This window comes from Parasteatoda tepidariorum, chromosome 7, assembly GCF_982258835.1.
Source record: "Parasteatoda tepidariorum strain Cologne lab strain chromosome 7, Ptep-v5.0, whole genome shotgun sequence".
In the NCBI taxonomy this organism is placed as follows: Eukaryota; Metazoa; Arthropoda; class Arachnida; order Araneae; family Theridiidae; genus Parasteatoda; species Parasteatoda tepidariorum.
In genome coordinates, this window is record NC_141761.1 from 61,689,651 (window position 1) to 61,833,829 (window position 144,179).

The following is a 144,179-nucleotide window of genomic DNA, read 5'->3' on the forward strand; positions in this document are numbered from 1 at the left end:
ATAAAAGAACTTTTGAGCTTTCTCTCCAAGGAGTTAAATTCTAGAGAACGATCTGCAATAATGAATAATGCGGATGACCTTCGACCCCTCCACTTCTCTTAATCATTTTCTACCAGCCCTAAGCAAAATATTCCCGATACTCGATTCAAATATAATAAATCAGAAAATAAAAATAAATTCATTTCCGCTTCAGAATTAATCTCTTCTGAAATAAATGAAAACATGAATAAAAAATTATGCGGCTTTTGCGACTCCTCAAAACATGAGAGTTCCGTATGTGAATATGCTAATCCGTTGAGGAGAAAAGAGATATTTTGTTAAAGAAGGGGATTTGTTTCAAATGTTTAGAAAATAAAGGCCATATTGCACGCTTTTGCCGTTTTAAGGTTGTGTGCAGTAGATGCCAAGGTAAACATCAAACTGTCTTGTGCTTTTCTAAGTTTGACCATGATATTAAAGATAAAAATAGTCCTAATTCTGAAGATAACGTATTAACGAATCAAACATCATCTGAAACTGTATATTTGCAAACATTGATTGTTCGTATACACAATAAAGGTAAAGAACACTTTATGGGGGGGAATTTATGACTCAGGCAGCCAAAAGAGTTACATTAGTAAATTTGTAGCTGAAAGAATGGGATTAGAAAAATTGGGTGAAGAAGAAATTACTCATGGACTTTTTGGAGGATCTCAATTAACAGAACTGCATAATCGATTCGCTTTGCAGTTAAGTAGTATCGATAGAAAATATAGTTGTGAGTTAGTTGCTATGGATCAAAAGGAAATCTGTACGAATATTCCCAGGGCTAATAATTTTGAGTTGCTAAAAGATCTGGAGTCAAAGGGTATATTTTTGAGTGATATTTCCCCAAAAAGTAAGGAGTGTTTACATGAAAGGAATTTGAACGAAATACATTTACTATTGGGGGCCGACGTTGTAACAAAGCTTATAACAGATCGTATAGAACATCTCTCTTGTGGATTAGTGGCAGTAAAGACCAACCTAAGGTGGACTGTAATGGGAAAGTCAACCAATCATGATAAATTTGATAGTTCGCTTTTGGTTCTATCCCTTCATGTTAATGATGCAAAAATCACAGATTTATGGGATTTAGATACATTGGGAATTGTTGATCCTTGTGAAAAACGATCTAGAGAAGAATTACAGGATCTTGCCCTAAAACACTTTAAAGAAACTGTAACGATGGATCATGACGGGAGGTATAAAGTTTGCCTTCCATGGTTCGATGGACACATTCCTCTTGCCGATAATAAATCCTTGACAGAAAAAAGATTAAAGAACACGATAAGGTCTTTAAAATCAATTGACAAACTTAAAGATTATGAAAGGGTTTTTGATGAATGGGAATCTGAGGGGATTATTGAGAGAGTTGGCGAACCTGAAGCCTCTTCAACATCGAATGTTAGTTATTTACCACATAGGGCTGTATTTAAAGAACAATCTACTACGAAATGTAGACCCGTTTTTGACGGCTCAGCTCGCACTCGAAACTCTGTTTCCATTAATGACTGTATTGAAAAAGGCCCTAATTTAATTGATTTAATTCCCTCAGTTTTGAATCGCTTCAGGGTTGGAAAAATAGGAGTCATCGCTGATATTCGGAAAGCATTTTTGCAAATATCATTACATGAGCGGGACAGAGACTATTTGCGTTTCATATGGTGAAAAGAAGGAGATCATAGAAAAGAGGTCATTTATCGTCATTGCAGGGTTGTTTTTGGGATAAACTGTAGCCCGTTTCTTTTAGCTGCAACTCTAGACCATCACTTAGAACAAGCCCCTGCGCATCTTAAAGATCTAGCCACTAAACTTAAGAACTCGATGTATGTGGACAACTGCGTCACCAGTGTCGATTCTCCTCAAGAACTGGACTATTTTCGAAATGAATCTTGTAAACTACTTGCATCAGCCAAATTTGATCTTAGAGGATGGTGTAACAACAGATATTCCACTAGCATTGCTGAAAAGGACGAATTTCCATTTGAATCTTTGAATATAAAAGAAGTACCTGTACTAGGATTGCTATGGAATACAGAAGAAGATACTTTAACTTGTGATTTAAGAAAATTGGAATTTAAGGATGAACCTGTAACGAAAAGAAGTATTCTCTCATTAGCTCACAAGCTTTTTGATCCAATTGGATTTACTGCACCATTAACCTTGATTCCGAAGATAATTTTACAAGAGTGCTGGAAAATCAAAGTTTCATGGGACTGTAAGTTGCCTGATAATATTGTTAAAGAGTTTCATAAGTGGAAAAATCAACTTTTTGAACTGCAAAACGTGAAAATACCCCGAAGATTGAGTGAGTTCATACTCCATTCAGGAAGTTTATCTTTGCATGTTTTCTGCGATGCTTGCAAAAAATCCTATGCCACCTGTATTTTCCTTAGAGTTAAAGTTGAGAGCTATGTAACCTGCCAGTTAGTCCAGGCTCGATCCCGAGTAGCTCCGTTAAAGAACATAACTATCCCTCGTCTAGAGCTTTTGGCATGTTGCATTGGAGCAAGGTTAGCAGAATCCGTCAAAAAAGATCTGAAACTCGAAGATGTAGAAACTCACTACTGGACCGACTCTATGGATACCTTATATTGGATTAAAACTGACGTACCATGGGGTACATATGTGGAAAATAGAGTCAGAGAAATCCGAAGATTATCTTGCCCGAATTCATGGAAATTTGTTCCTGGAAATAAAAACATCGCTGACTTACCATCACGTGGTTGCTCAGCAAAAACTCTTCTGCAGTCTGAATGGTGGAATGGTCCTGATTTTCTAAAAGAACCTGAAGAAAGGTGGCCAAAGAGCGAAATATTGCCAAATATCGATACAATCAATGCAGAAAAAAGAAAGACTATAGTTACTGCTACTAACGTAAAGGAGAGTGAAAAATTTTACAACAAGTACTCATCTTATTTGAAATTGTTGAGAATAACAGGATGGATTTTTCGATTCGCTGAAAATTCAAAGAAAAGAGAAAATGACAGAACCATTGGAGAACTCAACAATAAAGAATTGAAAAATGCTGAGAAAATAATTCTGAAATGTGTCCAAAAGGATGCTTTTGCCAACGATGGAAATAAGAGACTGAATTCTTTGAAAACAATTATTGATGATGAAGGACTGATCAGAATTAAAACTAAGGTATTTATGAGAGAAGATGATTTTAATTTCCGTCTTCCAATAGTTCTTCCCTCAGATTATACTGTGGTTAAAAATCTGATTTATTGGAAACATAAGCAATTAGGACATTGTGGAATTCAATTACTGATGTCTACATTACGTGAAGAATTTTGGATCTTGAAAAGTCGAAAAACTATAAGAAATGCCATCAAATCTTGTGTCATCTGCAAACGTTTTCATTCTAAACCTTCCAATGTACCAGATGGTCTTTTGCCAGCAGATAGAGTGAAGGATGCAGCCATCTTTGAAATTGTAGGTGCTGACCTGGCTGGTCCCCTCATTCTGAAAGATGGTCAAAAAACTTGGATCTTGATGGTGACTTGTGCTATAGTTAGGGCTGTTCACTTAGAACTCTTATCATCCCTCTCTACTGAAAACTTAATTTTGGGACTTAGAAGATTTATCTCACAAAGGGGAAGACCGTCAGTTGTCTACACAGATAATGGAACTAATTTCGTTGGAACACAGAACCTTCTAAGAAGCATTGATTGGGAAAAGCTTAAGACTGAATCCAATCTATCATCAATTACCTGGAATTTCATTCCCCCGTCTGCCCCTTGGTATGGGGGATTTTGGGAACGTTTAATTGGCATGATGAAGAAAATCCTAAGAAAGGTTCTGGGTAGAACATCGTTGAATTACGAGGAAATGGTAACAGTTCTCTGTGACTGTGAGAGTGTAATGAATTCACGCCCCCTGACTTATGTGTCCGATGATGCGGAGGAGCTATCACCAATAACACCAATGATGTTCCTTCAAGAAATAAGACAGGTGGGTGTTGCAGATTTCGATATTTTAGATCAAGAAAAATTCAAAAAACGACTTGCATACAGAAATAAAATCTGTCAAAATCTTCGAAAGAGATTCAGAACGGAATATCTTGGTCAACTTCGAGAAACTTCTTCAAAGACCAAAACTTCAGAAGCTCTGCAAGTTGGGGACATTGCGATAATTTGGAATGACAATGTAAGCAGAATTCAGTGGCCTCTCGGGCGTATTTTAAAGATTTTGCCAAGTAAAGATGGACATGCCCGAACTGCTAAGTTGCAAACCAAATCCGGAATCATAATCCGTCCTTTGAAAAAACTTTGTCCTCTTGAAGTCAACAAAACAACTGAAGAAAAATTGACTGAACAACTAAAGAAGCAAGCTCCTCATCAGTGTGCGCCTCTGCAAACTCGTGCTGGAAGACAAGTGCGTGTTCCTGATCGATTTGAACCCTGATGCTGCGACTTTCTCCTTTTTTTTGAGTTCAGCTAGTCACTCTACTGAACTCAAGGAGGGGAGTGTTGAGAATACCTCGATCCCCCCTAGCGGACAATAACAGAAACATTCAATTACGAACTTTTTCTCCACGAGCGTGGTATAGCTTAGAATTTGTCATGTACAACGTACAACTCTTTTCATCTGTATATAGCTTTCCCTTTTTTATCATGCTTAACTATTAAATTTAATTCTTAAACGTTTTGTGCGAAGTATTTTTCAGCCTAAGTGTATTAGTTATCTACAGCCCAAGACCTTTGGAAGAGAATACTAGGTGAAGGCAGAACAAGAAGCCGAAACAAGGTAAGATTCCTTGTTGATATATATTGAATCTTTAGAAGTCTTTGTTTAGTATTCGTTATAAATGCATTAATTTAAATATTTAGGAAATGATTACTTACAATCAAAGAAAATCCTTGTAGTACACGTTGTTTTCTTAAATCTATGAACCAACTATAAAAGTCCAGAAGCTGCATCAAAATAGATTATAAAAATCTAAAGACTTTAAATATTTGATTTTCTTGGCTTAAATCTTGAAACATTAACTAAAACGAGCAGAATTTTTTGTATGAGCACCTAACTACTTATAACGCCTGCCCTTTATTTTTCAAAATAGTGGAAAGTATTCATTATTAAATCGTTCCATTGGTTTAAATTATTTGTAGAGCGAGTCATCAGAGGAACCTCCTATTTTTAGTATTTCACACTTTAGTGGCGGTGATTCCCACCATGGGTGGTAAAAATCTCCTGTTGAGGAAGAATTTACGCTAATTTATAGAAGGGGCTCTACTTGAAATCTATTCAGCAAATTCCGAAAACGTTTTTCAAAGAGATTTTAACCCCTGATAAAATTTAAGATTTACAAGCATTTCACTACAGAATAATTTGTCTAAGCAAGACTGGGACACCCCATGGTTTTCACATCTCTCTGTCCTCTGGTCATCACCATCTGGCCATCTGGTTTTTCTGCCTGAAGGAGTTCCATTCATTTCCTCCCCCGAAAATCGTTCTTTTAACTGGAGGTCTCACTTTCCTTAAGATAAGGGGAGAAAAATTTCGTTACGTTTGTCACCAACTTTTGAACTTCCAAAGTTTCTTTCGTTCGCCTTTCATTTTTTTAGTCTGTTGTACTACTAATTTTTTCATATAGATAAATATTTTAAATTTAAAGATTCAGCTTATATTATTATAATTTATATTTAACGTATAGCATTTTCAATTACACATAAATAATATCAAATAATCTAAGTAGAAAAGCATTTTTTCCAAATAAATTATTTTAAATTTAATTGACTGTCTAAGTAAACTATTTTAAATAAACGAAATCAATAAATATTATTTTTAGGATTTGTTTTCTGTTTTTATCATCTTATTATAAAAAAGGACACGATTTTAAACAAATACGCTATGTATTGCCGAGGAAAAAGGCATTGACTTATATCTATATATTTGCTACTCAAGAGCTATAACATCATACATAGTACTACAATACACATTCAATACAATTCTACAATATACATTCTTAATGCTAGTACATATTCCATACTTTTGTAATCTAAATTATGTTATTAAGTTAATTATTTTACTTTTATATGTAACCATGATTTTTTGTGGCTATTTTAGTGTTTTTTTTTTCCCTTGTGCAATATTATAGTTTGACTCTGAGTTACAGTTTCAATAAAGTCTTATAATGTCTTGCTTGTTTATAATATTGGGAACTTCAATATTTATACCTCTTACTCGTGAATAACCCTTCTGAATGAACATTATTAAACTGTTTATTTTATCTTCGTTTATACCTGGAAAAAAAAATTTTTTTTTCGTTTTCCTCAAAAAATTTCACGTTAAGTTTGTGCTTTATTTTTCGTTTTTAGTAGAAAAAATGAAATTAATAATGCACTAAAAAAATAAAATAAATAAAATTCCCTGTAATTTTCTATAATAAATAATGAGCTTACATTTTGTCTTTTCATTTTATCAGCGATAACTTAAATTCTTTCTATTACAGCTTTGACGTATCGTGAAGCAATAAGAAGCTACATTTTAGAAAAAAATAAGTTTAAATTCCTTTTAATTTAAATATGGGAGCCGCGATGGCTCAGGGGATAGAGCGTTCGCCTTGCAATGAGGCGAACCGAGTTCGAATCCCAGTTGATACGAATTCCGCACCCGGCTTGCACCGACCACAGTGCTGACGTGAAATATCATGGAAATATCCTCAGTTGTAGACGGATCATGGGTTAGAGTTCCCTTCCCGTCAGGCTAACCGTAGGAGATTCTCGTGGTCTTCCTCTCCATGTAACGCAAATGCGGGTTAGCTCCACGAAGGCAAATTTCTCCCATTTCTCGATATAGGAGTTCCCTTGTCTTCTGGATTGGGTTCAAAATTACAAGGCTACGGAATTAGGTCGGCTGTTCAACGACGTTTATAAAATTAAATATGGGGCTAAAAGTCTTTTTATCAAAGGATTTTGATCGACATTAAATGTTAAATATTTAGGAAATTCTCTGAAATTAAAAATATTTTTATTGGAAAGTATCAAAAAGTTAGTAAAGAGAGTCATAATTATAATTATTAAAAACGCTGCATTATTCTTTATATTACGATATTATAATTAAAATTTGGTTTTTGCCGAAATCATCGTAAATATAATAGTAGGAAAGAAAAAGCTACTTTTAATTACTGATTTATTTTAGTATTTATCTTGAATGTATTCATGAATATAAAATTTTTTTTTATTTATTTCGAATCCTCTGTTGCTCAACTTGAAAGTATAATGAAAGAAAAAGTGTCTAGTGAATGAATGCAGAAACGTGTATGAATTGTTATTACACAGACGTCAAGTTGTTTAAAAAGAGGGGGTATGTGGAATGTTTTTTTTTTCTTATTTCCCCCATTTTTTTTAATGTTGAATCCAATATAACAACTTAGATTTCCCGCGCTTTTCGAGTTATGTAAAAGCGCTGGAAACCTTGGCCCTCCTATTATCCCTAACTGAGGTGGTCTATGAGTTTTCAAACGAAGTTATTAAAAAAATGAAAAACAGTGGGAGGTTAAAATTGTTTAACGCTCGTCACCTACTTTGTTTTTATTATTAGCGGTTCGCTTTCATATTTCACTCCCCCAGTTATAAAAAGAGTTCCTCGAAAGAATTCGATGTCTTCTTTTCGAGCCCTCGAGGAAAGGTTAAATGTTCGATGCTTTTTTTAATTCTGCCATAACTTGAAAAAAAAATTAGTAAAATTTTTAATTAAAAAAATAATCTTTGATGTTGATTGATTTTGCGCCTTTTTGAAATAATGCGCCCATGGCATTCGCCATACTTGCCATACCCTAGATACGCCACTGTCAGTAACCCTGATGAAAAATTTTTTATGGGAACGTGAAGGATATTATGACCCGACTGACTTATCAGTCAGTATTTACTGTACTGACATCAGTCACTATTTACTGCATAGGAAGTCTCTGGCCTGCTGGATTCGAACTCTCGTTCTCACGAATGAAATCCAACCAGGCTATCCCGGTCATTTATATATTGATTTAAAACAATGGCTTTGGCTAAGCAAATGAGAAAATTTCATTTTTTTAAATTCCTCTAAAATAAAAATCTAATTAAATAAAATCGGAAATCAGGCTTCATAAGAATTGAATGTCGCATCTTTAATGGTTACATTATACCCGCAATACAGTGCAGATGAACACACAAATTCTGTGATTCTTCTTGTTTCCCAGTGGCGCCATCTGTGGCTGAGAATTCGAATTTCACCCCACCCATAAGCCTCACCCTTTTATATGGTGGACCAATTCATACATCCTTTCATTCATTCAAAGATTGTAATTTTGACCTGAACCAGAGAACGATCAATCTCCTATTCAGTAACCCTGAAGAAAAATTTTTTTATGGGAACGTGAAGGATATTATGACCCGACTGACTTATAGTTCATCAGTCACTATTTACTGCATAGGAAGTCTCTGGCCTGCTGGATTCAAACTCTCGTTCTCACGAATGAAATCCAACCAGGCTATCCCGGTCATTTATATATTGATTTAAAACAATGGTTTTGGCTAAACAAATGAGAAAATTTCATTTTTTTTAAATTCCTCTAAAATAAAAATCTAATTAAATAAAATCGGAAATCAGGCTTCGTAAGAATTGAATGTCGCATCTTTAATGGTTACATCATTCCCGCAATACAGTGCAGATGAACACGCAAATTCTTTGTATTAAATATATAAATAACATAGTTTATGATAATAACAATTGATTCGTAAACCAATACTCACATTTGCTTCTCATTTCCATGTTCATCAATTTTTGATATCTAATCTCTGTGATGCCTCACTTAACTGTCATTTCCAATTTACAGAGCAGATTCCAAATGGCATTGCCTTACTAATAGGATTCATCACTCATCTGTAACTATCGAAATACTCCACATTTAGTAACATCTCAAACTAAATACATAATAGCTTACATTAATATCTGGATAAAGTAAGCAGGACTTATAAGCTATAGAATATTATCTCAAATCATAAAACTTTTTTGATGAAATAATCATTTATTTGAAATCTCGAACGAAATTTAAATTTTTTAATAAAAGTAATAAATTCTAATAATCATGTATGATATAATAAAAATATTTTTAAACGTTAACCTCAAAAATATTGTTTAAATTAATTAAAACCATTGTCAACTGTACTCTTAAAATAAGAGTATTTATGTTTCTTTTACTTTGCTAAAAATTTATAAGTATCCGCAAAATAGTATTTCGGTAAAGACATTGATTAATCTAAAAGCTTTTATTCACCATCTTTTTAGAAAAAAAAGAAGAAAGAAACATACCCTCTAGGAAATTTTGCTATACATCTCTTACGTCATAGCAGAACAAAAGACTATTTCTTTATTTTTTAATGCTTTACTCCATTGCTGTATTCCTTTTTTCTTTAATGCGTTTCTCCATTGAATTCGGCTTGATAGATATTTAGAGAATTTATACATCTTAATTCCAGATTACAAATTATTGCATCGACGTATAGCGCTATCAAAGGCTGCACCACTGCTACCAGTTGAAAACAAATTTTTTGTCATCAAAAGCAAATAATTATATCTGAAGAAAATTGAAATCAGTACAAACGGATATTTTACCGAAAGGTGAAACAAACTTCGCAAATACTTTCCATACCGTTGAAAACACGAAACACGGTTGAGAATAAAGTGAATAGTACTAGAATTCTAAGAATTAAGTGGTTATAAATCAAAATTTGACAAAATATTAGAAGTGATCATTATTATAATCTCATATTTACTAATAAGTATTTCAGACTACACTGTATTTCAGACTAACTGTCAATTCTATAAAAAAAATCATATTTTTTACGGAAAAAAACTGTTTAAAGATACTCATTTTTTTCTGTTTTTAATCGTTACCCGCGTGCTGCAATTCTTTTACAGACTTTTTTCATATATTTGACATTTTAAAGCTGTTTTTCACAAGCAGTTTTCTCTGTTTTGCAACCTAATCATAAACGGATTAAAACTGTCTATTCAAATTCTAGTTTTTTTCCATGCAGCTTTACTAACCGTAATCTTTCTTTTTAACCGTAATCCGTTTCTTCTTTCGTAACTTAATCTTTTTTTTAGATTAATTTAGATTATTTTCTATACTTGCTCTTGCATTTCAAAAATTATTATATGGTTTAGAACACAGTTTAAATGAAATTGCGATTCATTTTCATTGCTAAATTGATACTCTACCTAATTATTATCTTAGATGCAAGTTTTCGGAAAATGAAAATAGTAACAACTTTCATATGGGTGGATACTATTGTTTTAAACATTTTTACACGTAAATATGACCTTAATAAATAAGACTTTTAAATTAAAGAGTGATTTTTCTTTATAACCAAACATATGAGATTATATTGTTCAGAAAATGTAGCGCTCTCCTCCTAATGTGGTGCCCCGGTTTCGAACCCTTGCCTTGACTGGTCTTGCGAAGTTTTCTCTCAGCTTAACACAATACTGAAATAGTTGTTTTATATGTGTTTTTACTAAAATAGCATTACTTTTCTGCTTAAAAACTGGAGTCCGTTTCAAAATAACAGTATTTTTCTGCGAAATAATCAGCTTTATGCTGGCACACTAGCAGACAGTTTTTACTGTAAATGTAACAGTTTCTTAACATGTGTACTCGTGCTGAACCGTTGTAAAGATTGACAGGGAAATCCATTTTTTTTTGGATTCTAAGACTAATTTTAGAACACAAGTTTTTGCTTTTAAACATCATAGACTAAGCATTTAAAAAGGAAACGTTGTAAAAGAAACTGCGTATCATATATTTGAAATATATCACGTGTAAAATGCACTACATTAAATATTGATGGATATATTATAGTCAGTACCATAGCAAATACAACATTATTAATATAAGTATAACAGCTATAAAGTAATTATTGCACGATTGTATATTGAATCTCTCTATTAATGCAAGCACTGAAACGTTAGGTATCAAATTCTGAAGAGCTATATTCCTTTATCAAAAATATTATAAAAATTTAAGATTTTACAAATACCTTCCCTAAATAAGAAACTGAAAAGTTTATTCATAATTTTATATTGGCTTGAATAAATGGCTTGAAGAGTTAAATTATTAGCATAAAATTTCTATTTGTGAAGAAATAATTGACTTTTTAAAGCATATGTGCTTTATTTTGTCTTCATCTTCGAAAAACTATAAAATTGTATAAGCGAAAAACAATAAAATTGAACGTTGATTTTTAAATTTATTAATATCTTCACTAATCCTATAGATAATAATGTTGCAATACAATTTATTGTTTACCCTTTCTTGACAGACAGTTTTCAGAAATCACATCATACAATCTAAATCAACTTTTATATCAGAAATTTAGAATGTAAAACTCTAAAAATGAATAACATTTGTAAAAGTTATCCTGTATAAACTCTCGCATTTTCCTTTAATTGGACGTCAGATCTATTGAATTAAGACTCTTTCAAAAAATTATGTACTTTTTAGAACTTTACAACCAGGCTTTTCTTATAATTCTTCTTAATATAAATAAGTCTTCACTCATAGATATAATATTAAATAAACTTGAAATTATTTACTAATAATTTAATATTTTACAAAAATGAGAAAAAAAATTGGTTAGTCTGAGCTCAATTCATAGAAAAAAAATTTAAAATCTAAGAAAAATCATACTTAAGTATTTCCTTGATGATTAATTTAAATAAATTAAGAAATGCTTATCTTAACTAACCTCCAGAGATCATTCATTTATCATTACTAATCGATTGTAATAAAATATTTTCGAAGGGAAATGTCAGTAGAATCGGATAAATGTCTCAAAATCAGATATTCAAAGAAGTATGAAAGAAGCTTTTTTAGATTAAAATATTCCAGACATTGTAATTTCATACAGCAAAATACGGATTTTTTTAGGCCTTATGGTCGAAACATTGATCGAAAATGGGTGCAGTTTTTACGAAATCAAAAAAAAAATCCATGAATGTAAGCAATATTTTCTCGTATTTTAAGAAAACCCATATCGAGTTTTTACTCTAGCTCTAATATTGATGATGAAGAAGATTTGGTTTCAGTAAAAAAGTGCATTACAAGAAAATCTTTAAGAAAGAAATAAAGCAATAAATATGATGTACGTATACTTTAAACGTTTTTTCTTCAGATTTTTTGATCTGAGTAAATATTGGGTGATTGATTTCCGATCTCATTATGTAAAACACAGAAATACTTTAAAAACATTTCTTGCAATATTATTTGAATGAAATAAATAAGATTTGTTTGACTATATTTTTCATATCAGAACAGTAGTTATATGTATCAATATTATTGAATAAATATGCACAGCTTGCACTTATGCATAAGTTTATTTTATATTTACATTGTAAACAGAATAGAAATAAAATTAAAGTCATAATTCCGATAATATCTTTATGTATAAATCAATAGATTTTAGAATGAAACCTGAAGAAAAATATAAAAGATAGTTACATCTACTTGCTAATTTAAAGTAAACAAGTTTTGTTTTAAATAAATGTTCACAGCTTTCAGTTCTTTATAAGAAGGTTTATTATTCATTTTCATTGTAAACAAAATAGGAATAAAATTAAAGTTACTATTTTGATAATATCTTTAGGTATAAATCATCAGATTGTTGATTAAAACCTAAAACAAAAACTTTAAAAAATAGTAATGTTCTCTTGGCATTTCTAAGTAAACAAGTTTCGTGTAAAATAACAATACACAGCTGAAAGTTCTGAGTAAGAGGTTTTGTTTTACGTTTACATTGTAAACAAAATTTAAATCTAATTTATTATAAACTAATAAATATCAACATAATATAAATATGACTAATAAATATAAATATAAGTTATATTATACATGCACTATATTTTATTTCGATAATATCTTTAGGTATAAATTATCAGGTTGTAGACTAAATAAAACCTCAAAAATAATCTTGAAAAAATATAGTCATGTTCCCTTGGCAATCCTAAGTAAACACGTTTTTATGTATGCACAAAAATAGAAACAATATGCCAATAACATAGGAAACAATTAAATTGATTTTATTTGAAATGTCATTAAGTATAAATCATTAAACTTTTAGCGTAAAGCATGCCATAGTTATATGAAAAAAAATTAATGGAGCTATTTGTATGTTTGCAACCGATAATCGCAATTTGATATTAACATAGAACTTCTACCATTGCAAAATATTTCGAGGTGCTAAAATATTTAAAAGGAAAATTTATCTTTCCAAAAGCGTGTACAGTTGGGAATTTCAGAATATGTTTAACCATAATATCGTTCAAAGTATGTTGAAGTCTCAACATGGTGTTAAGTAAACGTATCATCGTGAAAATAAATTCTTCTTAAAATTGTGAGAAAAAAACTGATGAATGCAAGTAACTAATATGTTGAGTCAAATTTTCGCCAAATTATAGCAGAACCAAGATTGAACTGATTTTTTGAAGAGTTGGAAAATTGTGATTCAGAAATTTAATTTTGATAAATAAAAAAATTGGCAAGTGCATTGCAAATATATCATTAGTATTATTATTAATATTTAAAATTTAGTATTTGTTTTGCTTCACTAACTTAAGTAGCAACAAGAAAATGACGTTAAAAAAATAATTTAAATTTAAATGATCTTTTTTTTAATGTTTTTTCAAACTGCTTCACAATAACATAAAATTGCATATTGTTTGATACTACCTAATATAAAACATCATCTTTTTTTTCCTTTTCGCAAGTTAAATGCAGTTTAAAAATCAAACCACATTTTAATCATGTTGCTTTTCTTTTCAAGACTATAATTACATAAATTGTGTTTTAGATTTTTATTTAATACTTTGTATGAAACATTTTTATTTTTTTCTCTAAACATTGAAGATTTCATATTGAACATAAACATTATTTTCTATTAAGACACATTTTACCTATAGAATTGTATATCAAGGATTTCCACATCATTTCTGTTCAAATGCTTCAAAACGTAAGAACAGAATATCAAAAATAATCTTGTAAAAAACGGTCGAAACTTGCCATATTTCTTTAAAATATAACATTTTCCACAGCCAAAAGTAAACGTTGCAGAACATTAAATAGAAAGCCATACATTTTCGGCTATAATAAAACAGACATCATGGGCCTAGTTTAAGAACATTTAATGTTTTGAAATCCCCAAACATTGAAAAAATGACATTTTTAAAAGGATGTACAGCTTTAGAAATGATAAAGAAAACTGCTTTTTTTAAGTAAAGTAATAATTTTTAAATACATTTGTTTGAAGTATTCTCTTTTATGTCATTTTTATTCTGTTTCAATAAAACACGCTATAGCTGTGAGGGTATCACAAAATTTATACATAAATAAAAAAATAAAAATCTCTAAGCAATTACTCAAAATCATTTAATTTTGTATCTCTTCATTTTATATTTATTCATTTTATAATCAGAAATACCATAAGAGAAATAATTCTACAGCTGTGTTCAGTTTTTTGAAAATTATCGCACAATTAGAAAATCTCATTTAAAATTACATCAAATATTTCTCATCCAAAATGCTTTTCATGATTACCGATTTATCTATATCAATCTAAACAACAGTTCATATTTCTATTTATAGGTGAACTTTGGAAACAACTGTAAAGGAAATTACAGGAAGATTATCTAATGGGTTTTTTGGTTTGTTAACATCTGAAAATTTCTGGAAGGATTTAAAATCTGAAATCAGAAGAAATTAAGATGAGAAAATTAAATTAGCCTATAGCTTGCACAAATTTGAAGGTTTAAAATGGAAATTAACTTTAAAAAAAATAAAAGTGTTAACGGAATTAACTGTTAAGGCAAAAACAAAAAAGGTTGAAAGAAAAAATGCGTGATAGACAACCATAGCCTATAGGTATAATTTCATTCATTTTGACAGTTCATAATGCCATTCATTTATTTCCATTCATTTTAACTCCATTTAAATTTTCAGTTAAAATATTTTAAAATTTATCAAAATAAATTAAAATAACATATGATTCAAACATCTATTTATCATTTGTTTTCTATAAACATTTAGCGGATACCAAAATACAAAATATTTATTTGGTAAAAGTTAGGCATAGTATTTTTTCGGTGATTAATTTTACAAAGTATATTATGGAATAAAAAAGCATAAATTTACAAAGTAATGGTTACCCTTTGTACTTCAAAAAATGAGCTGTTTGCAACAATTGGTTGAAAAAATGACCCCCACACTTGCATAACACTAACGCAAAAAAAGATTTTTTTTTCTCTTTCTATTTGCATAATTATAGACGACTATTTAAGAAATTCATAAAGATGGTTTCTTGAATCAGAATTTAAATAAATCATTAATTGAACCATGAAATCTTTCGGATATTAGATAAGAGGTTGCCTATACAAAATACGAGTGTCACAAGTAACACGTACTAATTACATATTGTATTAGTAGAACTAATTGTGGAATAATTCAGTTTCTCAATAAAATACAAGATAAATAAAAAATAGCTTTTTCTGAAGAAAATGTGCTGTGTTTTAAAAAAAGGTATGGCCGAAATAAATTTTTAAGTTGAAGTTAATTTAACGATCTATTTGAATTTAGTTTAAAATTCAAGTTCAAGCTCATTTCTATTCTAGATTCATTTTCAACTCTCACATAGAGTTTTTACTCTTAAATTGGAATTTAGGAATTGTTATTTTCTCATTACTATCTAATGTTTAAGGGAAAGAAAGAAGGAATTCCAAAAAAAATTTCTGAATGTTTTTTTTCTTTATAAATATGTGTCTGACAATTAATTCTAATTTTAATTAAACATTTAACATAAGCAACGAGTTTTATACTACTTAGCTTTTTCCCGATGTAGAAATCTATCCTCTAAGAGACCACATTAAGCTGAGCTATTTCTTTTCTATATTTTATTTTGTTTATTCCTTCGTCCTTTGAAATATTTACTTTACGTACTCATATTTTTAATTTCAATTTTAAAGTTTATTGCTCCCTTACATGGGAAAACAAACTTCATGATAGAAAACTTTTGCTAATAAAGATTAAAAACAATTTTTACTTAACTGATTTTTTTTCATAGGCAATTATAGAAAACTAGTTGAAATTTTATATATTTATAGATAATGGAATTCATATTCATACGGAATTCATATTCATTTAGAAGACAATAGAATTCATATTCATAGACTAAGAATTAGCAGCCGCCTATGGCCACCTGATTGGTCATCTTTCAAAATTATCTCGTGCAACATATAAACTTAAGTAGTGAATGCATCCAACTGTTTTTCAATATTCTAATCCTTCAACACCTCCTCCAATTCTAACATCTTTATTAGTTTTGAACAATATATTAACCATATTTTTTTCACCGTCTAACTGCTTTCCGCTGGAAGTATCTTGATTTTAATTTTAACTATTTTCAAGAGATGTCTGCGATATTTCGACAGTTCTCTATGCATTAAATTTCTGAGATAATTTAATATCTACTAGGCAGCTATTAAATCACACATAATACGTTAAATATGAGTTCGTGATATTGCAGAATAGCAGGGAGCAAAATTATTAATATTATTAAGCTATTTCCCTCTCAGTCGCAAGGTAAGATAAGAATAAACTTCAACCAAATGCTCAATAGCGTGATGCACTACTTCTTCTCGCACCCCTAGAGCCATAACTCGAGGATGAGCATTCTTTAATATATGTATTTCTATTTGCTCGAAAAAGGCAAGTTCTGACCCCTATAATTTGAATGGCAGCATAGCACTGTTTATGTTTAAAACTTTTTAACCATTTTAGAAAGGGTCAAAATCAAATCTAAATAAATACTTCGTAACCAAGTTTTTAATTCCTTAAAATAACAAAATTATTCCAAATAAATACTTTGCGTAAAACTAACAATTTAACACAACTTAAACTATTATTTGCGACTACACAACAAAATGTATCTAATACTTAACGTATAACTAATTTTTTACTTAACGTATAACTAATTTTTTAAAACTGCATAAATTATTACTTAATATAATTTAACAAGAAGAATAATAACTACAGTGTTGCCAATAGATACAAAAATACCCGAGTTTACGGTATCACATAAGAGAAACATAAACAAAGAATACAAAGGTTTCATGGCATAACCCATAAACAAAGGTTTTATGGGTTATGATGGGAACTTACGATCAACATATTTTCTCCGTTTCTATAAGAAGTAGTGTTTGCAATATACAACTGCCTGTGTGTACTCCCATGTGTACCTTTGTGTATGTACACCATGTATATTTGGAGCTTCAAGTACCTTTCAACGAAGAATGGCATCGAATAATATCCTAATTTCCTATAATAAAATTCTTTTGTTCAGCTGAGCTCTACTTCTATTGTTCTATGAAGCATTGGAACGAGTTAAGGTGTTTAGCATTTCTGCTAATGATAATAGTAAAAAACGACTACATTATTGTGGTGAACAATTTCCTAACACTTTTGTATTTCATCCATTTGTTTGAAAAACTTAGTATGCCAGCTGAAGAACATGTCGACCTAAACACTACTCGACTACATTATTAGGGTAAAAAATTTTATAACACTTCTGGATTTAATCCATCTTGTTGAAAAACGTGGCATGCCAGTTGAAGAACATGTTAATCTAAATACAACGTGACTACATTGTTGTGGTGAACAATTTAGTAACACTTCTGTAATTCCTCCATCTTGCTGAAAAGCTTGGCATGTCAGCTGAATAACATGTTGACCTAAACACAACACGACTGTATTATTGTGGTGAACAATTTCGTACAACTTCTGTATCTCATCTATTTTGCTGAAAAGCTTGATTTATCAGCTGAAGAATATGTTGACCTAAACTCAATCCGATTACATTATTCTGGAGAACAATTTCGTACAACTTGAGTATTTCATTCAGCTTCTTGAAAAACTAGACAGTTCAGCTGAAGAACATGCTGCCCTAAACACAATACGACTACATTATTATTGGCGAACAATTTCGTATCACTGCTGTATTGCATCAATATTGCTGAAAAGCTTGGCATGTCAGCTGAAGAATATGTTGACCTAAACACAAAAGGCAATGCGACAAATACATAATTACACTGAGGGCCAGTAACATTGATAATACACATAAAACGCTTGAAATTTTGTCTGGAATAATTATTCAGAAAAGATAGATAAATGAATTTAGACGCTTAAGTGTAATGTGAGGGCGTGTCATTCTTAACTGGTGCTGTAATATTTGTAATATCAAAATTCTAAAAATTACGGTTGTTCTTTTAATCCGCAGAGAAATCTTTAATTTAGATTCAATTATTTTATTATTATTACTTATTTTTCGAGTCGTGATTATAGAATCCTTCAATAAAAATTTCAATTACTTTTCAAACACTCAAATCTCTAACATGAATACAAATTTCAGGCACTTCCTGTCCTAAAGTTTGTAAGACTCTGCAACCAAATATATATCTAACTAGAGTGCTTACATATCTACTTGATCACTATGCTTGATGACAATATAAGGTTCAATAATTTTCTGTTCACTACAGGCAGGAATTATTGTCATTTTATAGCCAGTGAGAAATAAGCTTCAATAAACTATAGACCCCTTTCCGACTCAATATGGAGCTCAAATTTCTCCTGAAAATCCATGTTTGATGTCAATCCAAGTTGGAGTGATTTACTGACTAGTACAAGAACAATATCACCAATAGCAGTTTTGACAACTTTCCAACACAAACACACACATATAGACAAAACTATGAAGAAGGTAATAAAATGGAATTCAAAAAACACTTTTTTCATGCAAACGAAGAGAGAGAAATTTTTTTATTCACGTTAGAAACGAAAAATGCTGTATGAATCACTTTCTTAATTAACTACCTTCGGTCCCGCAGTGGACTGATTGTTAAAACATGGTTCCCAGCAGATCACCGAAGTCAAGTATCACTGGCTACGGTTAGTGTGCGGGTGGGTGACCACTTGGATCAGTCTGCGTAGGGACCGAGGGTGTGCGGTATTGATCCTCGTTAAACTGTTCTACCACAAAGTGCTCGACTTCGCGCAGGTCGTTGAGCTACCGAAGCGGGGGTGCCATCCCCTCTGCAGAGGATCAAAATTGTGATGGCATGTCTTCGGATCATCCTCCGGGATGTTTCCCAGACCGTCGCCAAAAGCCCGTTGTGCAGCTCTAGTGCGACGTAAATTAACAATAACTACCTTCGACAGCATAAATTTCCTCACGTCTTTTGAAAGTGATACGTCCAGTGTTTTTTGGACTGTCTGGTATAAATATAATTATGCTCCACTAGAAAGAGTAACTTTCCAGGGAAAGATTAAGTCTAATAGAAAGATTTAATTTTATTATATCAGTATCTCTATTATTAAAATGCAAGTTAACTGCGAATAGTTCCACTGGGTCAGTAGCCATGTTTCTATTAAGTGTTAAATTGGTTTTAAATATTACACTGTATTTTGTAGAAGTAAGGATGCAAATAAATCTTTAAAAAGCGAAAATATAATAAAAATAAAACATATTTATAGAATGCAAAGTCTCATAAAATTCAAAAAAAACAAAGATCAATTTCAAAAGGCATCGAAATATATTTCCCTCATAAATGAGTTTTTTTAGTGATAAACACATGGAATTTAAAAAAAAAGAAAGGGTATTTTATTTCGCTTGAATCTCAAGAATGTTAGATGAGAAAATGATCGATCGAAATTTGATTCATCTTTTTAAATGTAAATTTATATATTTTTACTCCTAAATAAACGTTTCTTTGATACTTTCCAAAGTCCATATAAAATGAGGAGAAAAGCCTATAATTAAAAAAGTATGTTTCTAAATAATTATTTGTAAATTCTTATTAAATTAAATTTTCAAATAACTAAAAAAGAATAATTGTAAACGTAAGGAAAAGCACGAAAACCTCCCACGGTGAACCCAATGGCAAGGGAACTCTAACCCATGATAAATCTACCATTGAGGATATTTAACATCAGCACTATGCAAACTGGTAAACAACGTTAAAGAGCGCAAAAATATTATTAAAAGCAGACAGCTGTTTCGGATGCTCAAAGGGCAACCTTCATCAGTGCAACGGAAAGAAATGAGAGAAAATAGGGTAGAAGGATGACGAGTGAAAGGATGACGACGAATGGGAATCAAGGAACAAAAAGATGAGGGGGGGGGTAGTTAGGTTTAATCATAGATTTCCAAACAGGAGAAGGATAAGGAACCCTGGATAGGTCATTGACCTATTCAGTGTTGTGACGTCACCTTTCTCTATATATTTACCCTATTTTCTCTCATTTCTTTCTGTTGCACTGATGAAGGTTGCCCATTGAGCATCCGAGACAGCTGTCTGCTTTTAATAATATTTTTGTGCTCTTTAACGTTGTTTACCTTAGTTTGTATTTTAGCACAAAGGTCACTTGTGTATTTATCAGCACTATGTGATCCGGGGACGGAATTCGTATCGACCAGCCATCGCTGGTATTCGAACCCGGTTCGCCTCATGGGAAATCGAACGCTCTATTTTCTGAGCCACTACGTCTCATCCTTATATGTATAAGAGTGTTTCGCAATAACCACTCGTAATGTACATTTTTAGATTCCTTGTAAATTATAAAGACAACATTTCATATACGTTAGGGTTCAGAAATTAATATTTAAGCAAGGAAACAGTAAATATTTGTCAAATTAATGTCTTTAACGATAGGAGATAACCGAAAATAGGTGACAGGCGGGTGTCAGACCCTTCATCAAATTTCTCCTGATTATGAAGCTGATTTTGATGATCTTTTCCTCCATTTTCCTGACCATTTGTGGATCTGAAAGCTCAAATAATTATTTTATCTTTCAGGTGTATGAATCAAAACCGAGTATAGCTCCTAGTGAAAACAAGTATCAAAATAAATAGTGACTATCAAAATTAAATTAATGAACAAGGTGTTCAGTAATTACATGAAGTCATATATGTTTTATTCAAGAAATTTTCAAAAAATAAAATATACAAACCATAGCTCTTGACCTAATACTTGAGTGAGATGAGAGTTGATCATGAAAGCTGAAATTAACAAGATTAATATGAGATCATCAAAACTGATAATTACAGAGAATAAACTGATAATTAGTTGCGTCAAGCAGGAAAATGGTTATACTTGAAATAAATACTTGTTATAAGCTTATAACTAAATTTAGAGAATAAATGAATTTATGACTAAAATATAAAGTAAATGTAATATAACATTCAAGAATTGCAACATTTTAAAGATTCAATTTAATTTAAGAAAATGATAATCAACGTATTTTCTCAGAATAAAAATGGTTTTTTCAGATTTATGATCCTAATAATTTAAGCACCAGTAGGTTCTAGTGAAGCACCACTTGAAAATTAGATTGCTTATTTCGTTAGATGATTTTAAGAGACAAATACAAAATTTGAATGAAATCAATTTATTAGTTAAAAGTTAAAAAAAAATAGTGCGTGGAGTCCCTCCGCGCGGAAGCAGTTAAACTTCGCAACCTGCGACGTTAATTGTAGAAGAATCAGCAGTCGTAGAAGGATCACTAGTTCTATTCAACGACTCTTTCTCCTGTACCACTCGCTTCCGTGCTCTGTAATAACGGTAATATTGTGCATTTTTCCCTCGTGGACCAGTGGAAGTGCTTGTGGTTGCCTCATCATCTCGCCATGGAAAATATATTTGTATTAATAATGTATGTGAATGCGTCATAATGTAATTTCAGAAGAGAAAACCTAACAATCAATTGATTATTCACAAGAGACGTACCTTGACATAACCTTAAATCCGTCGCATTGTCCGTGGGATTGTTTTCACTCATTTTTTATAATTGTTATCCACTAAATTTGAAAATAAAAAATACTACCCTATTAAATTATATGTGTATCAAACTAAACTAAAAAAATATTTATAGAAAAGCAACACTTTTATGACTTTTATTATTTTTATGCTAGTGAGAACCAAAACAATATGGAAATGAATGAGGGAAAACTAAATCCTACCACGTGATTTCACGGCCAATAAAAATGTAGCGTTAAACGTTTAACTCAACCTTGTTGGAAGTCGCATAAGAAGTATAACTTCAAAATTGTCAGTGTAGAAAAACCGGGCGTAGCCGGACAATATATCTGTAAAGACTGTCAAGAATATCAGAGAAGTGTATACCAGAAAAAGACTAGTGCATTTCTTCCAGGTTAATTCCAAGCTACTAATAATATTTATGCTTAAGTGATCAAAAAACTTAACTGGCTACAAAAATATGCAGATAAAATCGAAAGACGATTTGGTTCAAGCTCAAACAAGCTCTTATTCTCAAGACTTGACAGACGCGATTGAGAAGAGAGAAAAGTTGCGAACGAAAAATCTGAAATATATGTGTAAAACAAAACTAGAAAAACTGCATTTTTTCTAGTTTTTTTTTTTTTTTTTTTTTTTCAAATCTTGCGAGTGGATGCCTGTTTTTTGCGTTTGAAACGTGTCGACTTATATTTCCTCAGCATATTTTTGAAGCTAATGAAGTTTTTTTAATCAAGTAAAGTCTTTCTTATCTTTTACTTACTGCTTCTGTATTAAATACATAAATGGATATTCTTAAATTTTAAATGCTGATGAATTTGCATAAGCATTTTGGAGCAATTGTAATTTTGCAATATAGATATTTGTAATTCTTTCCGTAATTTATTTTGCAGACTCCATAAATTTATTGAAATCTACATACTTTATTTCCGTAACTGTACGAAATCTTCAAAGTTTTCTATCTGATAATGTACAAAGCCTTGCATAATATTTTTTATGATTATTTTCAGAATAATTTTGCTTTTTATTTGCTTTAATTTTAAATGTGATTCCTGCTAACTGATTTCAAACAGATTAGATTCTTATGCGTTTTCACTGGAATTGTTTTTACAAATCAAACAAAATAAACTAAGCACAAAACAACAAAGTTGACAATGAAATGACCACACGAGTTTTCTTTTCTTTTAAATTTTGATTTTTCTTTTAATCGAAATATTTCCAACATGTATCATAAATGTTTCAGCAAACGCGTGCGCTTATTCAGAAAGCTATGCGTTTTTTAACAATTTGTGTTTTTTCCTGATTTGCAGCATATTTCATCTTCAAATCGGTAACCTGAATCAACAAATGGGAAACCACTGCCACAGTCCTTCAGCATGAGACCTATTTGTCTATTACATACGTCCCTGTTGATAGCTTCACACATCAGATCTCCAACTTTTTTTTGACCTCCCTTTATTACAGAGCATAATTTGCCCCAATCTGACAGCAGACTTAACTGTAAGAAAAGGTAAACAATATATGTATATATATAAAACTGAAAAAAATCAGAGTCGGGCAAAAAAATATGTTAAACCCGGTACAAGGAGCTTAATTCAGAGAGAATCTGCAACTTTGAAAACAATATTTTTTTTTTATTTGATTCAATAGCAGAATTTACTCCTTCTTGTCAAGCATGGGGCGATAAAGGATATAAAACTTGATCTAATATTGACAAAAAGACTGTTATTTGAAATAACGATAGATATAAATCTGTTGTAAAATTAATAATGTCATTTATATGTTAACCCGTGGTTTTTGCAATCTAAATATGTTGGACAAACTAGTAACTCTCTTAACATTAGAAATAATTTACATAATTCAGCTATACACAGTAACTAAATTATCAATAACTTAAAATTGAATCATAACTTAAAATTGAACGACTACTGAAGTATTTTTTTTTTGAAATTTTGCATTGTAAGCAACATTGAAATTTTGTAAGAAATTTTGTACAGATTTCTATGTTGTGTGTACTTTAAAGTAAGAGTTAAAAAATAATAAACAATTTTAAGCTTGTAATTTAAATGATGTTTTCATTAAAAAATTTTAATTTTTCATACAAGGTTAAAAATTAAAATTAATAATATACAATAGAAATACTTAATTATCTTATTAATTTATAAATTTAGAAAAAAATCATGTGGGTCAAATACTTACCTAATTAAACCTGGCACTATTTTCTCTAACTACTTAAATAAAATTATAAACAATATTATTAAAGAAGGTTCTTCTTTGATTACCACTACTAATCAACCTTTTTAAGAATTTATGAATCAAAATAAAACTAAATCCATTACGATTTTATATTTCCAAGATCTCTTTAATAGCACTCCCCTTTCGAAACTAAAAGATTTTATTTTGTAGATGTTTTTTTGTTACTATGATTATGAAAATATCCTTAAACACGATTTTAATTATTGATAGATTCTAATTACTATTTACATATCTGTATTATTAAATCTGTGTATGTTGCATGTTTGAATATTTTTAGATAAAGGAACTCTGTTATGAAATATTTTACAGCAAAGCACAATTTTTTTCATATAATATTTCCCGCTTGATTAGTTTTTTCTTCAAAACAAACATATTTTGAAAAAAGAAAGAATACGCAATGAATTATTTTAAGTAAATTATGTACAGAAGTAACTATTCAATTTCTGTTACCTTATTAATGCAGGCACGCTGGCACTTTAAGGTAAGATCAAAATCACAGTTGGTATTCTCTATATCAAATACAAATGACATGGTTTTGGTATCTCTTGTAAAACCATCTTCTCCCATAAGAAAGGTGGTGCACGTACAATTTTCAGCTATGGTCGACCTAAATTAGAAAATGGAGTATTTTATTATATAAACTGTCCCTCAGTATTTACGTTCTAAAAGAACTAATTTATGAATTCCTTTAAAAAGAAATAATCCTCTCTCAAGTAAACTACCTTTTTGAAATAATTTAAAATGTACCTTTATGAAAAAACGTAAATAAGTAATGTGTAAGTTCTGTAATTTTTTTAAAAATATTTCACGATAATGATAATTTGTTTCGATGCTTCCTGATTTTTCAGCAAACGCCATACTCACATCCCTAAAAAATTTATATCAATAATGCTAATTTGGTAAACAAGTAACAGGTATAATTCCTCTGAGAGCTTTAGTAAAAAAAATATTTTTTTCATTTAAACCATTCTTTTAATGACATATTGAGATGAAAGTATATATCATTAATGGAAATTTTTAATTTATGAAAATTAATTCATTATTTGAAAACGAATATCAAACTAATATCAGTTTTGAAAGGTGCAATAACGAATTCTAGAAAAAATTATAAACATATATATATGTAGGTATTAAAATGTGTAACAGCTTATGATAACGATACATGCTTATTTTTCCAAATAAATGCAAGTTACGTGAAAGTGTCATTGTATCGTAAGTATCATAAGTATCATTATATCATTGAAAGTATCATAAGTATCATTGAAATTAATTGAAATATATTAATATATTTTAATTAAAATTATATAATACCTACCTTCTCAATGAAAAAAGCTTAATTTTTTAAAATTATCAGCCAGTCAACGATGGCCTAATTAGATGTCCGATTTTTCGGATATCAGCAACAAATGTAAACTGTTTAGTGCATCTGGTGTACGTTTTACCGAAACGACGACGATACCAACAAATACTTTCTTTAGATCTCAATCATATCCTACAATTGGAATTTCGGTGAATAAAACAAGACTGACTTCTAGAATCGGTGCGTGATCTTTGCAGCTCTCTAACTTTCTTAGAAAATTCCTTAATTTTCTCCAATATTGTTGATAGTTGTCTCTGATATATACCACTTCTGTGTTGCTTTTGGCAGAGAATTTGCCAATACACTAACACCAGCCGCAATTTCTAAGATTTTATCACCCATTTTAGCCAGTTTATCGAGAGAATCAGTGCTGGCAGCTAAAAAAGTTTGAACCTGATACAGCAATTGTTGCAACCAAAGTTGTTTGAAAGCATTATTATTTACTAGGAGACTTCGCCCCCTGCTCGCTGGCGCTCACCAACCCCCGGTACTGCTTTCGCAGTTCATTTCGGTTTGCTTCGCAATCCAATGCTCGCTTAGCTCGCTCATTGGATACGTTCTTAACGTCTAGTTTTTGTATACTTTTTCGAATACTGAAGACCCGAAAACTTTTCACTGTAGAAAATTCTAAACCTGTACATTTCAATATTAATTTGAAATTGCAAACAGTTCACATATTTTTCTTAATCACACTATTCTAAATTTCAGTTGTTGAGAAAAGTAACTGTTGTAAGTTTTGTTTTAAAGTCTTTACCACCAAAGGGCTAAGGCCATGCGTAGTAAAACAATATGAAATAGTAGTCTGCCACTGAACGCCGGATGTAAAGCATCGGCTATGATGAAGATAATTTTGTATTTTTAATTCTCTGAAGAGCGCCACCTTAATAATATGGAATTTGTAAAATAAATGTATATATTTTTGATTGTTGAGGAAGCCCATCATTTTATGTTTTCATCAGTGTTCAGAAGCAGAGCAACTATAAGTGTTTTATTTTATCACAAAAATATAAAATGCATGAAAAACAAAGAAAAGAGTAAGAAAATGAGTATAGTCATAGAAAAAGTTAAAATTATAATATAGTATTTGTCAGTTAAAATAAAACTTTTTGTTTAAGTCATTGCTAACAATTCAAATTTCTCCGAGGCAATTCTAAAGTATAAATTAAGGTAGTATTGTTAAGTTGAAACACAATATTTTTAGTTTTGATGTCAACAATACAATTCAATTTTTCACAAAAACGATTGTTTCCATTGTTAAGTTCAATGTCAACAATTCAAATTTTTCTGAGGCAACTCTTAACCTCTAAATAATATTTTTTTAATGTACACATTTCTAAATGTCAGTATTCAACCACAAAACAACTTAAAGTCCTGAAATTTAGCATGAAGTTGTAAAATGTAATGAAAGAGGGTCAAAGCACTAATGAAAGTAGACAAAACTTTTATTATTGAAGGATTTGTTACGTCAAGCGCTCAGGTATCATAATTTTGATCTAGTTGCGCTTCTATGTCATTTTGATTTATGTAGCTAAGTTAACTTTAAAAAAATTCTATGGCTGGCAACAGCATTTTTATTTTTTAAGTTGTTTATTTTTATTTCCTTTAGAATTCGTTATTTTTTTAGCGAAATGTTTTTTAACCTAACAGAATTCTTTGCCGACTGTTTTCTCTATGAATGAAGAAAATAAAGTAAATATTTAACTGTTGTGGAAAGAATCTTATTTAGTTGTACAAAGTACTTCAGCCAAAATTTGGGAGCCACGTAAGAGAATTATATATATTAGATCAGAAACACATCCTTAAAAGGCAGAATGCTTTGGTGTTTTCAAAACAAAGCAAACGTTGCCACCGGCGGAAAAGAAATACAGCCAAAATTTGGGAGCCACGTAAGAGAATTATATATAATAGATTTTGCACTTCGCCAAAATTTTGCATTCCACGTAACAATTGATTTGGACGCTTATTACCATGATCTTATTCGAAGAAGAGTGTACTCATCCGAACACTTTTATAGTCACTCAAATGAGCAACAAATGCTTCTTTTAATGCTGCGTATTTATTTTCTTGAGACAAAACTATCTATCACTCACAATATTCAAAGTTTTCTGATATATATATATATATATATATATATATATATATATATATATATATATATATATATATATATATATATTAATTTACATAGTTGCTATTTATATCGTATTAAAATATGTTTGCTTATCATTGTTACTAACACAAATGAGATTGAATTTCATAAAATAATATGAGGTAAATTACCCAAAGCAAAGAAGTAGAATGCTTGCACAGATGAAGTAGGAATTCATTTTTATTTCAGTAATTGAAATCCAGTAAATGAAAATAAATAATTCGAACTTATATATGCAATGTACAAAGCAAATATTTCACACACAGGTGATAATTTCTCAAAATTGTTATTCAAATTCTTGATAAGACATTCTGCGCATCTGGAAAATTCCAAAGAATACAATGCCATTTAAAGATAAATTCCAATTCTTAGTATTCATATTCTTCAGCTTATCATTATCAATTTGATAAGTTTCTAGGTATTATCTCCTATAATTTAAAAAAAATGGTATAATCGCTTCTTTTGTATTTCCAAAATACCTTGCACTCTTTATTGCTACACTTTGTGAAATTTCTATTTGTGAAATATGTATCGAGATATAATAGAACTTTGAACAATAACATCGTACAACTTTTTGCCGAAATTTTAATAATTTGTTTAAATGAACCGTTTTTTGCTTCAAGTTGAACCGTAATATCGCGTAATCAAGTTTGAGAAGTACGATAATATGGCTCAATTTACCTTTGTACTTTACAACCAATTAGAACCATTTTACAGCTTAACGTACTTCAAAATTTCTAATTGTTAACATGACAGCTAAAATGTCATAAATATATGAATTTTAATAAGAAAAAAATGATGTTCGTTTTTTTACTCTTGTTGAATCGAATTTAAGTATTTTTGTTCGTGCACTTAAGTGTTTCGTATTCCATTCCCAAGGAAAAGAAAAATAAGACTGACACTAACCAAGATGCCAGACGTAGAAACACACGGAAAAACGTCTGGAAAAATTTCAGTAACGTATCGTTATGATATTTCTGGTTGAATAAAAAACATAATCCCACTTAATAAAAACCAAAATATTCTGTATTTTACCTATTAGTTTGTTTCTGTTCATATGGTAAAGGTGTACCGGAAATTTTGATTTCCAAAATTATATCTCTTATTACCACATATTTAATAAAAATACATAAGTAAAAAGTAAATTTAACTGAATAAATGGTTTTTATACCATGCAAAGATGGTTTCAAGAGAAAATTATACATTTCAACACATTTAACAAATTTATAACTTATTATAAAAGCACGTTTTAGTATTAATTTTACCAAAATCATCACCATGGCGCTTTTGTGTAAAATATCGAGCATTTTTTAAGTGTTTCCATAGAGTCAGAAACAAGGTAAATTCTACCATATTCTAGTAGTTTTGTCCAAACTTTTTTCAGTTTAATATCCGAGCTGACTTTTGTACTTTACCAGAGAGTTAAAAATGTAAGCCTATTGTGCTCTGTAGCTAATTCACATAACTCTCGAAAAACGTTTAATGTAAATTAAAAAAGACATCGCTTTTTTTTAATTTTTTGAAAGCAGAAGTGATGAACTATAAACTGATGAACTATAAAGTAGTGGTGAATTATAAACTTAAACGTAGATTTTACCTTAAAAATAAAGAACAAAAAATTAAAACCAAATGTCGTGCAGCCGTTTTGATTTAAGAAACTAAAATGATTTGAGCAACTAACTTGATTTAAGTAAGTAACGTAGCAGGCTCAGAAAAAAGTGGAAATATTGACGAGATATATCATACTGCAAGTTAGTACACTCTGAGTTCAGTACTTGACTCGAGACTTATATCAATTGTGATTCTTGCTTGGAGTACCGAAGAGACCTTTTGTGTTTCAAACTTGATTATCTTTGTTATTAAGTATTTAAGTACTTTATTTTCATAATCAAGGCAAAAATAGCCTTTCCCTTAGAGTACTTGTATTGAAACTCATTTTTAACCTTGTCCAATATCGTACGCAAATAATTTTATTGTAGTTCATAATCCCAAATCGGTGGTTCAATGGTTTTGGTTCGTTAAAATGTTGTATTCGCATTCATAACAATTACAATATTTAATGAAAAACAATAACAAGATTCAACAACTCTAAATAAGTTTTGATATGATAGCTTAAATTTTAAGTTTGAAACAACACAGTTTTCATCCGTCTATAGTTCTTAAAATATCAAATTTTAAGATTCAGTAAATTAAAAGTTCCAGCTTTTTTTTAAGGCACTTACAGCACCATCTGTAGGTTCTATTATCAATCAACAAAGTGAAAGATCTTCAACTTTTGATGCAATTCCGTTTTGTTTTATGATTTCAGAGATTATTAAATTTTCTTCCCATTTAGATACTCTATATATTTTTACTCGATATCTTTTTAAATCCATATTTGATTTTGGTAAGCTCTAAAAGCCAATTTATTTCTTTATTCAGTTAATTCATTTATAAATAAATGAAATTAAATTGAAAATTAATTATTTCAAAATTTAAATTCACTAAATACCTTTTAATACCTTCACCTATAATACATATTATACATTTCTGATCTCGTCAGATAACAACTACATTACTATAAAATATTATATTTGACCCTGTCTTAATTTTTTGGAACAAATAATCTCGCAAACCTATTTTCTTTTCTTAGTAAAATCAATGAAGTTTGCCAAAACAAAAGAAATTATTTATTTTAAATATTTTACCTAAAACACCTCTCAATTTGTAACCTCCTATTTATTTCCAACAACAATTAAAAGAAAAGTATAATCGTCGTGTAAAAGTTCTTCGAATTGCGTAAATATTCTTTCTACTCTCTAAGTGATAGCGTGCTCTTTGAAAATATTGAATGAGAAACACTATTTTTAGATGAAATCAGACTGGAATGCAAAGCACGAAAACATATATCCCTAAGTTCTCTAAGAATAATGAAATGGTAAATGAGAAAAATAATGATAAATTTTTTCCGTTTTATACAAACAATACAAAAGAGTGAAAAATTCAAAAATATTGCTATAATTTCCTTAAAGGTATATATTTTTGTTAATATGTTATTTATATATTAAAATACTATTATAATGGTATATATTTTGTACATATTTATAACATTTAATATTATTATATATTTATAATATTTATGTTATTATTTTAGACGATTAAAGAAATATAATCGATTAATCGGATATGATTTAGACTTAAACATGACTACTTTGACTCTCTTGAGAAAAAGACGTAATACATATTTATTGAGAAAGAATTAGATGAAATATTTGTTTTATTGTTAAATAATACAAATCTTGTTATGCCTCTTTTAATGTGATACCTCCTTAACACAATATTATATTTCGTTTCAGTAAATTTGCGAGAAATTATGCTTGAAGTTATGTTTACCTAGTCTTGATGTTAAAGAAATGTAAAAGAAAACAAAAAATAGAAATATTTGTGGGTTTGAATTAAATGTCTGAAATTATTCCTAGATATTCAGAAAAATAAGTTCAACATTAAACTATAATGTACAGTCAGCAAAAAAGAAAAAGATATCACCCTGAATAACTTTTGTTATAATGATCGGATTTTCACGATCTAAGTGTCAATCTTAATGGTTCTCGGGGGTGACCTCAAATATGCTAATTAATTAGTGCTAACTATTAATTAAGTTACGAAATCTGACACAAAAACGTACTTTCTCTGAATAAACATGTATTTTTTTTTTACATATTTGGATTCCTAACCTTCAAAATATAGGGGGTAGCCGCAATCTGGGAAATGTGGTCCCCATAGTTTGGTCAGGAGAGCGATCCAAAGTTCGTACCCCTTAATGTTAATTTCGCTTTTTGCGTTTTCAGTCATATTTTCAAAACTAATGAAGCAATTCAAAAAAAATTGCACCCACTCATAAAACTCATTTACCCAAAGATAATTTCATAAAAAAAATAATTTTTAATAATTATTAATTATTTTTTATTATTTAATTAAATTGAAGATGAAAAAATTTTGAATTATAAGGTATGAATTTTTTTATACCATAATAATCTATATATGTTTCAATAGAAAAATCTAAAGTTTCAACTGTTTTTATTTATTAGAAGCTGAAAAAAATTAAAATTAATTATTTTTAAAAAAATAATTTAGCGACAATAAAAAAATGATTAAATGGGGCGATTAATATTAAAATGTGATAAACTTGCGAGGAACTTGACTTCGCGCGCGTAGTGTAAAATTTCATTCATATTTTTTTCGCTAATAATCGTTTGCTAATCTTTTTATTTTTATTTCTTTCAAACTATAAAATACGATGTTTCTTTTTAGTCATTTAATAATGTATTTGTAATTTAGTAAAGAAATTATGAATAGAACATTTTGAATAAAAAACACTTTATTCAACGAATGTCTAGTTTTATAAAGGCGTGCTTCTGATAGAATATGATTATGCACCAGATTGTGCTTACTTAATGTGATTTTTTTAATTTTTGATTTTCTTTTTCAATAACTGATACAATTTCAATAATATACACACGTATGCATAGATTTGGAATAATATATTTATCAATTTCTTGAATATATATTTTATAATTATTAATACGAATGCGTAGTCAACATTTTTAATCATCTTAAAACTTCCCCCGGTGGCTGAGCGGTAGCGCTTCGCCCTGTCGTTCCTCGGGCCGGGCAAGGCTGACTCAGCCTTTCATCCCTTCAGTGGGTCGATAAATAAGTACCAAGCATGATTGGGAACTAAACACTGGGAGTTCCGCGTTCGGCTGACCACCTGACCGGAACATCTGCTCCTGCACCCCAGAGCCCTAGGTCCAGAAAACTGAGATGGGCATAGTAGGCCTTGGCCCTCCATGGGCTGTCGTGCAGCTGAGTTTAGAGTAGAGTTTTTTAAAACTTCTTTACATCTTATATATCGCCTTAATCTTAAAATAAGTTTGTAAATTACCTGTCTATGCGTGTTTCGCAGAATTATTTTTCTAACTTTTTTATTGAATTTTAATGCAATTTTTTTTAAAATTCTATTATGTATATTTTTTTCCAATAATATACTAATCAATTGTTTAAGTACTTTAATTTATGTTTTTCTTTAAAATAAAATTACTTTTTAAATTATTGCTAAGTTCTTATTGAAAGAAAACTTAAAATTATTGCCAGCTATCTGAGAATTAAATCTTGTTAAGAAATTAAAAATATTCTACTGATCACACTCAATATCATTCGAAGCAGAACAGCTGACTATTTACTAAAAATACTATTGTTTACGAAAAATGAAGATAAATTATTAATTTTATTTTTTTTATTACTTCTTATTTATTCGAGTAATGAAAAGTAAATGCGTATGTGCGCACAGAGGAAAAATATAACAGATTGTTTTGTTTTTTAAATGAACAAAAAACTATGGGCATGCAATTTTAATTCAACATTCAAAGTTAATCTTGTGCGCTAACCCTTTTAAGTTACCCTTTTGTCTTAAAAAGTTGAAAATATTTTCTTTAAAAGTTGTTTGTATAATTTCTCAACTTTTGCACAGTTCAAAAAAATATTGCTATATCAGGAAAATGTTCGATATGCCTTGTTTTGTTAAACAACTACTAAAATAAAAAATTGCAAAAAGATTTGAAAAATGTGCTATTTTTAGAATCATCATCTCAAAAATTGTTCTTTTACTCCATTTGACTTTTTTCTTCTTAAATAACTTATAATCATAGTTTTAACACACGTTTTGAAGAAATTATGTATACAAATTTCTCCTAATATTTCGTAATAAGAAAACAAGAATATTAATGATTTATTTATACAGTGAAACCTGCCAAGTTGACCACACTTGTAAGTTTTACACCTGAATAAGTTGACCTCAATTATCAAGAACGGAAATTTTCCTACATAATAAAGAAGCAAAACCTTTGTAACTTGACCACCTGTCTATCTTGTATGTTGACCACTGAAATAAGTTAATTTTGTCTAGGAGTATTATGAAATTCTATTCTAAAACCCTCATAAATTGACCAAAAAAAAAAATTCAAAAAATTTTCTGTCATTTCGCAATGTATGTTAATATTTCACTTGTTTGGTGAAATAGTGTAAAAAGCTAATCTAAACCTTTTTGTGAGTTGACCATCTGGGGAAACTGTAGGGAGTCAGCTTTTGACCATTTCTTTCATTCATTCATTGAAAACAGGTGTGTTAGTTGAAAAGTTGCTCTTCCAGTTGCAATAGTGAGCAAATAGGCTTGTATGCGTAGTAATAACAGAATAAATTTTAAAGTGTTAAAATAATTTTGTTTTGTTAAAGTTTTCAATGTTTTCGTGTTCTGATATTTTAAGAAATTATTTTTATTAAACACTTCACATGCATAACTAACAAAATAATTTTTTTTTAAAAGTTAGTTAAATATTAAAATTATTTATGTGTAACAAATTGAAGTTCGTTTAGGTTTAAACATATTTCTTGAGATATTCATTTGGCCATTTGCTAAATCAAATTTTTAAGTCAAGTAAAAAAAAAAATTTTAATGTATAGCAACATGTAGGAAACGAAAAAGTAAACAATGTCCCACCCCTTCTATAAGTTGACCACTTGTCTACGTTGGCCACTAAAACAATGCACATGAAGTGGTCAACTTACCCAAGTTTTACTGTAATTGTTTCATTGAACCAGAGTAGTTAATTGTTTTCGTAATAATCGGCCTTACAACTATTTAACTTAGATTCTTTGGACTAGGCGTCACTTCATGCATGTCTTTCGAGATTGAAATTTCAAAGATAAAATGTAAAAATTACAAGAATGCGTAAGCTGGTTTCAACTAACAAAAAAAAGGGACAAAATCGTTGGCAAAAGAAGTTATCTCATGAAAAGAGTGTCAGAGTTGAAAAATTATTGTAAAAACTGTAACAATTGTTACTCTTGTTTAATTAAGGGTATTATAAACCTAATTTTCGTTTAATCATGTTTTTTAAAGAACTAACGAAAGGAGTGTGTAAATAACATCAACTCTTTTTACTGCAAACTAAGTTTACTTAATATCATTTGCAAATATTAAGAAGTACAAATTCTTGACTTGCTCCCTAAAATAAAGTTTTATTTTTATCGTAGTTGAAGAAGTACGGATATAGTTAAGGGAGGTATGCGACATTCGGAAAAAAAAAGTCGTGTGATAGAGATAGTTTTAAACAGAACGAATTAGTTCTTTTAATTGAAATGCTGGCAATATCATTACAGCATTTTGGTTAACAAGTGCCATGAAAAAAGGTTCTGAACTTAAGATATGGATTTTAATATATTTTCCTATTTACATATCTCCTTGATCTCCGCACCGTTTTAATATTCTGTAAAGCATAAAATGAAATAATGTTGAATAAAAAAATAGATTTCAAATGAAATATTTTATTTTCCTATATGCAGGGTATCTGTTACATTTTAGATTTTCAAATTCATAACTTTTCATGTCTAATTCCAAGAATTTTCAAGATTTAACGAAGTTACTATTTTCTCCGATAAAAACAGAATAATAAATTCAAAAAGCATTATAATCACATTATATAAAATAGGTATAACCAAAACACTGCAGTAAGAACGCACTTTAATACAAAACCCCTCTATTTAAGCTTTTAGCTTAATTTCCGCTTTTGGTTTCATATTTTGTAATGTGGCAATCTTTTTCGAAAATATTTTAAATAATTCTTTAAAAATTTCACGTTCATGTAATAAGTTCATTTGAATTCGCAGCTCGCTTTATAGATTTTGTTTCATGTTTTATTCTGTTTCTTCTTTATACTTAATTTTCTGATTTCGCTTGATATTTTTACTTATTGTGTTCCATTATGTTTGTAATTTTTTTGTAAAATTTTTTTGAGTGCTTCTCAAACTATTGCATTGATATATTTTACTTTGGCTATATTGATACAATAATAGAAAGTACTATTTTTTGCTGATATAATCGTGTAAGCTGATGAAAAGATTATATCTTTTATTTTCCGGATATTTTTAGAATTTTTTTTCCGGTTTCTTGCTGTTTTATTTTTTATTATTATTTTACTTCCCCCCTTTTTTATTGTTCCGTAATTTTTCCCAAGTTTTTTCTGCATTTTGAACTTATTTACTTATTTTATGAGTTCTATTTACTTGCAGCTTATGCGCAATAAATAAAACTTATTATTTTTCGTAATTTTCTTTGTGTTTTTTTGTTTTTATTTATTATGATATATATATCAAAATGCTTTTAAAATGCCTTATAACATTTATTAAGTTTTACAATTTTATCGAAAATAAATACCGTGATTTCTATAAAATTTTGCGATTATGCATCAGAATAGCTATCTTTTTTCAGGTCCACCTTTGCTTGATCACTTTTTTTTTCCTTTCCTAAGAAACTCGAAGTGCGGGGCAAAAGCATTTAACCCTACAACTCTTCATAAATTTATGATAACTTATGAAAATTTGGTTTTAATTCAAAACTGTCATACAAATTACGTTAAAACAGCTTTACAAAAATAAATAATGTCAGATAAAAATTCAAAGATTCTATAATCTTGGAGAATCAAAAGTAATTTATTAATTTATTTAAATTTCCTTTTTAAAGGAGATTTAAAAAAAAAAAAAAAAAAAGCCCAGAAAGCAACGTGAAAAATTCTTTTGGTTGATTAGCAACGAGAAGCACTATCTTTTCCCATCTTGTCATTCATTCAGTTTCTTTATGGTTGTTATAAATTATTTCTCCTTCTATGGCGAGGTAATTTGGCATATTTTTAAACCATCGCCAGATATATAAATCCCTATTGCGACCTAATTTACAACCCATTTTTTTCGAAATTTTGTCTACCCCCCCTATTTTAAGGGTCAGGATTCCAAATATGTAAAAAAAATACATGTTTATTCAGAGAAAGTACGTTTTTGTGTCTGATTTCGTAACTTAATTAATAGTTAGCACTAATTAATTAGCATATTTGAGGTCACCCCCGGGAACCATTAAGATTGACACTTAGATCGTGAAAATCCGATCATTAGAACAAAAGTTATTCAGGGTGATATCTTTTTTTTTTGCGGACTGTACATAATTGTAAAGGTAATACTAATTATAAGACATGGTCTAGTAGTTACTAAAACACTGTTAAATTATCAGAATTATATTTGACCTCGAATATGAAGAAAAAAAAAGAAGTTTCAAAAAATAAAATTTTTTTCTATCCTATATCAAAAAAATTACCAACAAATGAATTTTATTATTAAAGTCATTTCAATGATAAATAACTGTTTCTCTTACACATTCGTACTAAACTTTTTCGACTCTTAAAAAATGAAATAAATCTCATTATTTTGAGCCAAATCTCCGAATAAGACTTCACCAGAAAACATTCAATATTCAAAGGAAAAACCTCTCCGCATAAATCTCTTTGCAGCAGAAATTTATACCGCGGGCACAGCGCTTTCATCCTAAACACGATGCCCACTTTCAAACTCCCAATTTCTTTCCTCCACAACAGTTCTTCTAATCTATTCTTGCCTATTTCAAATTTATGTATTCAAATCTATTCTAAGGTGTTACATTAACATAATAATTACTGCCCACAAAACGTTTCATGCAACAACATTTTAAGAAGTGGATCGTGTTGAAACTTTTAAGTTAAGAATGGCTGTATTTACAGAGAGAAGGGTTCGTGTGAGATCATTTCCAACAGAGATTTGTGAGGATTCTTCATTGCCAGGTTTCATGTTATACAAATGAAGGGAATAAGTCAAATACATAAGTTCTTTTATGCTCGGTATTTTGATTGATCAGAGAATATTAAACAAAGGGAATTTGCTTAAAATTTTAAAGCGCTTACAACTTTTAACTATGGCATTGCGTTTCGTATGTGACACTCAAATGTAAACAAATAATGTTTTGTGGTTTCATATCTTTGAATATGTATCGCGATTACATGATTTCAATTCGAATTTGAAAGGACATAGAAATTAAATCAGCTTTTCTTATTAAATTCCTAGCCAGCGCTGTTTATGCGGAATAAAGTCAAAGTTTCCTTTCTCTGTCATGGACTTTACAAGCAAGTCACGATATTTTGTTATCTGTTATCTGATTGGGAACAAATGTAAATACTAAATATTGCGTTATTAGATTGTTTAAAAAGTTGTTTTGGGGATAGATTTTATTGCTAAGAATTGCAATTGTATAAAACTACATAAAATTTTACTTCACATTCATCTGTAAAATCTATTAAAAGTGCAGCTTATCGTGCATCAGAATAAATGTAAATAATAAATATTGTTTTATTGAGTTGTTCAAAAAGTTATTTTGGGGATGAATGTTATTGCTATGTATACAGAGATACCAACTTGATCCAGACAGCGGATAATTAGTAGCGAGTAATAGTCTTTTAATGTATGTGATTTGTGGTTTAGTAAATAAGATTCATAGTGTTTTTACTCTCCACTAATAATTCTAAAACTAATGCGATACGCCATTTTGTTACTAAACTATGCTGATTCTTGTAAAATGGGGGCAAAATTCACCAATATCATTTTTTTAAACATTTTCCCGAATCCAGTGCAGTTGGCATCTCTGTGAATAATAATAGTATATAGTAATACCATATAAATTATAACCACTTATAATTTTACTTCTCTTTTTTCTGAAAAATCTATTAAAAGGGCAGCTTCTAGTGAATAGGAATATATGTAGATATCAGGGCTAAAGAGAATAGAAGGGTTGGTTCACTCCTTTGAAGTATCTCTGGCACCGCCGATCCTCCGACGTCACTCTAGTGACGTCACTTTGGCGCAAAGCTCGCACTTTTACTTCAAGAACGGAGCATTTGGCCGTACTAGCTCTAACTAATATTGGATCATTTCTTTTTGCGAGATATTCTAAGACATTTGTTATTTTCTATAATGACTTTCCACAGTTTTTGCAGTGAATTTACAAGAATTTAAAACTATTATCGAAATGCCAGTTTGCGCGATTGCAACTTCCAAAAATTCTGATATAAAAACAAGAGGAAAAAGTATAATTTTTCGCGTGTTCCCTAAAGTAAATGAACAACTATGTAAAGAATGGATTCCGAAATGACAAAGTTAATATAAAACAGCAATACGTTTATTCTGTCGTAAAGAACTTTTATAAAAATTCATTATCTAAATAGAAACCGCCTCGTTACTTCATAAAGAAAGGCAGGTGAAAAGAATTAAAAAATAGATAAAGTCAAAGAAAATTAAAATGTAAGTAAAAAGTATAAATAAAATATATAGTATATAGTTGAAATTCTCCTAATTTCATAATATATTTTTTAATGTAGTTATTCTAAATATTTATGATTTTTTTTAAAATTATATTCTCTTCAATTTAAATATCTATATATTATATCATCGTAAATTTAAATGTCTATAAACAATTGTAAAATTTCTGATGTCATTATGAACCTAAATTATTATTTTGTTTCAGTAATTAGCGTTTAAGGTTGATGTTTCCTAATGATTAAGTATGAACAAATTGCTATTAACGACATATTTTAAAATCAGGGATTCTAAATTTAACTTAACTTATCCTTATAAAAGAATATGTAGATAAAAAAAGTGTCGATATATGCCTTCATTTTTCTTAATAGTTAAAGTTAAAACTGAACTTTTTAAAATAAAGTATTTATCGTGTCATTTTCACCAACTAACAAAATATTTTTATAAGTTTAAAATGGTATTTTTTTAATATAATAACCAAGAAAGTTTTTTTTTGAACTATGTTAATGAACGGAAATAATGTGTTAATTACGTAAAGTTTGAAGGCTAATAGCCAGAAAAAGTCTAACTTATTTTTACAAAGAGAAAGATGCAAAGTTATCATATCTTTGCTTGCGATCTCCGAGATCTGTGGACACAGTGACGTCATGAGGAGGGAAATCGTAGCTTCAGCTCTAAGAGCGGAGTGAACTAGCCCTGTGTAGATATTGCTTTATTTGGTTGTTGTGATGGATGTTTATGCTACTCATAGTAATCTTAAAAAACTACTTAAAATTTTACTACCCATACATCTGGAAAAGCTATTAAAAGAGTAGCATCTAAGGAATCAGAATAAGTGTTAAAAGTAAATATAGATTTATTTGTTGTTGAAAAAGTTCGTTTTTTTTTTTCATCAAAAGACTTCATTATATTTAACGCAGTTAACTTCACACTTATATCGCATAACCATTATCAATTTTGAAAACTGATTATAATGCTTAAACGTGATAAGGTTCGATTGATTTTACACAGTAGTTTTTTGTTGGCTTCCTTTCAAATATGGAAAGTAAAATGCTGTATTTTTGTTACATTTCATTTTTTATAATCGAGAAGGTGAAAATGCGGCTGGAGCAAGAAAAAAATCCGGTGTGTACGAAAAAGATATTTGAAAGCCACAGCCGAAATCGGTATGCAAAATTAGGATCTTGCACAAATTTTCAATTGAGATACACTAGACCAGTTTAGACGGTTGAAGACAGAATAAAGGCATTAATTGCTGTAAATTGACAATTAATGACTAATTAAGTCGGTGAGAGATTAAATTTATCAAATTTGACGGTACATGATAGTTTGAAACCTGTAGGTTTATTCTCTAAACTCGCCATTTTGGGTTCCTTTTGTTCCTACGTTTCCGTATGTTGTGCCACCGCCATGTTGCGCCGAACTAGAATTAGGTTGTCTAGAATATTTGTTCGGGTCTATACAAAAGTTTTTAGATCATAATATCTTTGCTGCAAATTAGGTGGGCAAAAGTCAAGTTTTTTGCTAATAAAGAATAAAAATTTCCTGATCTTGGATTCATGCTACCGGTTGATATATGGCAAAAGGTATTGGTCCTGAATTTACAAGACATAATTCAATGAAATATTAATTCAGTGAAAGAAAATTCTATTTCATTTCCATAAGTAAAAAACGAAATTACTTACTAAACAAACCAATCCATTTTCCCATTATTTGGCATATGTGTTAAGCATATTCAAATTCGAAAAATTCGTCGAATTTCGCAATTCAAATTCACCAAATTATGCAATTAAAAGCATTACTTTGTAAAACTATTTGAAAACTATGTAAATAGGCCGACTTAGTCTCGGTTATGCTTAAAAGTTAGTTTTATTGCAAATATAGTCCATAATAACAAAAAGAAGAGTTAATGTGGCTGTGTTTAATCCTAAACCATTTTCACTAATGTCCTGGAACTCCGACTACAGGTTTTAGGATCAATTTTAGCACTCGATTCTTAAAAACCGATTAAAAATGTATATTGGTCTGTTTAAATGGAAACATAAAAAGTAATTCTTCTCTTAGGTTTAGCATTAGGCCTTGTTGAAAATTAAACTTCATGCATTTTTTTTCTTAAGTGATAAGGTAAGTAAAAAGGTAATACAAATGATGCTTGTTAGTTTACTGCTCTGCGTAATCAAAGTTAGTTCATTGCGCAGCTTTACAGCTTTATTTAAAGCTTTGTGCCTTATTTAGACATAAAGAGTAGGGACTGTATGGCTGCACTTCTAGTCTTGATTTCATAAATTTAAAACACTGTTTTTTTTCAGTCGGAGATAGCTTGGAAATTTACACCTAGTATATAATAGGAAAAAAATAGTGCGTGGAGTCCCTCCGCGCGGAAGAAGTTAAACTTCGCAACCTGCGATGTTAATTGCAGAAGAATCAGCAGTCGTAGAAGGATCACTAGTTCTATTCAACGACTCTTTTTCCTGCTCCACTCGCTTCCGTACTCTGTAATAACGGTAATATTGTGCATTTTTCCCTCGTGGACCAGTGGAAGTGCTTGTGGTTGCCTCATCGTCTCGCCATAAAAAATGTATTTGTATTAATAATGTATGTGAATGCGTCATAATGTAATTTCAGAAGAGAAAACCTAACAATCAATTGCTATTCACAAGAGACGTACCTTGACATAACCTTAAATCCGTCGCATTGTCCGTGGGATTGTTTTCACTCATTTTTTACAATTGTTATCCACTAAATTTGAAAATAAAAAATACTACCCTATTAAATTATATGTGTATCAAACCAAACTAAAAAAATATTTATAGAAAAACAACACTTTTATGACTTATTATTTTTATGCTAGAGATAACCAAAACAATATGGAAATGAATGAGGGAAAACTGAATCCTACCACGTGATTTCCCGGCCAATAAAAATGAAGCGTTAAACGTTTAACGCAACCTTGTTGGAAGTCGCATAAGAAGTATAACTTCAAAAATTAAAAAATCCTACTTCGTTAATACTTTTTTTTTTAAATAAGAAACAAATAACATAATATATCTATGAAATACCTAATCGAAAATCATTGAAATTTTAAAGCTTCGAAATGCTGGAAGAACTTGTTTATAGATTTTATCCTACTGATATTTAGAAAATTTAAATATTTCTATCATCTCGTACATATCTTACCATACGAGTTAATCTAAATAACGAAGATATTTCTAGATTTTCATGATTAATGTTTTTCTTTAAAAGATGAAATTTATTTAAGCTTTTTCTGAATAATATTTTTTTAACAAAAAAATAAATAAATTTCAGACTATATTTGAAAGAACCATTTGGAACTTACAACAAAAGAAGTCCTAATAAGTAAGACAGCATGAATTTCACTCAAAGTTACATAAAATAAAAATTTAAAATGATCCCTTACCGAAGAAGGAAAAAAAAATCATTAAATGTTATGGAATTTATCATTATAAATTACCAAAAATTTATTTACAGCCAAATTTTTGTTAAAATTATGTTTCCTTGCTAAAGAAATAATAAAATCTTTATGAGAAAAAGAAAAAAAAGCTTTACAGTTTAAAAGCTGCCGTCATTATCAGTTTTTAAAGTTCTTTTTATGAAACAGCACGTATCTAAGCCATTTTACGCCCATCATGGAGTGTTCTTAACTTAGTTAGACAAAACACATTATAAGGAGACTCAATTTAAACATGAGATTAAGTACGAGGCGTTGGCTTAACGGAAATGAGGATTAAAATATTGTATTTTTCCAACCTTGCATATTCAAAGAAATGAAACTGTGGCGTATTAGGAAGCAAAAGCGATTTATCTACTGTTTTCTTCCTGGAATAAATTATCACTCTTTTGCAAAGATAAACTATTGGCCGTCACGCACATTAAACATAGTTATTTAAGTCCTCCATTAACAATGTTATTCGTTTTTATACAATGTTAAAAAAAAGGGTAGAAGAATATCTGAAACAGATTTATCAGGTAATTCTAACCTCTATATTCGATACGTATAATAAGAATCTATGACAGAAAAAGAACATTAAGAACTTGACGGTATTTTGTTTGCAACATTAAAATATTGTCATTAATACAAATTAGAACACAAGTAAACATTATTTTTTGTTTTATTTATACAAACACTTAAACTTGCCTAATTCAGGTGTGAATCTTGACTAATTTTCTTCCTATAGCAACTAATTTTCTTTAAAATGATATTTTTAGTCTATTTTTCGTCAAAATGTAAAAGTCAAAAAGCGTTCGTTAAAATGATAAAATTGTTCATCAAGAGAATTGCGCAGAAACCCATGCCCGAAATGACATCATAGGCGCATCTTTGTTATGACCTGTTCAGAAGAGCACAAAGAAGCAGTTCATAATAGGGAAGCACCCCTAGGGGCGTATAACAGAATTTCCGGACATAGGATCCTTTGCAATTTTAATCCTGATGATATGCTCTAATTCCCCGAGAAGTTTGTCACAATATTTATGCTACCCCTTATTATATGCAACGTTTTTAAACTTAATGATTTCGACAAAAAATAGACTAAAAGTGTCATTTAAAAAGAAAACAGCAACATGGAGAGAGAAGAAGATTTCAGATTTGAAATCAACGATACTATTAAAAAAATGTCAAGCAAGAGGAAAAAAAAATTCCTAAATGTGTCCTTTACATATAAGTAAGAACTGTGTAAAAAAATTAAGGTGATTTTAAAGGTGACTTAATAATGCCCGATGATTTGAAAAATGAAAGTATAGAAGAAAAATAGAAGAGTATAGAAAAATAGAAATTAACTGTTTGATACGTTCTACAAAGGGAAAAATGTGATTCGTTCGTAAGAAATTCCACAACTTTTTGTTTGTAACTTTGTAATCAGATGGCTTTGCCGATTAGAAATTCTATAAAGTAATGTTCTCAATTATTGGTTGCTCATTTTATAAGTTATTTCCGTCTAACTTTGCATAATTTTTTGAAGCCTAAAGTTTAGAATAAATCATTCAAAAAACAATTATACGTACAAAATTTTCAATCTATACATTTCAATATTTATTTGTAATTTATTATACTTCTTACGTAAATTATTGAATATTATTAAAATTTAACTTTCAACGAAGCATAATTTAACTTAAAATAAAACAAAATTTTACTTAAAATAATTACATAATGAAACAGTGTTTACCGGCGTTGTTTTATACTTATACCAATGAGTGAAAAGAAATTTTATCGATTTTCTAACAACGTATGTATAAGCGTTTTGTTATAGATTATCTAGACAGCTAAAGCAACTTACGTAACTTTAGAAGTAATCAATCAGAATAATCTTTATTTATCTTGGATGCATCTAAAAACTAAACTAAAACACCAAATTTAATTTTGAATTTTTTATTTCAGACTATTGCATCATATATGCCAATACTTAAAAATAAACATTGTATAGCTTCAGGTTTAAAATTCGTAAATTCCTTTCTCTCTGGGCATTAGTGTTAATTTTCACGAACATTAACTATGCTAGAAAAATATCCTCTCTAGGAAATTTATGAAAAAACATTTTCCTTTTCATTAAACAAGTTTTGATAATTTAAATTTCATTTTTACTATAGAAAAATTCAAAAAATCCATTTATAACTCTATAACAATACATAGTGCAAGTATTAAAAATTTCAAATAAATTTCAATTCGACTGTAAATAAATTTTTACCAACTTGAGTAAAAAATTTGTTTTTTAAATATTTTTATTCAAGCATTTTAAATTTGATTTAAAACTCAATTTTCATATCAATTTTTTTTTCGCAAAAAGATGCTACTTACTTGTTTTATTTTTAACTTTTTTTATTTATACAGTATATACATTTTCCAAAACTTTTAATATTCTTAATTTATTACGTAATCTTTAGTAATTAATGAATATAACAAACTATGCTGAAGACAAACTATTGCTATATTTATTTTTGACCATAGCCAAACTTAAGCATTATCTAAATTGTTTATGCTACCAACATTGCAGTTTCTTTTAATAAACTGTTAACAGATAATTGTTCTGTTGCTCTATGGTTGCAGGAACAATTCCTACAAATTTAATTCTTTTTCTGTTTATTCAACCTCTTAAAACAAGTTATTTTTTAATCTACATAGAGAAAAAAAATCTGGTAAAATTACCATATTGTACGGTAATCATATTTCTCGTAAATAATGAAACTAATTTTAATTAATAAAGCCAATTATATAATTCATTCGGTAATTTTTACGTCTTTATGGTAACGGTTTACCGGAAATTCAAATTTTCAAAACTATGACTCTTATTACCCCACATTTACTGAAAAATACTAAACTGAAATGTAAATTAAACCAAACGAATGGTTTTTATGCCATGCTGTACTGTATCAAGATAAAAATTACCAAATTTTACCATCTTCATCAAATTTATCACATATTATACCATATTTCATAGTTAATTTGATCAAATTCACTACTTAAATAAAAATTACAGTGGTATTCCCATATAGCCAGAAACATGGTAAATTTTAGTAGTTTTCTAATGATATTCTGATAGTTTTGGCCATTCCAATTAATTGAATTAGGTATGAAATTTTACTATTTCATACTTAATTAACATTTAACATTAATTTAGTGAGAATATTAAATTAAGCATGAACTAGTCTGATTTCATACTTAGTTTAATTAGAATTCCTAAAAAAAGTTCTACTTTACAAGCCTTCTGTGCCTTAAATCACTAAACGCTGAAATACCAGTATACAATGTTTGGTTAGTAAATATCAAGTTTTAAATCATACTCATCATCATACACCCTCATAAACATCATACGTCATCTCACTAATCGCACACCAGAAAAAAGTGCGGTCAAAACTACCAGATTATGGTAAAATGTACCGTGTTTTGGCTCTATAGAAACTCCAAAAAGCTCGGCACTTTTTATCCAAAACTCGGTAATTTCGGTAACCAGAATTATGTCTTTTTACCAGAAATATAATTACCACCTAGAACGGTAATTTTACCAGAATTCTTTTGATATTTTGTAACATTACCATTACCATATATTATCATTTGATATTGTTTTATTTGATTAAATTTCGAGGTGAAAATCAATCCAGCCGGAAGATATTAAGTAATTATAATTTTTATAAAATGATGAGATTCTCTCTTGCTTTTTTCACTGATTAATAATGCCTTTTTTTCACCGTCATGCTAAAACGCAGAAAACGGTATTAATTTAGCCAATACAATTATTTAAAATTAAATGAAAATAACAGTTGATGAAAACTGTTATTTTGATTGTGTTGTTGTTGTAGATCACGATCAATTATTGAACAGTCATACCGAACCACTAGCATTTAAGGTATATCACTTTAACTTTACCGTCTTTTTACACTAATTTCTTTCTTTTTAAAAACACCACGATGTCAGCAAACAGTTCATTAGTAATGAGCGATAAACGAAGTTACGAAAAAAGAAGGATTTATATTAGGTTCTGAAAATTTTAAACACCTGAGAAGAATAATAAAGTAGATATTCTTTCTAAAGCGCAACCCTTTATTAGATTGCCTAACGTGATTTCATTGAAGTCATGAAATAGCCGCGTGACTTTCAACTTTAAAGAAAAGTCGCCTATCAACCGAGCAAAACTTTTCATCAAAATGAAGGACACAAAGAGTGTTTCAATCAAATTACGTTGCGTTAAAGGAAGCTGTTGTCCAAAGGTGAATTATTTTTGAAAGTTAATTAAAGTGCTTTGTATTCACAATCTGTAATAGAGTCAGTTCGTTTTCTGTAAAATTAATTAAGACATTTTTGTTTTAATCAAAAGCAGCAGTTTTAATTAAAAATGAAGGAAATAATAATAATTCTACATAATATCAACATGCATTTTATGATTTAATGAAAAAATTTCACTAACAGATGATGCAAAAGATTTGCAAAATCATAAATGCATTGCATTGTCAAAAATATATCGCTATATTTTCCAAATTAATCTAATTTCTACATTGTTGTTAATATTTTTCTTACCCAAAGAATATTTAGCAACATTCACAATAGCGTATTCAATAATTATAAATTATTATAATATTAACAACTTAGACATATTTGATGAACCTATGTGTTTTATCGATCTGTGTTACTAAGAAACTGACACTGGTTGGCGAATTTGGCACCATGGTACAAAATAACAGATAAGTACCATTTCCTTAATAACGTTTGTGATATTTCCATTTTAAGAATAATAATATACAGCTTAAGATTATAAAAATTCGTATTAAAAAATTAGATTACGTAATTATTATTTTAATAGTTGGTAATAATATAATAATATGTCTTAGCATTAAAATTTAATAAACTTAAAAGCCTTAAAAATTAAAATTCTGTCTGGACGAATTTTGTTGACCGTTGTGCCGTTTGAAAAGTATTTATTTTTACATGAGAACTGCAAACATCTCTACACTATTATTGCCGCCAATGATGCTTCATTAACTTCGGTAATAGACACAAATTGAAATTAAAAGAAAAGTTTTTTTTTTCCTATAAAGCTAAATTGATGGAGAAAAGATATGAGAGAACACGTATTTATTTGTATGAGAGGAATGAGGTATGAGAGAACTCAAACTTATTCGTATGAGAGAACTTTAAAAGATCAAATACTATTATTGACACCGATGGTCAATAATTTTTGGAATAGGTACTACTAGTATTATGTTAAATGGTGAATTTCAGAAGGTACTAAATATACTGTTATTGGTTCCAAGACACCTACTTCAAGTACTGTGGAAATAATTTTTTATGGTCCATCAAATATACTGGATAAAACTGTTGATTTCGGTAATATCTGACTATCAAAAGTTATCCTCGAGCAATATCATTATGCGAAATGATACTGAATATAGTTGATCATTATTTTGATGGGATAAATTTCCACAAATATGTTTCGCTTTATCTAATAACGTTAAGACACCGGGAAGGGTAAAAAATAATAATACATTTAAGTAAAATTAGATTTATTTATGCTCAATTTTGTGTCTAAATAAGTGTTTCATATTTGTGATTAATACCGATTTATTGATTTTTTCAGCTTTAAAAAGAACGGGCATTTAGCTATTATTATAATGGAACTGATTGTATATAGTACCTTTTGAAATTCGAGCAACAATCTTGAAATCAGTGGTTCCTAAAAGTCCGATTTTTAATTCACATAACTCATTAAATGTTGCTCTATATTAATTATATAAATTTAATTTGCTTAAGCGGACTAAAATCAAATTGTCTTGAAGAATTACAATAAATAACGATAAAAAATAAGTAACTTTAACTTATTTTGCATCTTTTGTACTAATTTCATAAAAATATTTTTCCTACGCTTTCAATAAAAATAAACAATAAGGTTTATAAAGAACAATTGTAACAAGTAGAGAGAACTGTTTCTCTAAAATATTACGCTGACGCACCTTAATTACACTGATCGGCAAAATCACTTGACTTGAACCCAGTAGTATCTGCGTAAGAAAAACAAAATATCATAATCAACCTCTCCATTTGACGCAAATGTGGGTGAAGTTCCTATAACCACGAAGGCAAATACAGTTCACCACGAAGGCAAATACAATTATCTCCCAAAACAAAATTACAAGGCTATCGAGTTAAAAATTAATAGTCGTATACTCAAATTTTGGGTCGGCTGTTCAACGACTGTTATAAAATAAAATATTTTAATAAAATATTAGAAGCAATATTTTTTTCTCCCTAAAATATTCAAAAAGCAGAGAAAAAAACTGTATAAATTTCATTTACAGATTATTTATTACTTTACAAGTTATTTCACGGATAAGAAAATCATTCGTAAAAAGAGCGAGTTTTCGCGATATAATAAATGTTATAAAATAAAAAAACAGCATATATAATGAATTGGTGATCGTTAAAAACTATTAAAAGCTATATAACATGGACTTTACTGGTGTCTTCAGGCATTCATTTTATCTATTTGCATACTTTTATTGTATTGTAGGCTGCAATTTTATTATTTGTTTAACGAATTCATTTATTCATTAACGATCAATATGCTAAATAAGAACCCTCAGAGGAGAAATAACAATATCTCTTCCAGACAACTTGTAACTGATTTTCTCCTTTTGTTTTATTTTTTCAAATATACGTCTCTTTAACGTATTTAAATTGAATAAACAATGAATAAATTATACGTTAAATATAATGATGTTTTGGTTTCAAAACAATTAAGTACTGCTTTTAAATAAATATTTATTGAACTCAAATGTTTGCTCTGTGAAAATCGAATAAAAGAAGCATATTAGTAAATGCTTAGTGAAAAGTCAGTTTACTTTTTAAAATTTTAAAACTACTTATAATGAAACTTTGCGGTTTATGCAGATATTTTCAGAAATACTGGTTATTTTTTTTAATAATGAAAAAAATATTTTTAATTCCTTTTATATACTTACTCGATTATAAAAATATTTTTAATATTTTTTATTCTATGTTGATCATCTCTGCTACACCATAATTATCTGGTAGTTAATTTTTATGTTATTTCATTCATTGATTCGTGCACTATTATGAATTACAATTATTAAATTCCATTCATACCTTTTTTGAGTTATTGTCATTTTTGTGAATTTTTCATATGTTATGATAACCTGTGTAGTCAATGCCTCACTAAGTTTTTTTAACACCACTTAATTGAATACTTAAGACAACCTAACAAGGAGAAAAATAACTATGTTGCCAGTGGATCAGGAAATACCCGAGTTTATGGTGCCACATAAAATAAATATATATACAATATATATATATATATATATATATAGTTCAAACATAAGTAAAAATCTGTATGTTTATTTTATCTTCGTGTTTTTCAATAGACTTATTTATTTCATTGTTTCACAGAAACAATTTATGGATCTGATCAAATCATTGACTTTGTTTAGAGAAATGAACCCACTGAGTTGTTATACACATAAATATGATACCGACAAAGTACTACACGCCGTCATTCTATAGTATGCCCTGGCATTGCATGTAATGCGAGACTTTTTTATGCGAATGAGAATCAGGACATATAACCACTAAATATAATACCTTGGCATTCTGTAGAATGACAATTGCTTTTTAGGCAAAGTATAAAAAAAGGTCCTTATAAGGCTGTTATGTATGTTACCGGCAAAGTATGAAACACAAGCATGTGACCATCCCGTGTAACTGACATATTCTGAGCCTAAGCGCACGCTAAATTTTGAGATATTATATACAATGTCGGATTTCAAACTTACGAATATATAAAGGAAACGAAGGAAATTAAAATAAAAATATGACCACCGAAGCCGACGTCTTCAGGGGGTACCGGTCCCGGTAGCCATGAAACAAAGAGAAAGAGAGAGAATTTCTCATGCGAGTCTTTCTATATTAACTGATAAGCTTAAAACATATGTTTCTCATCAAGTTTAAGAAGTAGAAGTCGGTCTCTCACAAAGAGCCATAAAAAGTCAAGATGAACAAGATAAGGCCAAATAAAAGATTATTTTCTGAAGTTAATGGGCAATAATTCGTCGATGAAATACACATTAAGAAAGTCCCAAAAACTTCCCAGAACCAGAACGGCGCTATCCTTTTAGCGAATCAAAATCTCTAAATTTTATCAATTGAATGACGTTTCATGAAGATAACAAGATTCTTGCAACCACTCTCTCTCAGAACATCCCTTTAAATTCTCGGGACAGCCAAAAATGCGTGTTTTTTTTCATATTTCCATGGCTAGATAAATCTAGGCCAAAAGCCAAACATCCCTGAAATTGGGAAACCATCAATGTAAATATCCCACGAACACTGTTTTCCATACTCCATATAACGTCATAAAATGCCTTTTAAAAAGTAGTAGCCTAAGTCCCTTCAATTATCTAGTCTTTAAAGGCATATATATATATATGTGCGTGCGTGCGTGCGTGCGTGCGTGCGTGCGTGCGTGCGTGCGCGCGTGTGTGTGTGCGTGTGTGAGTTCAAAATGAAGATAAAACAAAGAAAAATTATAGACATATTTAAAAAAAAACGGAAAAAAAAGATATAATCTTTTCATCAGCCCACACGATTATATCCGCAAAACAGAGTGCTTTCTGATATTGTATCAATATATATTTTGCTTTGGCTTTATTGATACAATATCAGAAAACACTCTGTTTTGCGGATATAATCGTGTGGGCTTAAGAAAAGATTATATCTTTTTTTCCGGTTTTTTCAATTAAATTTCATCATTTTTTTTTCTTTAAACTTTTGTTTGTAATTTTTTTACTTATTATCCCCCCCCTTTTTTTCATATGTGAATAATTTTTCTTTCTTTTATCTTCATTTTGAACTTATCTAATGAGTTCTGTTTACTTGCAGCTTAAGCGCAATAAATGAAACTTATTGTCTTTCTTCGTGTTTTCTTGTATATATATAATCTCATAGAAATATTTAATTTGAGCACTTAAACGTTAAAACAGTAAGATTTTCCAGATACGTTTTCATATATTTTTACAATAATAGTAACAGTTTTTTTTAATTTAGACGAAATAAACTCTACCTCTTTGTTTGTTTCGTCACACGTAGTTTAAATAAAAATATTCATCATAGATTCAGTCAATAAAATCGCGAGGAGCATCATATATTGAATAACGAACAGATGATTTTTATGGACAGTAGGAATCAAATATTCAGGTAGCCAGTCTAAGGTGTTAGCAACTTATGAATAAATTAGAATAATTTGTATTTAAACGCGTGAGCTAATTAGAAATTCGAGTCATTCATTCAGCTAACGAAAATTTTATGACTTTTGAATATTAAAAAAATTAACTAAAAAAAAGAAAGATACTTCAAAAAGACATTCCATGACATTTTTGAATTTATCCAAAAAATGTTAGAAATTCTGATATAAGATATAAAAATAAATCAAGCACCCTATTAACTGAACTAATGGCATTTTTACGTGTTAAAATAATCCTTCCGTTTAGAAATAAATCATGCATTTTGGCAGTTCTTAATGGAAGTACATGATCCCAGTTGAAGATTCTCTCATATTTCACGGTATCATTCCCTCCGAAATACAGATTCTTAAAGAAGAAGGCATAATAAGATTAATAGTAGTTAGGAAAACTAAGCAGCGTGCTTATTATCAGAATGTATAATTAATTAGTTCAATATATTAAAATTTTATGTTCTGAGAGTAAAGTGGTTTAAAGAGGGTACTTTAATATTTTACATTAATTTCAAAACGATTCTTAATGTTTGCATTAAGCTATTTAATGCTTTAACAACCCAATTTAAAATCGAACGAAACTACATGTTCCATTGCTCTTGATCCATTATTTTCGAAATATAGAAAGTCCACTTTCTTCCTATTTCGAGATACTTAGGGGTTATTGTTTGGAAACATTTTAAAATATGGAGAAAAAAAAGTGAATCAATTTGGGTAATGTTATTGGTACTGTGATATGATCAAATTTTAAAATGCAATAATGATTATTAAAATTAAAGATTGTGTTTAGCTCCAATGAACTTATTTCAACAATTATAATATTTACACTCAACCATTATAACTTGAACCTAACAATTACAGCATTTTATAAGAAATAAAAGTGGAAAGTTAAGTTCATATTTTTATAGATATTTACTTTATTAAAATGTATTTTTCTTAGCGTAAAAATAAAACAAATATAACATGTAAATATACGAATAATCATTTTTATTAATGATAACAATTAAGTATTCATGATAAATAGGTAGTACGAAAGGTAATAAACTCTTAAATTGCTGTACTTCTCGCATGTTATAGGACTTGGCGTTGAATTACTATTATCTCGTTCTTTTTTTCAAAAATGAACTTATTAAATTTTCAGGAAAAGCAGCTTATATTTTTAATTATATATTTTGGATACTTATCATATATTATTTTATTGCTTCAACAGCTAATTTGAAATTTTTCACCACTAACATTTATTCCATTAGCACTCTTGTCGTTGGACAAAAAAATGGGAGGTTTTCGTTATTTTTCATCTAATGTAACGCAAATTCGGGTAAGTTTCATCAAAACGTCCTCCACGAAGGTTAGTTTCTTCCAATACTAGATCCAGAGCTTCCCTTGACTTCTGGGTTGGGTTCAAACTTACAAGGCTATGGGGTTGAACATTGAAATAAAAAACACAATCTCAGAAAGATAGGTTAAACGTTGAACAATGATAACGGTGTCTTAAACCATAATACATGGTTATTCATAATTCCCTCCGGGGTTTCGATGCGTTATAGTAAAAAAACGAAGACAAATATGGCAAAAAAGAAGATATGAAATTATTCCGAAAGTATTCAAGCTTTAATTTAAGCAGTTGCCAGTAAATGGCAGTAACATGTACCACTGAAGACAGTTGTAGTAAAGAAAAATGGCTTTCACAGGCGGAGGGAATTATGAATAACCCTGTATAGTTCAATTTTGCTGCAACCTTAATGAAGTGTTGATTTGAAAAAAAAAATTCCGTTTCACTTGAACTCTACTATTTTTTAATCAAGTTTAAGGGGTACGAAAGTGTTGTTCAGTCCTACATTTTTTGCAAATAGGAACGTTATTATTATTTAACAAGCGTCGAACTTATCAGCAAAGTAAGATTATAATTGCTTCTCTCATATTTGAAAACATCTATATTTTCTACACAACAAAAAAAAGTGTTAAAATTGTTCACAACTTGAAATCTAAAGATAAATAATTTGTAACTAAACCAAAACATAAAGCTGTTGTAGCAAATTATTTCAATCCTTTATTGGACTTATATTCATGGATCATGACTTAATTAGAGCTAAATGGATTGGAGCCATTTTTCTAGTATTTTGCCAATATTATAGCCAATATGGAATTACACAATTGACTGCAGATTTTATAATCATTATTCAGTCAATATTGAGTTATAGATTTCACTAATTCAGCCTATATTTTTTCAGCCAGAAGAGAGCCTGTATAATTTTATCTGACTAAGCCTATATTTTATAGCCATTATTTAGCCATGATACGGTCAACATATGTAAATCATCGACATTTTCCCGATAGTTTTAAGCCATTTTTAACCCACCGCATTAAAAAAAAAGATTTTTTGAACTTATTTAATCTTGAACAGAATTTGCTTGCAAAAATTTTTTATTCATATTTGAGCAATTTACTATAATAATAAATTATCAAGTTGAATCTCACATACATTAAAACTATTAATATTGTATTACTATACCATATTTCGTGATACGAAAGAAAAAACTTAATTTTTCTTACATCATATTCTAAAAATGCCGGGATTTCGGAATCGTTTATATTTTTAATTTAATTTTTTTGTTTTGAATAAATTATACATTTAAGATGTAAGAAATTTTTTTAAATAAAATAATCATGTTTGAGACATAAATTGTGAGCGGTGAAAAACCTGAAATGAGGAACGGCAAATTTTTATTATTTTGCTTTCAATATTAGAGCGCATGTATGTTGAAAATATTAAGAGACTTTAAATTTTAATGCAAAAGGTTATTACAAAATATGATTTCAATATACGTGAAATATTTTTATGACAGTCGCAGCTAATAAAAAAATTTATTTACCACAATATATTAGTACAATAAATCAATTTATCAAATGAATACGGGATAAATAATGATTTTTGTTTTTAATTAATCAGTTTATTGTGGATTTCCAGATTTTCTATACCACAGCTGCTATGATTGCCAATTATTAGAAATCAACAACCAACTTATATTTTTTTAATACAATACGTTTTTTCCCAAATTTAAGAGAGCGTCAAATATCATTAGCATGTTTAATTTTGAAATGGAGAAAATTTAATATCTCAATTTACCCGTCTTTAAACAGACCTACCTACTTCCGCAGCTGTCCTATACCTGCTATAATTGCCAGTTATTGGAAAACGGGGGCAGGGATAGCCTGGTCGGAAGGGCTCTGGGCCCATGTCCGAGAGTTCGTGGGTCTTCGGTCGGCGGGGTCCACCAGTCGAAGACTCCCCGTGTAGTAGAGTGATAGATACACGTTAAATCTCTCGAGTCACAAAAGTCCTCCATGTTCCCATAACAAATCAATACCTCTGGTTCAGGACAAAATTACGATCTGTGGATGAATAAATGGATGTATGAATGGGTCCGCCATATAAACGGGTGTGACCTATATTGTGGCAGAAGTCGAATTCTTGGCCCTAGATGGCGCCACTGGAAAACAAGAACAATAACACCCCCTCTGCTTAAACAGGCATACGTAAACAACAACATTGGAAAACAGAAACCCAATTATATTTTATAATGCATTTTTTTAGTTTCTTTCTCACAAATTTAAGAAAACAGCAAACGTTATTAGAATGTTTAATTTTGTAAGCACTAGTGAAAATTTAATTTCTCAATTTACCCTACTTTAAACAGCACTATACTTCTTTCAGTAGCTATCCTGTAGCTGCTATAATTGCCACATATTAGAAATCAGAATGCCAATTACAATATTTTTTTAATACAGTAGGTTATTTTTGCAAATTTAAGAAAAAGTCAAGTATTATTAGCATGTTTCATTTTGTAATCACTAGAGACAGTTTAATTTCTCTTACCCTATTTCAAACAGATTCAAAAACGTATATTTTAAATGATGTTATAGCATATAAATGTTCCGAGAAAAATGACTATTCTCAATGCAATCAGGAACTTCTATTTCGGAAGAACAAAAGTCCAAATCATTCTCGAAGATACTTTTAAAAGTTTCTATCAAAGAGATGAAAGAGATTTAGCCCTGAACTAAGATCAAAAGATTTTATTTGAACTGAAGTTTCCAGCTAGTTTTCTTCTGTTTGTTAAACTTACTTTAGATTTTTAAAGTAACTTTGTGCATATATATATATATATATATATATATATATATATATATATATATATATATATATATATATATATATATATATATATATATATATATATATATATATATATATATATATATATATATATATATATATATATATATATATATATATATATATATATATATATATATATATATATATATATATATATATATATATATATATATATATATATATATATATATATATATATATATATATATATATATATATATATATATATATATATATATATATATATATATATATATATATATATATATATATATATATATATATATATAAATTGCAGAAATGAGTGATGATGCCAAAGCCAAATGAAAAATAGAAGATCATGATTTAAATTTCACAGATATGTATTGAATGACAAATTAGAAGAAATTAAAAATCTCCATTTGCGTATACATTAAAGGAACTCCTCCTAATTTATTATTAAAAATAAACAAAATTTAGATACAGTTATAGATAAGTTTTCAAGCACATCGTGCATATTTGATTTTGTAGTTGGACAAAATTTTTAATATCAATAGTTTAAAACAATTTAATAGCTTGAACTAATTTAGTTAAAGATTCTTTTTAAAGTATTTAAACATGTCTGTTAGTTAGAACTCAAATAAAGAAATTAAAAACTTGTTTTTCAATTTCGTTATTTGAATAGCTTTTTTTTGTACTACATAAGCATTTGTATTGATGTGTTACTATTTATAAATGTCTTTTACAATGGTTAAAAACTAGTGTACTGAGAAAACATATCTTTTATTGTTTCAGCCAGACATTATCCATATGAACAAACGTTAATTTACTTTTATTTTCCACTTCTACTGTCACTTATATTAAATTACATGATTCGTACGTTAAAAACAACTCTTAAGCTTAGATCATAATACTGAACTAGTAGGTCTTCTTCGATATTCTCAAAATCAAATTATTACTCAATTGATTCTAATTACTAATTACAATGAAATATTTGTAAAAGCAATTTAATATAAATCACGTATCAATCAGTATCTGATCCAAGTAAATATTGAAATTTAGCCTGTAGAAAATAAATCAAGTTCTGTGACAGTTCTTATTACAAGTAAATGAGCAGTATGCAATAAATTTTAAAGTAACTCACATCATTTTGGTGATTTATGCGTCGAGTTTTTATTAAAAACATAATTAGAAAACCATTGCTTTGATTTTTCAGGTTTTAACTTTTTAACCAATTATACTAAATAGTTTAATCAATTTCAAATTAATGCATTATGTTATGATAATGCATGCTTTTAAACTCATAATTCTTGTAAGTTATATTTTTTTTTCATAATAATCCCACATCGATGGTAATTTATCAACATTAAAAAATTGCACTCTTCTAAAGTTAAAGCATAGAAGAATTAAGCATAGAAAAATATAAACTATAAGCAATTGCAATATTTATAGAAATGCCAAAAATTAAATTTTCAAAAGTCAGACTTTCCAAGTTTTGAAACCCTTTTGTTTTAAAATGTGCATTGTACTAAAAAGAATAAAAATAACTGCTCTTTAAATTTTTTCTGCGCTTTCGAAGAAGAGATGTATCGAAAATGATCATTTTAATTCTAGAAAGACAAAAAATTGCTGTTTATCTGGAATGTCGGATGATGCCCTTCCTAAAATTTTCGATATTAGACCAATTATACATTTAAAATGTTAAAATATTTTAAAAACTGAAGAATAAATATGTAACTAAGAACTCAGTTTTTAAATTTTTAAGGTATTTTATCATATTTGGATAGAAAAAATAGCTGATCTAATTTAACATAATGACTATTTTTTATTGATATTTATTTTACATTTGCTTATATTATAGTATTGAGTTTCCACTGTATATATATACTAATTATATATATATATACTAATTACTATATATATATATATACTTAAACTGTATACTAATTAAGGATATTAAAATAATAAGCTGTACTAATTTAGTTCGAGTAATGAAACTGAAAATTTATGACACTAACCTGATTCATCTTAATTTCTTACAGTTGCCATACCACTCAATGCACCGCACTTCTCTTATATCACATTTGCAGCAAACCACTCTTTGCAATTGGAAGATGTATTTTGCGTATGGCTTCCTTTACAAGACGTTTTTACCCTATATTTGATTCGTTTTTTAGAGTGATCCAATCTCTTTTTAAACATAGTTGCATTGATTTCCATTCATTAGCTACATTTCTTGATGACACATATAAAACCTCTTCACCTAACTGCAATATGAAACTTCTGCGACCAAGTTCTTTCCTTCTGGTTACATCTTTATATAAAATTCAAGAATTTATTGCAGATATATCTGAAACAATAAAAAAATACGCGTAAACGCAGACGTTCCTATTTTAGTGCATAAAGACGTATCATTTCTCCTACGATGTACTTTTTATTTTTTTTTATTGTAATATGTTACAATTTCAAGTTTTTTAGTTTCATCGTCTTCAAAATTCATAGTGTTATAAAGCGAGCTAAGCAATAATGTATTTTTATTTTTCTATATTTCAGATATAGTTAATGTTATATCTCTATGTTTTCTACGATCTCTTCTTAATGTTCCAACCAAGCTTTTCTACTTCATTTTTGAAATTTTGACTGAAACTTCGATTTGCCCCCCAACTTTTTTCTTCTCCTTAGGCTCCACAGCCGTTTGCCGGCTAAGACCGTCTCAGTCAGTTTCCGCCATCTGGATCTATCTGATGCTATATTTATATATTTTATAGAAAAAAATAATATAACTTCTCTCAACTTTACAGTAGTAAACTAACATTCAGTTGCCCCATTTTTTCCTTTTGCAAATCAGGCCTTCATAACAGCATGTTCATAAACAGCTTGGTCAGCTGGCCGTTCGTTACTTACACCTTAGGGAATTTTATTTTAAACACATTTAGAATCTACGCAAACGAACAGCCAAAATTTTATCTCAAACTTTCAGGCCTAATGGAAATATATATAGTTCAAGGGCATTTAGCCTTAGAAGAAGTTGCTCATCCACAGTAAAATTAACTCCAGGTTTTTAACAAATTGCACTGTTTTCAACTAAACAGCTCCTTATAACCGACGCTAGAGCAAAATTATCTCTTTTCAGTCACCCTGATACTTCAGTTTTAAGATCAGTTCAGTTTTTTGAAGAGCAGAAAACACAAGATTTCCTTGAAATAATCTCCAGCAAGCAATGGTTTGTGGAAAAATGACAGGTCTCAAACAGTTTGACTATAAATAATTCAAAGAAGTGTTCTTCAATGCAAAAGTATGTCGTGCTTATGAAATTGAAAAAAAAAAGGTTCGAGCTCATAAAAAAAGAAAGATAAAAAATTCATGTGTTGTTAGCTGGAAGACAGCAAGCGTCTTCTTCAGTGCTTTCTTCTATGTAGCACGTTATTTGATTGCTAATAATTAGTTGGCAAGCACTATGTACTGTAGCGTATCAAGCTATATTAAAGAACTGTTCAGTTTTTTTATAAAAACTTTTATTTACAAACAACACAAACAATAACAAATGTGAATTACCTGTAACGGGATAGTGAAAAGATCATAAAACAGCAAGAAAAACCCGTAACGGGATATAAGGAAACTCACCCGTAGCGGGATAGATAAAATATTATAAAACAACTAGATAAAGTGCCCGTAACGGGATATATGAAAACTCAAATTCCACACAAAATTAATTCTAAAAAAAAAAACTTTTTGGTGTTCTAATTTTATCGTCTGCTTTTATTATTCAAATTTATCTTTTTATGTGTTTATTTTATTTATGCTTTTGCCAGCCCGTTAGTTTTTAATATTTTTACTTTTATTCATGCTTCTGCAAACCAATTATCTCTCTTATATTTTTAGACTTTATAGTACATTGTTTTCAAGTATTTCTTCATGCATACCATGTAGGACCTTCAGTTTCGATCAATACGTTTTAGGAAGTCTAGGTGAAAGTTAGTCTAGGTGAAATAATTTTCATAACATACACTTTTATTTTGTATATTTCAGGTTGATCACTAGAATCAATGTTTTTTCGGAACTTATTCGTCTTCTTCTTCTTCTAAATTATTTATATCACTATCACCTAAATTAAGTTCATCAAATCACTGAAATTGTTTCAAAATTTCTTCAGGAATGAGACAACGTGTCCGACATCTTCTCACTAGACTAAATAAAAATTGAGTAAATGGGGCAAAACCACGACGCAGTCTTATTGCGATAAAATATAAAATTTATTTATTTATTTTTCTAATGCACTAATACACGTCCAGTCGTCTGTACTCAGGATGAAGTAGGAGAATTCTGGCAGTTGGAATTCAAAACCGAATGTAAATAGAGGAAGATCAAACTATAATAAATAGCGTTTTGCAATTGCAACAGTACATTATTATTAAAAAATACCTTATTATTTAAAAATATATATTGAATAAATATGCATTGAATTGACTTTCTTATAGTGCTATATTATTGAAAAGCACCTAGGGCTACTTTGTTCCCTCCCATATATTTAGATATAAGGCTTAATATTTACTCTCCTATGTAGCTGATACACAAAATGATTGAATAAACACTTAAATTGAATCACACTATGAAAAGCCATGAAAATTAACTACTTTCAGTTATTTATTGTTGACAACATACAACAAGAGTGGCAAAAAAGGCCATATTATTCTTTCTGAGTTAACATGGGGAGATATTGCGCAGTGAGCAAAATCAAGAAGATGCCACTTTAAATAACTCGTTTGAATGATTTGACTTTCACAAACTAAACTTCAATTTTAATGGTTTGAAAAGCTGATCCCAAATATGCTAATTAATTAGTGCTAATTTTTAAATAATTTACAGAAACAGGTACTGAAATGTACTTTCTCTGAATAAACTAATCCTTTATTCGGCAGTCTTATATTTTTGACAGTCTTATATTTTGGCAGTCTGTTTTGGCAGTCTTATATTTGGCAGTCTTATATTTGGCAGTCTTATATCTGTTTTGGCAGACAGTTTTGGCAGTCTTATATTTTGATTATAGTTTTAAGTTGACCTCAATCTAAAATGCATGGTCCGAATGGTCTCGACAGGCAGGCTGCCAAAAGTTTGGCCCCTTAATGTCATTTTAACCTTCTACGTAATGATTTTGAAAAGCCATAACTCGAAATGTCTTAACGCAAATAAATAAAATGTTTTGCAGACATTTATAATATTTTTTCGCACATCGTGGTAGTAAAACATTTAATTCACCTAAAGAGTTTTGCTGGTTTGGAAGCTCTCATCTAGAGTTACATGAAAACAACTGTCAAGTACATATGACAAGCCTAGAGGGCAGACAAAAATTAGTTCTCAAAAAAGAGGGGGAGTCTTTTTAGTGATCTGGCTTAGAAACTGGTGTTTGCAGGCGTCTAACATCGTTGGAAGCACATTTTTTAAAGATAATAATTTAAAACTCTTCTAACCAATATCAATCGTATGATCAATGCCAGATGTGAAAAGTATTCATATTTGTATAGAAAAAATTCTTTGTATTGGAAAAAGCACTTTGTATAGAAAAAAATATATTTTTCAACCATTTTTTACCCTTTTTTGTCAAACAGGCGTAAAAAATAGACTTACGTACAAAATGGTTAGACAACAATTTGGTTTTCAATCAATGATTTTCAGAAATAAAAAGCTAAGAAAGTTACTATAGCAAACTATCCCAGCTAGCATTGAAAATGTTTAATATTCTACATTTTGACAACTACGTAAAAATCGGAGATCTTTCACTTAAAACATAAAGGCATTTTAATTAACTTTAAACTTAGCAAATTATAGTTTTAAGTTACATAAAATGCTTTTATAATGCTTTATAAGTAAGTTATTTATTTTTTAATCTCGTTAAATTTACTTTAACAGATTAAGAAGATATTAGGGAGAAAATAAACAAACTTAAAATATGAAAGATAAGAACTTATCTTTTTTAATTTCTTTTTTTTTTTGTCAAAATACTAATTGAAGTTATATGACGATGATGACTTGAAAGATTGATTAACATAGGAGTTTCCTTTTTTAAATGTACCTTTCCTTTCAGAACTTCAGAACTACTCTGAATGTTTGGTTCTCCTAAACAGAGTTCTTACTTTAAGTCTCTCCAATTATCGGTCTTAAACTATGGATTATATTAAAAGAGAAAATGACGCAATTAATTTAAAATAGTTGTGGAAAAAGAAGGATAAAAGCCTAACTGAATCAGCACCTACTAGAAGAGAGAAGGCCATCACACGGAACGCTTTAGCAGTCCAAATAAATTAACATAAACTGTGAAGTCAGTGAAAAATAAGAAAATGTCACAACTTTCCGACTGCTAAACTGTTCAGTAGAGGAAAAATAAGAAAGGTGTCCCAACGTTCGAACTACTATAGATCGGAGTTTTCGTTTATGGTAACCAATGCAAAGTACTTCTCTCTTCTAGTCTTCTAAATGTTTAGTCTCTGAGCCCCATTGTTTAACAGGAGGAACACCGGTTTCTTGATGCAGGAAAATTTGCAACGAAAAGTTTGGAAAAAGCCAGGACTAACTTTCTGAGGGCTTAGAGAAGTTGCTGAGATGTCGCCTTTATTTGCCTATGACTGTCAGTTCCGTTAGTTACATTGTTCATGAGATCTTCTCACAATTGTAAGAAATGGAAACAAAAACAATGTCAAAGTGCGGGACCTATAATATGATGATAATCGAGATGCCGTTATTGCATGGTACTTCTGAGATACTTATTCTAGATTACCGACTATTTCGAAGTTGTTGCTATGTCATTAGCTTTAACCATGACTGTTTCTTGTTTAGTAAAAGGAAAATTGTATTAAAATATTGGTTTTGGAACAAGTAGAGAGAAAACAAATTGCCTGTTCAAGACAGTGACTCTTGGTGATCTCAGAGACTATAGCAGACAATAGAAAACTTCAAAGAAACGGTTTACAGATACACTGCAAAATTTTTCTTACTTGATCAGTAATTTTACCTTTTTAATAGCATAAAAAAAATATGTCAAAAATGTTGCTTTTACTCTTCCTATTTCAAAGAATACCAATAAAAAACTATTTCATAGAATCAATCGAACATTTTCACCAGCAAGCGTAAGCTATGTGAGCTGTCAAAGTATATAATGATTATGTGACTTAAGTGTAAAGTTGGCGGTGAGAAAATATAATTTCGCCCTCTGTTGGTGAAAAAAATAAATTGTTTTTTGAACAATTCAGTACAATAATTATTCTCCTAATTCACGGATTTCACAATTACCAGCAAGCTGTCGCCCGTGAAAAGAGTAAAAAAAGCATCTAAGACCAGTGCAAACTTCTTCAATTCATGATGTTAAGATGTAACTGCACCCATTGAAGAATGTAGAAATGCTTCATTTATTATAAGCTTGAAATAAAGTAATCATCCACACAATGTTTAAAAGTTTTTCAACGCCAAATCAGATAGATATTTCTTCACAGTTTCTACATTAAAGTTAATATGCAAATATTGAATTTGAGTTATAGGATATTTCTTATAAAATTAAAAATACAGCATATTTTTAAGAGTTACACACCACATATACCTCTACAAAATACTTGTATGCATGAGTAATTTTTTCTCCAATTATTTCTTTAATTAAGTAATTTTTTCTTCAGTAGCAGTCCGTTGATAAATATAAACGTACGAGTAATTTCTGAAGCAATTATTTTTTTAGAAGGGCTGGTAATTAGTAACTGCAATTAAAACTTCGTTTCTACATTAAATTTCGTTGGATAAAAATCTAATTCAAATATTTCATTCTTTTCTATCTTTACGTACGAATTTTAATTACTATCATGAAAATCAAAATACTTATCTGATAGATAATTTATAAATCGCCCATGACATTAAAATTTATTTTGCATTTTCCTTTCAAAGGATAACACAAATCACCAAATAAATCCCAACGAATAAAAAAAATGAGCTTACATTTTTAAGAAGTTAATAAAATGAAAGCTTAAATGGGTCAAGATGTAATTATATTTCCATATTTGCATTCTTCTTAAATTATATTTCCAGTAAAGTTTCAGATTATCAGTTGTTAAAATCAATTGAAAATGTCATGAATTTATTTTAATTAACAGGAACTTTATTTTGCACTTCAATAATTAGAAATTCCATCGGGATTTCAGTCTCCTTGAAGAATATTACTGGGGAAAATATTCAACATCTTTTAATTATTTCGAGAGCGACTAATTCTTCAGAGGACAAAGAATTCGGCTATTTTGTTTCCGTTATAATTTAAATTAAATGCGTTAAGCCCATAAATCCGGAGATAAAGCTTAAAATGTGGTGCAATAAATTATCGTTAACTTCTGCATTTGTACATAATTAAATGTGTAGCTTTCAGGTGTTTAAAAATTAAAATCGTGATTAAAAATATGGCAAAGGTCATCGCAAAGCTGCAGTTTGTCCTCGCATCCGTTGAGAAATCTCGCTACGGTAAAAATAAATGTAAGTTGATCTGGTTAAACCGTAAATTTTTCAAAATTGCAGAAAGAGGGCTAAAACTGGTCTAATTATCATTATACCTTTACTTACACTCATAAAAACTCATTTTATAATCTAGATAATGTACTACAATTATTTAAAAAACTGTAAAATCACGTAATACATGTTTGTTGATGTTTTTCTCAATCAGTCAACTTTGACAAAAATTTAAATTTAAGCTGCCTTTCCTTTAGATTGAACTAAATTGCCCAGGGGGTAAAGACTGCGAGTGAAAATTTTAAGTACTCTTTTAATCGAAGTAGTTTTCAAAGTAGCAGTAGTTTTTAGTGATTTGCACAAATAAACTGATTGTGAATATTTAATTTATTCAGCAGTATCTTTCGATACATGTAAAATACAAAACTTTCTCTAAATCAGAACTTGAATTTAGATACCATTTTAATTATTTATGACAAAATTATGCCAGTACAGTTTTGCGATTAGTAGTTTTTGAAAGGTAGTTAAATAGCAGTTAAATTTTTGATAAATTTCTTTGTTTTCGAGCAATTTACGGTTTAAGAATGACCCAAATCGGTTTTCATCAGTTCATACTGTAATAAAAATACATTTTAAATAAATCTAAAGACTAACAAATATGCAGTTTCAAGTTACTGATTTAAAACCACACATCGCAGTTTTTTAATGCCTTAAAGTTGTAAGGAGAATTTTATGGAAGCTCTAAGAAATATCAAGCTCCATTTATCTTAACCTAAAGAAAACGACCCTTTTAATTTTTACTTTTTTGAAAGTTATTGTGATGCTGATGCATCAAAAGTTTAGAAGTTCATTAAGTACAAACGAACATAAATAAGACGTAAATTCATAAATTTAGCCTAAATCCAAGATTGCACGGGTAGAAGCCCCTTAATACTATGCATACCAGCACTGTACAATACAATGCAAAATACAATAACCAGTCTTTTGACCGGTTATGCTGTTTAATGATAAGTAACAATCTTATATAGATTTGTTGTCAATTTATGCAGACGCAGTATTAATCTGGGTACATCTTACCATCGATATAAATTTCTAAAATCAGCAGGCAAAGTACGGAATGACTAATATTTTATGTATAGCTTCAGCATTCTCAACAAAAACTAACTACTGGCAAACCAATTATGCGTGAAACAATCAAGATTGCAATTTTTCCCTAGGCATTCTATAGAATGACTTCCAGAAAAAAATAGAGATAATACCCTATGACTATAGCAACATACACCGAAGAGCCATTACATTATGACCACCTTGCTAATAACATGTAGGACCACCTTGCTAATAACATGTAGGACCACCTTTAGCCCTCAAAACTGCTAGCATCCACCCTGGCATTGATTCCACAAGGTGCTGATAGGTAGTCTGAGGTATCTGGTACCAAGCGCTCACCAACTGGGTAGCGTGGCAGCACGAATTTGGTTTTCCAAGTAGGACCACAAATGCACTATTGGATTAAGGTCAGGTGAATTTTGAAGCCAAGACATGACTTGAAAGTCATTGGAATATTCCTCGAACCAATCCATGACGATTCGACATGGTGCATTACCTCGTATGACATGGTGCTTATGACATGATGCATTATCCTGTTGGTAAAAACCATCCCCCGCTGGAAAAACTGTTGCCTTGAATGGATGAACCTGGTCTGCAACTATGTTCAAGTAGCTTACAGACGTCAAGGATTGTTCTGTGAGAATTATGGGTCCCAATGTGTCCCATGAAAACATTGATCCTGGGCGATAAACCATGAAAACCTGGGCGAGCCCATTGTTATAGATGGAGGGTGGTCATAGTGAAATGGCTCCTCGGTGTATATAATAATTTTCATAGTTTGCAAAAAAATGCATGATACTCAATAGAATGCCCGTGATTTAAATGGGAAAATATATACATAAAAAAATAGAAAAATAAATAACTAGGATGGCTTTTTAAGGCCTCACATACCTTTTAATACTTCAAAAAATCGATTTTTTTAATAATATTTTATTCTATTCTATGGATCTTTCTGAAAATTTGGGAAAAAAAAAGCATAAAAAAATTTACATTAGATCAAAAGTTATCGAAAAAATAAGTCATACATTTTCTTTAATAAAATATGTCCTGTTTTGTGTTTAAACTCATTTATCTCAAAATGCTATTTTTACACCTTGCGCGCACAATATCTCGAAAACTATTGATTAGAATTGCACAAAATTTTTACAGCAGGTCTCAAATACCTGTTTCTATAAATTAACGAAGCCATTTGAAGGTGGGATTAATGTATTGACATTTAAAAAAATGAAATAGCAATTTTTTTTGTTAAAATTTTTTAATAAATTTTAAAAAAAATTTTTGCATAGAGAAAAAAGTAAAATTATTTGTTCATTCTTCGTCATTTTAGTTTTACCATATATTTCTATACTCACAAAAAAAATCAAGCAAATATTATGTAAACTTTTTCCAGAAGCTTGCGCGCAAATAAAAACAGAAGAATTTTATTGAATTAAAATTTCAATTAAGAAATTTCTTAATTTTTGAAAAAAATTTTTGCATTGTTTTCAAAATGTAGACTATGTATAGTGTCATATTTCAAAATTTGGTATTTTTAGAATAATTATTATAAAATTGGCAGATGATTGAAAATTGCTCGTTTTCTCTCATTTTTTACCTATTAAAAGGTATGTGAGGCCTTAATATGATTAGGAAAAATCTGAGCCAGATATCAGAGGTAGAGATCAGGTTTCGTTAAAACCCATCTTTATGTCAAAACCAAAAAAGTTATTTAGTATTAAAAAAGAAATTTAATTCTCAGCACAGTATTTTTCAGACCTGATTTGAATTCATATAGTAAAATAAAGTGATACATTTTAATATTTACATAGGACAGAAAAATTTATGTTTGTATTTATGTTATATTGCTAAACTTTAAAAATTTTTATGGTGGTTTTGTGAAAATTTGTAGACTGATTCCAAAAATTAGATTCAAGTCGAGAAACATCGGAACGGTTTTATCTGAAAATATACTCACTATGTTGAATGTTGTTTTATATATAAAAGCGCAAACTCCCTATTTTTATAACTTGCTTAGAGTTGTACAGAGCACAAATAAATAAACGAAAAACCTTCAAAAAATTTTATCAAATGATCGGATATTTACATACTAGGACCTAATAATTATGTTTTCAAATGTGCTAATTAGTGAATGAAAAACATAGTTTAATATGGGGTAGCTGCAATCTAGGAAATATGGTCCCAATATCTTGGTCAGGAGAACGGTCCAAAGTTTGAACCTCATAGTGTTAATTTTACTTTTTGAATATCTTGAGGTATTTTTAAGTGAATTGAAAATTATCTGCCTCCAATTAGGAAATTCTATTATCAAAATATAATTTAACGCCAAAATTAAATTTTAATGCCTACTATTTTTTTTATATTATTTATCAATATTTTTAAAAATTTTGAAAAGTGACGTATAAAAATTTTTGCATCATCATAAATAACTTAATTTTATATGGCTAAATGAAAAAATTTTTACAAAATTGATAGAATAGTTTCTGAAAAAGCAATTTTAAAAAAGGGTGAAAAAAATTTTTTTGAATTTAATTTTTTAACTATTTGACCGATTATGTTCAAATTTTTTTTTTATCACGTAAAATTACATTCCTTAAAATATTGTAAAAAATTTTATTCCTTTCAGTTCAAAATATTTTCGACTTATTTTAAACTAAATATTAAAAAATAAAAATAAACAATTATTAAAAGTTATTTTTGGTGTTGCATTGTTAAATAAATAAATTTTATAACTATCGTGCAATTATTTTCGAATTCGCTCAAAAATTTCCTGAGAAATGGTGAAATACACAAAAAGTAAAATTATTATTAAGAGGTACGAACTTTGGAACGCTACCATGGCCAAACTATTGGGACAATATTCCCCTAATTGTAGCAACTCCCTATATTTGGGAAGAGTTCACAAATCATAATCCGTCAAAAAAAGTATGTTTATTCAGAGAAAGTATATTTCGTATCTGATTTTGTGTCGTTGTTGTGTTTAATATTGTCTGCATTAATTAATTAGCAAATTTCAGATTACCCTCTTGAACCATTAAAATGAAGACCTAGATCATGAAAATCCGACTATTAGATCAACATTTAATCAGGGTGCTTTGTTGTACACTGCTTTGTTGCTTTACTGCACACAGTAAGAAATTTTTGAGTGTATTGAACCATAATATCGTTCATGTATGCAAAGTTTTAGTATGATTCCAAGGTGAACCATATTATCCTACTTCTATAACTTTAATGCACATTAAAATGGTTCAGCTTGTATGGAACCATAGTACAAATGAATTTTTTATTGATATCGCAGCATATTTTTACCAAATTATAGTTCAAGAGTATGGTCCAGCAGTAAACTAATTTTTCTGAGAATGGAAAAAACTGACCTATTGGTGAAAGATATATATAAGTTACCATTTCGTAAAAGAACGACCTTAAGAGTTCTTTCGAATGAATCAATAAATAACCCTCATTAATCAACTTTGCTTTATCATTAAGTAACTAACAATAAACTCGAGAGTTATTTAATGTTAACATAGTAAATTATAATGAGTAAAATCAAATTTGTTGAAAAGTCTGCAAATGATGCAAAATATTTAGAGTCTATCAAAATTTAAAAATAAATCTATCTGTATTAACAAATTTATTATACTGAATAGTTTTTAAAAGATTTTTATAAGCTTAAAGTGATTTTTATATATTTTTATATAAAATAATACATAACTAAATAATTCTTATAACTGAAATTAATTTTATACTTTTTTTGTGGGGGATGAAATCGATAAGAAAAATCCCAACAATAACAGAAATATTTCAATTAAGAACCAAACTTTCTTAAGAAATAATGAAACTTTAAATCGAACTGTCTTTGAAAGTCTTCAAAATAAGCCTTTGATAGTTGCTTTTTCACAGAATGGAGCAGATATAATTTCAGATCAGAAGTTTCTATTTCCCGCAATTTTTTTTTCCTTTTCTCTAGAATTTATTTTTTGCGGTATTGTAAGTTTATTAAGGACATAGACAAGGGTAGTAAAAAAACAAAGTTTTCATTTTCAAAACTCTATAGAGTAAAAAAGATGCCTTATAAAAATTTATTTATAAATTTTTAAAACTGGTTACTATAATCCGGTTGCGTTATATACTGAAAACTGGCAAAACTAAACATTTTTCTTAAATTTTTTATTATCACTTAAACTTTTACTGCCATCATGCTATGCATTTTTCTACCTATTTTATGGTTTTAATAAAGTGAAATAAGATAAAATATCATCATTGCGTCACTGTATACTTGTCGTGTGATGTGTTTAAGTGACGCGAAATATTTCATTTTATCCAGTTTCTTGCCACGTACTATCATGGTTATTCATCTACCAGACAATGAATCAAGACAGTAAAAAAAGAAAGAAAATTATTGTAAAAAAAAGCATTCATCTCTATAGCATCTACACTGTAAAAAAAGTCGCTCCAAAAATGGTGGCAACTACCTGGCACCAAAGTGGAGTAGTGAAACTCTATGCATAACTCTTGATCTAGTACACTTCACCAAAGTTCCTTTACGCGACATGGTGTAAATTAACCACATTTTTTTCATTCAAAAATATTAAAATTTATACTTACGGAAAGACATGATACACATAGCAATTATTAATTTTTTTTACAATACAATATAATAAGAAACATTAATTTAGAATGCGTAGGCATACTGATTCTCAAAAAAAAAATAGCTTGCAAATCAAACATCCGCGTAACACAACGAGAATCCTCAGACGATTCGAATTAGGTTTAACTAAACGGGAATGGATCGAAATAATACATTATAAAATCATTTAACAGTGATTTAAAAATTGAAATATAATTATCCTTATTGCACAGCTAAAAGCATACTTACATATTAAACAGCGATTTGTGTTTCTGTTAATGAATATCAGCGTTGACAATAACAACAAACTCTTGTTAACTTATTCCAGTCAGTAAACTAACTACTCGCTACATTCTACTTGGCGTTTCTTGATACTCAAAGCACGCCAAATGCCTAAAATTTGGTGTTCTCAGAAGTGAAAATATTCTTTACATGGTGTAAGAGTTTGAAAGTTTGATGTAAGATTATTCAATTTTAAGTTCTCAGATTTAAATTTCACTCCTTAAATTGATTATGAAAACTCGACTTTGGGTTAACCCGGAATACAATATACAATTACGGAATGACCAATTTTTTGGATTGTTCAACATTATGTTTGAAGAGATATTACGAAACAGTTTTTACCGTGCAATTATAGAATAGCTCAAACAATATTTTTATCGTAATTCCCAGGAAGTTGCACAATTGTGATAAAGACAATAATTCATCAAAGCAGAAGTCAGAATGTATTTAAAAAAAGAGCTGCTTAACTTCTGTCGCTTCCAAACTCAAGTGTAAGCCTTTTGATTTATTAAATGATATAATATCAACAACATTCTCATTTCAGTTTAATATGTAGCAAATCAAAGATTATTTTAAGGGAAAAGAAGTATTTTATAACTTTTCATTCAGAGGTTATTAAAAAATATCTTGTCGGGCTAAAAACATTTTCCTATACCTGAGTTTACGATGTTTTCTATCGTTTACGAAATTTTCGATACTGAGAAGTCTATTTTAATATTATTACGAAGTTTTGTATTTTAAGTGTGAAAAAAGATAAATAAATGAAATAAAATAAAACATATTTTGCTCAATGATTTCACATTTTGAAGTTTAAATTGTCAAATACCTTGAAGTACACATTACTTTTGGTCATCATTAAAATATTTATTCCTTCTTATGTTAAAATATGCATGCGTGTATCATTTTAAAGTTAATGCAGTTGTTTTTTTAAAAGTACATGAAGGTTTGACCTATAACTCTCAATTGACCGCATTACAGCATATGAGTTTAAAATTATTTTGTCGAATAAGCAATTTATTGAAACTGTCCACGCATACAATTTAAATTATAACTATTTTGCAATTACACTTTATAACGATAACCAATTTATAATCAGCGGCATACAGAGTAAAATAATTCGTTATTATAACACGTCTGGTTTTGCCTATATTAATGTGTCTTTATGACAGTTGCTTGAAGTTTTGACCACAAAAAATGAAATTTGATAAACGATAACTTGTTAATCTGTTTTCTTAGACTAGGGATACGTGCGTTTTCGTACGACCATTTTAATGTTTTGTCTACAGTTCTAGTTTCTTCAAAAACAGTTCCTTTGCAATTGTTATTTATTTCACTTTAGCAATTTGAATGACTATTGAAAGCAGGATTAAAGTAAACTTTAGTGCATCAGTAGTTTGCTCTAAAAAAATATATAGGATCTACCCATGGGGCCGATTAAGCAACTTTTGTTTGCATTGCCAATAAACGATACTACTCTATGGTGAAGGACAAAGTAAGCAAGAAGGTATCAAATATATAAATTGCACTTCACTACTAACCAACACAGGCTGTGAGATTTTTGGAAATGGTAAAAAAATCAGAGATTATATCACCTAAAATATAATTTCAAATTAATGGAAAACAAATTAAGCAATTTCAAATTAAACTCTTGAACTGAAAACCCAAATCAGTGTGAAATTAAAACATTTAAATTTTCCAAATGCTTCGGGAAAAATTTTCCGATATTCTTTAATGATCCCTAGAAAAATCCTGGTATAAGAACTTAAAACTAAAACTAAAAAATTATGTTGATTAGCCACGACCGTAAGTGACGCGAAACTTGAAAAAATTGAGATAATTGTCGCTTTTTTTTTCAAAACTACTTGAGTCATAAAATAAGCATCTTGAATCGTAAAATAGTTGTACAATTTTAAAAAGCAGTCAAAATATTAAAAAAAAAATTATTTTGCTAATTTCTAAAAATTTTGAGTGCGATTGCGTGAACGGAAGATATAATTACCGGTCAAAAATACCAATTTTAAAAACTTTAAAATCAATTTTCTTCTTTTTTTTTCTCCATACGGCATCTTTTCTATACTATACTCCTACTGGGATAATGCTCCCTGTAGGATCTACTGGGAGCACTATTGAAATGATCCTCGTATACTTCGGCTTTTTTTGGCCAGCCTTACTACAGAAGAAGTTTTTTTTTACTTTTTTTTTAAACACATAACTTAAGATTAAAAGAAATGTGAAACATTTATCTCAACGGACTAACGAATAAAATACAAGCTAGTTGCTAGAATTTTAAAGCAATGTAAGCAGTATTAAATGCTACTTATAACTATTATGATTTGGCTTGAACGTACATTTTCATACTTCGAGAATATGTTTTTCAAAACAAGAATGTTTTAAAAAAGAACAATTATTTTTGTTCGCTTGTTAATTTTTAAATAGTTTCATTTGATGTAAATAGCTTCAAAACCTAAATTTATATTCTATTATTTTTTAACTGTATGTTTAAACTGCTGTGTCCATCAACTGAGATGCTATGTCCATCAATCAAAAGTTCATCATCTATCGGAAAAGAGAAATGGACGTTTCTAACCATTTCACGGCCAATACGAGTTTCAAGATAAATACAGAATGTTTCCTAAAGACCACTCTTAATATGCATATTTAGAATTCGTATCAAAAACAAAAATAAAGCAAATACAATTACAGTCACATATTAATATTTAACCGCGAAAAAAAAAACAGAAACGCTATCTAAATCGGAATTGGCAGATATAATAATTTTCAAAACAGGTTTAATCGGCGATTAAAGCTTGAAGGTATGCTTTTCAACTCCTGTCTTTTGTATCCTGTCTTTTTGTTTAATACCCTCACATTCCTTTACCGTGATTTGTAAGATTTCAATAGCGTTTTTTGTTTTTTCCGAGGCTAAATATTAATTTGTGACTCCCAATGTGATACAGAAAACAGATAAACCCCTAAGAACAGATAATGAGGATGGTATTTACACGACATCCCTTATAATAAGCTTAATAATTATTATAAAAAATTAAAAGCTCAATAATTATTATTTTGGTTCAGCTGTTCCGAGTTTAAAGTTTTCGATATATTACTCTTAATTGATTTCAAGTAATTAAATTGATTAATCTTAACTGATTTTAATAAAAATTTAAGGAAGAATTAGTTTCATTTAAAAATTAGAAAGATTGATTTGGAAATTTCGGAGCATTTTCACCTTACTAATACGTTTTTTAACATGCAGTTTTGAGCCGCGATGGTTGAGGGGATAAAGCATTCGCCTTTCAAGTGAAGTAAACCGGGTTCGAATCCCAGCGATTGATGGTCTGTATGAATTGCTCATCCGTCTTGCACCGATCACAGTGCTGACGTGAAATGTCCTCAGTGGTAGACGGATCATGGGTTAGGGTCCCTTTGCCATCCTTGGTTTTCTTGGTTTTCCTCTCCATGTAACACAAATGCTGGTTACTTTCATCAGAAAGTCCACCTCGAAGGCAAACTTCTCCCAATACTTGATCCAGGAGTTCTCTAGTCTTCTGGATTGAGCTCAAAACTGCAAGGCTACGAAATATGAACATTAGTCGTAATCCCATATTTAGGTCAGCTGTTCAACGATGGTTATAAATTTTTTTTTTAAAAATGTAGCTCTACAAATTATTTTAAAGATTAAAGTAAAATAAAAGAATGATTTAATAGTGTTCTTTCGATCCTTAAATTGTCTTTTTTTTGCGAATTTTTATTTTTAGAAACCTTTTTGCTGCTTAAATTGAATCAAACTGCCTCAACATATATTTTTATTTTATAACCGTCGTTGAACAGCCGACCCAATTTCATGGGTTTAAGACTACTTACGTTCAACTCCGTAGCCTTGTAATTTTGAACCAATCCAGAAGACAAGGAAACTCCTGGATCAGTACCCCCAGAGGTACTGATTTGTTGTGGGAACATGGAGGACTTTGAGACTCGACAGATTTAACGTGCATCAGTCACAATTTACTACACGGGGAGTCTTCGGCCGACGAGGATCGAACCCACGACCTCTTGGATATGGGCCCAGCACCCTACCGACCAGGCTATCCCGGCCCCCCGCTTCAACATATAAATGTAATTAAAGGTATTTATTTCAAACACTTAATTTTTAATCCATCACGATATGGTTTTCCTTTAACATAGAGTTTATTATTACGCTGGCTTGTTGTAACTTTTTTTAAAATAATTATTTAAAATAAGCTGAAATTTGATTTCCGAATCTTTATTTTGAAAATAAAAATAAACCTTACAGAAACATCTCAGAAATCCTCACTATTTTCTAAGCAAACAAAACTAATTTATTTAGCAATAAAGATTTCTTAAATTAGCATTCCATTAACGTAATTTGTTCAAATAACTTTTTCTCCAAAAGACATTAAATAATTTAGAGAGAATTTTTCACTTAGCAAATTACTAAAAGAAACTTAGTTAATTTAAAATTTATTCTGTGCTTTACCGCAAAGATCAAAGTCAAATGTGTTAATTTCCTTCATTTTGAAAAGTAATTACGCTTTTAATGTTTACTCCTTGTAAAGAAAGCAGCATTCAATATTTCTTGCCATTAGTAGAATTATGAAGATTAAAAAGCTTTACTCAGAAAAGGAAGTAACATTGCGGTAAAAGACGGCAATAAATATTGAAGTTAATAATTTTTATGATAAGAGCTCATGATGATAATATATTCTGATAAATGAAAAACCGCATTATGAGTGAATTAAAGTTAAAAGGAGAAATTATCCTCAATAACTGAACCATTATTGCGTTATTATAAGGAATTCGAGTACTCTTAATAAGGAATTTAATCGCAAGGCATTGCGTGGCGACTTTTAGGGTCATGTAAATGTATTGGAGAAAATTATGGAAATACTTATATACTAACACATTTTTCAGATTTCTGAAAAAATTATTTTAAAACTTTAGAAGTGTTTAGATCATGCGATTTCTCATACATATCAATACAGTTTAGAGCTTTTAGGGATTTAAGGGGCAGATATATTAAATTAGGAATGAAAAATAGTGTTTTTGAACAACTTATGACAAAAAACAGAAATAAGCTTATAACTTGTATCAATTACTTTGATAATTAAATACAATAACTGCACAAAATTTCGTAAAACTAAACTCAGTGGCGCGACAGCCCATAGAGAGCCATGGCCTACTGTGTCCATCTCAGTTTTCTTGACCTTGGGCTCTGGGATGCAGGAGCAGATGTTCCAGTCAGCCGAATGATTAAGCTATATGGTTAAGGGTTTTGTATAACCTAGATACATGCCAAGGGCTTGGAAGAAGGGGGAAAAAAGTCAGCCGAACGTGGAACCCCCAGTGTTTAGTTCCCAAACATGCTTGGTACTCATTTATCGACCCACTGAAGGGATGAAAAGCTGAGACAACCTTGCCTGGCCCGAGGATCGAACCCAGGACCTGTGATACGGAAACGCAAAGCGCTACCACTCAGCCACTGAGCGACCAAAATTTCGTAAACCTAGTCTAAATATTCATAGAGATATGAACATTTTTATCAAAAAAACTACTTTTTTTGCCTTCCTTTTTTTTACTATAACTTAACTATACTATACTAACTTAACTAAATTTTTACTATAACTTTTTTTCTATAACTTAAACAAAGTTTTTATCAAAATTTTTAACTGTAACAAAAATATCCTTTTTAAATGTGAAAAGAATTCGTTTAAAATTGCGCTATATATGAGCATTTGCATTCATCCTTTCACACTGCGTACGTTCGGAAAAAAAAATTTTAAATCGCCTTTTATCATATATTTGTTCTGAATATTATTTGGTAATTTATGGAGAAAAATCCGATTCGAATATCTCGAAAATTTAAAAAGTTTGGAGCAATGTTATACCGAGCTTGTGTAAATTTGAAAAAGAAAGCTGTAAATGTTCAGGGGTTATCCACACATTTTGTTTTGTACTATTAAACAAGATTTTTTAAAAATTATATCTACATTATATTTTTAACTATTGACTATCGTTTATTTCACATGTTTTCTTTCTTAATACCATCACATTTTGCTGTCAAGTTCATCATTTTAAGGTAATACCATTTGTTAATTAAATCTTTGTACATGATTCAAAAGGAAAATTTTTATGAGACTCCTTACCATTTAAAGCTTTCAGCAAAAAAATTTCAAAAACTACTTAGAGAATAGCTAGAAACTTTTTATGATTTCAATGCACTCAAATTGGACTTTTTTCATAAATTTTCAAATAAGATTCAGAAAAAAATTATAGAAAAAAAATTTCAATATTTTTTACGCAAACACAGTGTTAAAATATGACTTTAAATACCCATATCTTGCTCAATTTGTAATTTTTTTTTCAAGTTTTAAAATGATAAGTTCATAATTAATAAAAATTACTCTGTAAGGTTTGCGAAATTTTCTGAATATTTTTGGACTTGCTTTAAAATTGTAACTTATTATAATATATTGTACAAAATAATTGGGTACTTATAAAAATGTCCATATCTTCATGAATATTTACGCTAGGCCTCCGAAGTTTTGTGCGGTTTTTTGCTTTCATAATTAGGCTCTTATAAAAATTTCCATATCTCCATGAATATTTAAGGTTTGTGGAATTTTGTGCAGTACAGAAATTTTGTGCTTTTATTATTAGGTTCTTATAAAAATGTCCATATCTCCATGAATATTTAAGCTAGGTTTGCGAAATTTTGTGCAATTATCACATATGATAACCAAAGGACTTATTATAAATTACAAGCTTATTTTGTAGATATCTATGAGAAATCACTTAAACACTTCGAAAGTTAGAAAATTATTCTCTAAGCATTTCTAGAAATATGTAAAAATGAGTTAGTATAGCAATGTTTTCATAATTTTGCCCAACTTCTGTATATCTGCTGGAATATTGTCGTTTCATTAATGTTTCATTTAACAGACTTTAAAACTTGTACTGTTCAAACTAATTGTTAAATGTTGAAAACGGGGGTAAAATAATCTGAAATTAGGGTTTTGCAAAATAATTAAACCTCCTGAATTCTCTGCAGGCAATAATGATGCAATTTGCCGTTATAAGTGAGTCATTGTGTATCTTCGCAATTTTTTTTCAAAATTTGCCACCTTTTCTCTTTTTTACGTATCGTGATGAACATTTAAAGATTAATTAACGATTAATTGAAGCGGAAGCATGTGATTGATCTACGATGGATTACCCACAGGACTCAATTCAATTCTTTTGCATCTAGACTATTTGAATTTTTATTACTTCGCAAAACAGCCACGAATCGAGTCTCAATTGACAATTTATGGTTCGTTTCTAAATTTTAACATTTTCTTAAAGAAATTCTGTTATACCATTTTGATTTTAATTAAAAATTAACCAAACTTAAAATGCGATTAATTTTGTTTTGATCAAGTACTCAACTTTGTGAATCTCATGAAGTTCTTTGATTTGTATTCTACTACAAATTATCGAAACATCGGGGTCTGCTTGACCTGATCCTAATTCAATGTTGTTAAATTTCATATGTTAAGCCCCTTTAACTCATTTTGTTAAGTGTTATGTTATGTTTTTTGTTAATTGTTTTATTGTAAAGTATATAGTGGAATATTTTTTTAATGGCGGGCACTTGGGACGTAGACCCACTGACCTCAGGAATGCCAGAACTGCTCACATTTACACAATCATACACACAAAGGAGTGGGACATAGAACACACAGAGAGAGAGAAAGAAACATCCATGCCCCGAGCAGGATTCGAACCCGCGACCATCGGCTCAGCAGGCAGGCACGCTAACCACTCAGCCACCTGGTCGGTTTATATATAGTGGAATATAATAGTTTGCATCGTGTTCCGAAACTTTCTTTGTTTTCAACGATACCATTTTCATGTATATATGCTCCGAGCAAACATTTCGTCAAAGTGACAAAATAACTATGGTCACTTCTTCAAAGAAACGAATTCCGTTAAAAGTTAAGAAATATTTCGTCATTCTTGTCCCGATTGTCCTGTTTTCATTCTAGTTTCATCAAATTAGTTAACAATCTTCCACGATGAACCAAGATGAAGCTCCGAGTTGAGGGAACTTTTCTTCATGCATTTGAGACATTAAATTTGGCTATAAATAGCGTGATTTTTTGACGAAATGATTCTCAAAATTAACGAAATAGAGCTCAAGAATTGCTGAATCATCAAAGTGAGAGTGTTATTTCTGACAGTGCATGTGACGTAATAATGGGGAAATTTTTAAATTATAACCAAAATAAAACTTTATCACGAAATATTAGCTTAATTAACATTGACTATATTATGTACTATTATGATCTCTTATGTTTTCTTATAATCTGTTTAAAATTACTATTTCAAGAGTTTAATAAATTTTTTAGTAAATACCTAAGTGGTTAGAAGAAGTAACATGTTCCGCGCAAGGTATGAAAACAGGAAGATTATTTCAATTGGAGAACTTCCACACTTACATTGCCAAAAACTGCAGAATTCACCAGAAAAAATTGAAAATGTATAAATGAAAATTCAAAAAAGAGAGTGTTTCTGATATTTCTAGCATTTTAAATAGATCAAAGTGAGATATTTATCAAGTTCTGGTGAAAAAACATAATTTCGCCCTGTTACCGAAATGTGGACAACCACGTGCGATGAGTGTTTAGACTGATAGGAAAATTCGGATATTAGTATCAAGGCAAAATATGCTGATTCGTCAAATAAAAAAGCCTATCGGTACATCAGCGACTAAGGGCGCCACTTTAGACGTATTCAAAAATGCAATAACATTATTTTGAAAAAAAAAACTGAGCAAAAATCTTAAGTAGTACATCAATAAATGGTTATCTGTACTATTCACTGATGAAAAAAAATGGAACTTACATGGACCTGACGACTGGAACTAAAAAGAGCCAAGAAATTTCTTCAAGGGTCAGCAAGGAGGCAAATCTCTGATGATTTGGAAAATTTGGATGGAAAGGCAGCACCTGAAGTAAAGACAATCCCCTGAAACGTATGAAGGCAACGCATTTTCTCTTTTCACAATCTTATTAGAGGAACTTATATATTTCAACAAGAGAATGCCTCGATACACACTTCACGTTCGACAAAATATTGGCTGCCTAAGCAAAATGTTCATGTGCTAAGCTGGCCAGTCTTGTGACTAGAGCTGACTCTGATTGAGAAAGTTTGGGACATTTTAAACCACCAAGTATATAGGAATGGTAAACAAATATAACGCTGTTTAAAAATTCAAAGAGTCTTTTGAGAAAGCTGGTATTATTTCCTTCCAAAAATACATTATAAACTAATTATTGCAGACATCATGTATTTCATGTTATTTTGAATAATGGGGAATCACTATTCAAGATTATTTTAATACTGATAAATGGTGTCATTTTAGCTCTTGTACTTATGAAGCACTCCATTAAATCTTATTTTTAATTTATTTATCAAAAAGTCATGATAAAATAACTATTTTTCAGAAAATTATTTATTTCCAGTTCTAAATTCAATCATATGAACATGTCTTTCTGTTAACATTCTGTTGTAGCCTTAAGAAATCTAAAATTTTTGCTTCTGATTAAATTTTTGAGACAGAATGTAATTTCATAATATACCTTCACTAGTGAAACAACAATCAAATAATTATTTCTGTGATGTTAATAAAATTTGCATATATTCACTTTCCAATCGAGTATTTCAAATGTATTTGCAGATTAAAATTTTTATTATCATGAAATTCATGTGCTCTAAACTACTTTCCTTTGGATTAGAATGTATCTTGTATAATTAGCTACATGATTCTATTTGCATCCATACCATATTTTCGGGCAAACAGATCTATATTCTGGATTAAATATGGAATATATTAGATTACTGCAGGACATTTTCGATTTTCCTATATTTAATTTATAATGGAAAAGGAAATTACATTTATTTTAAAATAATCTCCTTTTTTCTGCAGACTTATTTTATAATTCCTTATTCATGTATCTTAAAAATCGATCTTAACGCTAGCACATTAAGAATTACTAGATTCAAAATTGTTTTTTTCTTTCGTATGGGATCAATTTAAATTTTGTTGATATTTTTTCATAATAGAATAGTTAATCTAAACGGAATATTCTTGCAATATTTATTTCAAAACGTATTTATTATAATAACTTCCATTTAGAATGTACGATTAATCTCAAAATCATGATATAAAGTATTGTTGAACTTGAAGCATTTTGTGAATCTATTCATATTGTGAGGACACTTAAGTTAGAAGACTTATTCAGAACTATCGTTAATGTATTTTTGATGAGCTATGTTCTATGAATTAAAAGAACAGAAAGAAGGAAGGAAGATAATTTCATTAGGAAAAATAACTGAAAATTAGTCATTCTAACGAAAAATATGATCTTATAAAAAAAAATTTCACGAAAAAATTTAGTTTGCACTCAAAAAATAAAATCATTGTTCTAAAACTATCTAACCTTTTATTAGTGAACTGTCTTTTCTACGCTAAAAAATGTCTGTAGCTGCAGTAAAAAAAGTTTTTTATTTCTCAAACAATAGTTACTTTTAGACCTCAGTCGTAGAATTAAGTGATATTATAATCAAGCTTTAAAATTCATGAAAATATAAGGGGGTTATTAATAAAATTTTTTTTTTTAAGAAAATAATTTTAATAAGCCTGTAGCACTAACATAATAAACCTGTAGCACAAACATCTCTCTGCATCTCGCTCTGAAATCGTAAGACTTGAGTGTTTTCATAGATTTACTTAACATTTTCTATAATTCTGAAATTACGGCAAAATGACCCGCAGCAATCAGTCCATCTGATTAACCATGAAATTTATGGTGAAGAACACTTTTTTAACTTTACAGTTTTGAAACCGTTTAAGACTTGTACGGTTAAAAAAAACATGAAAAGAAAACTATACGGTTTTGTAACCATTTACTACAAGCATAATTTTTAAACCATAAAAATGAAACTTAAATGGACATTAGAGCTCTATGGGTGCTGCGCCATTTTTTTGTGAAGAATTTTGTATTCTAATAATCTAAGGTCACCGATTGAAGAATGCAGAACACTGGAGACTTTTCATGTATTGAATAAATGGATTAAAATTACAAATTACAATTTTTGCTTCATGTTATTGATCAAACTCCTACTATTCTAAACACACTTAAACATTACCTGCATTAGATTTTTTCATGATTTAAAATACGGCCATTCCGTTAATGTTGATGCATAGAAAAAAAATCTGAATCAAATTACGGTGAAAAAGTACTGACATCATGATTGCAGCATCCATAAAAATTATTTGACAATGAAATCCGGTATAATAATCCGTAATGACAAAAGACTACGATGTAAAATTTTAAACCGTTATCTTCACAGCAATAGTTTTTTAATTACAGTGATTTTACAATAGAAAATTATGTTATATTAGATTTTTTTGTTCCATAGAACTTCATGATGAAAATGGATTTTACAATAAAATTAATTGGCACCCACGTTGCCGACACATTTTACCGGAATTTTATCCGGAATTTTTTCAGTGCACAAATTCCTATTGGTAACTTATGCTCAAAACTACAAACTTAAGAAAAGGAATAATTTTGTAAAAACTCTCCCTTCAATAAATCAGATATATTTTTTTATTCATAAAGTGCATTTTTTCCAAATATTTGTCAGAAAATATTTTATTATTGCAATAGTGATTTTTTTTTGTCGTATACAGAAACTATCGTATAATAATATTCCAGGAAAAATTGAATAGAATTTTTAACATTCCTTTGTTAAAATAATGAAAAGTATGTACTTATTGGCAGATTTCAGGCTTGAGAGTATGGTTGATATATATATAAATAAAAATTATTTCTGATGCATTAAGGTAATAAGAAATAAATTCACTTTTTATCAAAATATATAGAAGTATTATATTGCCGTAACCCGTAATTCCTTTTCCTCGTACACTCTCTTCTATTCCAGATGGTTATGGAGCATCGTAAATACCAATAGAGATAGAATTTCCTGAAAACTTATTGAAAAAGAATTCCAGAAATAGCAAAGAAAACGAAACTATGGAATTCTTTCTAAAGTCAATGTTACCTCAACGTTGTTTTCTTTTTATTCTGATGTATAGCTCTGTATTTAACTTCACAAATTTTCTACATTGAAAAAATCAATATATTTCCTTCTATTTAGTTGGTAGATTTCAGAAGAAGAAAATGCTTGCAAATATTTCCCTACAAAACAAATTATTCTGCTAGATTTGTTCGACATGCCGATAATTAATAAAAATATCAGGACAAAACATTTCGTGATAACTAATTCCGGCAATTTTTATTTCTATTTACTTACTGTAAATATGGATTTTCCAAACAATCCTTCGTTTTCTCATTTTGTCCTATACCTTCATTTAATTATATTTTAATTTATTTATTGTTTTAGGATTCTAAAGTCTTTTGATTACACTTCTTAAGCACAGTTAATTCGTAAAATCTTTACCAAGTCTAATATATCAAATTAAATGAGTAAAAAAGTAAAAACACTCGTCTCTAGCCTTATAGGCAATTAATTAACGTAAACTTGCATTGTAGTTACAATGCAGTTTATATATATACACATATATACACATATATATACATATATATACATGTATACATATATATACAGATACACACACATATATATATACACATATATATATATATATATAGACACATATATATATACACATATATATATATAGACACATATATATATACACATATATATATATATATAGACACATATATATATACACATATATATATATACACACATATATATATATATATACACATATATATATATACACATATATATATATATATATATATATATATATATATATATATATATATATATACATATATATATATATATATATATATATATATATATATATATATATATATATATATATATATATATATATATATATATATATATATATATATATATATATATATATATATATATATATATATATATATATATTTAATTTTAACTCCAACCTCCAACTCTATCAAGAATAGTTCACAATAATGGTTGCCATAGTGACAAAACCTGATGCAGTCCTTAATATTTAAAAGTAAACAATTTAAAATGTAAGTATGCCGTAAATAAGCTTTATAGATCTTTATTTAACCGCAAAATATTAATGTATTATTGACTATTTTCGACAGTAATTTTTTAAAAGTCACACATGTCCTCTTCAAATATGAATGTTTAATTTGTTATTGTATATCTGTCAAAGCGAATATTTATGATCTTTCCAGCAATTGTTGACGAGGAAATAATTTGCTAACACTTCATTTTTTGGAAGCAGTGGTTCATAAGTTTTAACCCTCTATTACCGACCCTCTTTTAGCGAAACCCCGAGAAGAAATTTAGTTAAATTTAGAAAATTAATTAATAGAAATTTCTTTAGCAAATGCAAAAAAAATATTAATCAACTAAAGACTAGTATTCGATTTATTTTTAAATATTTAAAAATTTAATACTTCATTATTTATTTTAAAACTATTTTATGAATGAATGAGAAGTGAACTTTTTCATCATGTAGTTTTTTAACAATACTAATCTTAAAATTGTGTTTTATGTCAGACAGTTGAATTTACGAGTCTAATGGGGCATCCAATCTAGTTCATAATTTGGTTTTATTGTATACATGAACTGAAGTGTTTTTCTCACTAAAATAAAAATGAAACAGAACAAAAATGAACGTGGATAATAGTTATCTTATCAGTATTTAATAACTAATGAAAAATTAACTGGATAAAAATTTTATTATAGTGTTTCGTAACTGATAATGTTGTCTTAACTCTCGGAACCCCTGTGACCTCTTCGTGGAACCCAAGGGTTCAAGGAACATCATTTAAAAACCACTACTATAAAGTACCGTCAGTAAATAAAGGGGAAAACATAACATTTTAATTTTATTTCGACCTATTTCTTTAAAAAGGCCACCAAGACACGAAAATGTTATAAATTTATTTGCATATGAAAGTTTCGAAAAATATGAGAAATTCTGAGGATTCACTAAAAGTACTAATATGTACCGTGCTATGTAACGGAATATTTATCCGAAGCTAAATTGTAATTTCTGCCTTTGTAAAAAAGTTCACACATTAAACATATTTTAAACTCTCTAAGAAAACAAATTAATGTTTGTAAATCAGTCAATTATTTATTATAAAAATTCAGTCATCGTATAAATAGAAACTAACTTCCCCAAGTATGGTCCATTTTGATATGCGAATTTTGATATGCAAATTTCGACTCCCTAAAGGAATTAATAGTAATGTGTTAATATTTTAATATATTGTTAAACAATATAATTTTCATGCCCTGCTACTCTCATACTCTCAAGAACATATTTTTCCTAAGGGTAGCGAAAGTTATGTGTAAATATTTTACTATATTGTAATTTAAAGAGCTTTCCCAACCTTTACATATAAATAATATAATATAATGCATACATAAAAGTTTAAATAGCCAGATGACAATGCCTTTAACGAATTCTATTTCTTTTAAAATAATCTTTAAAATAATAATTAAATGTTGGAAAAAAAATCTGGAAAAATATTTTGTTCAAATCTCAAATGTTGGTGGGTTTGAATTTAACTTTGTTTTCGTAAACTGTGGTAAATACTTTTTTTAGGATGCTTTTTAGATCTTTATAAGTCTGGATTTTATTTTTAATAAACTCATATTTCATTTAACATTTAATATGAAATTTATTGCTGTTTATTTTCATTCTAATATAAGTACGTAAGCACTCTCCTTGAAGATAAAGAAACTTATCTACTTAAAATAGATATGATAAAAACTTAAAATTACAAATGAGCACAATACGCATGAAGATAAAAAGTATAGAAAATTAATGATAATAAGCCCGTATCTGCTTTATTGATATCTAATAAAAGGTAAATAACTTTTAGAATTAATGCAAATAAAAAATTATAGGAATAACATTTTGAAATTTCCCAAATGTTTGAAACTATTTTATCTTATAAGGCAACACCTGTCAATTCTTAGAAAATTGATAGATAGTTGCTCAATATAAAAATATACAAATATTAACTGACCCTCACAGTCAACTGTCTTATGGTATCAAACACAAATAATTTATTCATTATGTTTAAGTTTTTAATTTGTGTTCTTGTTGTTTCGTTTTCATACGGTTTAGAGGCCGATTTTGCACGCCGATTACACATTGATGAGTTACAGTATGAAAATACCTTAAAGAAATTTGCCAGTTCTGGAAAAGCACCCGAAAATGCTGGTAAGTGCATTTTGAGAAATGTTATATACATAAGTCAATATAATTGATATTAAACTAAACTGCTTTTTTAAATATTAAAAACCTTTTCTCTAGTTTATCTTAAAATAAATTTAAGCTTGAGAAACTAATGCTTAACCTGCGAATCTATCCGAATCATTAGCAACCCTTCCTTAATTTATTTTAAAATATATGGGAAATCGAGGAACTAATGTGTAACCCGAGAATATATCCGAGGCATTAACAACCCTTTCTCAATTTATGTTAAAATAAAGGAAAACTTGAAGAAATATAGGTTACTCTTTGAATGTAACTGAGTGATTAACAACACGACCTTAATATATCTTAAAATATATGGGAAATCGAGGAACTAATGTGTAACCCGAGAATATATCTGAGGCATTAACAACCATTCCTCAATTTATGTTAAAATAAAGGAAAACTTGAAGAAATATAGGTTACTCTTTGAATGTAACTGAGTGATTAACAACACGACCTTAATATATCTTAAAATATATGGGAAATCGAGGAACTAATTTGTAACCCGAGAATATATCCGAGGCATTAACAACCCTTCCTCAATTTATGTTAAAATAAAGGAAAACTTGAAGAAATATAGGTTACTCTTTGAATGTAACTGAGTGATTAACAACACGACCTTAATATATCTTAAAATATATGGGAAATCGAGGAACTAATGTGTAACCCGAGAATATATCCGAGGCATTAACAACCCTTCCTCAATTTATGTTAAAATAAAGGAAAACTTGAAAAAAAAATAGTTTAACCAGTGAATGCATCCGATGCATTAACAACCCTTCCTTCATTTGTCTTAAAATAAATGGAAACTTGAAGAAACATAGGTTACTCTTTGAATGCATCCGAGCCATTAACAACACTTCCTTCATTTATCTTAAAATAAAGGAAAACTTGAAGAAATATAGGTTACTCTTTGAATGTAACTGAGTGATTAACAACAAGACCTTAATATATCTTAAAATATATGGGAAATCGAGGAACTAATGTGTAACCCGAGAATATATCCGAGGCATTAACAACCCTTCCTCAATTTATGTTAAAATAAAGGAAAACTTGAAAAAAAAATAGTTTAACCAGTGAATGCATCCGATGCATTAACAACCCTTCCTTCATTTGTCTTAAAATAAATGGAAACTTGAAGAAACATAGGTTACTCTTTGAATGCATCCGAGCCATTAACAACACTTCCTTAATTTATCTTAAAATAAATGGGAACTTGAAGATCTTTAAGTTAATCTGTGAATATATCCAAGTTTAAACCAACCCTTTCCAAGTAATGCTAATAAATGCGTGTGCGAGATGCTAATGGTTAACCCGATGACGTATCCAAGAATAACGTGGGCAAAAAAATATTTGAGACAAAAAAAAGCATATAGCTTCATCGCATCGAATCATAAATTGAAATGTATTAATTACTTCTCCATGCTACTTCCTACGTAATAGAGTGGTGGAAACACTTAATATTCACTCGAGTAATTTTTATTTTATAAAAAAAAAAAAAAAAACCTCGTTAGGAATATGTTATTTATTTACAAAATTTGTAGCTTGTAGGGAGAAACCGATTGCAATCATGAAATCAGGATCCGTTAAAAAATATCTTGCAACCAGAATAAAAACATCTTCAGAGTTATTCTTTGTTTTTTGAAAAACGGGTAAAATATTGAGAATTTAATTGAATTAATTCCAAGAGCAGCAGGTGCCGGTGGATATGACCACGTAGTAACAAGAGGATATGGTGCTGGCTCAGCAACTCGTATGCTGAGCTTTTCGAAAAGAAAGAAATAAATTTCTTGCTGCTTTTTAGTTTGTATAATATAGTTTATGTTTTTAATCGCTCTCTTCATTTGTTCGCCGGTTCTTGTTCATTTAGACGGAAGCAGTTATGAGTTACTTCTGAAATTTAGCTTAGATTTCTGTTTTTGGCGTATTGAATGATCTGTTTCAGTTAAATATTATCATCTGTGCTTTATTTACGTCGCACTATAGACTAGAAAATTAAAACGGGTTGGCAATTTATTTTGTGCCAACAAACAAAGGTGTTCAGGAAACATAAAGCTAATAAAAATGTTTGATCTTTAGAATTCACTTTATTTTTTTTAAAAAAAACACCATTTCTAACTTTAGAAAGTCAGTTTTGTTAAAGGGTGGTAGTTAAAAGACTGATTCTGGGAAAAAATTAATATTGCGACTAATATTATAACTAATATTATAGAATTTTATTTAAAAAGCTGAAAAATATTGCTCTTTAAAAGAAGAAATTGGGCAATATAATGAAAAGCAGCCTTTCTAATTGCTGAGTAAATCTTTCTATTGTTTGAAACATCATGCTGTTTAAGTTTAAAAAAAAATTAGCTGCTTATTCGTATTGCACTAGTAGAAATTAAGAAAAAAATCTTGTAAAAAAAGAAAAATCGCCGTTATAACATTTCCGCGGATACAATCAAACTATATTTTATAACTTTATTTTACATGAACAGTGAAGTACAGTAGGTGATAAATTTTTAAGTTTTTAATAAAGATTTACCCTCAATTATTACTTATATATGTTTTCCTTTTCCAGTATTAAACTTCTTTTTACTTATTTTTAATTTTATTTTTACCTGCGGATGTTTAAACATCCCATAATCCTAATGAAATGCTTTAAATTTCGGGCATTGCATACAAAATATATTTTGATGACATGCTGATATTTTTTCACATAAATACAGGTTTTTTTTCTAAACAAAATTCTTTCTTTCAAAATTGGTAGATTCATACTTATATTTTTTGTAAAAAATATGTAATATTTCTCACAACTGTACCAATTTAAATTTTTTGTATTTTTATCCCGTTGTGCAAATTTTTGCACAATTTAGTTTGTAAAAGACAAAAAATGAAAATTTTGTAAGAGACAATATGAAAATTTGATATTTTATGACATTTTTCTTTACTTCAAGTGTGAATGAAATATCGATAATACAGATAACAATGACTGTATTATCTGTATTAGTAAAGATCAAGACTAATAAAATCACTAAATTTGCAAACAATAAGTGAAAACCAATTTTTAGTAACGACAGTCATTCTATTTAATGAACTTTTTAACCATATAAATAGGCAATTAAATAGTGTGTTAAAAATTATTTTGTTATTTTCTTATACAAAGAAAGCGTATTGTTACTACACTGAGAAAAAGGGTTTCTCTAATTTTATTTTTAAAAAAATGTGTCAAAATAGCTCCAAAAATATAATCGAATTGGACACAGTTTAATATAAGGAAGAGTTTTCCTAATTGCTTTATCAATAAATAAATATTAGAATGAAAATGAATTATGAAAGCTGTTGAACTTTCCCTCTCATAAATAAATACATAATGGATGCTTGAAATAAGGTTTAATATTTATTGTTACAATGTAAAACATTTCAAAAATATTGAATGTTCCATGTGGTTTTTTTTCCAGATCCATGTAAACCTAATCCTTGCAAAAATAAAGCAAAGTGTGCAGTCATTAATAATGATGTGCATTGTGAATGTGATTATCGACATAAGGGAAAATTCTGCGAAATAGGTAAATACATGAGCTGCTTGTTAATTAAATTAATACTCTTTTAACTGAAAAATTTATTTATCTCAACTTTTATATGTTTACAATGTATTGAAAAATGTTCTTATAATTTATATACGAGCCCCCAGGGATTACCATCTCTTCCCTGAATTAATTGGGAGGGACGTATTTCCCTATTTCACAACCAACGATGAGCTGAAAGAAGGGGGTTTTAAGCTATCTTCGCAGAGCGGCGGCGGAGTTCTACGACTCAGGCATAAAGAAGATGGTACACCGCATGTAAAAATGCATTGATCTAAACGACGATTATGTTGAAAACTAGAGGGCAGTCAGCTTTCCAAACATGTATTATTCAATGCCAATATATATGTTTTCCATTGTGAAAATTCGTTGAGAACTTTATTTTATGGACAAGCCTCGTATTTGACACATCCACTACAGATTAATCTGTAGAGTAAATACAGTGAAACCTCCAGGAAAGACCACCTCCATCTAGCGACCTCCCTTTTTTTTCTTTACCATCATTTTTGAGAGGAACGGAATTTTATCCATAGACATTGTAATAAAAAAACCCTTAGAAGAGACATTTAAAATCTCTCTCAGCGACCTGGAAAACGTCTGCACCAAATGCGCAAAAGGTCAATTAAGGAAAAGTAAGTTAATTAGCTATTTCTACGTGTTTCACTGATATATCAAAGCTTAACCCCATCCCGCCCCCGTCAGGGGTCATCCGGAGAATACTGTAGACTCTAAGAGCAAGCACGTGACCTCCGAGCAAAAGAAAAAGAGGATTCAAAAAGGTAGGCTTGGTGGCAATCCATGGCAACACCAGAAGGCCTCAAAGAATTTAATGAAATCTTAAAATTAGCAACGGTAGTTACTAAGAAAATAGAATATAGGAGTTTGAGTGTTCAAACAAAGTGGTCAAGGCATCAAAAATAACATTGAAAAGAGATAACAAACATATTGTGATGATGAAAAGTACCAGAATTTGTCCAAAATCCATGAAAACAAATACAATTTCAAAAAGAAGAGTTAAAAATATATAGTTTCACTGATATATAGCAAAACATTCCGAACAGTTATAATATACCTATGGAAATAATACTTGTGAACAGTTTGATTAAAACAAAAGTAATAACTACTACAGTTTAAAAAGATGTTTCTTTTCCCTTTAACTAATAATGGCCTTTTCATCAAGCAATTGCCTATTTAAGAGTGAAAAAGAACTCTATCTAGGCCTAGTCTAATATATTAAAGAGTTTACGTACCTTTTTTTTAATAAAAAAAATACATGCAGAAAAATTTACTTCTCGTCGTCCTATGAATATGTTTTGGAGGATCGTAAAGAAGTTTAATTCTCATTGTTATAACATAAAACATTTTAAAAGTAATGAATGCTTTTCTTTTTTTTGCAGATACATGTGGAGGTATTTCTTGTTATAATGGTGGAAAGTGTTTAGTGACTCCAAATAGTGCAATGTGCAGGTGTGATTATCCATATAGGGGAGAATTCTGTGAAATAGGTAAATATATATGAACCTCGTGTTAGCTAAGTTAATATGATTTTAACTGAATACCAGAATTCCTTCTGAAATTATGGATTTAAAACCGTGATGATATAAAAAAGATTCGATAATTTATATACTTGTGACCACCACTACATGTTAATCTATGACTAAGAGAGGCCATCACTTTGGTAAAACGGTAAAATTGTATCTTAAGAAAGAAAATTCCAATTAAGAAAAACTTATAATTTATCTATCAAGAAACAATACAAGGGAGCTGTTTGATGTATAAATTTAAAAATATAATTACATTTTTTTTTAATTTATTCATTTGATGAATTAAATATTTATATGTTAAAATTCAAAAAAGAAGAAATAATCATTTTTGTTCACAATCCAAAAAATATTAAAAATCTGGAATTATCTTTTACGCGTATTATATTTTAATTATATGAAACATAATTTTTACATTTTAAATCTTAAATGTCTTAATCCTTTTAATTAAATATAGTATATAACTAATATAGTAAGCAGATGGATATACCATTATATGGCAGATGGATATACCATATAGTACCATTGACAATTTAAAAAAGTGACATTTAAAAATAACAGAATGCAATTTTTAATTTAAATTACAAGATGTAATAATAAGGGAGAGAGAGGAGAATATTTCTTTTTGCTCCCTGTATTGATGCCATACCATAGTCAGTAGTAACAAGTTTAAACAATTTGGACGGATTTAAACAAATTAGGTAAGACTTTCATAATTTACTTTACTGAAAACAATAAAGAGAGACAGTTTACTCTAAAATTATGATATTCCTTATCACTACATTGATTTACAAACAATAGCATAAAAGAATATTGAAAAAATTATTTTGACGAAGCAAAGTCTATTACAATTAAGAGCTTAAGTAATTTCTTTTCAAAGGAAAAAATATCATAAATCAAGTTTTACTTATTTCCGTCTCATGAATAAATGTTTTATGATTTCTTTTGAATGAGGTTGCATTTTCATTGGTATTAATTAGTATGCTGCTATTTCTTCAGATCCATGTGCAAATACTACTTGTCAACATGGCGGAACACGTGTGCCCTTAAGCAATGGTTGTAAATGCTTATGCAATTACCCATACAAAGGAAAGTTTTGTGAAATAGGTAAATATATTTAAACCTCCTGTTGAATAAATTGTTTAAATTTTAACGGAATATTAAAATCTAACCACTATCCGTTAATTTGTTGAAAATACATTTTTGTAAATAAAAAAAAAACTCTTTGACCTAAAAAAGGTAAAATTGCATCTTAAGAACGAAAATTCCAATTAAATTAAAATCTTATAATTTAACTATCAAGAAACAATACAAAGGAGCAGATTGATGTATAAATTTAAAAATATATTTAATTTTTTTTAATGTATTCATATGATGAATTAAATATTTATATGTTAAAATTCAAAAAAGAAGAAATAATTATTTTTCTTCGCAATCCAAAAAATAGTAAAACTTTTGAATTCTTTTTTACGCATATTACATTTTAATTAAAAGAAACATTTTTTTTTCATATTTTAAATCTTAAATGCCTTAATCCTTTTAACTAAATATAGTATTTAAATTTAATATAGTATGCGGGATGGAAAAAAATTGTTTTACTGTTGAATTCATAATTTACAAAACGCAAATCTATAAGTTATTTACGGCATTAAATTTGAATAATATATATTTCTTCTCATGAAATAAATTTGTAAAAATTATGATGACCAAAAATTTTACCAATAACAATATGAAAAAGTGACATTTAAAAATAGCAAAATGCTGTTTTTAATTTTAATTAAAGGATGTAATATTAAGGGAAAGGGAGGAGAATATTTCTTTTTGTTCAATTCATTGATGCTATACCATAGTCAGTAGTAACAAGTTTCAACAATTTGGACGGATTTAAACAAACTAGGTAAAAATGCATTTATTAAAATATTTAGGAAATTAATTACAGTTATTGTATTCTATTTTATAAACAGCGTTGAACAGCAAACCCATTTTTGTGTTTAAGACTACTAATATTCCTTTCCGTTTCTTTGTACTTTTGAATTAATTTGTACTTTTGAAAATTGTACACCTGGATCAAGTATTGGTAGAAATCTGCTTTCTTGAAGGATTTTTTGATAGAACTAACCAGCCTTTGCGTTAATTGGATAAGAAAAAGACAAAAACCTGCCACGGTTAGCCTGAGGGCAAGGAGATACTAACCCAAGATCCGTCTACCACTTAGGATATTTCACGTCAGCGTTTACTGTTGGTGCGAACCGGGAGCGAAATTCGTATCGACCTGTGATTGCTGGGATTCGTATCTGGTTCACCTCATCGCCTATCCCATGAGATGGCTCATACCTACAGTCATTGTAGCTTTTCATGAGATATATACATATATATATATATATATATATATATATATATATATATATATATATATATATATATATATATATATATATATATATATATATATATATATATATATATATATATATATATATATATATATATATATATATATATATATATATATATATATATATATATATATATATATATATATATATATATATATATATCTTTTAACGAGCATGTTTCGCTGTTTTCAATTTTCAGTACAGAGGAGAGGGTATTCAATCTTAAATAGTTTGATTAATTGAGTTTGTACACAGGATTGTTACACCAGTAAAATGATGCCTATTAGGAAAAGAGCACTCTCGTAATAAGAAGACGAAGATGTTTAGTGGCCTTTATTTTTAGCATACGGTGTTGTAAGAAAAATTAGGAATTTGTTTGAAGAAAAACATTGGAAAATTTCGAGAAAAAAATATTTCCGTGAGGAAAATTTTTAAGAAAATTCAGAAAAAAATAGAGATTATTATCGTCACTTTCGTTACAAACGCTCGTACTTTTGCCCCAAAAAAGTAACGAACAAACAGGTAAAAGTACTAATTTTAAAATGTAACAAAGTACAGGAAAAAGTACGTATTTTTTGCTTCTTCTTTAGTTACAAGTAATGAAAATAAAAGTATTGTATTGTATACTTCGGAATCAACTGCATAGTCGTACAATTTACATTGCATGTTTTGCATTATGTTGTACCATTGGACTAAATTGCAATTGTATTTCAGGACGAATCCAATACCTTGAGAAAACGGGGGGGGGGATTTTCTTAGTAAGAAATGAAACTATATAAGGAATAGGTGAAGAAGGAACAATATGTCATTTGCCTTCACCCTCTAATTCTGTTACTATAAAGAAATTACTTTATTTTTTTAAATTGTTAAGTTTATGTTCATTAAACAAAACATAAATTTAGCATTAGGCATTTTCTTAAAAACATGATACTCATTTTAGTTAAAAAGTTAACTGCTTTTACGTAATACACTGCCATCTGCTTTAAATTTTTAGAAGTTTTATAATTTACTTTACTGAAAACAATAAAGAGAGACAGTTTACTCTAAAATTATGATATTCCTTATCACTACATTGATTTACAAAGAATATTGAAAAAATTATTTTGACGAAGCAAAGTCTATTACAATTAAGAGCTTAAGTAATTTCTTTTCAAAGGAAAAAATATCATAAATCAAGTTTTACTTATTTCCGTCTCATGAATAAATGTTTTATGATTTCTTTTGAATGAGGTTGCATTTTCATTGGTATTAATTAGTATGCTGCTATTTCTTCAGATCCATGTGCAAATACTACTTGTCAACATGGCGGAACACGTGTACCCCTAAGCAGTGGTTGTAAATGTTTATGCAAGTACCCATATAAAGGAAAGTTTTGTGAAATAGGTAAATATATAAGAACCTCCTGTTAAATAAATTGTTATAATTTTAAAGGAATATTAAAATCCAACCACTATCCGTTAATTTGTTGAAAAAACATTTTTGTAAATAAAAAAAAACACTTTGACCTAAGAACGGTAAAATTGCATGTTAGGAAATAAAATTCCAATTAAAATAAAATCTTATAATTTATCTATCAGGAAACAATACAAAGGAGCAGTTTGGTGCATAAATTTAAAAACATATCTAAATTTTTTTTAATTTATTCATATGATTAATTAAATGTTTATATGTTAAAATTTAATACAGAAGAAATAATTATTTTTATTCACAATAAAAAAATATTAAAACTCTAGAATTCTTTTTTACGCATATTACATTTTAATTAAATGAAACATAATTTTTATATTTTAAATCTTAAATGACTTAATCCTTTTAACTAAATATACTATTTAAACTAAATATAGTATGCGGGATGGAAAAAAATTGTTTTACTGTTGAATTCATAATTTACAAAACGCAAATCTATAAGTTTTTCATGACATTAAATTTAAATAATATATTTTTTGTCATGAAATAAATTTGTAAAAATTATGATGACAAAAAATTTTACCAATGACAATTTAAAAAAGTGACATTTACAAATAACAAAATGTAATTTTTAATTTAAATTACAAGATGCAATATTAAGGGAGGGAGAGAAAAATATTTCTTTTTGTTCCCTGCATTGATGACATACCATAGTCAGCGGTAACAAGTTTCAACAATTTGGACTGATTTATACAAATTAAGTAAGTATTGCATTTATTAAAATATTTAGGAAATTAATTACAGTTATTGTATTCTATTTTATAACTAGCGTTGAACAGCCGACCCAGTTTTTACGTTTACGACTACTAATATTCCACTCCGTATCTTTGTAGTTTTGAATCTAATCCAGAAGAAAATTGAACTCCTGGTTCAAGTATTGGTAGAAATTTGCTTTCTTTGGGGATTTTTTGATGGAACCTACCCGCATTTGCGTTACATGGAGAGAAAAACAACGAAAATCTCTCACGGTTAGCCTGAGGGTAAGGAGATACTATCCCATGACCCGTCTACCACTTTGGATATTTCACGTCAGCGTTTATTGTTGGTGCGATCCGGGTGCGGAATTCGTATCCACCCGTGATAGCTGGGATTCGTATCTCTTTCACCTCAGGGCCTATCCCATGAGCCACCATGGCTCAAACTTACAATCATTTTTGTTTTTCATGATAAAATTTTTTGTTTTGGGAATGTAAAGACAGAAACTATATATATAAATCTTTCAAAGCGTATCTTACGTTATCGAGTTTTTAATTTTCAGAACAGAGGAGAGGGTATTCAATCTTAAATTGTTTGATTAAATGAGTTTGTACACACAATTGATACACCAGTTACATGATGTCTATTAATAAAAGAGCACTCTCATAACAAGAAGATGAAGATGTTTTGTTGCCTTTACTTTTAGTATACGGTGTTGTAAGAAAAATTAGGAGTTTGTTTGAAGAAAAACATTCGAAAATTTCGAGGAAAAAATATTTCCGTGAGGAAAATTTTTGAGAAAGTTCAGAAAAAAATAGAGATTATTATCGTCACTTTCGTTACAAACGCTCGTACTTTTGCCCCAAAAAAGTAACGAACAAACAGGCAAAAGTACTAATTTAAGAATGTAACAAAGTACAAGAAAAAGTACGTATTTTTTACTTCTACTTTAGTTACAAGTAATGTGTAATAAAAGTAGTGGAAAAGTACTTCGGAACCAACAGCTTAACCGTGCATTTTACATTGCATGTTTTGCAATATGTTGTACCATTGGACTAAATTGCAATTGTATTTCAATTCCAATACCTAATTGCTAATACCTAATTCCTCCTAAATTGCAATTCCAATACCTTGAGAAGACGAGGGGGGGGGGAATTCCCAGTAGGAAATGAAACTATATAAGGAATAGGTGAAGAAGGAACTATATGTAATTTGCCTTCACCCTCTAACTCCGTTACTATACAGAAATTACTTTATTTCTTTTTTAAATTGTCATGTTTATGTTCATTACACAAAACATAAATTAAGCATTAGGCATTTTCTTAAATACATTATACTCATTTTAGTTAAAAAGTTAACTGCTTTTGCGTAATATACTGCCATCTGCTTTAAATTTTAAGAATTTTTATAATTTACGTTACTGAAAACAATAAAGAGAGACAGTTTACTCTAAAATTATAATATTCCTTATCACTACATTGATTTAAAAACAATAACATAAAAGAATATTGAAAAACTTATTTTGACGAAGTAAAGTCTATTACAATTAAGAGCTTAAGTAATTTCTTTTCAGCGGAAAAAAAATCATAAATCAAGTTTTACTTATTTCCGTCTCATGAATAAATGTTTTATGATTTCTTTGGAATGAGGTTGAATTTTAATTGGTATTGAGTAGTAACTTGTTATTTTTTCAGATCCATGTGCAAATACTACTTGTCAACATGGCGGAACACGTGTGCCCTTAAGCAATGGTTGTAAATGCTTATGCAAGAACCCATATAAAGGGAAGTTTTGTGAAATAGGTAAATATATATGAACGTCCTGTTAAATAAATTGTTATAATTTTAAAGGAATATTAAAATCCAACCACTATCCGTTAATTTGTAGGAAAAAAAATTTTTCAAATTAAAAAAAATAAACACTTTGACCTAAGAACGGTAAATTGCATCTTAAGAAAGAAAATTCAAATTAAATTAAAATCTTATAATTTATCCATCAAGAAACAATAGAAAGGAACAGTTTGATGTATAAATTTAAAAATATATTTAATTTTTTTTAATTTATTCAAATGATGAATTGAATGTTTATTTGCTAAAATTTAAAAAAGAAGAAGTAATCATTTTTGTTCACAAGCAAAAAAAGATTAAAACTCTAGAATTCTTTGTTACGCATATTACATTTTAATTAAATGAAACATAAATTTTTTATTTTAAATCTTAAATGCCTTATTCCTTTTAATTAAATATAGTTTTTAAATTAAATATAGTATGCGGGATGGAAAAAAAATGTTTTACTGTTGAATTAATAATTTACAAAACGCAAAAGTTTTTAATGACATTAAATTTAAATAACACATTTTTTGTTACGAAATAAATTTGTAAAAGTTATTGACAAAAAGTTTTACCAATGACAATTTGAAAAACTGACATTTAAAAATAACAAAAAGCAATCTTTAATTTGCATACGGTTAGCATGCCGTGTTTCAAGAAAAATTAAGGGATTTGTTTGAAGAAAAACATTCCAAAATTTCGAGAAAAAAATATTTCCGTGAGGAAAATTTTTAAGAAAATTCAGAGAAAAATAGAGATTATTTTCATCACTTTCGTTACAAACGTTCGTAAATTTGCGTAGTTTACTCTAAAATTATAATATTCCCTATTACTACATTGATTTACAAACAATAACACTAAAGAATATTGAAAAAATTATTTTGACGAGGCAAAGTCTATTACAATTAAGAGCTTATGTAACTTCTTTTCAAAGGAAAAAAACCATAAATCAAGTTTTGTTTATTTCCGTCTCATGAATAAATGTTTTATGATTTCTTTGGAATGAGGTTGAATTTTTATTGGTATTAAGTGGTAAGTTGTTATTTCTTCTGATCCATGTGCATATATTACTTGTCAAAATGGTGGAACATGTGTACCCGAAGACAGTGGTCCTTCATGTTCATGCAAGAACCCATATAAAGGAAAGTTTTGAGAAATAGGTAAATATATATGAACCTCTTATTAAATAAATTGTTATAATTTTAACGGAATATTAAACTTCAACCACTATCCGTTAATTTGAAGAAGAAAAAATTTTTTAAAATTCAAAAAACACTTTGACCTAAAAACGGTAAAATTGTATCTTAAGATAGAAAATTCCTATTAAAATAAAAATCTTAAAATTTACCTGTCTAGAAACAATACAAATACGCAGTTTGGTGTAAAAATTCAAAAGAATATTTAATTTGTATATTTTAATTTATTCATATAATGAATTAAATGCTTATATGTAAAAATTCAAAAAAGAAATATTTTTTTTGTTCACAATTCAAGAAATATTATAACTCTAGAATTCTTTTTTTACGCATATTACATTTTAATTAAATGAAACATAATTTTTATATTTTAATTTTTAAATGTTAATCCTTTTAACTAAATATAGTATTCAAACTAAATATAGTATATGGGATGGAAACATATTGTTTTACTGTTGAATTAATATTTTACAAAACGCAAATCTATAGCTTTTTCATGACATTAAATTTAAGTAATATATTTTTTGTCATGAAATAAATTTGTAAAAATTCTTATCACAAAAACTTTTATTAATGACCTTTTAAAAAAGTGACATTCAAGAATAACAAAATTTTATTTTTATTTTAAATTACAAGATGTAATATTAAGGGAGGGAGGGGTGAATATTTCTTTTTGTTCTCTTTGAAAGCACATCCTTGGTCTGTTTTTGATTTTCAGAACAGAGGGGACATTTCAGAACACTGATTTCGGACCATCCAGAGCTTTATACATGAGCGCAAGACGCATTATTTTCAGTGGTCCAATCAAATCCAAATGCTTTTGCAACGTCACAAATTTGTTTCTTTTTCTTAAGTCCTATACCGCAATGATCTTTTATTAGCTTTCAACGCAGAATAAGACCGGTGGAAACCGTATTGTGTGATATACGAGTAACATTTTCATAGCGTTTTATAAAGTATTAAAAAGGAGTAACCTCTTTGGAAAAAAAAACCGAGAATATTTTAAGTGAATACAATGCTATAAATATAATTGATTTTGAAATTTTACTTTACTTAAAAAACAACCTCATTTCCAGTCTTAGAATGGCAGTGTTGTTAAACTCTGGTTATAAAATCTTAGAATATTTGGACAATATTTCTGTTTCTTTTGCTTACTTGTAATAGAAATTCCAAAAAATTTTATTATACTGATCTGAAATCAATACTGAGGAACAGTTCAACGTAAATTTTATAAAAAAATACCTTTCTTTAAAAAAAATTTGCTTTTTCTTATTTATTTTCACAAAGTTACCGAAATAATTACCTGTAGAAGGTTGAAAATTTACTTAAGCTAAAAAAAGGTATAATACAATAAAGAGTAAACATAGTTGTTTTCTTTCGAAAAAGATAAATAAATATGTAAACAAATATTAAAAGATTTTAATAATTATAATAAGATTGTAAATACTACATAAGATTTTGCATTTAAAATTCGTTTAAGCATTTTTGAAAATGGTTTTAATATTAATTATATATGTTTTTAAATTTCTGACTGAAAAGATGTTTTATAACTAGTGCTACAAATAATATGTTTTCTTTATACGTATAAAATTATAATGTTTTGGATTGTAATCAAATTAACACTAATTCTCTATTTATTTCAGATGGTAAGTCCTGAATATTTCATCAACTAGAAAAATCTTCAAAGAGAAATTCAACATTATACTGCCTGTTAAATGAAATAAAATGTTTGCTTTGTTGGAAAACATTTTGTTCTGTTTTAAAATATAAATAAAATTTTAAAAATTTCGATTGCAAAATTATTTGTTTTATTTAAGTATTTTTTGCACTTACCCAAATCTAAATCAGTAGTTTCTATTCGCAACTACATGATGGTCTATTCCAGTTTGTGTCCGGTAATAGTCTATTAGCACATCTAGATTTCATTTTCTTTTATAACGATTTTAGTTATTACGAATTTGTATTATCCTATTTCGTTTGCAATACACGTCCTTTAGATAACTCGTAAGCAAACAGACATCTTAGGAATTTATTATTTACTAAAATATTTAATGCATAAAAATGGACACTTTCTATGGGTGTTCAAATTAGAGCTTAAGCATAACTTAGTACGTAAAAAAAGGGCACAAATAAATAAATAAACCGATCACTCTAAATAACTGCTGATCTAATGATCGGATCCTCATATTCAGGGACATAATCTTAACGGTGAGAGGGTGTCATCAAATATGCTAATGAATATGAGCAGACGATAAAATTATGAAATCAGATGCGAAAAACTAAATTCATTGAATAAACATACCGTTTTTTTGACGAATTCCGACTTTGAACCCCCGAAATACGGCATGAAAAGCTTGATCCAGAGAGTTTAAAGTTCGGGTCTCTTAATGCTGATATCACTTTTTGCGTATTTCCCCATGTCTCGAGAATTTCTTGGAGATTTGAAAAGCTTTTACACTCAATAGTAAAATTCGCTTATCCAAAGATCATATTTATTTATACTACCCAAGCAAAGAAATATCTTTTAGCAAATATATATTATTTTTTTCGTTTTTTATATAATAATATTCGTGAAAATTGTGATTATAAGGTATCCACCCAATTATAAAATTCCGCAATAGAAAAATATTATATGCAAAAGTTTCTAAATCGCTTTGTATAGTACTTTTAAAATTTACATTCTTTAAGCTTATTTCCATACCTTGCAATTTAATGATCCTGCTTTGTTTGCATTACAAGTTATTTTGATAACTTGTATGCAAAGATATTAATATTAAACTAATTATTTACTATCATACATAGTGTATAAAAAAATGGAACATTTCTATGATGGATATATCAGAGCTCTAATACTCAAACTGCTAGACTTATCTCTTAAATAAATTCGCTAGTTACCATAATAATAAATTGAGTATCGATAAAATTTAGAAATGACGCATACCCACAAATTTTTTTAAAGAGATTAAGTTTTTCAATGATATTAAACTGAAGCAGAACATTTTAAAATTAAAAAAATATTAAATTTTAAACATAATCTTTCTTGACCTCACACATATTTGTCTATAAATATATATGAGAATAACGAATATACGCGTTTATGTAGATGTTACATACCTATGAAGAAGAAGACAAAATTCTCTACTTTCCAATTTCTCAAATTACATGGGGGGAATTGAAATATACATTTGGTCGAAAAAAATTTAACATATTGGTGCTACTATCTAAGAGAAAAAATAGTAAGAAAATTTATTCGGAAAGATAACTTAATAAAGCCCATAATAAGAAGAAAAATTTACTAATTTAATTACTAAAAAAAAGTTAAACGCTGTAATTTAAATAACAGACTGAAATACGAAATAAATCATTTATTTCCATCCCATCTTCCTAAGTGTAACATATTTAAAAGTCAGAGCCTGCACATATGGATAGGAAGCCGCTTATAGCCTTTATCCTTCATGCATAGAACCTCACGTAATTTTAAAGTCTACACGTATTACCTGCATTCATCGGGGTTGGCTGTTTATAAGCCAGATCCCATTCCATTCTTACAAAATAATAATAATAATAAAATAAATAAATAAATAAAATATAAACTGTGTATTATAGTTGACAATTAAAATAATTAAAGGTATTTTAAGAGGATACAAATTATTAAGAAGTAACTTAAAAAAGCATTTAAATAATCCAATATAAAAGGTCATACATCCAATATATATATATATATATATATATATATATATATATATATATATATATATATATATATATATATATATATATATATATACAGTCAAACCCCGCAATAGTGAACACGGTTTAAAGGGAACTCCCGGATATAGTGAATCAAATGTTCGGTCCCGTGCCTGTATAATGTTATTTTTTACGGAAATAGTGAACCAAAAAAGTAAGGAAGTTGGATATAATGAACTTCTTTCCGTCCTCGGCTGATTTTTTAAGAAAGTTTTTGCAATAATTTTGAAATTTCTACTTCAAAATAAATACATATACTGATTTTTAGAACCATCTACGGAGGGGAAGGCAGCGATAAGCATTTTATCTTGTTTGCTTCTTTTATCTCAACTTCTCATCCCTAATGCATCTGTGCAGATGATGCACCTGTAAGGTGTCAGTGGGATCAATATGCATTTTCTGTCAGAGGAAATGAGTAATTATTCATTATTGATCAAAGGGTTGGACACTAATATGTGTTGATTAGACCCTCATTTCATCTCCTTTTTGCTCTCAGTTCAGTTAAAAAAATCCTGCAAGGAAGTGTCTCAAATTTAACTATAGCGAGCAATAAACGTAAGACGTTCTCCATTGATGATAAAATGGATGCAATCAAGCTGATATTTGCAGGGAATATAAACTAACCAAATCGGCAGTTTGTAATAGTAGTTCCGCAGTAATCAGTAGTAGGCAATTAATAATTTCTGCTCATGAAAAAAATTCAGATGGCAGAAAAAAGTTGAGAAAAGCAGATCACAAGGATGTTGAATAAGCATTACTGAAAAAGTTCAACAATCGAAGAAGCCGCAATCTTTCAGTATCTGGACAAATGTCGATGACTTTGCTCAGAGATTTTATGATGCTACTTTTATGTGCTCGAATGACAGGTTAGATAGGTTAGAAAAGCGGAATAACAGAAATTCAGGAAAAATTATGTGAGTGTCGGGAAGTGTTTCCATATCTGATGTTGATCAGCTAAAGATTACTAATTTTTTTTGTACGTAAGACGAAGAGTAATGAAAAATAACACATGTTTTGCTACTACATAATATTTTTCAGTCATTTATTTGAATAATGCGTAATAAAAGGGAGCAGTTTAGGAACCATCAGTTAAATTACCTGCGTAACGGATATAGTGAACCAAAATTTCGGTCCCTTGAAGGTTCACTATAGCGGGGTTTGACTAATATATATATATATATGTATATATATATATATATATATATATATATATATATATATATATATATATATATATATATATATATATATATATATATATATGGGTCATTCTCACAAAAACAGTCATTTTCATGTCCCCAGTATATTTTATATTTGTTTTACAGCTTACGAAAAAAAAAATTCAGGGAAAGTGTCCTTCAGAATGCAAGCTAACGAAAGAATAAAAATAAAATTATCAATTTTTATTTTTTATTTATTTTAGGTAATTATAATATACCAATATGTCATTCCCTCACTTGTCCCCACTGCTGATTTAAAAAAAGAAAAAAAATGTTACTGAAATAAAAAATTTTTTTTTACAAATTCGTGTTTTTTATTTCAGAATACTAAAATATAGAATTCAGAAAATCAATTTTAAATTTAATTTCGGATAAAAATATTAACACAGCACTATTTGAAACTTTGTCCCCAGTGTTTCGCGTCATTCCCTCACAACAATGTTCTTATCACCTGCAATCTTCTTAGAATAAAAATATTTTAATAAAAACTTCAGAAGTTAACAACTGGCATCATAGAACAAAATTGCAGTATGTTTCCATCTTCTACTTAAAGAAGCCTTGCTGTGGAATAAATTTGAATGAATCAAACCAGGTAAAATTTTTTACATTTGTCATTCCCTAATGTCATTTTTTAGAGTAAAATAAAATACAACTTCATCGAGAAAGTGGATAATTATATGTTGCTTTCTTGTATGAATATAATTGTATGTGATTGATTTCAGAAATTAATTAGGCCTAACTATTATTTTTAAATTTTATTGAATTCGTCATTCCCTCACTAGTGTATAAAGTGAGGGAATGACGCTGAAGTGAGGGAATGATTCAAGATGAGTATATTATTAAATTTTTTTTTGTTCAATCGTGCCAGCCAATTTTATTTCCCAAACCTGTAAAAACGTTTATTATAATTTACTCTTATATTACATATATAAGAGTAAATTATAATAAATATTAGATATACTTAGTATGTTATCATTTGCAAACTTTCGGTAGATGTAACTTAGATAAAAACATGTATTAAAATAAAATATCATTTCCCCACTATTAGTGTCATTCCCTCACTTTTTAAATAGTGAAAATAATTAATTTACTTATTAATTAATTTGAAAAATAAATTAAAAAATTAATAAATTAATTTATTAAATTAATTAATTTATTTATTAAATTAATTAATTTAAATATTAAGAATATTTTATAGGATGTATACTTTCTTTATAATGCCATTACATATTTCTAATAATATAAAAAGTTTCAAAGCTTTTTATTCACTTTACTTTTTCGGGATTTTATGAACTGAAAAATGACAGTTTTCGTGAGAATGACACAAATATATATATATATATATATATATATATATATATATTATATATATATATATATATATATATATATATATATATATATATATATATATATATATATATATATTATATATATATATATATATATATATATATATATATATATATATATATATATATATATATATATATATATATATATATATATATATATATATATATATATATATATATATATATATATATATATATATATATATATATATATATATATATATATATATATATATATATATATATATATATTACTTTAACTCCAACTGTATCAAGTATCATCCAAAATAATGGTTGCTATAGTGACTAAACACGATACAGCCTTTAATATTTAAAATTAAACAGTCTTAAAAGTAACTAAAACGAATATTTATGTGCTTTAAACAAATGCTGACGAGGAAAAAATCTTGCTTACATTTAATTTTTCGAAAATTTGAAATTCGTACTAAAGCAGTGGTTCCAAATTTTTAATCCTTTATGATCGACCTTGTTTTAGCGAAACCCTGAGACTTAAAAGAAATTTCATTAGCAAATATGAAAAATATTAATCAACTAAAGGCCATTATTCGTTTTTTCAAATATTTAACAAATTAAAAATTTCATTATTTAGTTTAAAACTATTTTAAGCATGAATGAAGAATGAACATTTTTCATCGTGTAGTTTTTTAACAATACTAATCTTAAAATTGAATTTCATGTCAGGCAGTTTAATTTACGAGTCTAATAGGGCATCCAATCTAGTTCATAATTGTATTCTATTGTATGCATGAAGTGAAATATTTTTCTCGTTTAAATAAAAATGAAACTGGACAAAAATAAGCTTTGATTATAGTTACTGATCAATATTGAATAACTAATGAAATTTAACTGGATAAAATTTTTATCATAGTGCTTCGTAACTGACAATGTTGTTCTATCTCTCGGAACCTTCGTGATCTCTTCATGAAACCCAATGGATCAAAGGATAATCATTTAAAAAACACTGCTATAGGGTACAGTCAGTAAATAAAACGAGAAATGTAGAATTTTAATTTTATTTTGGCATATTTCCTTAAAAAGGCCAGCAAGAGACAAAAATATTATAAATGTATTTGCTTATAAAAGTTCTGAGGATTCGTTAAATGTTCAAATAAACTATGTTGAGCCGAGATGGCTCAGGGGATAGAGCGTTCGCCTTCCAATGAGGTGAACTGGGTTCGAATCCTAGTCGATACGAATTCCGCATCCAGCTTGCACCGATGACAGTGCTGACGTGAATTATCCACAGTGGTAGTCTCCTTGCTGTCAGGCTAACCGTGGGAGGTTCTCGTGGTCTTTCTCTCCATGTAGCACAAATGCGTGTTAGCTCCATCAAAAAGTCCTCCACGAAGGAAAATATCTCCTAATACTCCATCCAAAAGTTCCCTCGTCTTCTGGATTGGGTTCGAAATTACAAGGCTGCGGAGTTGAACATTAGTAGTCGTAAACCCATAAAGTTGGGTCGGCTGTTCAACGAAGGTTATAAAATATAATAAACTATGTTTGTGTGCTATGCAACAAAATATTTATTCGGAGCCAAATTGTAATTTCCGCCTTTGAAAAGAGGTTCTCACATTAAAAATCATATTTTAAACTCTCTAGGAAAAGAAATTAATGGTTGTGAATGAGTCGATTATTTATTATAACGATTCAGTCATCAAATAAATAAAAAACTAACTTCCCATTAGTCCATTTTGATATGCAAATTTTGATATGCAATTTTTTTTTTTATATTAGAAAGTTAAATTCTCATCATACACCGTCAGATTAGAAGGAAAACTAGAAATTTTGAACTTAAACAATAAACATAAAAATAACAAACCTCTTTATATGAACGGTGCAAAAATGTAAGGGATACGTTGCCAACAGAATACAAACCAAGTCTTAGAATATTTAAAATTATTTTCTTCTCATACTTTAATTTTTCCATACTTAGTCATTCAGAAGCACTTAAATATGTATTTAAAATTATACTTCATTAAAATGTTTTATGAAAATTAGCTTCAAGCAATTATAAAAATTAAAGATATTAAAATTTTTCCTTATTCTGAAATAATATTCTTAAGAACCTTAAAATTAAAACAAAATCATAGTCACTAATTGCTTTTGCTCCTTGAGTAAGTTTACTTTTCCTTTGAGAATTAACCGCCTGTGTATAATTCCATTTCAACTTCAAAGACTGCTTGAAGGAATCTAGAAATAGCACTCTTTCGCAAATTTAGATTCAACTAACTTATAAATTCCTTAATTGCATTTTTTTAAAGCGAACTCCTTTATATTTGAACAGCAGACGAAATAAAATTGATCTTCCTTCTGATTATTTCTTAAACCATTTTACTTAAATATTTAAAAATGAATATTAGTAATAAATTCGTAATGAAAATCTTTTTTATTATTTGCGGATAAAATGTTTCAAAAAAACATCCCCTAGCTAGACCTTCTCTAATACAGTAAAATAAAACATTAAATGCATAAAATGAATCAGTTTACTGTAGAAATCAGTTTTCAATTGACACGGTATGTTATTGGTTTATAATAAATAATAAATTTATCCACATTTATAATTTATAATAAATTTATCAAATATAAAATATTATCCAAAATATTTTATATTTGAACAGCAGACGAAATATAGTTGATATTCTTTCTGATTATTTCTTAAACCATTTTACTTAAATATTTAAAAATGAATATTAGTAATAAATTCGTAATGAAAATCTTTTTTGTTATTTGTGGATAAAATGTTTCAAAAAAACATCCCCTAGCTAAACGTTCTCTAATACAGTAAAATAAAACATTAAATGCATAAAATTAATCAGTTTACTGTAGAAACCTGTTTTCAATTGACACGGTGTGTTATTGGTTTATAATAAATAATAAATTTATTTCATAAATCATAATTTTACAATTTTTGTTATCATGACATACATAACATAATCTGATGTTATAACTAATAGTCCAAAATCAAATCTATATATAATTTTTTTTTAAATCATATTTATTTATACTACTCTATGATTTATTTTTACGTAGATTAGTTTCCTTAAAAATTGGAGGTGAGATGCCTTGTCAAGGAAAACTTTTAAATTTACTTGAGAGAACTTTAAATCTGTCTTTGCACAAAGTTTACAAATGTTATTACTTCCATTCTATGTTCGATAATGACCTATTACAAATAAATACATATTCAATTTATCAGTTATGTAAAATCATCTCACTAAGCACTTAAAAAATATTTTTACTATATTTTTTACAATAATTTATGAGGAATTTAATGTACATCGGTGAACAAAACCATCAAATTTATCATATCGCTTTCACTTTGTCTCGATTGTGGCGTACTACAAAAAGCACTTATTCTATTTGCCAATTAGACAAATGAATACAATCGAATACAAGTATTATGAATCCTTTTTTTAATATTCTAAGAATTAATTTAAAATCTACTGGTTCCCAAAACCATCGAGTAAATGACATTGCTCTCGTTTTGAATCAATAGTGGCGTAAGAAAATATTTGTTTAATTTTGCAATTAAGTGAAAAGTTTAAACAAATATTTTTAAAAAGATCAACTGTTTTTTAACTCTCAATTACCATCAAAATGACAGATTAAAACCTGTTGTAATAATTTAATGAAATTAATTCAACATCCATATTATGGCAAAGTACCTTGCATTGTTTTGAACTAAATACTTCATTTGCATACATATATTTGTGTCAGAATGTGGAACAAAAAAAATTATAGATTTTAGACGTACTCTTTGTTTTCCTCTGATTTTTTAATTTCTACGCGTGTTTTTTTTGCCCACATAAATTCCTGTGAACTCAGAAAAAACTTAACTTGTTGAAATAAGGGTGAGTTTAGATCATGAAACAAAATCTGCATTACTGAATTATAGAACAAATTTATTTTCTTTGCAAGGTAACTTGAGGGAAAAATCTAACTAAACTTGATCCTCAATAATCTAACTTGAATATTAATGTCCAGCGTTTCAAACTTTCGTCTCAATAAGAATTAATTTTTTACAATAAGCTGTATTTTTTGAACATCGGAAGTAAAACTAAAATTATTATTTTAATCTAACAAAAAAAAAACGGTAATTGTTTTCGCAATGAAGGAATTTAAAACATTCTGCAGGCAAAACTTGGAAGAAAATCAGCTCCTTTTCGATATCAAAATCGGGGGAAATTTATTAACTTTATTTAATTATTTTAAACTCGAAGTCCTCTTATATTTTCTTCGAAGTTGCATAAGATAATATATAAAATATAACTTAGTGAGAAAAAAAATTTAAAAAAGGAAAAATAATGTTTCAGTTAAGTACCAGAGCGATAAGGAAAGCAATGGAAAAATAAGGCAATTGTAAAAACTTTATTTAACCTAAAACTCCTTTGAGATTTCGTTCATCTTTTCAACTCAGAATAATTTACGGAATTCTTTTGAAAATGTATTTTTTACCCATTCTGTTATAGAAAAAAGCATTTGACAGTATATAATCTCCTGAGAAAGAAATAAAAATGAAACCGCAAATATCTTTGGTCATAAACTAGGATGTAAGTAGCTTTCCTATGTCATGATCATTACGAAAATATTTATTTATGAGAAAGCATTATGTTCATCGTATAAATTCAGATAATATTAATATTAAAACTCGGTAGAAGTTTCCTGTTACTAAACATAAAATGATATTTTATATCTACACAAATAAGATACTAGCATTGATAAAAATTAGTACCGTTAACTTTATGTATATCATTTAAATACGTACGTTTTAACTGATAATTGAAATACAGGCATTTTACAGGATGCCTAAAAAAACCGAGAAGGTAGAAACGATTAATACCTTACGCAACACTTACTAAAGAGTAGCTAATAAAACGCTTAAAGGCATTCTATTCAAATTATGTAATAATTCGCGAATTTCATTAATTGAATTAAATTATATATATATATATATATATATATATATATATATGACAGAAAGCATTTAAAATTTCAAGTTTTTCTTCAAACAAATTAGAAATAAAAGTTATCCTTTCAGCGCATTCAAGTTTCAACTCCGTAGTTTCATTTCTGAGGACTGCAGAGCTGCCTGCATGGTAAATTTTCATACAAATTTAACAATTTATTACTTTTTTATTGCATCATATTCCCTGTGCTCCTGTCCATGCACATTCGTAGTTTCACATTATAGTTTTTGTGCGGCAAAGCAAAATGTACACTAGAAGTTGATAATACAAACAACAGCGACGGCTGTTATAGTGAAAATATAAAGTAGAATAAAAACACTCTTAAAGAAAAAAGGAAGCAGGATACTATTTACGAATCATGAATAATGAAATTTACCCTCCTACAATGTAGAAGCACTTTCGCACTTTAACTTATAAGATTTCGATAGAAATGTCTAAAGCCAAGATATTATAAATTTTGCACCATCGCCTAACGTAATTGGAATTCTAATCATAGGTTTGAGTTTTCTTTTTCTAAAATTATTGATGACTGCTTTCAGTTTCGGACCTTAACACCTGGGAATCATTCCATCTTTGGATTATTCAAATAATTCTGTTATTATCCTTATAGTGTCCTATTTTCTCTTAATGTTTCGAAATCTATTTTAATTTAAATTTCATATCTATTACACCTGGATTTTACCCTACTACCTCCATATACGGTACCCATCCTATCTCTTAATCTGATTAATTTTTTTTTAAACGTGTGACTTTTCCTATATTAGTTTAATCACTTTTCTCTTATTATCTCTTGTTTGTCTCATACCTCTCTCTGTCATTTTGTGTTTCGACTGTGGAGAAAGTTTGTGTAATTACTTTGCAAGCTTTATAACTGTAGTTAAGCTCTATTCTGTTATAGAGATTTTTCCTTGAGAACTTTATATTTTCAGTATCCTTGTCAAAAATGAAGTGAAAAAGTCAGCATAAAATATTTTTTAAAAAAAAACAATAGATCTAACTCTAACGAATGAAACGAAATTCTAGCGATAGCTAACTCTAATGGATAATTACAGTATTTTAGGCGCGACTGAAAACCTCGAAAATAATGTGATTACCGAAGGAAACAAAGAAGAGATGAGCCAAATGCAAAGTATATTTAATTATCAAACTGATTTTATGTTTTTATGACGCCATTCTCATCAATGATTCAGCAGATTTTGACAGCATTTTTATAACATTCTGTTCTCAGTTCCATATTAATTAGAGGTGTTGGATGTGAATACTTTTTAACAATGGATCGAAAAAACATAATGTATTTTAAGTGCATTTCTTATAATAAAATGAAAAACGCATATTCCATTATAAATCTAGTTTTTAACCAACTTAAATTCATATTCGTAATAAAAAGTATTATTAATTCGTCATAATACATCGAATATAAATTTCTTAGAGAAATCTAGCTCATTGCAATATATTGTAGAAAGTAAAAATATTGCTGTGAAAATATACTGTTTCAAAATATTGCTGTAACCATGTTCGCTTCCGAATCCCCCTAAAAATTATTAAAGGAATGAGAAATGCTAACTATAAATCAATTTACCATTTCTTTAAATCATTTTTATGGGATACAGATAACTGTATCTTGCAAAAATGTACCTTGCGAACAATTGAAGAAAAAGTCAACCACAGGAATTCTTAAAAATCCAATTTATTGCACTTAAAAAGTATAGGAAGCTTGAGTTCTATTAAATGTGAAAAAAAGAAAGAAATTACAGTCGCCCTTAAAAATTCTCAGTATTCTTAAGTCTTTTTAAGACTTAGACTGCAATGAAGAGAAGAAAGTTTTATCGTAAAAGGAAGAAAATACTGTTTAAAACAAAATATCTGTAAAAGTATCCTCTTTCGTGCGCACCCAAAAGTAAAGTGCACTTGATACCAAGACTATTTCTGCTGGCGATCTATTAAAAGGTTTTTCTTTTATTACTAAAAGCACCTCCAGCGTTAATTCTTTTTCAACTATTTTATAATAAAAAGCATAGTTTTCAAAAATTAAATGAAAGTAATAGTATCCCAGAATAAAAAGAATATAAACACAGTTATACGGTAGCAAAAAAAAGTATTTAAATTTTTCTCAACTTTAAGACTACAACAATTTGCAGCTGAAAATATACATTTATGTGTTTTATTAAAATTTAAATATGACCTTTTTTCTAAATTTTAAGCAGCAAAAAAAATAGTTTTAAGAAGACAATTGGATACTTGCACTTCAAAAAGAAGAAGATCACGGATACCCACACATATGACCTATGACGTCAGTGCCAGCTGATCGCTTATAAGCAAAATGTAGTATTAAAGTTAAGCTAAGTTTCTCATCATAAGTTAGAATGTTAAATAAGGTGAATTTAATTAAATACAGTGTATCACACATCTAAATTGCTGAAACAAAATTCTTTCTCAGAGTTACTTTCTCTTTTTACTTTATTTAGATTTATTATATTTTATGTATCTTACTGCAACTTTGACTTATTTTTTTTTGTATACCTGGTAACTCCGATGCACCAGAAATCTTTGTGAAAGAATCTTTGTCAAGGAATATAGTATATATCCCTGAATAGAATTGATACTTAACTGGCTTGGCTTACTGAAAATAGTATGGAAAGAACTGTTACTAACGTAAACAAATGCCACGTTTCAACAACTAATCAGGATGGAGGTACCCATACTACGTCCCTCGCTGGTATCCCATTGAAGACTTACATGTCAAACAAAAAGAGAATTTTGTTTGCAATTTGAATGCTCTGTTTTTTCTGACTTTATCAATTACATGAACTGTATTTACAAACTCAAAAAGTTAGATTCAATTTTTTAAAAAAAACCTAAAAGCTTATGAATAATTCAGATTTTAAAAACTTATTAATTTACAGGTATCGCAGGCTTTATTTTGATTTCAGTAATAGATGACGAAATCTTCAAATTTTTATAGTCCCCTGCAATACTTAAGTATTAATTTTTCATATATTTCATATTTTAATGAAAATAAAAGTTCGTTTTGTAAAGTAAATTAAATTTTAATTTTAAATATTTTAATATGTGACTATTTTCCTAGTTCTTAAATTTATTTCAATGTTGAATAAAATAAGTATTTATTTGAGAACGATATGCGCCATTAATCATTTCAAACTAATCGAAAATTAAAATGGACAACGGTATTAATGTAATTTTATTCATTTTCTCTGTTTATTGCAGAGTGTTATCATATGACAAAATTAAATGAACATTAATAAATTTTAAAAAATAACAGAAGCATTTTCATACGAATAATGGAACTCAAGTCTAAGATAAGAGATTTGGAATTAATTTTTTGAAAAATTGTAATTCTACATAAATGGGCAATATTAAAAAAAATTACGAAATATAAACTGAAGTTCACGCAGTCAAATCTTTTCTTCAGAATTTACTCAAATGGCAAATTTAATACTATAAATCATAGATATGTATTATTCATACATGTTTTAAATACAATCGTGCAGAAATAAGCAAAAATATGACAAAGACTTTAAATTATAAACCGTAGAGTATCAAGTATTTCAATTTACAGTATCACTTTACCGTTTCTATTTAGTGTTATAGAAAGGGTGGAGGCCCTTTAGGAGAGTAAAAGTGTCGTGATGACGTTCTTAAGTTGTCGTTCGTGATTTTAACTTGACTGTATAATTATAAGGTCGATAATGACAGTTTTATTTAAATGGTTACTTTCAGTTTGCTGTTTGTAAAACTGAGTCATGAATTAGCTTTCAAAAATTATTAGAGAAAAATGAAGGAAATTAAATTAATATTCTATAAGTGTCCCTCAATAAAAATTTTATTCTTGCACTTTTTTCTCCTTTCAAAATGACTTACAAAAATACTAATCTCCTTACAGAAATGTTATTAAAATTTCCTTATAACCATTGTCTGTTATTAATGTGCTTTAACAAAAATTTTATAGTGGCATGCTCTTTAAAATGAATACAAATCCTCACAATGAATAATCGCATAAAAAATTCCCAATAGCCTATTTGTATACCTCTAATACGAAATTAAAAACCAAAACAAATTATCATCATTATAATAATGATTGTGATTATGTTTCAGGGAGAATTTGCTAGGTTCCATTTTTTATGAAAAAATCTGTTAAAAAAATATATAAAGACGGCAATGAAATATAAACAATTCTTTATCGCAACTTTCAATGTAATTTTTCCTTCCTTATAAAAAACGGATTTCTAACAAAATTGAATTATAGGAAATCATATTAACTTTTGAAGCGATGATAGCCAAAAAGAATATTTTCATAATGAGTATACAAAACACTGTATTTAGTTTATTAGATTTCTTATAAGAGACGAATTTTTTCACTACCTCAGTAAATCAACACAATCCCTAGTCAGTAAGAGCAGCAATGAAAATTTCCACAGAATTAAGAGCAATAAAAAGATTAAAGGAACAAAAGTTGATTTGAAGAAATTGATAAAGAAAAGTATGCTTCTTAATAACTTTAATATTAATTTCATTAAAATTTTGGTTTTATAATAAATATATAATATTTTCATTATTCATGTGTTTTTAGAAACATGCATAATTAAATAATATGCAAGTATGGGAAATCAAAGTTTGAAAAAAGTTTTAGGCTAAATAAGGAACATGAAATTATGCATTTTCATTTTTTTTCAAAAAATAATTACAAGTTGATGAGTGTATGTAATTTTTATTTTATCGAAAAAGCATCAGCATACATCCCTTTTTTTCTTTTTTTATGATTCATCTAATATTTAACTTAGAATTTTGATTTTTACAGAAGTTTAACATAAACGCAGGCCTTAAAATGCAAATACTTTTACGAAACAGTGCAAACAACTTTGAATAGTTAATATTCTTAAGATTTGAAGAAAAAAGGGATAATATAATGTCTTGCGAGCGCGATAAAAGTAAAAAGAATCGAGTTAATTACTTAATACAATTTTTCATAGGCTGCCAAATGTACTCCTTTTACACCATTTTAGCTCAAAGGAATTTCTGGGTAAAAAGTAACTTTTTAAAATGCTAAAAAAAATTATTTCTGTAAAAAGGTTACTTTGACTCAGAAAAAATGTAAAATATTTACCATTAGCCAATTGCTAGAATGAATTTGATGAACATGCTGTACTAAAACTAATTATCAAATTTTAACCTTAATGGTTTATTAGAAGCGGATTAATCTTGTGCTCTAAAAAAATATTTTAATTGAGAAAAACACAACTTTTAAAGACGTAACTTTGAATCTTTAAACAAAGAAAGTAAGTTTAGAAGCAATACCAATTAGTAAAAATGTTTTGTTGTTTTCTGATTTCAGTGAGTGACTTTCAGTAATTTTGCTGCAACTTTGTAATCTTTTTCAGTATTATATTACATTTGGTGTTGAATTTCTCGAAACAACACAATCATACATATTTGTTTTCAAAATATCAAAATTATTGTTATAAAAATCATCTAGACCCCTTGAGAAAAATACCCATTTTTCGTAAATTTAAATATTTTAGAATTTTTGCTTAGGTTGAAAATTCTGTAAGAATGAACCACTAATTATAAATTTGTATAATTTACTAAATAAGAATTTGAATCATGTAAATAATTATAAAATCAACTGCAGAATTACACAAAAAATACCTTAGCTAGAATTAATTAATTATTACTAATATCTTCATTCTGATTTTTTTTCCGAAAAAAAATGAAGCCACATAGAGGGCCTGACACAACAAGAACGGATAGAACAGAGGGCTACTTTAAATGCCCATAGAGGGATTCGGACCCCGAATCTTCCTGGCACGTGACCAACTCCTTGACTACTGTAAACTTGATCGTCCTTATTGATCGCTTTATTTTCAATTTCGTTATCTTTATTCTAGTTTCGTCATTCTAGTTTGCAATCTTCCATGACCTATGATGAGGTTTCAAGTTGAGGAAACATTTTCGTCATATATTTGAGAGCTCGCGCTTATTCTCGAAATAAAGGAAATGCTGCTGAAAGATTGCTGAATCGTTAAAAATGAGGTTTTATTTCTGACAGTGCAGGATGCTAGAGACTTTTCATGCATTAAATGAATGCAAGAAATATTGTGGTAGCGACGCTGTGTTTCGAACACCCTGTTCTGTCTGTCACGAGATTGATTCATCAGCCCTCTGAACTTAACCCTTTGCTTACGGTATACCATATTTGTACCATCACATGTGGTCCACATGTTGTACCAGCCGTAAGCAAAAGGTTAAGTGTTTATTCAGCCGCACGGAACAAAAAAAGCTTCATAAGGTGAGCCGTATTGGCACAGAAAAAATTCTGGTTGTTAAACCATCTGAGATTAAAAAAGCAATCAATAAAGTTTACACTTTTACGGTTTGAATGTCATCCTTATTATGGTTATTTGACTGCATTGGTTGAATATGGGTAATTAAAAATTAAATTAAATGATATTTCATTTTTACAGAGAAATTTCAAACGGCGTGTTATGAAACAAACTCACGGGAATTTTATTTTAATTACGAACCCAAATGTAAAATAGCTCAGAATAAAACCCTAATTAGAAATAAAAGTGCGCGAAATATTATAGTAATACTTTTTAAAAATGTTGTTTTAATAATTACGAAGTAATCAATTTAAATTTCACTGCTTCCAATTTAATGTACCTTTGAAATTGAACGTTTTAAATCTAATATTTATTTAAATATATTTCCTATGTAATGATTTGCAGCACGGAAACTAAGCTTGAAATGAGTAGACCTCAGTGGGATGTGAGAATTATCACCTGCTCTAGAGCTTTGACACGAATGGAATATTAGGGGTAATTATTCTAGATTCATCAATTTCAGGAATATTTTAACAGTTGTCAAGCCTATAATCAGCATTCACAGCTCGTTACACGTAATGGATAGAGGTAGATGTATCAGCACTTTAAACACATATCAGCTGTAAGCGAATCCTTGCGATATCTGATACATTTGGAATTATCATTTTCATGTTTTAAAAATAAAGAGCTTTTAAATTAAACTTGAGGTAAATGAAGTTTGAAAACCGGAATTAAATCTGGTTTTGCAAATTAGTATATGCTTGTAACTGGATATTTTAAAACAACCTATTTAGAATCTCTAGATTTCACTAAAATTATACCAACACAAATGAAAATTATATAATCATATAAAAATGTTTATTAAAATTTTGTATAAATTTCTTTTTCACTCAAACTGCAAGCTGCCAAATGCAGTTTGAATCTTTTATCAGTCTGATAATACAAAAAGGCTAATTATACCCCTAGAATTTTGTAGTTCAAATGTCAGTAAAGAAAAGAAACTAGAAAATTTTGTACAGATAAAATTTTTAAAAATATTAAAATGCATTTAATTACTTTTTTAAAAAAAATAACCGCTCCCTCTTATTCATATTTTTTTACTTAGTCTAACATTACTTACTCTAAAGAATTAAACATAGTTGACATACAAAAATTAAGTGGAAAGAATGGTACGCGTCCATATTACCCAAAAATGATGATTGTATCGCCCTCTGTTGCATTCTGAGGATTACTAAGTTTTGACACATCAATAATGCTGAAAATCAGTTCTCTCAAAAAATCATTAAGCAGTAAATATTAGCCGTGTTAGGATAAAAATGTTTTAATTATTTTTTTTCAAAGTCAACTTTCTTGCACGGAAACCATTCCTTTTCCTTAATTTTCATACATATGGAAACAAAATTAAAAATGTTTATTAAAAGAGGAGAGGAACAAACAGAGACTCACAAGAAATAAATCCGTATACTTCTTTAAAAGGTAACACTTTTCCACTATCAAAAATGTCGTTTTTATCCACCTATGCAATTAAACAAAATAATAATAATAGTTTTGCTACAAAATTAAACAGTTGAAATAAAAATAGAGTTAAATATTTCAAAAATTAATAATGCGAGAATTGCAGATATGCTATTCTTGCACCATAACAAAACACGAAAAAAGCAACAGTAAACAAACAGCACTGCTCTTTGTGAAACTTTAAAAATTATATATATTTTGTATGAATATTTATCATGGTATTTCTAAAAAAAACAAAAAAAAGTTTTATTTTCAAAGGGAGTTCCAGAATTAAAAATGTCCAACCACAATATCTACCATAAACCATGTGAAATGTATTTCTCAGAAAAATATATAAGTTTTCAACAAATCGGTTTTGTATTATTATTGCTAGATAATTCAGACTAATAAAAACACGTGTATATATATATATGTATATATATATATATATATATATATATATATATATATATATATATATATATATATATATATATATATATATATATATATATATATATATATATATATATATATATATATATATATATATATATATATATATATATATATATATATATATATACTATCTACCAATAAGTATTTGTACACGTGTGATTGAAAAAAAAACTTTATTCATAATCAATAGTTGGTAGAGCCTCCACGAGAGGCAATTACAGCGTGGAATTACAGCTTAATTCCACTTGGCTTGGAGAAGACCTGTAACTTCTTTCACCGATTTTGGACATGTAGTACACCCCTTATTTCGGCGATTCAACTCGTCCCAGAGGTTCTCGATAGGGTTCAGGTCTGGGTTATGGCCAGGCCAGTTCATACGATTAATCCCATTGGCAGAGATGCCAACTTGCTCCGGACAGCAAATATATATTTTAAATTTGTAGTTAATCAATTGTGATTCTTGGTTTAATAAATTCAATTTCGTAACTTTTTATCCACCACTATTTCTAAATAGTTCGTGGGCTTATATAATTTACCACTTTATAGTACTTATGTCATGCTATACCTTTTAAAAAGCAAGCAAAAATAGTCAATATATGCAAAATTTACTTTGTAGTTATTTACCATTTTTTTTTAATTGTTTTGGCTTGTCCGGAGCAGTTGGCATCTCTGCATTGGCACCATACCAAGCCTTGGTGACTCTCGCATCATGACAGCTGGCACTATCGTCCTGTAAGTAACAGGGGTTCACCCCGTAAAACTGCCACAACGCAGGAAGCACATTGTCATCCAAAATAGTGCAATAGGCATCGGCGTTGAGCTTACCATGAAAAGGGACCAAGGTTCCCAATCCATGCCAGGAGAATCACCCCAGACCATAATTCCACCTCCGCCGACATATAGTCATTTGCATAGGTCTCCAAATACTTACTGGTAGACAGTGTATATGTGTATGTGTGAGTGTGCATTCGCGTGTGCGTGTATGTTACAAAATGTGGGTGTGTAAATTGCAGCCTTCACGTGTTAAACAAAAATCTAGTTTTGTTTACAATATGAATTTTACAGCTTTTGCCTGCTGCCTTATCAATTATATAAACTGTATTCGCTGTAGTGTATCTACCACTACAAAAATACAATGTGAACACGCCTACCTTATCAGAAACTCCCACTTCGAACTGAACACGCCTTTCTTGACAGTAATGCCCACTTCGATCTGAACACGCCTACTTCGATTGATGCTCCACATTGAACAGTTGACTTGCTACTTGTGACTGCGACATTATCCACCTCTTCGCGTCAGCATGCATACACGCTACTGCTGATGGCAATACAGGAGCAACCACAACCGTGAATTAATACAGCTCTCACTATCAGCTAAAGTGCGGTGATCTTAATACAGCTCCCGGCGTCTCACAAAACAGCAATGAATCAACAAGTGGTTCCTGTTCATCTAATTATATCACAGATATAATTCTGGTTGGGAAGTACTGTAGTGTATCTACCACTACAAAAACACAATTCCAATTCACTAGTATATAAGACATGTTAACTCGATTCTAGAACGGAGTACCTTTTCATAGATGAAGGTTAACATTGTCGATAACAACTCTCAGCACATTTACAAAATCAGAAAGTTCAATTTAATTTAAAGAACTAAAACCTCATGAATAATTAAAAACTAACTTTGTGTAGACATTCAATTTCTAAGAATTATTTACTCAAAATAAATTTCATTTCAATATGAAACTTTGAAGGAATATGTATACTTACTTTATTTTTTAAATGTAAAATATTATAATTTAATAGGTTTTAAGTTAAACATTTTTACTTAAATCATCTTAAGTTTTGATAAATGTACAGATGTTACATAACTAATGAACGAGAGCAGTAAGGAATATCATGGATAATGCCCTAGAATTTGTGTAAAGGGTGAGATGCCAAAAACAACAAAATTTACGATAGCCTGATCTTAAGACTGATTTTTTCCTAATACCTGAGCCTAATTTTTACCTGATACCTAAGCCTAATTTAAGCCTGATTTTTACCTAATTCCGAAGCCTAATTTGTAAAATCATATACTAACTGTGTTAGAGTACAAACTTAAATGTCTGAAGATTGTACTGCAGATTAGTTCGATAAATTCTGCTTCCGGATCTTTAAATCCTCAATTACATTTTATTTTACCAGATAATCTTGTCTTTACAGATTTTTCTCATGAATTTTCATTCTTTTATACGATTTTAAATTCCCTCTTAGTAACTTATCCTTAACTACTTTCACTTACATTTTCGTTTTCCAGATAATCTTGTTCTCTCAATTTTTTTTAAGTGACTTCTTAGCTTTTAGCAACTAACTAACTCCATTTACCTAATCTAACCTAACATAACCACCTTAAATTTTCGCTTACCAGATACTCTTTACTGATTCTTCCTATGCAACCCGACGTTCGTTTTAATTCTAAATGTCTTTTTAGCAACATGCCCTTAACGGTAATCAATTTAACGTTAATTTTTTGAACAAGGTTAACTGCATGATTTTTATTTTATATTTAAATACTTATGAGAACCGTATTTTTAAAAATATTCCTGAAATGAGTGATCTATCTATAAAACTTGGTTATGCATTCAAAGAATAGAAAGTTTAATTGAATGTTATAATCAGTACTTAATAAAATTTTGGAATTCCGAGATAAGTCTACCAGAACAAACTTAAAAAATTAAGGTGTGGGCTCTCTGTTCTAACTAATAAAGAAAATATTGAAGGAACTGTATCCTGTTACGGTTAAAGTTTTACGAAATAGAGACAATTGTATTTATTCAATTCAGCTTCTGAGCGCACTTTAAAAAACTTTAACCTTCGCAATTTTAAATAAGAAAATATATAATTTAGTGAGTTAAAATCTTTTCTGAGATAATTTAAAAATTAATTAATCTAAACATATTAAAAAGATGAAATAAGAACATTTGGATAAGACAAAAAAAAAATGAAGCGCATTTTTTTTTTCAAATTGAGATTTTTTAGTGTTTTATTTTATTTTATTTAGGTCATTGATAACCTGTACTCCTAATTTAAAAAATAGATCAAAATAACTTATAAGAACTTTTTCTGTAATAAAACTTATTTATCAGATAAAATTTTCTTCTGGAAAGGAAATTCAAATTTGAATTTAAGAATCCTGGATATATTTTTGAGAAAGAAATGAAAGGAAAAAAAATGAGTAGGAAATGTGATTTTTTTTTAAAATTTAAGATATGAATTTTGCATGGTGCATGCAAAATAAATAAGTAAAAAAATATTTTGATCAATAATGCTATATTTCCCAAAAGGTGTCAGAAAATAAAAATCCAAAAATATATCTCGACGAAATTCTTAAAATATTCCTAACCAGACACTTCAATATGTATAAAGTTACTTACTTTTAAAGTAAAAATAGAATATCATGAATAATTTTATGAATCAGAAATGAAATGAAACTAAGAAACTAATAAAGTTTTGCATTAAACTTTTTACATAACCAAATTTTTTGTCACTTTAGTTGAGAGTGACTTTTTCAGTGCTACTCTAATTTTTTTTTCATGAAACTTAACATGATCGTTATAGCAGATAGTTCATGTTTTTAGATAAGCTCATACTATAAGTAATATTCTAAAAATTTATTTGAGTAATTAAATTGAGTAATTTAAAAGAAATTAAAAATGCTTTGAGGACTACTTTTATAAATGGTTTAAAGTAAAACTTTTTTCGCTGATATTTATTTTAGAAATAGTTGGTACAAGAGTTGGTACAACAGGTACAAGAAAAAGAGGACGACCAAACCTAAGATTTTTAGACTGCCTTGAAAAGGACCTACAAGTTTTAAAGATAATAAACTGGAGAACCTTGGCTAAGGGAAGAATGTCTCGGTATAGGCTTGTTGAGAAGGCCAAGTCCCATCCTGGGCTGTCGTGCCAATGAGAAGAAGAAGAGAATAGTTGAAAATACTTAATAGGTAAGCAAAATATTTTCTACTCGTATTATTAAAACTTATTCATTGAAAAAATGAGTTTTCCAGACATTCTTCGTTATTTAAATAATCCTTATGAATGTTTTAAAATAAAATTTTAATAAGTGACATTTTATAATTCTAATTTATAAATATTTGATACGATAAATATATAATTTCCCACATATTTCTTTAAAACTATTTCATGCACTAAATGATGACCAAAAACAGATATTATTGTAAAATTGTTTATTTTTAACTAGCATTATTTTTGAAGGCATCTTGTGAATAATTTAAAATAAATTTTGAAATTTTTTCTAATTTATTCCAATTTATTTCAAATTTAAGATAACAAGCAGTTGGCATTGTGACAAGTATAATAACTGGAATCAGTTTTGGTTTAACAATTATAATTATAAGGAAAAATATAAAATATTTTTAGTATGCTGTAATGCTTCGAATTTCCGATAAATATAGTAAGTTGTGAAATTTGAACGCAACTCTGAAATTCGTGGGTTTATTTAAGTTGATCCAGACAGGTTATAAGAGTTTAATTATTTTACAAGAAAATGACCGTTGAATTGAATTAAATTCAAATTATATTTTTTTATAACAGTTGTTATTGCCAACAAGAAATATGACACCCTCAAGGCTAAGATAAAGTTATTTACTTTTTGTAAAAGCAGCAATAGGTAGACAAAAGCACAAGACAGACTCAAATGGACTACTACAATACAATAGGCCAAGGCATGGAGTTTTTGGAGACCGTTCGAAATTCCTTCAATTTTTAAGAAATTTTTCGCCTACGGTTAACGGTTGTTAATCTTTTAACTGTTGATTTTTCGATTGATACCATTCATAGTTTTTACATGACGCTACTATTCTTTAGTTAGTAATATTTTTTAGCAATATTCTAAATATTGCTTTCAGAAAATTAAACTACAATAAACAAGTTGAATTCTTGAATAATAATTAAATACAACTCACGATTCTTCAAATTTCTAAATGTATATTGTATATCAATTCTTATTTTGAAAACGTGACAAAACACTATTACCACTGCAGCTTTGGAAAATATTATGTATTAAAGTAAAATATTTATTTTTAGTACATTTGAAATTTACACAAAATAGTTTATTTATAACAAAGCGACAAGGAAAGAATATCTCTACTATTTTCTTAAGATGATAACAGATTAAACTTTTCAGTCTGTTTTCGAAAGGCATTATCAGAACAGTTTGGAACCGGCTCCAAAACTCCCAAATATATCACCTTAGTAAATTAATAGCCTAAACTAGAAATTTAAAACTTCATAGTAAATGTCTGATTTGCAATGAACTGATCTGATTTACATCAACTGCAAATTTGCACAACATATATTGAATTTCTACCATATGGATAAAATATATGCTGGAGAACGGAAGGCGTTGATACGAAAGCAATAAGGAAATTTGAAGCATCATTTTCATACATGAGAAAAAAATTCCCAGCAGAATCTCATTGCACAAAAATGTCAATATGTGTATTGATCAATATCAAATCAAATGCGTCAAATGTATTTATAAATTCAATTTGCAAAGGAATAAGATGAAGCAGCCTTTACGTTTCAGTCTTATGTTTTATTATTCTTCTGTGAGGCTATACTTTGATAAATTGAGAATTTCGTTAGTAATATAAACCTTGAAGGGTTACATAAAACTTAAAGTTGAAAAGGATGTGCTCCATTTTATTTTAGAAAATTTGAGCTGCAGTATTTTTGACTGGTATAGATCATGTTTTGATAGAAAAATCGAATTTTATAGTTTTCTGAAAGATGAACGTTCTTGATAGAAAAATTGAACCATTTTTCTTTACGTTGAATTTATACTCTCACCGTGTAGTATTTGTTCCTTATTTTAAGTAAAATCACAAATATACAAAGCTTGTCTTCAATTTAGATTAAAAGTAACAAATCTAAAACAAGACGCTACTATAGCAAATCTTCTTAAAATCAGCGATTAATCAAGATAACTCTTATAAAAAGTTGTATGCCGATAAATGGCTTAGAAAAACATGGAAATTTATTTTAGTAGGTAAAAATAGAAATGAAATGAAGCAGATATCAAAAGAAATAGACAGTCTGAAATAACATTAGTTATCTGATCTACCATAATACCTTTAGAAAAGCTTTGGAACAGATAAAAAAAAGAATTAGGATCAAGACAAATAGCTGTGCTGTCTTAATGTATATTAGTGGTAAACAGTTTAGTGTCCGCCGTCAAGAAACTACTTTGTCTCTACCGTCTTTATTTTAATAAAAATCTTAAATATACAAAGTCTATCCTCGATTTAGATTTTTATCATATTTCAGAAAACTAATAATTCCCAATTAAGCTACTACAGTTACAAATCTTTCTAAAATCAGAGATTAATCAAGATAACTTTTATAAAAAGTCCTATGCGTATAAATAATTGTTTTATGAAAACAAGGAAATTCATTTTAGTATGCAAAAAATTGAATTTCAAGAATGCGGATTTTAGACAGTTAACATTAATAACATTAGCTGTTTGATCTATAAATAACTTCAAAAAATTGCACAACCGTAAAAAAAGGTTGTTGTTGTTGTTAATTTACGTCACACTAGAGCTGCACAATGGGCTATTGGCGACGGTCTGGGAAACATCCCTGAGAATGATCCAAAGACATGCCATCACAATTTTGATCCTCTGCAGAGGGAATGGCACCCCTGCTTCTGTAGCCCGACGACCTGCACGTGAAGTCGAGCCTTTTACGGTAGAACAGTTTAACGAGGACCAATACCGCACACCCTCGGTTCCTACGCAGACTGATCCAAGTGGTCACCCACCCTAACACTGACCGTAGCCAGTGATACTTGACTTCGGTGATCTGCTGGGAACCGTGTCTTAACGATCAGTCCACTGCGGGACCCGTAAAAAAAGGTATCGTGGTAAAGATGTGGTCTCTCTTTATGTGAATTAGTGTTAAACTTTTTAGTCTCTACAGTCTGCCGGGTTTCAGAGATGATATTTCGCAGATAAATTCTCCTTCCTTTTTTTAATTTGAATGAATGTGTAGAAAACACTGAAATTTAAAGTTTTTAAATTATTTTAAAACATCTACAAAAATTGTGCCAAATATTTTTTATTTTGCTTTGTGGCAGCATTGTGAGAAATTTCATTGACAAATTTAATCAGTTAAGATATATTTTTATCTGACTTAATGTTTCTTTGGCATATTGTTGCTGATGTCGTAGGCAACTAAGGCAAGGAGTGCAATTGTTCTTGCTTTCCAGTGGAGCCATCTATGACCAAGAATTCGACTTCTGCCAGACCCATATGTCACATCTGTTTATAGGGCGAACCCATTCATACATCCATTAATTCATTCACAGATCGTAATTTTGACCTGAACCAGAAAACGATCAATTTTGTTATTGTTACGGGAACATGGAAGATTTCGTGACACGATAGACTTAACGTGAGTCAGTCATCATTTGCTACAAGGGGAGTCTTCGTAAGGCTGGATACGAACTCCTGTTCTCTATTGGTGACGTTCTGGGAAACATCCCTGGGGATGATCCGAAGGCATACCATTACAATTTCGATCCCCAGCAGAGGGAATCTCATTCCTGAAATCACTTCCTCAATTTAGACATAGATCTGAAAGGGAAGGAAATATTTTTCAGATCCCTCTACCCCTGCCACTGCTCAGAGACCGACCACAGGGCTTTCGATTCCACAGATTTTACGAGCACGGCACGTATATCGCACGTACTCGGTGAGTTTTAGTGGAATCGAGGATCGAACCCAGCCCAGAGTTCGATTCTGTACTCACTGGACTACGATGGCTACTCCTCAGGGTGCATCATATTGAATTATCATAGACTTCTAAATCTTGGTGTCCCGCAGTGGACTGATCGTTAAGACACGGTTCCCAGCAGATCACCGAAGTCAAGCATCACTGGCTACGGTCAGTGTGCTGGTGGGTGACCACTTGGATTAGTCTGCGTAGGGACCGAGGGTGTGCGGTATTGGTCCTCGTTAAACTGTGCTACCGTAAAGTGCTCGACTTCGCGCGCAGGTCGTCGGGCTACCGAAGCGGGGGTGCCCTCCCTTCCGCAGAGGATCACAATTGTGATGGCATGTCTTCGGATCATCCTCCGAGATGCTTCCCAGACCGTCGCCAATAGCCCATTGTGCAGCTCTAGGGTGACGTAAAGTAAAAACAACAACAAAAAATCTTGGTAAATGGTGGGATACTAAAAAGATCATTAACTAAACTACTAAAATTTTTCAAAATAAGGAATGATTACCAAAAATGAGAGCAGTGATGAATGATTTTTGTAGAAAAAATTTGCGATAAGAATTACAACTATGTAAAGCGATGGGAGGTCGGTTAGTTTGCGGATACGTTTAGTTTGTCCTATCTAAGAGAGGCAACACTGACGCAAAATTGCTTAAATACCCATGCTATAATTACCCGAACTAAGGCCTTTAAAGGTGATAAAATTTGATTTATTTAGAGAGGATAAACGACTTAACAAATTTATCGAAAATCTTGTCCAGCAGTGGACTGATCGTACAGACACGGTTCCCAGTAGAACACCGAAGTCAAACATCACTGGCTGCTGGCAATAAGAGGGTGGCTGACCACTTTGATCGACCTGCTTAGGGACCGAGAATGCTTGGTATCAGTCCTCGTGAAACTGTTCTACTGTGAAGTACTCGACTTCGCGCTTAGGTCATCGGGCTACCAAAGCAGGAAAGCCATCCCCTCTGCAGAGGATCAAAATTGCGATGGCATGTCTTCGGATCATCCTCAGGGATGTTTCCCAGACCATCGCCAATTGTGCAGCTCTAGTGCTATGAAAATAAAGTACCTACCTACCTATTTAAAGTCATAGCAATTCGCGAACTGATTTTCGAATAATGACGTTCAAATTGTAAAAGTTCAAATTAGAGAGTTTGGTTAGAGTAAATTAAGATCATTCAGTTCGAATTTTCTTCTACTAAAATCATTCAATACTGCTCTTCATTTACGGAACTTGATTTTTGAGAGTCATATAGCTACTAGAACCTCGTTACTCACCAGTGGTTTGATGAAAAGGAGTCACATCTCACCCGCCCGAAAGAATGATTTGCCATATCGAACTGATGAACAGCCGACTTCTTGGGTTCTTTGGGAAGAGCAATCAGTTTACATTACTGTTCTTGGGGAAGTGTGCATTCTTGTAAGATACTGATGTAATAATTTTATCAAATATTTTTTTTCAAAAACTTAACTATTAGCCTGGGTGAATATAATGTGATAAATAAACATATCGTAATTCTTTATAGTTTTTATAGTATAAAAGCACTTTAAAGCGGAAAAATATTATATTTCTTACTTAAAACTTAAAACATTAATCGGAAAAGATTAGAAAATATTTCAGAGAAAGGGTAAAAAAACGTAGTAGCTTTTAAAGGGAAAATATTAAATGAATTAACACGCTTGGCTTTCTTCCAGAAATTTTCTTCTGAATAATACAAAAGGTCTAAGACACAAAAAGTCATTCTACCGTAATAACATTAAAATATGTTATCATGGACTTCTCAGGGTTGCATTTTTGCAAAAATATGCAGCATTCTTCCCAACAATAAACTGAAACAATACAGTCTTCAAAAAAGGATAATGTGAGATATGTATATCACACTTTACCGAGACGCTAATTATATTTGAGATAATCGTGAAGAACGTTTCATTTTAAGTTGTAAAAATTACTTTAAAGGCTTAATTTAATAAGTTTTAAAAAACAACATAAAAGAAATATATATTGTTACACTATTCAGAATTTACTATTATTATTAAAATTGCAATTATAGATCTTAAATTATAGAATTTTTCCTTTCTTTATTTTATTTATTTATTTTTAAATTTATATGCATAGATAACCATATAAAGCTAAACACAGGTTGCACTAGGGATTGAATTCCGCTGTAAGACTTTAGGGTTACTACTTCTGTAGGGATTTAATCTTAGACTACGTCAACCTTCATCTATCAAAAGGTACCTCTTGATAGATGAAGGTTGACATAATCTAAGATTAAATCCCTACAAATGTAACCCGGACGTGATTTGGTATTCAATATTTATAGTGGTAGTTACGATTTATAATTCCCCACACTTCAGATTCATATTCTACTTCTAAGTCTCAAAAATCACGCCATCCAATGTTAATACTTGATGTGCTTATAGCAAAAGTTTACGCATTCTTTCAATTTAAATTTAGGTGAATCCGTTTAGTTTCAGCTGAAAACGAATTTGGGTAACTCCACAAGCATGCTATAATGCTACCCAAAAAATAACAAGCGATGATAACTTGCGTAAATATAGACAAATATGGTAAAACACTCAAAACATGGCAAACCTTACGCTTTATTTGTGTTCGCGCGTGTTTTCGCGTAATTCAATATAAATCACAATAATAAAACTTCCTAGAATATTGGACCTGATCACACATCATCTCGTAAACGTAACATAAGCGGAAGGATAAGTCGGAAGTTTTCAATATTTCTTCCGGTTTGAGGAAGCATGTCATTGCTTACATCCAGTCATCCATCCATACAAAATAATCAGCCATTTACAGATTCAGTTATTTTCTGCTTAGTAACAAGATTATCTTAATTCATTAATTGCTTGTTTGCAAGATCTGTCTTAATTCATTAATTGCTTGTTCAGAAGTTACTAAGCGCAATTTCTAATGCTCGCTTTGTTACTAATGCGCTAAGAAGTTACTAATGCGCAATTCACAGTATATTTTTGTTTAGCTGATTCCCTGATACTCCAATTACTAAGCTGGCTGCTTCTATTCAAAGCGCTTAATTTTTTATTCATTGATTCGACGATTCTCACATTCACTGATTCGCTCATTCAGTGATTGGATTCTTTTTTCTCTCGTTTCATGTATTCACTATCTAATTCCTTTATTCACTCTTTCATCTCCTCATTTAATATTTATATGAAGAATGAGTTGTAGAAATTCACTATAATGGTGGCATTTGGTGGCTACAAATTTGCAGAGTCCCGCAGTGGACTGATCGTTAAGACAATGTTCCCAGCAGATCACCGAAGTCAAGCAAACTGGTTGCGGTCATTGAGCGGGTGGGAGACCACTTGGATTAGTCTGCGTAGGGACAGAGGGTGTGCGGTATTGGTCCTCGTTAAACTGTTCTACCGTAAAAGGCTCGACTTCACGTGCAGGTCGTCGGGCTACAGAAGCAGGGGTGCCATTCCCTCTGCAGAGGATCAAAATTGTGATGGCATGTCTTTGGATCATTCTCAGGGATGTTTCCCAGACCGTCGCCAATAGCCCATTGTGCAGCTCTAGTGCGACGTAAATGAACTACAACTACATCAACAACTGCAAATTTGTGGCAAAAAAAATCCGATTATCCCATTTTTCTGAGAAATCTTTCATAATACATTTAAGACATGGAGTCCGAAACTTTTTCGGACTCCAAATCCTCATTACAGACCCTAGAGAATCCCACACCAAGGGACATTATAGTCGAAAACATTAAAGGTATTATTCAACACAGGAATTACCGATTCAACTGGATCAAGGCTCACTCGGGGGAAGCTGTAAATGAGGAAGCGGATGCTCTAGCAAAAGCGGGTACTCTGCTCAGTGGGGTAAATTTTTACTACTCTATTGCAAGACCACAGCTTAATTATAAACTACGGCAGGTCAGCAGAGATTTATGGCAAGAAAGGTGGGACCGTTCATCAAACGGGAGACATACCAACAAGTTTTTTTTTCCAAAAGTCAGCGATAAACTTTTAAATTGTGACTTTTACATAAACCAATTCTATACCGCCCACGGAGTGTTTGAAGAACACCAATCGAGATTTTTTCAGAAATCATCTAGCTGCAAATACTACGGCAAAAGCCAAACGGTTCAACATCTAATTGCAGAATGTCCTACATTCTCGACACTCCGGGGGAATCATATTAACATCAGGGAACCAATCGAAAAGTGGTGCAGAACAAAACAACAGCAACAAATCATTAGAGAAATTATTAAAAGCACACTAGAAGATACCATTACAATGGACGATCCGATGGACCCTATACACTTAGGTTGACTTGATGTCTCCCCTCAATACCTGAACTGCCAATCCACTTCTATTTTAACGCGTCATTCCCCTTTTATATTTTTCAAACTTGAGCATCCTGGGGGACTCCGTTGGTCTTCTGTTCTATCACCTCAACACTAATTATAATTCATCTTGATGTTTTTACTCACTTGTATATTCGCTTTTAGCGTTTTTATCAACAAAAATAGACGGGAAAGGAGAAGAAAATAAAGGGATTTTTTTGTTTATTTTTTATTGTATTCACATCTTTAATTGTCTTGTTTTATTTTAGATGTTTATATCTTGTAACTACTCATTATGTATTGTAACACATACTGTATTCTTTGTAACTTTGTTGGGGTCTTCAATACTATTGTAATTTGGCTCAGTATAAGGGTGGGCCGTCGGCTTTAAGCACTATATGGTGGCCCTCCCAGCTGTAGGCATATGACTCTTGTATTTTATGTATTTTATGCACTTCTTGCTTTTTATGTTCTTTTCTGTTTTTACTTGGTTTTAATAAACATTTACCCGTATGCCCTGAATTGGGGCAGGTCGGGGTAAATATTTTCATAAAAAAATATTTTCATAATACATTTAAACGCAACCCTCATTTTTTTCATCGACTCGACACAGGATTTGACGCGGGTAGACTGATGTGTTAAAAAATGACTAATAGTATTTCTTTACAACATTTAAAATGTTAATTCTAATCTTGTTACTAAATTACTTAATTAATTTTTATCTACTCTGCATCCTATACAAAGAATGCCCATTTAATCTTTCTACTAACAACACTTTAAAAATATTCATTATACATTGTATTATATGCCAAGCACATTAAATAATGAAATACAGATGAGTGACTGCTATTGATAGCTTTAAAAATAGTCTTTATACGCAGGATTTTATTTTTCTTTATAGCACCTATACTAAAATACTTACTATTAAGATGTGTTAAAATTTTATGAGAATTAAGTAAAGTTACCAGAAAGTGATCGAAATTACGCTTGGTGATAAAAAGTAAAAACACAAAGACAAAATTAAAATGAAACATGATACAATTTTAGCTGTCAATAGGTTCATTTTAAATATCAGCACTAGTTAAAAAGTGATTCAATTTTTGATTAAACTACTATATTTGATTACAGTTGATAAACTATATGATGTTTTGATTTACTAATATTATTTGAGAAAATCAATATGCTAATATAAAAACTAATATAATTATATTTCAAATTAAATTGTAAAACGGCTATGAATTGTACAAACACTCAGAGAATAAAAATAAATTCGGGTAAAATTTCCGCAATTTATAGAGATAGCATTTCAGGAAAAATAAAAATGAAAACTTAAGTGTGTGGTTTTCAAACTATTTATGTGGTGCTTTTGTCATTCATCCGGTAATAGTTTCATCTGGTTAAAATTTAGCGGAAATTCTGGATTTCAAAATTTTATTTCTTAATATCCCACATTTAATTAATAAATGCGAAACTGAAAAGTAAATCTAACTAAATTAATGGTTCTTATGCCATGCTCTAAGATATAATGATAAAATTACCAAATTTTACCACATTTATTGAACCATATTTTATTGTTAATTTTACCGAAATCTTATCAAAGTGCTTCGATGACAATTACCTAGTCCATAGTTCCAGATATGCGGTAAATTTCATGATATTCTGGTAGTTTTGACAATTTTTTTTTCTCAGAGAACATTTGAGTGCTTTACCTATCCATTATCAATAAATTCAAAATTGTTATAAGAACATCAATAAATTATTGAAAAAATAGATGATTAAATGAATAAATTTATTTATGTTTTATTCCTGTAAAGAAACAAAGAATTTAATTTACTTTTTTTAAATATCCAGTTAAGATTTTGCAATTTCACTCTTTTTATAAATTTATTTTATTTCATAACGAAACAATAAATGAACATAATTTATAATAAGCATAAAAAATGTTTTAGAATATTCTAAAAATTTGTTGGTATAATATGTTTAGTAGTTAGAAGTTATAGTATTAGTAGTTAGTTTAAAATTATTTTAAATAGGACAAATACTATAAGTTGATTAAAAACGTCATTTTTTAAGGGAATTAATTTTTTAATTAAGTAATAACTTACAGCTTAAGTTTTTGGGATTATTTATTTAATAGGTGGAATAATATTTAAAGCATAATATAATGCATCAATGAATAAGCATCTCTACTTTCAAAATGAACATCTAAATTGCGATTTTAAATTAGTTTTGAAACTTAGAAAAAAAGCAAAAATAAATTGCGAAGTGTAAAACCTAAACGAAATGTGTTCCACTCTCGTTTTCTAATATGAGAGTTTTTCGAAAAGTAAAATTCTTCCTTAATTAAATGCATGATGGAATTTAATTTATCTTATAAAAAGAATATTTTTTCTAGTTATCAGGAAAAATAATTTAAAATAAGCTAAATCATGTGGAATAGAATAGAAAAGAATAAAGCTTATCACTTTAAACAAAATTTTGTAAAGAAATATTTCGAGTGTAAAATCATGATCAAAATAAAAAGTGTTGCTATGTAAGAATAGTAATAGACTATTTGAAACCTATCCAAAAAAAATGGAGATTTTTAATAAATAAAATATATTTATTTTGAAAACTATACAATTTTAAAAAAAAAGCACTTAAAGAAATAAAATTCACAAAAACTGCTATGACATTTGTTTTTGTATTAAAATTTATTTAATTTATTTTATTTTAATTTGCTTTTAGAGGATTTGTAATTTTATGGTGAAGATTGATGCAGGATATCTACCACTACAAATATACAGTTCCAAATACCTAGTATATGAGACATGCTAGCTCTATTTTATGTTGGACTACCTTTTTATAGATAAAGGTTGATATAGTCGATGTCTACTCTCCCCACATTGGTGACCCAGACGTGATGTGAACACGCCTACGTTGGCAAAAACGCCCACTTTGATATGAACACGCCTACCTGGACAGTAACGCTTACTTCGTTGGATGGTCCACATTCAATACTTGACTTGCTACTTGTGACTACAACATCATCCACCTCCTAGCGCTGTTGCTGCTCAGTCTCAATCACACGCAACGTATACACTCGACTGCTAAAGGCAACACAGGAGCGACCACGACCGTGAACTTAATACAGCTCTCACAATCAGCGAAAAGTTCGGTGATCTTAATACACCTCTCCCGGCTTCGCGCAACAACAGCAATAATTCAACTAGTGGTATCTATTCATTGAATTCTATCGCAGATATAATTCTGGTGTAAAAATATTTTGTGTAGGTTCTAAGGGTTCATCTTTCTAGACTTTCTAGTTTTTTTTAACTAACCTATTAAAAAGAGGCATAATATGGTTTAAGTCTCCTTCAATATCTATAAAAAGAATGCAATTCTCCAAAATAAATATTTGTGGTTTTACTAATACTATTTCTTATATCATTTTGAACAAGGTCAATGCAAGTAAATTCAGATTTTCCCTTCTAGGTTACTTTACATGATTGAAATTTTCAAACACACAATTTAAAAGCTTGATAGTTATTAGAATATACGTGGTTACGCACAGTTTTTTAAATACAAATTTATAACAGTGAAGAATAGGCCGGGATAGCCTGGTCGGTAGGGCACTGGGTCCATGTCCGAGGGTTCGTGGGTTCGAACCCCGCCGGCCGAAGACTCCCCGTGTAGTAAAGTGACTGATGCACGTTAAATCTGTCGAGTGGCAAAAGTCCTCTATGTTCCCATAACAAATCAATACCTCTGGGAGTACTGGATTGGAGATCGATCGTTCTCTGAATCAGGTCAAAATTACGATCTGTGGATGAATGAATGGATGTATGAATAGATCCGCCCTATAAGCGGGTGTGACGTATAGTGGGGCAGAAGTTGAATTCTTGTTCATAGATGGCGTCACTGGAAAACAAGAACAATCACACCCCCTCTGCCTAAAAAGAAACAGACATACGTCAACAACAACAACAGTGAGGATTTCTCGGGAAATTTTAGAAGATTATGGGGACCTTTACCTACTTAAAGGGAACGTGAAAATATATGCACTAATTAGGTGCTTTTATTGGTTACCAATAATACAATATTTAGGAACCTATTACGACAATAATAGTAGTGCCGATTAAGACACCATTAAAAACATCACTGGTGCCAATAGTTTTTTGTAGATTACTTTTCTTAAAGCTCCGTAAAAGGATAAATACTGTTGTTACTAATAGCACTAATATTGTCACAATCAACTTACGGGGAACAATGTTGGCTCACGGGATAGAGAGCCTGCCTCCCAATGAGATGACCCAGCTTCAAATCCCAGCGGTGGCTAGTTGATACGAATCCTGCTCCCGGCTTGCACCGATAACAGTGCCATAAAATAACCTCAGTGGTAGACGGATCATGTGCTAGAATCTCCTTTCCGTTGGGCAACTCGTGGGAGTTTTCGTGGTTTTCCTCTCCATGCAAATGCTGGTTACTTCCATCAAAAGTTCATCCTCGATAGTTAGTTTGTCTTAGTTCTTTATCCAAGTACTCCTTAGTCTTCTGACTTGAGTTTAAACTTACAATGCTACAGAATTAAACATTGATTCTCGTAAACTTAGAATTGGGTGGGCTATTTAACATCGGTTATAAAACAAAATAATCTTTGGAGATTTTAACGTCACGGTGCTTACAGATCTATTGTTTAGCCCTGTTACTACAGTGTACTTAAAGAGGACTTTCTTCATATTTTAATTATTACTCGCTATTATTCTCGATGACTTAGCGTTTTGAATTTCACCCGAACAGACATTTTAAATGTTCAACTGCCGTAATAACTGTTGACTTTAAGTAATTTATAAACTTTATTTAACGACGCATGCATCACAAGGATAAATATAGCAATATAAGCAAGCGGTTTCAAATTAGGTATTACATAATAACGTTACGATCTGCTATTTAGGCTATTTATTGAATGTGCCAGTCAGAATAGCCTGGTTGGTAGGGCGCTGAACTCAGGTTTGTTAGAACAGGATTTCTAATTCAGCCGGCCGAAGACTCTCCTTGTAGTAAATGGTGACTGGTGCATGTTAAATGTGTCGCGTCAAAAAGTCCTCCATGCTCCCATAACAAATCAATACCTCTGGGGGTACTGAATTGTAGATTGATTGTTCTGATTTAGATTGATTGTGGTTCAGGTCAAAATTACGATCTGTGGATGAAGGATTGGATGCACGAATGGGTCCACCCTATAAGCGGGTGTAGCGTATGGGTGTGGCAGAAATCGAATTTTTGGCCATAGATGGCGCCTCTGGAAAGCAAGAATAATCGCACCCTCTCTGTCTTAATGACCGACGAAAACAATAAAAACAACAACAACGTTGAATGTACTATGCGCAAAATGAAAAACTGTCCACCCCGAATAACTTTTGATCGAATAATCGGATATCTTCACGTTCTAAGACTCAATCTTAATGATTTGAGAGGGTGACCTTAAATATGCTAATTAGTTAGAGCAGACGATATTTTAAGTTGCAAAATCAGACACAAAAACGTACTTTCTCTGAATAAATATGCCTATTTTTCGAAGAATTCGGATTTCTGACCCCCTAATCATCGGGGATAGCCGCAATCTGGAATATATGGTCAGGAGAGCGATCTATAAGTTTGGACCTCTTAATATAAATTTTATTTTTAGCGAGCATATTTCACCATATCTCTAGAATTTTTTAAGCAAATTGAAAATTTTTTGCACACAAATGTGAAATTCGTTTATCCAAAGATAATTTCTTGAAAAATATAACTGTTACTAAATTATTATTTTTTTTTATTTTATTTAACAATGGTTGAAAAACTGTTGAATTGAAAGGTATGTATTCACATGTTAAACTACCAAATTCGAACCAAATTGGTAGAATAGTTCTTGAGAAGTGGAATTTTAAAGAAGGTGTAATTTTAAAATTCGAGTGTGCAGGAGCTATTCAACTAATTTTGCTCTAATTTTGTGTTTTGCCATTTAAAATTATCCAAGAAAACAATGCAAAAAATTATGCCTCACAAATCAAAATCTTTTAGACTATTATAAAATAAAATAATAAAAAAATATATATTTTCGAAAAAGTTTTATTTTGTACAGAAATTATCTTTGAATAAACGAACTTATGGTTGCGAGCAAAGATTTTTAATTCGCTTAAAAAGTTCTCGAGATATAGCTAAATATGCGAAAGTAAAATTAAAAATAAAAAGTTCAAACTTTAAACCTTTTTCATGATCAAGCTAAGCTAAGCCTATTTTGCAGAATGCATCTACAAAAACTTTTTAAATATAATTATTTAATGCTTATTCAAAAAAAACTAAAAATATATATCCAAATAAAAAAGCTCTACAAAAACTCTTGCAAGTAGAATTTAATATAAACAAAGTGATGTTTCTCAGTGGCAATATCTCTAGAAGCGCGTTATTGGAAATTCTCGTTCTTTCTTTGGAGACGTGGAAGAAATCGAAAATTGCTGGAGGACCGTTATATGGATTTCAAACAGTAACTTCTTCCAGTCTAATGGTATGGACATAATTCGATACAAAACGACGTTTTGCGATAAAAAAAATAAAAAAGATATCTATTCTTTAGTAATAAACTTCTTCCCTTACAGATCAATCTTCTTGACGTTCAATTTCTTAGAAATTTTTCATTTACATCATTATGTGCGTTTATTTTGGAAGAAACTAAGCTGTTGATTTAAGTTCGAATATACTTGCTTATTAAAATATATTGTGCAATAAATATTGGACATGCATGAAACTTTTTTGCGATTTATTTGAAATGTGTCAAATAAAATTGTAATTTTTGATGAAAATTTACAAAATTTTACGAAATTATCGAAATTATAATTTCATACATATATGTGACAAGTTATTTAAAAAAATTATTTTATGAAATCTGCTGATTAAAGTGAATTCTCAACGATGTTAGAAAGTCACTTACCAAGTGAAACGTTTCCGTTAAAATCATCTCCTAGAAACGGACCCACCCACTGGAAATAACAAATTAATTAATTTTCGACATAAGATTTGTTTTATTTATCTATGTGCACGTTATTTTTATAACAAACATTTCTTACTGTGACGCTGTTTTTACTAAAGTTTTATTTTTAATAAGTATAATATATTTACATAGTTTAGGATGATAATATTCATCTAAAAAAGGAAACTTGAACTACCTTTTGTTAAAATTTTACTAATTCAATAATTTATTACTACTGTTAAAAACAGGTTTATTCAGAGAAAGAACGTTTTTCTTTAGGATTCCGTATTTAAAATATCGTCCGTAATTACTTAGCATATTCATTCCTCGGTAACCCCCTCAAACTATTACGATTGAGTCCTAGAACGTGAAGGTTCGATCATTAGAATCCGAATCTTCCGGCGTTAGATCAAAAGTAATTCTGAGTAGTCCGTTTTTTATTTTGTGCTCTGTACTACCTTTCGTAAAGAACCAAAGAAAAATAAATGCAAAAAAAGTACAATAAATTTTCAGTGAAACCTATTTTTGATTAAATGGAGCAGTACATTATGAGAAGTCACATTTGTCATTCTTTAAATAAAAGGTTCAATACTTAATTGTAAGCCTATGAGTCATTAAAACGATAGACATAATTTTGAGAAAATGAAAATCATTTAAAAATTTTAAGTATTTGAAAAGTTTTTTAAATGTTTAAGCAATTTGCACATTTCAAAGCACATATAGTATGCTAATCTCATTCATAATATACATTAAAGGATTAAGTTTAATAAGTGTCGTTTCCCGGAATTACCTCAGCATCGATTATTGATCTGATTAGATATTATTTCGAATAATAATATCCAATCAGGCAAATAAGCTATTTATAGTAAAATTTAATATTTTAATGTAAAAAAAAATGACGAAAAATCATGTAAAAAAAATTGACGAAAAATCAATGCGTTATTTTTTTCTCAGTTATTCTTTCATGTTATTCTTTTTTTACATCCTCCAAATCATATTTTGCCATGGTTTAGAAGTTCTATATTAACTATAGTTCTCTTCTTCCATATTTTGCCTAAAAATGTCAAGCAAGCGTATGTATAAGGCAAGCGTATTTTTCATCACCAATACAACACCAAATGTATTTGATTTAATATGTCAACCAGAAAATGTTAGGAAATATCGAAATGCTAATAATTATATTTCAAGAACACTAAATGGCTCTACGTAATTTCAATGCAGTTAGATACTTTATTTATAAAATATTTACAAATATATGCACAAGTTTTTTTTTTTGATTAGCATTAAAGGTGTTTCCTATTTCATTTAAAAATAAGACAGCTGATTCAGAAGATTTACTCAAAAAATAGAAATACCGAATAAATTTTTTTAAAAAGCAATGAGAAAAATAATTTGCATAATCTGTAAAGTCCTGAAGAATATTTTTTCTCGGAAAACAATAGCAGGTTCTAACTATCATTTGAGGAGATCATCAAACTAGGTTTTTTTTCCTTGCCTTTTTGCTAAAAAAAGAAAAATAAATTATTCCATCCCGTGTAAGAAAAATCCTATTTTTATTCTAAGTTTATTCCCTTTTCTTAGAAAATCACGCAAAAATAAACAAACTAAGATTTAGATTAATGATTTTGGTTTATTCGACCATTTGAAACTCAATAATATGCAGGAAATGATGACTTTTGTTGCGTTCTTCTATCGAAATCCATTGGCAAAATCTCTGATTTGAATAACGGAAATGTAATTTATGCAACAAAAAGAACATATTTAAAACTTAAAAACATTCTTTCCATTTATTTTTAGCAGCATATTGAATTTCAAATTTAATAATAATGTTTAATATTCATTAATTTATGTTAACAATACAATATTCAGGATTTAGGTCAAACTGAGCAAAATAGTTTTTAAAAAAATTTAATAAACATTGAAAAGTAATTTTTTTAAACGCAATTTTAGGAAGTTTTACATTTACATAATTTTTTAAGCTCATGTCCCATTAATACAAAAGTTTCACATGCATAATTTTTCTCATATTTATTATAACATAAATGTACATACCTATTAACAGCAAGCAACTAACTTTATTAAACTATTTTATAACGAAAATAAAACTTACAGGCGAAATCCCTTTATAACGAAAGTCTTTAATGGCAGGAAAGTGTTTGCAGGGTCACTCGCAAATCGATAGAAATTTTGCACCGAAATAAATTTTTGAAGTTAGTTGAATATATTTTAGTGTATTCCAATGTACACACTCAGAAAAAAAACTCAATTTTAACGATTCGGAAATCCTTGAGCTGTATATCGCTAATTTTGATAATCATTTCGTCACAAAATCACGATATTTGTGATAACACGTGAACTCTCAAATCCATGACAAAAATATTTCTTTAATTCGAATCCTCATTCTATTACATTGTGGGAAATAGTACACAAGAATGAAGACTAGACAATCGAAAATATTAAAGTAATGAAATCAGCCGACCGACCGATATCAAAGATTTGACCTTGTACCAGGAAGATACCGGGATCGAATCCCGCTTCGGCCAACCGTGAAACTTTTTTTTTGTTCTATCTGTCTCTGTTTTGTGCTGTTCGGATGACATTTTTCCACATACAAACTGGAATCCCGCTTCGAGCAACCGTGTAACTTACGGTTTGTTCTATCTGTCTCTCTTTTGTGCTGTTCGGATGACATTTTTTCACGTACAAACTGGAATCCCGCTTTGGGCAACCGTGTAACTTACGGTTTGTTCTATCTGTCTCTCTTTCGTGCTGTTCAGATGACATTTTTCCACGTGCAAACTGGAATCCCGCTTCGGGCAACCGTTAATTTATTGAATTTATTGAAATTACATACATTTGCTGACTTGTGTGCTCAATATAGACTTATAAGTCATTGTCAAGTAGAAAATACAGAAAGAACAATTCAGAGAAGGACATCACAAAGAATACATCCAGGGTTACGGCGGGATTCGAACCCGCTACCTCCACGCTTAACAGAGCGTTTGGACCGGCGATACCGCTCGGTCAGGGAGGCCCCACAACCGTTAACTTACGGTTTGTTCTATCTGTCTCTCTTTCGTGCTGCTCGGATGACATTTTTCCACGTACAAACTGGAATCCCGCTTTGGGCAACCGTGTAACTTACGGTTTGTTCCATCTGTCTCGATTTTGTGCTGTTCAGATGACATTTTTCCACGCCCAGCATCAGGAAATAATTTGAAAAGTTTGTACGTTAAGCAAGACGAGGACTTTTTGTTTCTTCTTTTTTTTGAAAAAATAGACTGGCGAAATATTTTTTTAACTTTGACAAAATTCATCTTTCGAAAGAAGTGATGACTGTTATTTCATCACTTTGATGGAAATCTTTGCTCGGAGCATATAGCCGAAAATTGAAAGAATTTGTCCAAATTGAAGAAAGTTTCGTGATATTTGAGTATCCATTTTTTAAAGTGCAATTATAAAATCACGAAATTCCCCTTACACGAGAAACTTATGACGGAAAATAGTATGAAATTCCTATTTCACGAATAAGAGAACAACAATAACATGCTTTTGATGACGTTTCTATGAATTAATACCCCCTAAGAAAAAATATTCTCACAGAAAAATAGTTCACTGGTATAAAACTGGTACAAATTAACGAAACTAAATTTTTTGTTTACGACCTTCAATCTTATTAATATTTATAATGATTATTTGTAAAGTCGAAGTCTTTCAAATAACTTATATTTATTAGTTATAAATTATTGAATTAGTGGAATTTTAACAAAAGGATGCTCAAATTTCCTTTTTTAGATGAATATTATCGTCTTAAACTATGTAAATATATTATAATTACTGAAAATTAAACTTTAGTGATAACAACATCTGAGTAAGAAATGTTTGTCATAAAAATAGCGTGCACATAGATAAATAAAAATCAATCTTATGTTGAAAAGTAATTGCCTTCATTGAAAAAAATTCGTAATTCAGATTTGTAAATATTTATTCTTGATTGTTTTTCCTTTTAATATTTGCCCATAAATAACAAACTGGATGAAAAAAATAAATTAATTTTAATTAAAATCGAACGCAATACACATTTTACATGTAAATTACGGAAATTAGTACAGAAATGAGCAATTAAATTTAAATAAAAATGTTTCAATTTATAGTTTTTTGTAATATTTTATTTCCCAATTTCCACATATTTAAAAATAAATATTAAATTTATGTTATTCATTTCAGTTAAGCATTAAAATAATTTACAGTTATTTTTATTCAATTAAAAAAAACTTTTTTCTTTTCCTTCAAAATAATTGTTAATTCCAGTGGAGAGGTTCGTTTTTAGGAAATGATTTTAAGAGGAAAAGTTTTCCTTGATAAGTTACTTTCTAACCATTTAATAACTTTTAACATTATATATCTGCAAACTAAATATATGACTTAAAATTCTTTTTTCGTATGAAAAATTTGAAAACACTGATATTGCACTGAAAACTAGACCGCAAATCGAAATACCCAACGCTGAAGCGAGAAAAAAAAAACCTCCCCTGCTTACTGTAAACAAATACCACGTGCGAATTTAAAGAGCCGTCATAAAACATTTCTTTCTCCTCCATTCCTTCCCCCTAAAAACCACGTGCATGTGAGTCATACTACTCTCATTTTGAGTAGAAGGTCAAATCTACATGTATCTGAAACCATATGGGCATACAATGTCATCTTCTGGCAGAAATTTGTTTTTTTAAAACGTTCCAGGACACTGGCACAAATGAGTGACGGCCGGGGGTGAACAAGAAAACGCTCTGGCACACCGGCGTGTCGGCCGGGAAGTGAGTGAGTTTCTTGCTGGCAGTCAGCGCGAAAGGGTTAAGGATTCACTTTAATCAACAAACTTCATCAGATAAATTATTATTATTATTATTAAATTTTCATCGAAGAATTTTCCAAATAGCTTGTAACATAAATGTATGGAATTATAATTTTAATAATTCCCTTAAAATTTTATAAATTTCCGTCAAAATTAAAAATTTTATTTAACGCATTGCAAGTAGGACAGAAAAAAATAGGGTTTTTTTTTAAAAATTTCTACGATTCATACAAACGTTTAAATAGTGGTGGTAAAACTATTTCGTTTCCGCTCTGTTTTTCAAAGAAATTATTCATTCGTGATTACAAAAAACATACATGATTCAGTATATGGATGAAATCAGTACTACAATCGTTCGTCGTAATTTCTTTTGAAACTGAAGTTGTAGCTATAGTAACAATTTTGATCCAACTTATATGAAATCTTATCTACCACTTTCTCAAAAATTTTATCTATAACAGCTGTAATAAATATTTTGGAAAATTTACCCGCATGCAATGCGTTAAGTTTTCGTTAAAAAAGAGTTTTCTACTTTCCTAAGGCTATAATGTATTAACACCATGATGGTATAAGAAATTTTGTAGTAAAACATCTTTCATGTCATAAAATTGAAGCATTTTTATAAGGACAAGTCATATTTTATGATCATTTATTCAACACAAGTTCATAGAACTCTAACATCACTTTTTTTAAAAGCCTTAATGTTTCATTTTGTATTTCCATAGGTTTTTCTCATTCTCTATCTTTTTCTATCAAATAAATTAAAACTAGTGAAGCTTAAAAAATAAATTATTAGCAAGCAAGTTTTGTCTGTGTTACCCTGATAACTGGCAGACTGAGTAACTGAATAAATAATATTTTTCGTATAAAATCATTCAACATGCTTTCAAAATATTGATAAAATGACAATGAAATTTCTAGGGGTATTTGTTCGCTTTTGACAATATAAATAACTTGTTTATTTTTATGTCTATCTTCTTTTACGTTGAAAATACCACATGCCCTCATAAATACCTGGTCGAAAAAAATTCAACATTTTCTTGAGATCATAAAAATATCCACTAGTGTAAGGATTTGAAAATGCACTTTTATGTGGTTTCGAACAATTTAGTGTAAAATATTTTTCTCCATTTTAGAGACATAGCTTCTGAGTTCTTTTAAAAACGTATTTTTTATATTCACTACACTGTAATTCAAACATCAAATATTTTTGCTGGATTTACATGACTTTTTTTTTGTCTCGTACATATTTTTGATACCTTGAAACATTTTTTTTTGTTAATATATTTCTTAAAATGAGCGTTCCTTTTATTCATTCAAATTTATATTTTCATTCATTTTTATATTATTTTTAACTATGTCTGACTTTTTTAGAATAATATTTTAAACCTACTCTCATTCAGTTTCTACATGCTTGATATTTAATTTTTGGTCAAAAATCTAATCATTATTGTCATTATATTTTGAAATTCATAGTGTTATTCTTTTACTATGTTGTTATTATTTCAGAAATTTCAGAAAAAAGTATCAATACAAGAAAGGAATGAAATAAAAATAAAAATATGACCACCGAAGCCGACGTCTTCAGGGGGTACCGGCCTCGGTAGCCATTAAAAACAAAACCATTTCTATTTGAGGGAGAAGCAAATGCTTAAAAAATCTCCCTCAGTACCCCGATGGTTTTGTATAGAGGTCCAGGAAAAACAAGATACATTCAAAATAATTAACAAATTAAGAAAAGAAAATTAATCAAATCATCAGAAAAACTCACTAAGTCACAAGTCAAGCATCAACTTCAAAAGTAAGTAGAGGAAAAGAAAACACTAAAAACTGAAAAACCAACGCCCCCTATTATAATGCGCAGAAGAAGTTTAAAATGAAATGGAAAAGGTCAGGAGAAAGAAATACGTAGACAAATTAATAGATTGCTTAACTGGGGCTGCTCAGTTAAGACTAGAATTGCGCCCTGTTAAAAGAAAAAATTATATAAAAACTTAGAAACCATCAATCATTTTTTTAATTAAAAAATTAACATTACAAAAATTAAATGGAAAATCATTTTTACTCAAATTATTTAAAAAATTATCCACAGCTTCCCGAAAACTTTCAACATTATTGCAAATTTTCTTGATCCTAACTAATTGTGAAAAAACAAGATTCTATTTTCTGTTCACCAAAAGATCTAATTGTTTAAAATACTAATAAATGGTAATATTTAGACGTGGGAAGTAAAGGCACAAGCGTAAGCAAACAGAATTCCTTTTAGAACATATATGTTAAGCGAATAATTTTAACTTTAGTAGAAAAACT

General features: G+C 29.2%; 5 protein-coding genes across 9 annotated transcripts; 4 read left to right on the forward strand and 1 right to left on the reverse strand.

Annotated features, from left to right (window-relative positions):
* Window positions 1-636: 636 nt before the first annotated feature.
* LOC147807184 (uncharacterized) lies at window positions 637-1,689 on the forward strand. The gene has a single exon (XM_087168807.1). The coding sequence runs from the start codon at window positions 637-639 to the stop codon at window positions 1,687-1,689; it is 1,053 nt and encodes a 350-aa protein (XP_087024933.1).
* A 156-nt stretch (window positions 1,690-1,845) lies between these two features.
* Window positions 1,846-4,431, forward strand: LOC147807185 (uncharacterized). Its single transcript, XM_087168808.1, has one exon. The coding sequence runs from the start codon at window positions 1,846-1,848 to the stop codon at window positions 4,429-4,431; it is 2,586 nt and encodes an 861-aa protein (XP_087024934.1).
* An 18,600-nt stretch (window positions 4,432-23,031) lies between these two features.
* On the reverse strand, window positions 23,032-70,315 carry LOC107451584 (uncharacterized). Of its 2 annotated transcripts, none has more exons than XM_087167903.1 (3): window positions 70,190-70,315; window positions 24,566-24,722; window positions 23,032-23,357 (listed from the first exon to the last, which is right to left on the reverse strand). In XM_087167903.1, coding segments are annotated over exons 1-3 (378 nt in total). In that variant the 5' UTR covers window positions 70,192-70,315; the 3' UTR covers window positions 23,032-23,138. The 2 variants fall into 2 exon arrangements, with proteins under 2 accessions (XP_087024029.1, XP_015923224.2); XM_016067738.4 differs by lacking the exon at window positions 70,190-70,315 and adding an exon at window positions 27,756-27,815.
* A 14,890-nt stretch (window positions 70,316-85,205) lies between these two features.
* On the forward strand, window positions 85,206-100,100 carry LOC107451581 (uncharacterized). 4 transcript variants are annotated; one of them, XM_087167919.1, is made up of 7 exons: window positions 85,206-85,574; window positions 89,051-89,158; window positions 90,574-90,681; window positions 91,717-91,824; window positions 94,389-94,496; window positions 96,971-97,078; window positions 99,945-100,100. In XM_087167919.1, the coding sequence occupies exons 1-7, from the start codon at window positions 85,397-85,399 to the stop codon at window positions 99,956-99,958; spliced, it is 732 nt and encodes a 243-aa protein (XP_087024045.1). In that variant the 5' UTR covers window positions 85,206-85,396; the 3' UTR covers window positions 99,959-100,100. The 4 variants fall into 4 exon arrangements, with proteins under 4 accessions (XP_087024045.1, XP_087024047.1, XP_015923219.3 ...); XM_087167921.1 differs by lacking the exon at window positions 91,717-91,824 and having other exon boundaries at window positions 85,225-85,574; XM_016067733.5 differs by lacking the exon at window positions 96,971-97,078 and having other exon boundaries at window positions 85,228-85,574.
* A 29,258-nt stretch (window positions 100,101-129,358) lies between these two features.
* On the forward strand, window positions 129,359-130,012 carry LOC122270241 (uncharacterized). Its single transcript, XM_043046877.2, has one exon. The coding sequence runs from the start codon at window positions 129,359-129,361 to the stop codon at window positions 130,010-130,012; it is 654 nt and encodes a 217-aa protein (XP_042902811.2).
* The last annotated feature ends 14,167 nt before the right edge of the window (window positions 130,013-144,179 follow it).

Coding starts and splice junctions, on each gene's coding strand:
- LOC147807185 (XM_087168808.1), top strand. CDS start 1,846: ATGTATGTGGACAACTGCGTCACCAGTGTCGATTCTCCTCAAGAACTG.
- LOC107451581 (XM_087167919.1), top strand. CDS start 85,397: ATGGTATCAAACACAAATAATTTATTCATTATGTTTAAGTTTTTAATT. Junction 89,159..90,573: donor GGGAAAATTCTGCGAAATAG/GTAAATACATGA, acceptor TTTTTTTTGCAG/ATACATGTGGAGGTATTTCT. Junction 90,682..91,716: donor GGGAGAATTCTGTGAAATAG/GTAAATATATAT, acceptor CTATTTCTTCAG/ATCCATGTGCAAATACTACT.
- LOC107451584 (XM_016067738.4), bottom strand. CDS start 27,802: ATGAATTCCTACTTCATCTGTGCAAGCATTCTACTTCTTTGCTTTGG. Junction 24,723..27,755: donor ATTCTACTTCTTTGCTTTGG/GTAATTTACCTC, acceptor TTTCTAATTTAG/GTCGACCATAGCTGAAAATT. Junction 23,358..24,565: donor AGCGTGCCTGCATTAATAAG/GTAACAGAAATT, acceptor CTTTTCTTACAG/TTAAGTCTGCTGTCAGATTG.
- LOC122270241 (XM_043046877.2), top strand. CDS start 129,359: ATGGAGTCCGAAACTTTTTCGGACTCCAAATCCTCATTACAGACCCTA.
- LOC147807184 (XM_087168807.1), top strand. CDS start 637: ATGGGATTAGAAAAATTGGGTGAAGAAGAAATTACTCATGGACTTTTT.